This window comes from Miniopterus natalensis, chromosome 2 (assembly GCF_054644295.1).
Source record: "Miniopterus natalensis isolate mMinNat1 chromosome 2, mMinNat1.hap1, whole genome shotgun sequence".
Lineage (NCBI taxonomy): Eukaryota > Metazoa > Chordata > Mammalia > Chiroptera > Miniopteridae > Miniopterus > Miniopterus natalensis.
In genome coordinates, this window is record NC_142082.1 from 135249835 (window position 1) to 135394013 (window position 144179).

Consider the following 144179-nt stretch of genomic DNA (forward strand, 5'->3'; position numbering starts at 1 on the left):
ACGGTGTGATTCTTAGGTAACCATTGACATTCCGATAGTTGTTTTGTTTTCTAGAAACATGGGAGGTATTTTCCTTAAAACAAATGTACAATTTTCTTGAAAAGTCAAGAGAAATTTTCTATATTCAGAAAAAAATATGGCTTTGTTTTCTTACATACGTCAAATTCTTAAAACTCTCAAGATCTCTCTTTCTTTTTTTGGTCCAGGGCTTCCTCGTAGCCAACCCTAGTTGCTCCTGTGGTCACATAACAGACTCCTGCTTGTCATTCACATGTCTGAGGATATTTCATCTCACATATTGTTTATCTACCTCACTGGAATGGCAGCTCCCTAAACAGTAAAGATGCTTCTCACCTCTGTGGCCCTAGACCAGCTCCTAGAGGAGTACCTGGCATATAGCAGCTGTACCTGGCACATGGTGAGCCCAGTACTCACTTACTGAATCACTACATTCTGAATGATAGATATTCCAAAAATAGCTAGCAAGTACAAGTGAATAGAGGATCTGATTATACCCTGAACTTCATGATACTAATTAGAGTTAGCTTTCATTGCCACCATTTCTTTTCCCATATTTTATATTGAATAGATACCTTCTACTCTAATGAAATAATTTTCAGAAGTAAACTATTACCCATATAGCAAAAATAAACTATTTACCCATTTGTTCTTTTCCTACAACAATGTCCAAGTCAGGAACCACTTCAGTCTGTATTCTTCCCTTACCTGGCCAGAAGAAAAAGAAAGTGGTTAGTTTGTTTTTTGTTTTCTCACTTGTGTTCATAGTATTTTATAATGCTGTGCTTCTATTATGCCATTTGCCACAGTATAATTATTTGTTAATGTGCCACTTTGTTTTCATTAGTCTTTGAATACTCCAGAAAGCATTTCTTCTTTAATTTCTTTTTTTAAAAAAAATCCCCAGGCCCAGCCAGCATGGCTCAGTTGGTTGAGTGTCATCTCATGCATCAAGAGGTCACTGGTTCAATTCCAGGTCAGGGCATATGCTGGGTTGTGGGCTCGATCTCCAGTAGGAGGCGTGAGGGAGGCAGCCGGTTGATGTTTCTGTATCATTGATGTTTCTATCTCTCTCCCTCTCCCTCCTTCTCTTTCTAAAAAAATCAATAAAAATATATTTAAAAAGAAAAGAAAGAAAGAAAGAAAGCCCTTGGTGAACACCTGCAGGGAGAATGGCCTGTTCAGAGATCATGAAATCTCCTCCCCCTTCTCACCTTTACCTATGCATCTCTTCTCTCTACCTCTTCCTGAGTTATAGCTTTTATAATAAACTGGTATTCTAAAAGTTTTCTCCAACTGGTCATAGTAGGCAAAATCAGATATGTTCAAAGCACAAGAAAAATCGATGCAGCACTGCTGGCTTAAAGATGAAAGAACCATGTGCAAGGACTTGGCATTGGCCTCTAGCAGTTGTTTGCAATACCTGGCCGACAGCCAGCAAGAGAATGCAGACCTTGGTCTTGCAAACACAGGAGCTGGGTACTTCCAACAGCCAGAAAAGCATGGATGCTGATTCTTCTCCAGATCTCCCAGAGAAGAGGTCTATTTGATATTTCTTAGTCTTGTGTGACCTTAAACAGAAAATCCATCAGAGACTGCCCAGTCTTTTGTTTTACAAACTTTGATAAATAAATAAGCATTGTTTAAGGAAAAAACCCACAAAAACAAATATAATGACCCCCCTCCCACAAATCCCCAGCACTTGTAGTTGCTCAGGAATGTTTTCTGAGATATCATTAGAATGCAGAATAATATCCTTACATTATGCCTTTTGACAAACAGATCATAATAATTTGCTTTTTAAAAGACAAAAATATAGTAAATTTGAAATTACCAGTTACCATTCTTGGTTAAACTCCTCTTGTAGTGTTACTTTGGGGAAACAAAGTGATGTTTGTTTTAACCTGTCTGTTCTTACTTCCATATATAACTTTGTTTACACGATTCACTTTTAATTGGTTGTTTTGATCATGTGGATGGATAAGTACTTTATTTTTCCAGGAGTATTTAATAAGATGTCTAATTCACTTTTTCCTGCTTTCAAAAAAGTTCTTCAGGCAATGAATATACTTAGGTCTTTTAATTAATATAAAAGTAATTATGACATTCTTTAGAACTGGACTTTATATGTATAAGCATTATATTACTATCTTCTCAAATTTCATGCTCATAAGCTAAGCCATCTAACATAACAAAATATAGGACATAAAGCTGATATGATTTTAAGATGCCAAAAGCTTCTGCCTACCATCAAAATTTATCATCAAAATAACAGTCATTTATCAACACCTGCTCTTTGCCAGGTGTTTCACTGTTTCTGTTTATTCCAACTGAACTCCTATATCAAGTCTGTTCTCATTACCAACCATTCTTTTTGGTTCAGTTGAGCATAGGTCTTCAACCACTAACTGAAGAGTTACTATTATAGATATAAAGATGAACAAAATGATCTCTGCTTTCAAATATTTTATATGTGAAAATGACTATAATGCCATTTAATTCAAATGATAAAATATTTGTCTGCAGGGTTCCAAGAAGAAAAAATGATCTGTCACAAGCGTCTGTTGAATGTTAAATGTGTTCTCCAGATAAACGTGTTAGTTTACAAAGGGATGGGCATCATCCCTTGAAGAGCTCTGAAACAATGAAAGTTAGTTTCAGATATCAAGTGATCTTTTATGAATGCAGAGCTTTCCACATGTATCTCTGATAAAAATAAACAATGGCTTCCTTTTTCCATTAATAAAACTACGTGGCTTGCATAATAGGCCCTTACCCATCTGGCTTATGTTAGTTTACCAACTCTGTTTTTAATAGCTTCCTGCGGTGCACCACCCTTCCAAACATGAAACTGTTATACCTTGGTCATATAAAACTGTTTACACAATGACTATACTCTCATAATTGTGTCTTTTGCATAAGCTGTTTCCTGTGCCATGAATTCTGTTTCTGACACTGTCTACCTTGACTTTCCAATCATCCAACAAGTCCCTCAAGCCAGAGTTCGGGAACTTCATCGTCTGTGCTCCCACTGCATCTGAAGTCATTATATATGAATTTTATATATATATATATATATGTATATATATACATATATATATATATGAACATTTTGACACACTGATAAGAGATAAATTTGTCTATCTACTTAACAATAATTTCTTGAACCATTTTTACTTACACTGTATGATTTACCCATGTCACAATGCTGTGTCAGCTCTGTGATTAGTGTTTCATTAGCAATGTCATTGGCCCCAAAGGTACACCTTGGAACTAGGCCGTGTCATAGATTCTACAACATAGATAGCCTTAGAATTAGGCTCTATCTACTTATCTCTAACAGGCTAAAAATTAAGTGAGAGTAAAAGGAAAAAAAAACAGCGTTCTCATCTATGACCTACAGGAGACACTGGGAATCTAAATGTTAATTTTGCCTTTGTGTTAACAAGAAAACCTGTTTTCTTTGATTGCATCTTTCTTGCACAAAAAGCAGCTTTTTTCTTAATTTACACTAATTTAAAGTGTGTTTGCCTCAGGTAGCTTGTAAACTAAAGGGCTTTTATTGTATACTGGTATCGTCACTTACTCAATGTGTTTCTTGTTTGAACATTTAAATGTGAGTAAGGCTTTATATATTTTCAGCTACTTTCAGTGTAGTAGTTTTGCCGTAATATCATCAGGAAAAGTTATAAAATACCTGACCATATGGTCCCTTGATGCACAACATTTAATACAAAACTCAAAGTAAACATTTCAAAGTATTTTTGGAATCACTAACAAGTGTTGATGCTACATAATAAAGGCTATATGACAACCCTCTGAATGTTAAGCATTCTTAAACTGAGTAGCATTTTCTTAATAACAGAAAAAAGAAGGGCTACAGAAAGGGAACACACTTCGTCATTAGACCTAACTTGAATCAACTCAAATCAGGTGAGACCACTTTAAGTTGAAGATGTCATGCTCTTAAGCCTCATGGTCATAGGAAAAATTTATTTTAGGAATAATAATACAAATATCTTTAAATGACAAATCCTCATTGAAAAAATTTTGGTTTTGACAGAAAGGATTTATTCTTTAACATTATATTTGTTCCAGATTATAGGTTGTATTAATGCTTCCTAGCTACCTAAATTTCTCCTTAAATTTTAATTGGTATTTGGATTTTCTTCTTTAGTGGTTGAGTTATATTAAATAGCTAATATGATGTACATAAAAAGCATACTATCAAAAAATAATGCACCTTACATTGTTAAGGCAGGATCACATAGAATTTTCTCAACTTTGATTATATTCAGAGATCTCCAAAATGTTTGCAGTTTTGCACATTTTTGTCAGCTTTTTTGAGTTGTAATTTATATAGAATAAAATCTAGTAATTATAGGTGTACAATTACAGGAATTTTGACAAATATATACAGTCATATAAACACTCTTACAGTCATGTTATAGGACACCTCTATCACTCTAAAAAGTTTCCCAATGTGCATTTGAAACAAATTCTCTCCTGCCACTCCAGCCCCTGACAACTACTAATCTATTTTCTGTTATTATAGTTTTGCCATTTCTAGAATGTCATGCGAATAGCATTAAAATATATATAATATTGTCTTCTGAGTTTGGTTTCTTTCACTTTGCCTGTTGTTTTTGAGATTCATCCATATTGTCACATGTATCAATAGTTTGTTCTTTATTATGGTGGAGTACTAGTTCATTTATGAGTATATCACATGTCTATACATTCATTAGCTGAAAAAATTTGAACTTGTTTCCATTTTATGGTTTTTGAAAATATAGCTGATATAAACATTCAAGCAAAAGTATTGGTTTGAACAGATGCTTCCATTTCTCTTCACTAAACACTCAAGGTTGGGTTGCCAAGTAATATGGTAAGTGTAACTTTATAAAATACAGCTAAGTTGTTTCCAAAGTAATGGTATCACTTTGGATTTTCATTAGAATATGTGAGTATTGTGGTTGCTTCATACCTTCACCAATCCTTTCCAAATTTATCTATAAACCAAAAATAATCATAATCAAAATTGGAGCTTTTTTTCTTCTTCAAATCGACAAGCTGACTCTAAAATTTATATGAAAATGCAGAAGAACTAGAATAGCTAAAACAATTTTGAAAACATTACATAAGGTTGAGGGACACACACTACATGATTTTGAGAGTTATAAAACTTTAGTAAACATTTTGGTACTGGTATAAAGATAGAGTAACAGATCAATGGAACTGGATCAGAAATCAAGAAATATACCCACAAATATATGGTTACTTGATTTTTTACATATGTTATATGATAATTCATTGGAGGAAAAATAAACTTTTCAACAAAGTGAGTCTGTAACATATGCACAAACAAATGAACCTTGTAATGCCAAAGACTACGCCAAGTGTAGTGGCGATCGGTCACGCAACTGTAGAGCCAAGGACCATGGCCAGGGAGGTTCACTGTAGATTGGGGCAATCCAGAGACCAAGGAGCCAAAGGAGGATGAGACGTTTCCTTTATTTGGCTGTGGCAGGCCAAATGTACAAGATAGACAAACCCACACCCACTCTCGGTGGCAGCCAGCCAGGCATACATGGGGGACACACTGCATCCTGGGAGGAACAAACTGCCCAGCGGGGAAATCGGCAAACCCACATCTCTGAGAGTCCCGGGTTAGTCTTATAGGAGCCAGGACAATAGTGGCTCTCAGCCAAAGATGGGTCAGACATTAGTCAAATAACAAGGCATCTGTTATGACTCTGCTATATCATGTTTACATAACTGCAGCCTTCGCCTGGGGAAGGTGGCGAGAAAGCCTAAGTGTTTTCACTTTCCCTACAAATCTCAGGCCTGATTTCATATCATATACACAAACATAACTCACAATATATTATAGATCTAAATATAATAGCTAAAACTCTGAAACCTTAGACAAAACAGGAAAAAAATTCTTAATGACCTTGGATAAGGTAAAGATTTCTTAAATATGACAGTGAAAGCAAAAACTACATTAAAAAATCTATAGCTAGACATCATCAAAATTTAAAACACTGTTGAAAAGAAACCATAACAAAAATAAAAAGTCAAACCATCAACCTGGAAAAAATATTTGCAAAACATATATCTGACTAAGGACGTGTATACAGAATATACAAATAACTCTTACCACTCAATAATAAAAAGATAAATATAAAATTTTAAAGTGAGCGAAGTATTTAAATACACATGCCATCAACAAAGATACACATTTGGTAAAGAGTACATTAAAAGATGTTCGGCATTACTGATATAGGGAAATGCACATTAAGATAAAAAAGAGATACTACACAATTAATAGAACGGCTAAAATTAAAGACTGATTATACCAAGAACTGGTGAGGATTTGGAGCAACTGGAAACTCTCAAACACTGCTGACAGGGATGAAAAATGGTACAATACTTAGGAAAATAATAGTTTGGTCATTTCTAAAATAGTTAGGCATATCCCTACTCTATGACCCAACCATACTATTCAAGGGATTTACCCAAAAGAAATGCATGACATCACTCATAAAAAAACTTGTACAAAAATTTCCTAGAAGTTTATTTGTAATTGTCAAAAACTGCAAATAACACAAATGTCCAAAAACAGGTGAGTATGTATAAACTGTAGTATAATCAGACATTGAAATATCTCTCAACAATAAAATAAGAACTTATCTCATTTATCATTCCCAGAATGATTATTCTGTATTTTTAAAGTCAGGCAAAAGAGAGCCTACTCTAGGAATACATTTATATAAAATTCTAGGAAAAAATACAGAGCCAGAAAACAAGTCAGCGATTACCTGGGGGTGGTGCTGGGAAGGGGCAGGAGGGGGAAATTACCAATGAGCATAAGGAAACTTTTGGGATTAATAGATACATTCATTATCTTGATTATGTTAATGTCCATATTTATCAAATAGTACTGTTTAAATATGTGCAGTTTATTGTATGCCATTTAAGTCTCAATAAAGATGTAAAAACATCTCCTCTGAATGGTTTTAGACAATCTGTCCTAACTCCTAGTTATATGAGAAAGAATAATGCATTAATGTGCACTGTTAAAACCTTCCTGTGAAATTCTATAAAGATTTTGACATTTCCTCCTAGTTGAGTTTGTTTTGTTTTTATTTGTTCTGCCTTTTTGGCATGTTTTCTTTTAAAGAAAGAGTTATATGTGATTATATTAAATGTCTCCTTTCTGTTATTTGTTCTAAATTTTATAATTGGGATGAACTCTTTGGGCAATAGTTTTTCATGACTTTGACCTACTCTGGCTGGGTATGCAGACATGAGTTAAACTCAAACACTTAAATGAACTGGTTATTTGACTGTGCTGCTCAGTTAACTTGATTCTGTACTTGAATAGAAGTCTCTCAAAGAGCAAACCTGAGTCTTCTTGTTCATCTAAAATCGGTGAGTACAAGAAGACAAAACACATCACCTCTCTTACCAGACGGTAGACTATGCTTTTGGCATCTTGCCTGGGAAAGTTGCAGACTCAATTAAATGCACATATGGCCCATAGCAGTAAGCATTCATCTTTGCCAAGACTCATTCCTCTATGGCATTTCCAAACCATGGCTATGCTATAAACCTTTTCCTTGATTAAATGTTTTTTTGTGGGTTTTCTTTGCTTAATAATTTCAGATGGCACAATGTTTTTCTCTACCATAAAACTAATAATGTAAATATATCAAATAGAATATCAGTACAAATTCTACAAGTGTGCTTTTCCTACTGAGGTGCACTTTATTTAGGAAATCAGGTCTGGGATATCTAGCCTTAATGAGAGGTAGTGGAAGAATTAATAAATCTCTCAATACTATTCCCTGAAGCAGCTGCTCTCCTTTGAAATAATGAGCATATGGTTTCATCATATTTTATTGATTTGATGCCCTTCAGCTAAAGAAATATTTTAGTGGAATGCAAACAACTTTCACAATTTTTGCGTGTTTCTCAAGCCCCTTTTTTCTTGGCTAAACAGAAAGCCAATGAACATACAAATAAAAAGCCAAAAGCAGTATTTAGATTCTTAACCAAAGGCAAGACAAAAGGGAAGATGAGACCCATGCAACACCTTTATTTCCGAGATGCCTACCTAAATATTTAACAAGATTTAAAAAACAAAGCGGGTTGTACTAAAATAAGTTAATGGTAAAGAGGCCCTGTGTCTTGGATAGATGTAGGAGTTGTCAGGCTATCCCAATAATGTGCATGCACCAGGAGGGAGAAAGCAACCATAACTTTCTAAAAAAGAGTGACCAGGGTTGTTTCAAGTAATTATTATCAAAATTATGTAAGGACTCATGAAAGGTTGGGCTGAGGTTTAATTAGATGGATACAAGTAAGCGTTCATTAGAAAATATACACGAGCCCAAAAATGATGGAAAAAGGCTAGATATAGGATGTAAAACGAATGTTTTTATCAGCCCAAGACTGGGAAGGAAGCAGAGAGTAAGTGGGGGGAAAATTTAGGTCAGTATCAGAGACAGCAGAAAGATAATTTCTGAAGTCGGTGAACTAAGCTATGAGAGATTTCCTGAGTGAATTCTTGCTATCCTTTCAGCTAGAATTTCTTTCTACTATGATAGGGCATAGTACTTCTTCAAGAATGGACTCTGACTGGCCTACTCTAACTAAAGATTGTTGATTTAAGAACTTATATGCATATATGCATAACCCATGGACACAGACAATAGTGTGGTGAAGGCCTGGGGAGGGGGCAGGAGCACAGTGGAGGGGGTGAATGGAGGGAAAAAGAGGAGATCTGTAATACTTTCATCAATAAAGATAAAAAATATAATAAAATGTAGATTACTGAAACCCATTCTCAGAGGACAGATTCACTAGGTATGGTTTTGGGCTAAGATCTGCATTTTAATGAGCTCTCCAAAAAGCTCTGGACCGAGAATTCTTATCTTCTGGTTTCCTGCTGCATGTGACCCTTGGGGCTCTGAGTTCTGTAGGAGGCCATTTGTGAACCTGATCTTGATTAATTGCCAAAAAACAAAGCTAATTCAATGCTCATTGTGCCAGAAGAAGCAAAGGGTTTGGTGTAATTTATTTGTTGTCTTTGGGTTATGACAGTAAAGAAAAACAGTAAGAATATATTCTAAAGTAGAGTCAAAAGGGGGTACTGTTAAATTTATTGTGTTCTTCAACCATAGCCTTCTATTTGCCACAGTTAATCAGATGTGTTTGCTCCAAGACTTCTCCAGGTCTTTCTTTGGCATTCCAATGTATTCTGTGAATCTCCAAGAGGAATGATTCCAGTCTAGCACTTATAAAACAATGTAATCATAGGAGTCCCTTTAGAAAAAGGACTATTGATTAATATACTTCCAGAGCGAATGTTAGGTAACACGCAGTGTGAAAAACACTAGTTTATAAGCCACTATAGATTTTTACAAATATATAGCAATAGTGAAGAAAAAATTGCTCCTGAGTGAGTGCATGAACATTATTACTAATTTACAATAGGAGTTGGACTCAGGAAGTTGTCAAGTTCAACCAGACCAGACTATGGCTGAGTGGAACCTGAAGTAAAGTTTCCAAACCATAATACTATATGCCACCATGTTAGGGACAGAGTTGGTTGTAGTTGTGTAAATATTAATGGCTGATAATGGCCTGAGAAGCAAAGGTAATGGCCAAGGTATTTAAGCTGCCTAGGAAGAGCTGTACAAATAGGGCTGGTTTATAATTAAGAGAAGCCTTTAAGAAAAGAAAAGAAAAAGCTATTATACAAGTTTGGGCAAAATTGCTAAGGTGTATAGAGGCAGTGAATTCCAGGAATGGAAACAAGTTTGAAAAGAGTGTGTGGCCTGAATCAATTAACATCACAGAGTGAACATGATTAAAGTTTCATAGGTCAGACATTTTACTGTTAGGTAATGTTTCTGTAGTGTATCTGTCCTTTATTTAATTTCTGTGAGCTCATTTCTTCTCCATCTCTTTAAGGGAAAAACTCATGTAGATATAAAAAATTATAGACTACCATTCACTGAGTGCTCATTATATTCTTAATCAGCAGTTTTCAACTGGTGTGCCACAAGAAGCACACAGGTGTGTCGCAAGAATTTTTAAAACATGCGATACCCGACTATTTAGTCAGGGGCGCTGACCTCTTTTCCCTTAGATTGTCAAATAAAAAATGACAACAGCCAACACAACAATAGCTGTCTGATGTGAATGAATCAAAATTATATCTATTTTGGGGGGTATGATCAGCAAAATACATATATTTTTTGGTGTGCTGAAGAACTTTAGTAATTAGTTTATGTGTGCCATGAGATGAAAAAGGTTGAAAATCACTGCTCTAAATCGATGTTAATCTCCTGGCGATGAGCATTCAGTGGAGACCACAGCCCTGAAAGGGCACACCAGGAAAGTTGGTGAATATCTTATTGAGATCCTTCCCTTGGACCTCCCTGAAGTCCCTGTCCCTAAAAGCCCTTAGGACAGAGGACCCAGCAAGGCTCTCGCTCTGGAGTATGCCCAGGCCTTTCCCTACCCCTCTTCCACGTGGGTTTTCCTGGCTTCTCTCTTTCTTTCTGTTTCTTTATTTTTATTTTTTATCCTCACCTGAGGATATTTTTTCCCATTACTTTTCAGAGAGAGAGTGGAAGGGAGAGGGAGAGAGAAAAAAAATATCGATGTGAAAGAGACACATCGACTGGTTGCCTCCCGCACCAGCTCCACCGGGGCCGAGGATCGAACCTGCAACCAAGGTACGTGCCCTTGGCCGGAATTGAACTCAGGACCCTACAGTCCGTGGGCTAACTTCCTAACCACTGAACCAACCGGCCAGGGTGTTTCTCTCTTTCTTTAAGCTCCAAGGGCCCTTCTTTTGCCTCTGTAACATGTTTCCTGAGCCCATTTTTTCTACGACTCACTTCTTCTATTTCTGTGACTTTCTAAATATACTTTCTCTTATAGTTTGAAAAAACAAATCCATGTGAATCAATTTTCTATATTATCTATCATAAAATAGTACCTAAAATAATACTCATATAATGTTTACAGCATAATATATTAGGTAATTTATTAGATGATAGATCACGTAATGGAACGCTCACAAAATGCTTTACAAAGTGAAGGCAAAGCACCTTGTCCAAGGACAGATCCTCCAAGCCGGGGAAGTAGTAAAGACTTGGGATTATTTATTTATGATGACTTCATTTAGTTAATGTTTTCACTTTTAAGTTTTATTTCTGTTAGTTGTGATTTAAATAGGTGTGGCTATCCCACCTTAAAATTATATTATTTTCCCTTATTCCTTCAAAAATTAATCTTATAAATTATAATAGTGACAAAGAAAAACAGCTATCAATGGCTTTTAGCAGATGATTTCCACAATATCTTAATTTCCTTTTTTCACTGTTGTCTCTATAACAATTAACTGATTATCAATAATATAACAGAAATCAATTATAATACTTGCCTGAAAGGAAAGAGTGGGCTATGATCTGTAACAGATATAACAAAAAACCTTTCTACTTTTTCATGTCACAGTAAAAAGGGGCCATTACATCATGTGAGGGGCATGAATGAATAATTACTCTAAACGAAAGATGTGGCTGAGGCTTAGTAAAATTTTCTTATAATACAAAATGTCATCGGTGCTGCTTGTATTTGTACAGGTTGTTTAAACAGGTCATATCTTCTCCAGTTCATGGGAGAATTCTGTTTTCTAGTAGGTTAGGAAAGTCTTTGATGACACCCGTGGTGGTTTGGCATCAACACATCATCCAGATCAATCTCCAGATGTTCTGATCTTACACTCTTTCGATCAGAGCTTTTCTTGCTGCTACAATTAAGAATAGTTACTGTTTTCATTGGCTTTTCCATCTGAGAACTCCATGAAATCAACATTATTTCCCCCATTTTTTAAGTGAGGAGCCTGGAAGAAAGAAACTTACTCAAGTATCATAATCAAAGCAAGTCACTTGCAAAATTAAACTTTGAATCTAAAGCATCTGAGATACTGGCTTACCAATGACTGAATAAAGTGCATTTCTTAAGCTCTAAAAATCCTTGCTTCTTTTTAAAACAAAATATTATAAGGACCTACCCTATTTCCCCCCAAAAACGAATTTATGAGTCTACAGATGGCAGTAGAAATTACGATAAATAAATAAGTATCTAAATATAGATAATTTGAGGCCATAAAGCAATTTTTCAGAATATTATTAAATGCTAATTATTTGTATTCTATTGTATTATACACATCACTATCATTTTCTCATATAGGCTTCAATTTTTTTTAAGGATTAAAAAATATACACTCACACACATATTGCTTAGAGAGAAAACAATCAATACAGAGCGTAGCATTTGTGTTTTCTGTACTAATCTGAGATTGTGTTTCCTCATTTAACTTTAAACCAAACAGATCTCATTATGAAAGGCAGGTCTTAAACTACCTGAGGTTTTCAGGACTTGTAATAACCAAGATAATAAAACTTACTTAAATCTTTCTATATTAATATGTGCAACACAACTTTTGTCAGGTTTTAGTGAAGCAGTTCAAAATTATAAGCAGAAGGATTTCTCTCAGTGATATACAGATGACAATTAAGGAGATAGAGGCATCACTTCTGCATTGTAATGTAACTGTTTTATTAAATATATATACATACATTTGCATATACATATATACATGCGTATTTGTAACATTTAGGTACATATATTGTACTTAACCAAAATATTTAATTTTTACAAACTATCTGTCTCATAAATGTGTGGTGAATTAATAAGCAAAAAGCCGGTATAACTTAATAAAATTAATAATGGTGAAATTATTCACCTTCCTCTTTTCTTCATAAATTAATATAAACCACTTGCATCCTGAGAACATGTGGTTTTATGTGTATATGTACTTAGGCCGTTAACACACACCCAGAGACTACACAGATACAGCAGTGACAATGAAATTTTTAAAAAAAGTTAAAGCCATTTTACCATGTTCATACTTGCCAAAAGTTGAAAAATCATTCATTTTTTTAAAAAAAATCAACTATTTAAAATGTGCACATCATAAAGAAGATTAGTTGGAATGATAGGTATGCATGAAAACATAAAAGAAAGGGATGATCCATTTATCTTCAGTATATCAAAAATCAAATATAATTTATAATATTCTGATCACTTTTTATAGGCAGAAAGGAAAAATTCATCCCCATCTGTGCATGTTATTTTGATCAAAAGGGTGAGTAAAGCCTAACCGTGAACAAAATTATGAAGAAAGTGTTTTGTTTGTAAAGTATTTTTATATAAATTTCTAAATCTCACTCTAAACTCGTGGGCCCTACAACAGCCAGAACTTAGGCACAACCCAGTTTCCTTTACTTTGCTCTCCCGCCATAGCACCATCCCCTGGAAGGATGCACTTTCAAAATCATTTTTGAAAGGAGAACATAGGAGAAAAACAAGTTTAATTTCAAAGCCTATGAACATATGAGATTCAATGGAGTGACCAAAGCAGGCAGCTTTTATACCTTTTAGACAAGGAAACAATAAATTTGTGAAGAATTGACAAGACAAAGAAAGGGGCTGGAGCTTGGGTAGCAAATTAGCAAAACAGAGCAAGGCCTGTTTATGCAGCCTTCTTGGCCGTAAATTCCCTGTGACTGGTGGTGAGGATGCCTTCTACCCCCCTGGTCCAGGGAGGGTAACTTTCACATGGGAGATTTATTTCCTGCTTTCAGGGGACACAGGAGGACAGTATATTCTTCTTGCACAGGTTGTTTCTTAAGTAACTTTAATTCAAAATAATCAATATGCCAAAGTGACCTATTTTGGGGTGGCATATTCTTCTCTCCTGGAAAGATTAGAAATAATGTTGTAAAATATCTGGCATACAGGGGAATAGTAATGGATGATAGGTATTATATATACAATGAATGAAAGGTCAGTATTTGAAGAGAGCCTTTAAATAATACATGCTTTGGGGTTATTCATGGCTCTGGAAACATGCTTAATTTGACATTTAAAATAATCTCACCATATGGTTTATTGTTTCCCCTATTCAAAGTAAAAATGTCAGATGATGCCAAAAACAGAATTAGCAAGCACTGGAATCAAGAGGAGTTGGAAGGAGCAAACCTGGCAATCAGGTGCTTTAAAAATTAGAACCACACAGTGACGAAGCTAGAATAATGATGAGACTTCATCTGAAAAAAAACACACAGAATTTGATGAAATTTAGATTTTATGTAAATTATGTTATATACTCTTCTGTATTATTGTTAATAACTCTAGTGTCAGTGAGATCAATGCTTATAGCTTTAGCGAAGAAGATTGATATCTAAATTGTTTCATTTAATGTGATTCAGACATTTCCATAATGATGTACACTTGTATATTACTTCCTATTTTATAAAGTGTTTTGCATAAATCATCTTTTAAAAATTATTTTTGTTATTTTTTTCAATTACAGTTTACATTCACTATTATTTTGTATTAGTTTCAGGTGTACAGCATAGTGGTTAGACAATCATATACTTTACACAGTGTTTCTCCCTGATATTTCCAGTACCAACAGGCACCATACATAGTTGTTACATAATTATTGACTATATTTTCTATGCTGAACTTTACATCCCTATGACTATTTTGTAACTATCAATCTGTGCTTCTCAATCCCTTTACCTTTTTAACCTAGTCTCCCGACACCCCTCCCCTCTGGCAACCATCAGTCTGTTCTCTGTATCTCTGACTCTTTTTCTGTTTTGTCTGTTCATTTATATTGTTCTGTAGATTCCACATATAAGTGAAATCATATGGTACTTGTCTTTCTCTGACTAACTTATTTCACTTAGAATAATACCCTCTAGGTCCATCCATGCTATCACAAAAGGTAAGATTCGAGGGTTTTTTATGGTCTAGTAATATTCCACTGTATATATGTACTACCACTTTTTTATTCACTCATCTATTTATGGGCACTTAGGTTGCTTCCATAGTTTGGCTGTTGCAAATAATGCTGCAACAAACATAATGGAGAATATATTCTTTCAAATCAGTGTTTTGGGTTTCTTTGGATATATTCCCAGAAGTGAAATCAATGGGTCAAAAGGCAGTTTCATTTTTAATTTTTTGAGTAAACCCCATACTGTTTTCCATGGTGGCTGCACCAATCTGTATTCCTCACCAACACTTGTTTATTATTGTAATGATGATAGCCATTTTGACAGGTGTGAGGTGATATCTCATTGTGGGTTTCTTTGTTGTTGTTTTTTAAATATATCTTTATTGATGTCAGCGAAAGGAAAGGAGAGGGAGAGAGAGAGAGGTAGAAACATCATTGATGAGAGAGTCATTGATCGGCTGCCTCCTGCATGCCCCCGACTGAGGATCAAGCCTGCAACCCGGGCATGTGCCCTGACAGGGAATCAATCAAACCCCGATCGCCTGGATCCTAGGTCGACGCTCAACCACTGAGCCACACCTGGCCAGGCTTATTGTGGTTTTTTGTTTTGTTTTTTTAATTCTCACCTGAGGATACTTTTTTCCATTGCTTTTCAGAGAGAGAGAGAGAGGAAAAAAAACATCGATGTGAGAGAGACACATCCATTGGTTACCTCCTTCAACTGAGGTACGTGCCCTTGGCCTGAATCGAACTCGGGACCCTTCAGTCTGCTGGCTGACACTCTAGCCACTGAGCAAAACTTTCCAGAGCTCACTGCGGTTTTAATTTCCATTTTTTCTGATGATTCGTGATGTTGAGCATCTTTTCTATATCTGTTGGCATCAGTATGTCCTCTTTGGAGAAGTGTTTATTCAGGTCCTTTGTCCATTTTTAATTGGATTGTTTGTTTGTTTTTGGTGTTAAGTTGTATGAGTTCTTTTATAAATTTTGACTATTAACCCCTTATCTGATGTGTTATTAGCGAATATGTTCTCCCATTCAGTGGGTTGTCTTTCCATTTTGTTGATGCTTTCTTCTGACATGCAAAAACTTTTAGTTTGGTGTAGTCCCATTTGTTTATTTTTTCTTTTGTTTTCCTTTGCATAAATAATCTTATTTAATCCTCTCAATTATTTTATGAAGATTCATCAGCTGAGCTGATAAACATTTATGCAGTTGCTGTATACAAGATATTCTTCTTAAAAGTAACTGTTGAGACCAAATCCATCCTGCCCACATTCCAGCTCTTATCAGTCACAGCCTGACTTTTCCCTTGCCCATTGAACCTTTCCTACACTCTAGTACATCCATGACTTGACCCAAGCCTCTCAAATTAGATTCCTCTAACTGTGACCTATAAAAATGTCATAATTCAGGGAGAAGATTCCTATATTTCCTTAAGGTGCTCCTTCAACTTCTTTGACTTAAGTGAAACTGGTTCCACCCAACACACCCCATTTTCTCTCAACTCTTCTCAAGCTGCTGATATTCCTCTTAATTTTAGGGCTGAGGTGTGTGATCTTTGCCTCTCTTCCATTATCAATGCCTCTGCCAAAGATTACTTTTCTATCTTCTTAAGAAAAGAAAGACTCTCTGGGATTTATGGTATTCAGCCACAGTACCCTCTTTCCTTCCTTGTTCTTGTTAAACTTTCATGTCACCTCTCATATGTTTGCAATTTTATTGCTTGGCTTACAGATTCCTTGTGTATCCCTCTATATCTCATATCTACCCATTGCCCTGGTAACTTATATGTATTGAATGGTATGTTCCACCCAGTGGTCTCCCATTGACTGAAATCATTCACCTTCAATGACTTTGGCTCTTGTCAATATGTGTAACAACTATAAAACTAATAATCAAACATTTCACTCTGAAAACTACTTACACTCTTTTCAACTTGCTTATTTACTTTTGCTTTTTAACAAAAAAGAGACCACTTATTTTGTTGGTCCCTTCACTCCTATTCTGTTTAGATTTCATGGTATATCATTTCAGTAACCCTCTTGCAAAACTAAACTCCTTTGCCTTCTTTCTAATTGAACACATCTGCCCAAATCCCTACTCTGAATGAACCTAACCATCTGTTTTCTCTAAGGCTGCACTGATTACTCTAAAACCACTGGAAAATGTCTCATTAGACAATATATTAATTCCAAAGTAATCTGAGAAGCAACAATTTCAAATGGCCCCTCAGCTCTGCCACATTTCTCTAATTCTCTGATAACTCACTTTTACATTCTCCACAATTATCTTGCACCTCTCTCTCCTGCTTACTCTCAGCAAGTAACCTTGACTTCTATCTTGGAGGAAAAAAGCCATCAGATGGAAACTTCCTAATTTTCTCTATACAAAACCTACCCACACTTGTACACATATTTTCTTCACTTTATACTGTTAAATAGAGAACCTGCCCACCTCTCCCTTAAGGCTGATGATTCTGCACTGTTGTGGACGCTATCCTCTCTCAACTTTGATGACTGTAAATAATCAATTATCCTGTTTTTATTATTTGACCTTTTCTTTCACTGTATGATTCCTATTGTTTTTTAAATTGCAAAGAATAGGAAGAAATCTTTATATTTTACTGAAAAGAATAGGAAGAAATCTTTGTTGTTTAAATTGGATAATATTTACTAAAATTACCTTAATTAGTCCTTAAATCTATGCCAGCTCCTGGCCCCATGGTTGTCCTTTAGAAAAGCAAAGTTTTCAGAAGACTTGTTTATATCTCTTCACACTTTACACACCCCTCAGCCTGCTCACGTCTGGCTTCCTTTCTCTTCTTTCCACCACAGTAACTCTATCAAAGAATTCCAATGAATTTAATGTCATTAAATGCAATTGACATTCCTAAGTCCTCACCCTGATGCTGGTAAACATCTCTTTATTTTTCTTTAAAAATTTTTAATTTTAATTTTTTAATTAAAAAAATATTTTTTATTAATTACAGTTGGCATACACTATTATATTAGTTTCGGGTGTACAACACCATGATTAGACATTTATATAATTTATGAAGTGATCATCCAATGAATCTAGTACCCACCTGGCACCATACATAGTTATTACAATACTATTGACTATATTCCATATCTGTACTTTACATCCCCGTGACTATTCTGTAACTACCAACTTGTAATTCTTAATCCCTTCACCTTTTTCACCCATCCCCCTAACTCCCCTCTCACCTGACAACCATCAAAATGTTCTCTGTATTTATGAGTCTGTTTCTGGTCTGCTTGTTTATTTATTTATTTTTTTTAATATATCTTTATTGATTTCAGAGAGAGGAAGGGAGAGGGGGAGAGAGAGAGTTGAAACATCAATGATGAGAGAGTCATTGATTGGCTGCCTCCTGCACGCCCCAGGCCTGGGGATCAAGCCCGCAACCCAGGCATGAGCCCTGACTGGGAATCAAAAGGCGACCTCCTGGATCTTAGGTCGATGCTTAACCACTGAGCCACGCCTCACCCCACCAGGCTGTTTACTTTGCTTTTTAGATTCCACATATAAGTGAAATCATCTGGCATTTGTCTTTCTCCATATGATTTATTTCACTCAGCACAGTACCCCCTTGGTCCATCCATGTTGCTGCACATGGCAAGGTTTTATTCTTTTTATGCTGAGTCATATTACATTGTATACATGCACCACTTCTTTATCCATTCATCTACTGATGGGCGCTGAGGTTGCTTCCATATCTTGACTATTGTAAATAATGCTGCAATGAACATGGGGGGTGCACATGTCCTTTGGATTTAGTGTTTTGGGTTTCTGCAGATAAATGCCCAGAAGTGGAATTGGTGGGTCCTTATTTGTCTCTTGTTATAGCCAATTTATGTAGACACTATGGACTTAGAGACTAGTCAGAATTCTTTCTAGAGCTGAATGGAGGGTTGTCTATGAATAAAATTTAAAGTTCCCTCAGAAAGCAACTCTGGGTCTGTTCTAGCACATACAGTATGACAAAATAATTGTAAGCTAGAACACCGTTAAGCATCTAAGCAATTCAATGCCCTATTAAACACACTTATGAATCCCTAAATTAGTAAATATTTGATGTTTTATGTTAGATATTTAGATATAAGTCCTTTAAATGATACATGTCTGCAAATATTATTTTGATTTTTGGAGTAATGGATATGTTTTTTGAGAGTTTAGATGCTTATTTTTTAATATAAACATATACTACACATTTTTATAACAGCCTGGATATGCCAAACAAAAATAACTTGTACATTAAAATGATAAATTATAACATTACTAAATAAACATAAATCAGCATAGAGTTTCACCTATTTGCAGTATTGTAGTAACAATGCAGGTATTTTTATAATTTTACAGTGTAGTTTACCTTAAAGCACTTATTAATATAGAAATAACATTTAAGATATAATATCCCCAAATTCCAAATGCAGTAGTCCTGCTATTTAGAGACAAAAGATTAATATTATACAAAAGATATCCTGTATATTAAATAAGTATTCTTTGTCCTTATAAGGGCTCTTAGGAAAAAAGCAAAAGTGATAAAAATATAAATACATAGTTGTACAAAGAAGCAAAAATGGAGTAAAAAGAATATTCCAGACTTTGATATCTCTCCCAGCTTTGTAATAGTATACAGTACATTACTTTGTAGAATTAAAAATGCATACAATTGGATTAGATGTTCTGCTAACGATCATATTAATATTCAATATGCTAACATTTGCAGTACTGGATTATAAAGCAATAAAACAGGCTGTCTTTACATGATTTACAGGCACTAAAGTATCAAATAACAAGGATGTATTTAGAGCAGATTTTTTGTTAGTTTTAATCTTGAAAGTAGCTATGAACTGTGCCTTGGAGCATTTAACAGTATTTAACTGTAGAAACACGGCAAATGGTAAATCCTTGCATAGCTTGGAAGGAACCATATGCTCTACAAGAGATAAGTATAAATATGTGTTTTCTGAGTGGTATGCCGTTTGTAATCTCAAGTTCTTTAGGGTGAATTGCATTTTAAGCATTTCGTTCAGCTTAGTGCAGTAAATTCTCATGCTTCCACAATCATTGCTTCTTATAGGCTTTTTTTTTTTTTTTTTGGCAAGAAAAAGAATACCAATTCCTGTTATCACATTAAATTGCCCGATGAAGGACTGTCGGCTTTGGTTGCTTCAGTTCTTTCTTTCACATTAGCTTCCGCTGACGGCCCTCTCTGCAGCCTGCTGCCCACCGGCTGTTTCACACTAAGCGCTGGGCATGTTAACACCCCTGCACGCACTGGAAGGCGGTTGCGGGCCTGCGGTCCCTGGGCCCGGCTTACATGATGTCGCAGCGGGAACACGCTGCTGCTGACTCACAGGGAGAGAGTTCCGTCCCTCTGAGTGACTCCGACAGGGATCTTTCAGCTCTATTTCAAATGGAGAGCTTTACATGGTTCTCGCTATAAACATCTTGTTACACTGCATTGAGACACTTTGTATTTTTAAATGGAAATGTTTGCTTTCTCTTGAGGAGCTTCACTGGCTGCCATTCAACACTGAGGCTGGGTCATCGGTAGCAACCTTGCCAGAAAATACATTTAAACATTGACCTGAGAGTATAATGTGAATCTATTAATAATCCTATTGATAATTTCAAATGGAGGACTTTTTCCTCATGAGAGTAAACCGTTAAATAAATAAACATTTTTGTAGAAAAAAAGGACATTTCTTTGCCATTGCTGTGCGCATATAAATGTATTTTTAAAACTGAAGCAAAAATCTGTTGACCTTTTTCCATTTCACTCAAATATAAGCTTTCTTATCAATTCTTTTAAAACATTGTACACAGATTTTTTTGAGAGTGTGTTAGATTCAAGCATCTGGTCTGGAGATTAAAATAGAACAACCAGCAGCATAAAGTCACCTTGGGCTTTGAATGGAAAATACATATATATATATGATGTGGCTCCTGAGATATCTGAGGTAATGTAAAATACAGCCTAAGTTGGAGTGAATGCCTGACTCTCCCCCTCCTGTTCTAATATTAACTTTTGTAAATTTTATTTAATTTTCCCAACCTAAGTTCAATGTGTACTTGGGCACAGAAGGCAAACAATAACACAAACTCCCTTGGTGGAAAACAAAATGAAAAAAGAATTGTCCACGAGATGTGAAATTTCACATAACTTTAGTCAAAAAAATATATATGTCTGTGCATGTCTCCATTTATCTGATGACTCATCACGTAACACTGGCGGCACTAGATTCTATGGTGTGTTCGGGGTTATCTCACAGACACAGAATTTGTTTTGTGGGAGAGACAACTCAAAGAGATAAACAGCAATTCTGGAGAGATTTTGAGGAACTGAGAGGCTTACGTAACTGACTGGAAAGAGACTTGCTCCCTTAAAACTCCAGGGGCAGGGAAATACCACATGCTGAGCACTGACACTGATTTTCCCTGGCTATTCTCTGAGCTTTGAGGCTACAGCATTAGGAAAAATATCAGTGTTTAACAATTCTCAAGGGCACATTTAGATTAGTAACATAGCAGTCAAATAGACAGTTCTCTACCCAGCACTAACGGCCTGGTCATTCAGTCAGGGAACACATTCATAGCAGGAAGACATCGCACAGCTAGGTTTGGAAATTTTTAGCTTTTAGAATCTCACCCAGCACTACCATCACCCAAGTACTACATTCTCCCTTGAAAGTAAGTTGGTAGCGACCAGAGGTGCTGGTATTATTTCTTCAAAGGCGTCTGGATTGATATCAACTTGCGAGAACATTTACTCTGGTGCTGAGCACTGTCTCTTGTCACTTTCATCTCTTCCAGGTCAGGGAGGGCAGCTCCTGGCTTCCTCCATGCAAGTCCTCCATCCTGAAAACTCCTGGGGCCAGACACACACATCCACCACCCTGACCTGTATGCTAAGCCCTAACCTTACATTTCTGTCTTTTATACCCTGAGGCCTGAATGCTCAAGCAGTACTTCATACCAAAAAATTCACAGCTTTAATTAGAGTTAAAATAGCTAGCAGGTATTTAGCATGTGCTATCTGCCAAGCACCATTCTTAGCACTTTTATAAGATGAAATATTTTTATTCTTAGGGTACCAAAAACAGTTTTACTCTCCTTCAAAGATGAGATAAAAGAGGAACAGAATAAAAATAATAACTTGCATGAGGTCACAGAGCCAGTAGATAGCAGAGTAAGAAAGTCTGGCTCGGGAATCCTCAGCCACTTCATGGAATTGTGCCTTGTACCACCTTTAACAACAACAAGCTTCTCTTCCAGGTAATAATAATAATAATAGTATAGAAATAGTAGTAATAGTAATAAAAATAAAATCTGCCACTTAGGCTCAAAATCTTATGTATTTACTTATTTAATCCTCACAGCAACTCAGTGAATTATGAGAATAATACAGATGAGTAAATTAGGCTCTTAGAATAAAATAACCTGTCCGAGTTTAGGCAGGAGGTTCACTAGGAGAATAAGGGTTTGAACCCGGTCTTTCTGGTTCCAAAGTACCTGTTACTCAGTGAGTATGCTACATGCCTACCTATATACTTAGGAAAACACTGCAATGTTTCAAGCTATTGTTTCATACTATTTGTAGTTGTTCAAGAGACCATGCTTTGACCTAAGGTAAATGTGTAATTTAAGTAAATATTTTTAAGGGAAACAGAAGGAATTAGCACAGTTGACCCTTGAAAAATATGGGAGTCAGGGGCACTGACCCCTGTGCAGTCAAAAATCCATGAATAACTTCTAATTCCCTCCAAACCTGACTGCTAATAGCTTACCATTGACTATAAGCCTTACTGATAAACAGTTGATTAACCCATATTTTGTATGTTATGTGTATTATATACTGTATTCTTATAATAAAATAAGCTAAAGAAAATGTTATTAAGAAAATCTTAAGTAACAGAAAATACATTTACAGTATTATTGAAAAAAATCCACCTATAAGTAGACTCGCAGTTTAAATCCTTGTTGTTCAAGGGTAAACTGTATATTCAAATGGACTATGTATGACATCTGAGAGATTGTGAAATATGTGGAATACGACGGAAAAAGAGTTGTTTTCTGAGCAATGGTTAGTTTCATTTCTGAGCAAAGAGAGACGTGTTTGGAGATAGAGGGACTGAAAAAATAAATTCTTTTTGAATCTCTTACATATGAGGTGTCTACCAGAAATTCAGGTGTAGGCGTTGAATAGGTAGTCGAATATATGAGCTGGAGATGAGGAGACAGGCTGAGGCCAACGGATAGGATCACCCTGATGTGAATTTAAAGAGCAGAAGACAAATGCGCTGGAGCCCTGAGTCCTTCCAGTGTTCAGACGTAGAGAAGATGAAGCATATCAAGCAGAGGAGACTTGAGGGAGTCGATAAAGTCAGAAGAGGACCCAGCATGCAGCTGCCTGGAAGCCTAGTCAAGAATCTGCTTCAAGGAGCAGCTAGTAAATCCACCATGTCAGATGCACTTTAAAGGTTGTCATTAATACCTTAGATGAAGATGTGTTCCACTCATAATTGAGACCAGAAATTAGAGCTATCAAGTTAAGATGGGGGTGTTATATCTCTGGCAGAAAATTAATTAGTTATTTTCTAAGAATATATTCATTATAGAGACTCCCTGGAAGATACAGCAACAAGATAGCAGCCGCAACCTCAAGAACTGGTACATTGTCCCCCTGTAATTTGCTCTGAGTAACTTAGTGATATAAGGAACCAAGTGTTTTAACAAATCAGCCCATTTGAAAGAATTGATTTAGAGAAAGGGCCCTCTCACAGAAGATGATAACTTAAATGAACTATTCTAATACTATCCTTATTGTCTAAAAAGCAATGTTAATACTCCTTAGGTTTTTTAAGCTTTCACAATTTTTATTAAATCCTAGTCTAATTTAACAATATCTAATTTTACAGACATCATCCTATGGTGAACATGTTTAATAAGTGAAAGCAAGTCAGACATCAAAGTGATTATTTTCTGCAGATTAAACAATAAGATTACTACACAGAACACTACAGGTCATGACATACACTTACTTGCTCAGAGTTTTCATACAAGTCATGTTGTTTATCAAACTATATCTCCTAATATGTAATACAGTAGAATTAGTGATTGTAGTTCTCATTAATGTTTTAATTATAAATACTTTATTTAGATAACTAACATTTTGACAGTTTTACTGACTTTCCAGATTAGCATAATATATAAGAAAAAAAGCAAAAAGTGAAATGAAAACTTAACATGACAAGTTATTACAGGAAAATGAAATAAAGATAAAAAGTGGAAAGTTAAATACCACTGGGGTGGAAAACCAAAGCCTAGACATTTTGTTTAGAAGAAAACAAATCAACTATGGATTTTGCAAGTCAAAAGCGTATAAATTCAATGCAATTAAATATTTTTGAATGTAAAAGCCGAATTGTAATGAAAAGGCCTATAAACTGTTAACTTTGGGCCTTAAACAGTACCAATTCTTCTCATCAAAGAAGGCCACGATAGTTAAGATCACATTATTTTATTTTACACTAGGTAGTGGGCACAAAGCAATCCCCCTTAATAATAAAGTTGACAATTAGCTTCACTCAGGACATTTTTAATAATGCACATTAAAAAACCAGTATTCTTACAAATTGTTCTGCAATCCAAATATACAAGAGCTTGGAAAACAATGTCTAGGAAACAAACGCCAGTGTAAAAAGACAGATTAAAACAACAACAGTGCAAGTTTTATATGGTTCTGATTTTACAGTTTTCGCACTGCATCATCAGTGTGAGAAATCTGTTCCTTCAGCCGGCTCTGTTGCTCGGGGTTTAAAGAAATGCCTGTTCTTCCTTCCATTTCGCCTCCTGGATCCATCCATCAATATTCTCTAATATCGATGAGGACGCGTCCTCTGAAGCCCTGAAGGCCCACGGACGTCCTTTCCCGGCCTGAAGCCTGTGATCGTGGCTGCGCGGCTTGGAAGACGGCAGGGCCCCTGAAGTTGCTCGGGCTCCTGCTTCCTTACCTACCGGCTTTTCTGAAGGAGCTGCTTTTCCTCTGTAACTTCCTGCCGGCTTCACCATCAGAATCGCGGCCGCAGGAGCCTGAAGAAACAAGTTGCCCAGCTTTGGGCACCGCGCCCGCCTGCTGCCCAGGCCCTGCGAGCTCCCCACCCGCACGCTCTTCACTTTTTCATCCCAAACGTCTACATCTTTATTTTTGTTTTTTAAAATATGTCTTTATTGATTTCAGAGACAGGAAGGGAGAGGGAGAGAGGGGTAGAAACATCAATGAGGAGTCATTGATCGGCTGCCTCTGGCACACCCCCTGCTGGGGATCAAGCCCACAAGGACATGTGCCCTGACCAGGAATGGAACCATGATCTCCTGGATCCTAGGTCGATGCTCAACTGCTAAGCCACAGTAGTCGGGCTACATCTTTATTTTTAAATACTTTTCCCCCCCATATTATATACTATACCCAGCCATGCTGATATTTCTTGAATTAGCTGTAGTTCCATAAAAATAATATACATTCTTTTTAGTTCCTTTTACACATACTTTCCTTTCAAAAGTATCTTGTAATTTTGCTTTGAGAATTAGTAAGCCCCCTAAGTACAGGGGACAGGACACATTGTAGACCCAGCTTCAAAATCAGCTCCCCATTTTACTTCCTCTTACCTTCCAATGCCTTTAGGAACAAATTCAATTACTGCCATTTCTAGAAAGCCCTGTACTCTAGGGAAGTAAGTAAAACAAAGTTTTCCAGACAGCAGGTGGCAGAGGTCTGTTCAGCTCCAAATCCCATACTCTTTCCACTGTTGGAAGTGAATTTACCCCCTTAATTCACACTGGTTATGCTGTTCTCGGACATGTTTCTAGACCAACAGGACCCATTTCATTCAGAAACAAAAATCGCCCTCTCTTACTCCAGCTTCCCTTTCATGTGGATTAAAGACTAGAAGTGTGAAAGTTCTGAGGACTAGATGCTTTTGTATAAACAATAAGAGTAGTTCCTTTCATATAAACAATAAGAATACTGTATTGGGAAATAAATAACAATTTCCTGGGTAAGGTCTTCCTAGAAAGTTTAGAAACATTTTACCTTTGAGAAGTGATATAAACCTTAAAGAAACTTTTATCTGGATCAGAGAAGAAGGTAAACATTTAATTGGACAAACTACCTTATTCTAGACTACAAAAACAGCAGTAAGGAAACAGGCTCCTAGCTAGACTTAGAAATATGATAGGAATAAATGATAAAAGTAAATGATACAAAACTTAATCTGACTGGTGACAGTTTGCCATGTAGATTCCAAATTTACTGTAGACAACATCAATTTTAGGAACCATCAGTTCCTGGTCTCCTTTGGTGGGGTTATTTTATTCATATGTTATAAGTTCAGGCTTGGTCATGCCTCACAACTCCCATCTCTACATACATTGGGTAACATGGTGTATCACTTAATTTAAAAGTATTTAATTTTTAAAAAATATTTATTTTCATTAATAGTTTAAGTCAAATATAAGTTATAGCCTAGTCCTTCTACCATTCCAACTTTTATTATAATTTGAAAAAACACAGTTCTCTTGTCAGACTGATAATAGTTGTCTACAGTGACTAAACACATTAATTTGAGCACTCAGTAAAGAAAGTTGCATTCACAGCAGTCATGACAGGTTAGGCTGTTAGTTCATGGATGGTATTTGGTGTTCTTTTTTTTAAAAATATATTTTTATTTCAAAGAGAGGAAGGGAGAGGGAGAGACAGAAACATCAATGATGAGAGAGTCATTGATCACCTGCCTCCTGCATGCCCCCTACTGGGGATCGAGCCTGCAACCCGGGCATGTGCCCTCACTGGAAATCAAACTGAGATCTCCTGGATCCTAGGTAGATGCTCAACCCCTGAGCCACACTGGCCGGCTGTACTTGGTATTCGGATTCAAAGGGTAATGCAAAGGTAACACTGAGAAACTAAAGCAAACTTGCTTCTAGTATATTTTTAAGTGAAGGGCTCAGTAGCTCTAGTAACTGCTCCTTTATTCAAGTAATAGCTTATATTGCTGACTTTTATTTCCTTTAATTTCATGAAGCTATCATTAAATATGGAGCAAAAACGCCAATTGTTTATAATTAGATAAATTTGGCGACATTATTGTCAAGAAAAAAAATATGTTTGTGGAATTGCATTAAAAAACTGAATAATTTCTGACTTAATCCTGGGTTTTAGTGTATAGTAATGAAATGTATCTTTTTCTCATTAACCTGAATTTGAGAGTCATGAATGAAAGTTTTTCTTAATTTTCTATTAATAAAACCTGTACCTCGCACAAAGGAGCCATTTTTGTTGAAAGAATAAATTTATTATCTTTATGTATATATAAAATGTAATTGGTGTTGATTGTGTCCAGTGGATTTTAAGGGGGACCAGCAGCAGGAGTTGAAGGATACTATTAGGGTTCACATAAGCATTTATTCCTCAGATTTACAAAAATGAGCTTAATATCCTGGAATATATATATATCTTAATATCTATACCATCAATATGTCATTTTCGGGACATGTTATCTAAATGTTTTTATTAAACAATATAATGAAAAGTAATTATTTTAAAAGAACTTCTTATATCCTAAATCAACTGGGTCCAGTCTTTTGTAATACACTGTTGTTTTCAATATTTTTTTCACACTTGGATAAAAATACTACAACACTATTGATAAAGTTTCACAATATAAAAATGTTTAAGATTTAGTCCAAGTATTCCCTTCTATGCCATGAGTATTAGGGTTGAGCAGCTACCTGCAAATCTTCTAAGTCAGTGTATGAAGTCAATGTAAACAGACTGAGCTTGTTACAGTGCAAGATCCAGTTCCAGCTGGCCCTCAGTAGTCAGTGATAATCCTAGTTCGCTCTTTCCTGTTAGTGCCAAAAATTCACATTCTAGTGATTTAAATATTAAAGGTAGATATGCAAATCATCACATTTGGCCACATGACAAAGGCAACTGATTGCAGTCTCATGGTATACTAGTATTTAACTGACTGACCAAATATTTATTGTTATGCTATAAGACAGATATTACATTTCATGAGTCTATGAAAATGTCATTAAAAATATTACCAATAGTTTATCTGCCCTTAAGAGTAGATGTGTGAAATGAGACAATCCAAAAATTATTATAGGAACTAGTAAAATGTTATTGGTGTCAAAGTAGGTATAACATGGCATGGAGATTAAGGGAGAAAATAAATCACATTTTATTTTGGTGACTAGGGAAGATGGAAATTTAGGAAGGCATATTTTATGGAAGTAACTTGTACCTCATATATAGAGGTGCTGATTAGATGGTTGAATTTTTATTCTCTCTGGATAAGAAGGGAAGATGGTTTTACTACAGTTTACAAAACATTCCTATAAATTTGGGGAAATTATGGAATCCATTACCAATATTATTGATTTTCTGGGGTAGTTCAGTTAAGGAAACTTTAATACTCCAAACCAGATTATTATCTAGTTGCTTTCCAATCGAAGTCTAATCTTTTTCCCCCCTGCCTATATTTAGACTATTTAATTGTTCAAATCAAGGAGGTTAGGAGAGGAACAGAAGGATCATTTCAATTTAGTCAGTTTTGCTATATGTTAGCTCTGGTAAACGCTCTGGTACAGAAGGTGATCGGAAATAATAATCTTTGGTAATTGTCTATGGATAGTGTTAAGTGGCAGGATACTGCATCCGGCAGCAGAATGCTGCATCTGTCGCTGTTTCCAGGACTCCTAGAAGATATTTTTGCATCAAAAATAGCTTTATGTGAGCTCCGAAGGCTAGAGTCCATTCACACATCTGCGATTTTAGTTATCCAGGCTGCCACTGCCAGGCTTTACAGTGGATAAATGAGAGCTATTTTTAAATCTATATTTATGTTCCCTAACCTGATGCTCCTTGAAAAGAAAACATTAACAGTGCTCCTAAGCATTCTTAAGAAGTTTACTGAAGTTATTTGAGTAACTTTAAAGCTTCCCTGATGTTTCCAGTTTAATTTCTGTCTGTTTGCAATTTGATCCCAGGGTCAAAGTGTTTTCAAGGGCACCTGTTCTTCTATAGCAAGGGACCAAATATTCAGAACCCTTTACTGCCAAAGGCAAAGCTGAAATTCTTTACTGAAGGGCATTAAATATGTGGGGAGGTAGCCTACATTTATAGATAAGAAGAAACTATTTTGAAAATGCCGCTTCCCCAAATTTATCTATTAAATTGATCAAATATTAATCTGTGCTCTAGTAGGATTATTAATAGGACTTGATAAATGGACTTTAAAGTTTGCATTAAAGGCCAAAGTGCTAAAATTAGCCAAGACCTTTACAAAGCAAGATGAGAAGGAAAATGAAGGGAGAAAGGGTTTGCTCTACAAAATATAAGGATTTGTAGATAGTTCTTAAAAGCATGTGTTACCACTGGCACAGTGATACAAAAATTGACAGAATAAAGCAGAGTAAAAAACCCAGAAGCAGGTCATGCCTATTCGGAATTTTATCAGATGACAGAGAGGATGTGGCGAGGTAAGTTTTAAGAGTGGGATTATTTGACAAGTGAGCTTGAATTAATAGTTATCCATAGGAAAGAAAAACAAAATAAATCTCTGGCTCATGCCGTCATGAAAATAAAGTCTAAATGGATTAACATCTTGTATTTCAAAGTTAGAAATTTAAAACTTTTGGAAGCAAGTAAATTGCTATACTTCTCAACTTATGGTATGAAATGATTTAATAAACAAGACACAGAAGTGTCAACAATAAAATAAAAAGAATTACTACATTTTACTTCACTAAAATGAAAAACTTAACACTAAAGTCACCATAAACAAAGTGAAAAAAAGCAATGTTAAAAAGACACGCCCCCCCCTCCCCCCCCGCCCCCAATACTACCAGGAAACTGGGCAAAAGATGAACAGGCATTTCACGGAAGCATGAAACACATGATAAATATATATGACCAATAAACATAAAAAGGCATATGCCAGCCCCAGCCAGGTGGCTCAGTTGGCTGGAGCATTGCCCCATACACCAAAAGGCTGTGGGTTCGATTCTCAGTCAGGGCATGTATCTAGGTTGTGGGTTTGATCCCCTGTTGGGTGTGTATGGGAAGTAACAGATTGGTGTTTCTCTCTCACATAGATGTTTCTCTCTCGTTCTCTCCCTTCTTCTCTCGCTAAAATCAATAAAAACATATTCTCAGGTGAGGATTAAAAAAAAGCATATGCCACAGTATCAATAATAATCAGGAACACGTATATCAAGTTTGATGTGTTCATTTTATAAGCATTGATTGTAAAAGCTTAATGCTCAAGATTTAAAACAAATATACATCAGTGGCAAACCCTTCCAATGTGTGAATATGCCTGTTCACGTGAACAAAGGTAAAGAATTTGGGAATTTAGGAGTTAAAAATTTACCAGGCAAATGGTTGGAAGAGTTACCTGTGAAATCAGAGGATTATGGATGAGGTGCTTTTTGTGTCACTAAAAGGAGGGTTTTAAAAAATTACCTCTGGAAAAATATGAAAAAGAGCATATCTCAGGGTCTCTTCCTTTCATTTGCTATGTTTTTACTGAATTGCCTTTTAAATGTCAGAGTGACTTATTGCCCAAACTTCTCAATGTGGTTCCTTTGTGGAGGTAACTCATTACACTTACAACTGCTTAATATGCTTGATTTAAATTCCCAGAGTTAAAATGAAGATATTGGTTTACGAAAGAGGCGTTTGAAAGCAGCATAAACAGTGATGAGGTGTGCATTCAGTGTGAAAGTAGGCCTGCGTGTCTCTTTTCTTGAAGGTAATTAGAGTTTCCCAAAGACAGAAAATCAATGCATTCTAAATGAGAATAATTTAGCTGTTACTGCATTGAGTAAGCATAAAACCACCAAAAGAATCTCTAGAACTGTGCACAGTCCCATCATCTTACTTAAAATAATGTCTAGAGTGATGTCAAATTACTAGTGTTGAGTTATGTGAAAAACACTAACAAGACAGCTGATGATACATAATCAATATGTGCAAAGCTTCTGTTAGCACCTTAATGTTCCATGCGAAATAATTACCTTTGAGTAACAACTCTATTTAAAGTTAACATTTTTTACATGGAGATCTATTTTTCTCGTAACGTTTCTTAACAATCTAGCCTTAAGATTCATGTTAGGAGGAATGCTGCAAAATTTTCTTATGGCCTATCCCCCAGCGGAGGTTGCTAGACACAGTTGTTGAAGGACATGAGCTAACACTACGTGGAGAGTGTCTTTAAGAACCTACCCGCCTAGTACAGACCCAGTACAGCCCATTCTGACAAGGATGTCGGAGGAGAGTGAACTTCTTTGCAGCCAGAAATAAGCTCAAATTTATTTTCTAAAATGATGGACAATGTTTCACCTTTTGGCAAGGTTTCTCTTAGGTGTATAGTTTACTGAAGTCAAACTCCTTTGGACAAATATAAAGTATTTCTTAAGGACAGCACAAGGCTTAATCAACAATATACAAATATAGTGTATTTTTAAGCACAGCAAATGTATATTATTATTTGTAGCCTGTTCCCATGGTTTTCCTTTACTTCATTCTCTGTTCATTTACTTAATGATTATTTACACACACAACTAACAGTGTGAGCACCTGTGGCAGCAATGATGATCGTGGTCTCTGCCTTCATGGATCATAGCATCTAGTGAGGAAGACAGCACTAAACAAGAAAGCAAATAAATTAATAAATCATTTAAAATTATAGCAAGTGGTATAAAGAAAACAAATAAGATTTTCTAAAAAAAAGAAATACAAGATGGGAGACCTAATTTAGAAAGTCAGAAATAGATCTCTGATTGAGAGAGAATTAAACTGAGATTTAAAAAAAAAGTAAAAGTCATTGGAAATGTTGGGTGACATGAGGAAGAAGGGGTGATGGAGGTGGTAAGAAGGTCAGCACGTGCCGAGATCCAGTGAGGACAGTAGCAGAGCAAGCTGGGGAAGGACGAACGGGGAGGGAGACAGGACGCAGGTGAGGAGGTTGGCGAGGTCAAGGAGAGAATGCGGGTCAGTTTTAGCAAGCTGAGCCCCCACGCAGGATCTTTTGCACATGCGAAACTCATTTTCTGTTCCTCACATGTTACACACTAATATGATGCTCAACGAGTTCCTTCTGCTTCTGTAGGCTGGTCCTTGCCTGCAAAATCCACATCATAGAAATATGTGTGTGTGTGAGTAGAGCCGTCTCCTTAACTGTGAGTAAGCATCCCAGTGAGAACTAATGGCACTAACTGATCATCTTAATGGCAGGTCACATGAATCGTTTTGCTTTTTAGAATGTGTAGTGTGAAAGCCTTTTAAACTTTTCTGATGGAGTGGCGTGTGTATGTGTGTGGTGGGGGGGGGGCCTGGGTTTCAGAAGGAGGAAATGAGCAATTCTTAGAACAAGAGTCAATCCTGCTCAACACATTACATCCCTGTGACTGCTTCATTATTTGCTACTTAGTTTACTGGGAGATATTTCTGAATAAGTTTCACCTATAGTAAAGTTTGCAGACATTGATTAAAAAGTTTGGCCATGACTATGGAAAGCAATTGGGGAAATCTTCAGGTATTTAGATAATAGAAGAAAATCTTATTTAAAAATCAAACTGATTATTACTACTTAACCCCTCAAAAGGGAAAACATATTTCATATGAAAAGAAAAGTAAGTGTCTGTTCTGCTCCCTTTTATTCAGAGACTGATGGGGGTGAAAGGAAAGAGGGCAGGGAGGTGGCCAAGCCCCTGCCAGCTCGTCCCAGTTACCGTAAGAATGGGCGTAGATAGCCCATTGTTTCAGCAAGGCCTGGAGCCTTTGGATATGCAAAATATGCCTGGACTTTTGCCAAGCACACTTTAGATAACAAAATTGTTCTACACGATAAAGTGATAGAAGTATCTGTGAGGAAACTTAACGCTGGGGGTTAACCAAGAGGTGGGCTCTCATCAGTCTTGAAAGAAAAGGGGCCTGAGCAACTCTACCACAGGAAACCGCTCGGCCTTCCTCAGACCTTTAGGAAAATATGCTCTTCCCGCAAGTGCTTTGTGTTCACTCGTGTGTGTGTGTGTGTGTGTGTGTGTGTGTGTATGTGTGTATGTGAGAGTGTGAGAGTGTGTGTGAGTATGTGTGAGTGTGTGTGTGAGTGTGAGTGTGTGTGTGTGAGTGTGTGTATGTGAGAGTGTGAGTGTGTGTGAGTGTGAGTGTGTGGTGTAGGGAACCTTATAAAGAGAATGAATTCTATGTTTGTGCAAATGAAAACTAGAGGGAAGGTGATAGTCAAGGACTGTGAGGTACAAGTAAAATGGAGGATTCGAAAGTAACAAAAACTCAGGAGAATGAATTCTAACCGTGGAAGTCCCCTGGCAATGAACAGACACTGTGGGTAGGGCCTTAGCAACAGACTATGGGCTGGGATAATCAAATGTCTTTTGCTTTCTGAATTTCAAAGGAAAGAGTGACCACTGAGTTTCATTCATCAGTAACAATACCAACTCTGAAGCTAGAATCAAATGACCCTCCCGAGAGGCAGAGCCCTCGTCAGGATACAGCTCGCCCGCCACTCACAGTGCCACTCGCTGCCTTCACCTTTCTCTGCCCTAGGAGCGCTCCTCTCAGACAGCCGCTCAGACACACCTTTGCTGTTCAAAGCAAATGCAGTCTCTCTAGATGATCCGGCAGCTGTGCTGCTAGGTATTTATGAAATGAGTTGAGAACTTATGTTTACACAAAAACCTGTACAGGACTACTTAGAGCAGCTTTCTTTATAATAGTTCAGAATGTGCAGTTTTAAAGGGTTGGTTTTATTGGAGAGGGAGAGCACCCCCCAAACCTGGTTTACCATTCTTAAGTTCTTACAGCTGGACTAATGATAAAATTGACAGAAGACCAGATTAACAGGAGCAAAAACAATGTAATATGTGCACATGGGAGGATCATGAATGATGCTGAGAAATGATAAACTAAACAGTACTTTATACTTTTTAGACAATGAAACAATAAATTTGGGAGGAACTGACAGGACAAAAAAAAAGTTAGTACTCTTTAGAAAGGCATCTAAGCAAGATTTGAGCATTCATTAGTGAGGCATCTAAATAAAGTTTGGGCTTGGGTAGCAAATTAGAAGAGACAATAAGTTTTGTTTAGACAGGCTCTTTGGCTCTGGATTCCTTAACTCTAGGAATAAGGCTGTGTCCACGTGTGGGGAGGGCATCTTTCACTTGGGAGACTCAGCTTCTTCTTTCAGGGAGACTGGAGAGAGAAGTCAGAGTGTTCTTTATGAACTGGCGTTTCTTAAGTAACTTTAATTCAAAGTAATCAATATGCCAGTGAGGGGCAGCCTGCCCTGCGCCTGACAGCATTTTCTCTGCTCTAACTTAAATTCCTTCTTATTATAGATATAATCATGAAAAATTTAAGAATTAAATGAGGGCAAGTAGAATAGTGAGACTTAGGAATGAGATATACATTCAAAGCATAGAAGAGGAAATGGGGTCTCAGTAAAAAATAAAAGTTGAATCTGTTGGCAATTAGCTATTTATCTTTTTGCCTCACTAAGTGGGTGACAGGTTGACTATAAATTGGTGATTATTTTCAATGGAGCATTCCTCTTCCCTTCAGGTTCTGAACAATTAAGGATAATTATGAAAAGAAAAAAATGGGGATCAAAATATCAGTCCTATAAAGTATAGTGTAAAAAGTATAAAAGATAAGTTAGAAAAAACATTGGACTTGAAGCCAAAATGAAGAATCTTCTTCCTCCCTTGCGCCTAACTAAAGATGACCCTCCTCCACCGCGCCTGCACATAAAGAAGCTGGAACCCAGAAAGCAGAGACGTGACGGGAGATGCATCGGTCAGGCGTGCAAGGCCGAGCCTCTGTGTGTATTGTGGTAAGTGCAAGATACGATAAAACAAGGGAGCAAGACATGAGACAAAAATGCATGGGCCCTGATAAAAATCTCATTCCAGGGAAGCCACACCAATGTGGTTTAAGTGACTTATTCCTAATTATCCTTCTGGTCTGCATTAGTTTACTGCCCTTTGGTAATGTAATTGTCTAATTTTCCCCAGAAAAATAACTCATTCTGTATGCCTGGATAGAGAGTCGGTCCATCAGTTATGTGAAATTAGGGTCTCAAAAATTGTCACTATACTTTAAGACTGTTTCTTCTTGTTGATTTTTAAATAAAAACCAGGATTGAAGGATTTTGTCACTTAAATTAATTGAAATTTATTTACTAAGCTAGTATCTATACATGTAATATCCTCTGTGATTTGCTCTATTATTTTATTGGGCATTAATAAAAGGGCCAGAGTCCAATCAGTATATATTGAAACCTCACAAATATTTGGTGCGTGCATACTTAATTATCCTGTTCAAGTGAATTGAAATAGCTGTTTAAAAAAAGCAAACAGGACTCCCCAGTGGGTAGGTGGGTAGCAGTGTAAGTGGCTGTCTAACTTAAACTTGTCATTTTGTCACTTACTTACAAAAAATAGACACCAGCTAGTTATTTAAACAGTTCACCAAATCCAACATGTTATTTCCAATGCATCTGCTACAAGGAATATAATATCAAATAAAATTAAACGAGATCAGACTAAATTCAGGCCATGATTAAAAAACATTTTTAGATTTCATTATATTAGCAGAGAAAAATTAAAATATGGGATTTAAATATTTTCAAGATTTTGATGGTCAATATACATGATAAAAGTATCATAAAAAACAAAATGGGGAGTCTGTCAATCTGAAACCCCGGACGGCTGCTAAGTGATTGATGTGGGTGCAGGGCATACAGTGTGGGTGGACAGGCTGGACACAGGGATGGCTCATGCCCCAGGCAGGACCCTGTGAGATTTTACCATACTCAGAACTGCAGAATATGTAAAACTTACTAAATGTTTATTTCTGGACTTTTCCAATTAATATTTTCAGACCATAGTCGACTGCAGGTAACTGAAACCATGGAAGGAAAGTGAAACCATATATAAAAGGAAACAACTTTATATAGTGTCTTAGTGATCAACAGCTTCCTTACTAAATATATTACACAGGTTTATAATGTCTTTAATTCTATCTAGTTTCATTTTTTAATTTCTTAAAATGTGGAGTATATTTTAATAATCTGTCTGTAGCGACTTCTGTTTAAGATTGAAAGTTTTAAATAATAATCCTCCATATTGTATTTTGATTAAAGTTGCAGCTATTGTCCTATCTTATTGACTCTTTGAAAACCGTATTTTTCTTAAAGAGCCCTCAGTTATAAAATATGGATTTACTGCTTTTGTGAAATAGCCATAGTTACCAATTCAATAATTAAATAAAATGCGGAACTAAAGACAAAATGTTCCATTTGCATATGTCTCATTGAATTCTTTTAGGTAAGTGCACTTTCAGGAGGTAGTTTATTTTAAAAGCATTAGCCAGAAATCACCAAGTGTCCTTGTTTGATATCCACTAAACCAAAGGGGAGAAAACTAAATGGCTATTTTTGAAGCTACATCAAGAAAAATAAAAGTGTCATATGTAAAACCAAGGTTGCCAGAAATCCTTGGTATTTAAAAGCTCTTCTAACAGTTCACAGTCAATAAAATTGTGGCAGAAAGTGTGAAGTATTTTCCCATAAATATTTCCATTTGTAAACCTAAAATATTAACTGTTGATACATGAACTTTAGCATTTCCAAAAAACATGTTTATTAAAATCAATGAGTATTTACTGTATCTTCCCAACATCCTGGTTATCATCATACAAATAATCCCTAAATTTTAATACACTAAATCTAATTTTCTCACCCTACCTGTCCAGAGCATCATTATTGCTTTTTAATTTACAGAATTTTGAAATAATTTCTTCTTTTCCTTTCTGTTTCCTCCAATTACTATTGATAGTGATGATTGTTCAAATAAATAGTTTTTTTCTTTCTAAATTTCTATGTGGAGTTATCAGATTTTGACAATCATTGGTATATGATACACTAGACAAATGCCAAAATCATTTCATTATATAAAAATTTGACAAATATTGATAGACAGCTATGCAAAGGGCAAGCTCATGTGAATTTTTACTTAACTTACCAATTACCATTTTTAAAGGGCAATTCCGTGCCTGAAAAAAGAAGTTAAATTATTCTAGTTTGTAACTGTTTCCTTAACGATGCTTGTTAAGTAACATCCATACTTTCAGGAAGGAAAAATGAGGAAATGTTTTTCTTTAAGTTTTAAAGATTCTAAGGCACATATTTAACTAAATTTCATGGCCAATGAAGAATTGTAAGTTTTAAATATTATCCTATTAAATCATATAATTAACCATAATGGTAAAATTAAAGATCTAACTTTACAAACATCTCGTCAGTTTTAGTTATATAACTTTTTAGCATTATAGCTATTCATCTGCTAATTTATTTGCTAAAAAGTGCAACCGTTCTTAGTGAACATAAAGCTCTATATTTAAATCCAATTTGTATATAGAAAACAGAATCACTTGTTAGTTCTCTAAACTTCACCTTTTTTTTTTTTTTTTTAAGTTTCTTGATCATAAATTATTGTGGCTTGAGGAATTTTGCCCAACATCAGGGAATCCTTTATAATAATGACTCACACCACCTAAATTCTAGTCTCTCCGTTTCTTTGCTTTAGTTCTTCAGAAAACTCCAATTAACTGATCTCATCTTTGTTGATATAAGCCTCACAAACCATAGTCAATTAGACAGTCTATGGATGGTCACCATTGTGCCAGGGGCCCCTCCTGCTCCAGTCCATTAGGTCTTATGATATAAAGTTTACCTGACCCCCTTCAGAAGGCTCTTATAAGGGCAGTTTTCTAAGAGGGGCTTTGGTCAGGTAAACATTTAAACAAAGCTTATTGCATTTCTTTGCAAGGCTTTGTCATGTAGTGAAACAGATTGGGCTGTTGATTATAGTAGCCCTTCATTTCGTACTGAGCTTCGTGACTTTGGGCAAGTTACATACATTCTGAGCCTTAGTTTGCTTATTTATAATAAACTGACTTTCAGAAAATTACTTAACTTTTAGATACTACAGTTTCTTCATGAGTAAATAAAGACAATATCAGTATTCTACATATTTTATGAATTAATTGATTTACATATAGCGATTGACATAGGCTTTGGCATATAGGGATCCTTCGAGCAAATATAGTTACACACATTCATATTAGGAGACATTTCTTATCCGGTTCTTGAGGTTCCAAGAGCTCTCCTTGGGAAGGCCTGAAGCGCACAGCATGGCTTTTGGCTGGATAGAAAAGTCTAACACTGAGGTTCAGTTTTAGGAAATATAAAGGTGCCTCCTCCATGAACTTCACCCACCAACAACATCCCCTAAAGTGTTATGGGAATGGTATTTTGTTTTCTATTTGCTTTACTCCTATTTCCTACCAAATGAGCTCAGATGGAAAAGTGAGCTGCATTTTCTGGGTCCCCTTAAATATACACAAAAGTATTTCTTTGATTACAAGTGAATAGCTTGGTATATTTTAGTACAGTAGATGTTCTTTGAGATATGCAAATTTTCAGTCCCTAATTTTTGTATGCCTATGTGTTTATTTCAGAAAAATTCTCATTTCATTTTATCTATCTATATCTATTTAGTCTATACATATGCGTATGCATGTCTGTATATATACAGTGTGTGTGTGTTTGTGTATGGGGGGGGTGTTTCCCTAGATTCGTCTATATATCTAGACAGCTATAGAGAGATTTCTTTTTCATAAAATTCCTGCAAGGTTTGTTACTGTTATGGTTTCAGAAGTTGGACTAACCGGGTTAGATTATTCACACTTTCCAATATTCAGTAAACATATAACAAAAATGATGACCAGTCAGTATCTGTATGGCCCTTGCCGAGAAAGAACAGGTTTTTGAATGCATCTTAGTTTAGAGGAGCAGTTAACAAGCCCTGCAGGAATAATGCAGGCGGAGAGACCTCACAGAGGTGTGCAGAGAGTTGAATTGAAACTGTAAATCAAATCTTTATTCATCGATTTTATTGCTTCCCAGATGTTTTATCTTCATTTTTGACCTTCCGTAGACAGAGCCTGCTAATGCTCTCTGTAGGACAGAGAGGGAGAGCCCGTGCATTGGAGAACAGAAGTTCACTAAGATACGTTCAACTCCCAGGATAAAAGTGGAAAATGACAAAGCTGGTCGGCAGTGTGTGTTTCCAAGTGGAATTGTTTCATTTTCAGTGCGTCACCTTCTTCATTCTGTTTTTTTCTGCCCTAAGGTGGTAAACACTTAAACTACCGAAGAGAAATTTATTACATAAAAAAAGTACATACACATTTTTGTCATGTGAATTAGTCTCCCTGGTGCAAACTCCCTTGAAGAGAAGAAGAGGTAGTTATTTGGGCTTTAACAAAAATAATATGTCATTTTATTGTATATATGTCTTTGGGATATAGGACTCAAGTCACAGTTCATACACCTCAGTACACTTACCTGCCTATTTAACAGCGTCCGCAGAAACATGAATTAGTAAATTTTACTAGTTAATATTGTAAAATGGTTTAAAACTACCCCAACCGCAGCAAATCACAAAAGACCATTCTTTTACTCCTCAAATTACACATCTCTCAAGTGGGCTTTTCTACCTTCCCTTATCCTTCTAAAGCTCCCTTTTAAAATAAAAGAGCTTTATAATAACTATTTAAGAAAATGTGATCTATCTTTCCCTGGCCCACTGGGGATGGGGGAGTCACAAAACCATTATTTTCCTAGATTCTTCCTATCTTCTCTTATTAAAACCATTTTCTTCAAATTCGTCCACAGAATTGAGATTTCCCAGGGGTGCATAGCGAGTAGGCCACAAACCAACCCTCCAGGCTACCACTTTGGCTCCTCTGCTTCAGCTAATTTCAATGGTGTGATGGTTAATTTTTTAAAAACATATATATATCTTTATTGATTTCAGAGAGAGGAAGGGAGGGAGAGAGAGAGAGAGAAACATCAATGATGAGAGAGTCATTGATCAGCCGCCTCCTGCACGCCCCCACTGGGGATGGAGCCCACAACCCGGGCATGTGCCCTGACCGGGGATCGAACTGTGATCTCCTGGATCCTAGGTCAGTGCTCAACCGCTGAGCCACACCGGCCGGGCACTGTGATGGTTAATTTTGTGTGCCAACTTGACTGGCCGCAGGGTGCCCAGGTTAAACAATATTTCTGGGTGTGCCTGGGAGGGTGTTTCTGGATGAGACTAACATTTGAGTTGGTGGGCTCAGTAAAGTAGAGTCCTCACCCATGTGGGTGGGCATCGCTCAACCCACTGAAGGCCTGGTAGGCGCCTCAGCCTCCCCAGCTGTGTGGGCCGACTGCTCATAATAAAAACCGCTCTCTCAGTGTGCGTGTGTGTGTGTGCGTGTGTGCGCGCGTGTGCGTGGTTCTGTTTCTCTGCAGGACCCTGACTAATGCAGACAGTGTCTGTTACCTTCCACTAAAAGACCTTGAGCTGTGAAGCCAAAGGCACAGGATGCGCTGCTGCGGCCGCGGGGCCTGTCACCCAGCACGTGCACGAACCGAGGCTGCTTTCCCTAAGCCCTTGCCCGCTGAGCCCGCCTGCTGGTGGGCTCGCCGGGGTGACGGCCGTGGGTGCGGCCGCAGCCGCCGGGAGGTGGCAGGGCCCTGCCCTCTGCTTCATCAAGGCGCCCTCTCTCAGCCTTGCCCATGGATGGCACCATCACGCCCTGCTGTCCTAGCTGCTGAGCAAGGGCTCTGAGGCTCTCCATACTTCACGGAGGCTTTAAAGAAAGAGACATGTTTAGTTTTCACCTGCTCTTTTATTATAGGCCCTTAACTTAAGAATCAAGATACAAATTTGTAAGTGCTGGATGGAGAACTTGAGCGACAGGCGTGGAGCTGTCCTCAGATCTGCCCTGTAGCAGGGGCCAGCGCTTCACTGGTTCCTGCAGACACAAGGTGTCTTGGTTTTCACGCGAACGTGGCCCTTCAGTGGCCAGCCTAAGGGCGTGTCAGACACATCCAAGCATTCCCCAAGGCCAGGCTGCAAGCGGAAAGGGTTCCAACTGGGACTTTTGCTAAATAGCACTCAGATCATTGCGACCGTGTAACGCGTGTCACGCTGGAGAGGTTTGGGGGTAAGGCTGGCAGGGTAAGCTTTTTTAGAGCACTTGATATGGGGAATAAAAATGAATATTATACAAACTCAAAGTGTTTCTTACTTGGATTAGCAGCTAACTTTCTATTTGTGCTATTTGATATTAGAAAATAAAGGGAGGAAATAGGTTATTTTTCTGAGAAATATTGCTTTGATTTTTCTTCCCTTTAAAAACAAAATTGAAAGTCCCACTAATATCAGAGTTCCAGTAGGATGTTTTACCTCAAATATGGATCATGAATCAAAGATAGAATTGTGCAGGTCAAATTAATCTAGGTGAAAAAATCTGATTTACTAAAGATAACTAAGAGAGCACATAGAAATTAGATTTTTTTTTCTTCTGCGTGGGTCGTAGGAGAAAACAACCCAATAGGAAACAATTGTCTCACACATGAAGCAACAGCTTTGGGCAATGGGGATGAGGAAGGCTCTGATGGCATCAGATGAACAGAAAAGGGCTGGATGGAGGTTGGAGGGTCCTGTCAAGTCTGGGACCCGTGAAGAGCCAGGGACTGACTGCACTATGTTTGGTCACTTAGCCATTACGGATAAATCACCCACCAAGCTTCAGCTCCAGCGTCCTCCAGTTTCAGGGTAAGAGTTGGCAACCAAAATTGAGTGTTATTCTGGAAGAAGGTATCAGCACAATGCCAGTCAGAGGCTACACACATCCTGATAGTAAGAGTATCTACAAACTGAGAGTGTCTGTCCCCAGAACATGGGTGGGAGAATGAACAGAAAGAAGAGCACCCCTTCCTTCTCTGTCTAGAGTAAAATAAACAGACCTCATTTGCTTCTTGCTGTTGTTATTGGCTTAAAGCACCAGATAAGGTATGAGCCAGTAAAAGTTCAAAAAGCCCTTTCATAAAATTTCAATCTAGTCCAGAACACATGCTGCAAAATATCTCTTTCCAAGTCTCCCAAAGTCTAAGGATGCCTTCAAACTCTCCATAGCTAGCAATATGCTTATAAAGGTATATTCAATGGAATAATTTTTGTTCCTTTGCTATAAGAACATCTATCTACAAATATTAAAAGTATCTATTTAAGCCCAGCTGGCATGGCTCAGTGGTTGAGCTTCGACCCATGAACCAGGAGATCATAGTTCAATTCCCATCAGGGCACATGCCTGGGTTGTGGGCTTGAACCCCAGTAGGGGGAGTGCAGGAGGCAGCTGATCAATGATGACTCTCTCATCATTGATGTTTCTGTCTCTCCCTCTTCCTTCCTCTCTCTGAAATCAATAAAAACATTTTTTAAAGTATCTATTTAAACTACCTTAGATAGTTTTATAAGAATGACTCGAATCATCTGCATCATCACCAAGAGCTCCGGTGTTCTAAAGCAAGCAGAGTTTTTGTTTTTAGTTAAATGTTTAATGTTTGCTGCAATTAGCACAACAGTTAATGGTATTCGTTTATGATGCAGTACAGTTGTTGGTTGTTTCTACGCTATGAGCACATTTTATAGTATGTTGGGACCTGTTGTACAGATCAATGAGTATAATACATTCTATTTTAGAGTGTTGGTATATAAGATGTTCGTGTCATGGTGTTGCAGTGTACTGATTAGGAGATCAGAGTTCTGGTCCCAGATTTTCTCCTGGACCCATAAAATGCTCCTGACCCTCTTTGTAAAGTGAGGAGTGCATTAGAGAGTCCCTTTTGATTTGAAATGATCCCTGGCTTAGACTATCACTTCTGTTTTTAATTTTACATTGCTACCAAATATTACAGTCATTTTCTGCTCTTTGTGCCTATTAGAGAAGTAAATGGACAATCATTGCATCAGGAGGTATCCTGATGGTCTCCCTAGTAAATGTTAACTAGGCTTCACATCGTTTTATTGTTGTGATCATCTCTCATCCTAAATGAGAAAACAAGCTATCAGGAAGTAGCAGCCTTCCTCAAAGTTATATTGTGGAGCTAGGATTTGAAAACAGGGCTGCTCAGCTTCTCAATCTTTGTTGCTTCTACTAAGTATTTTTATGAATCACATCTGTGACTTCTTTGTGTTCAAACACTAAATCTAATTGCAATCCTCAATTGCATCATTATTACTGTGTAAAGATGCTAAAACTTTATGACCACACACTTCACAACACAGCTCCAGAGAAAGTATTCGAGTGAAAAGCAAGTATGTATTAGAACAAACATCTAGGAGTATATGTCAACAGTAATGTAAACAGATAGCCAATGCTGAGCATAGTAATCTAAACATACACTGCATATACTTCCATACCTAATGGGCAATCTACATTGAGCATGGTCTATAGAAATATAATAAAATTGAAAAATATCAATATTTGTTCTCTCTCTTCCTATACATCTTGAGCCTGCCTTCAAGCAGTCAGTAGCACCAGTGTGGCTTTGAGGAGAAAAGATTATTAGACAAAGAGAGAGAAACCATTGGTATTCAGTGTTTTGACATATAAAGTAAGCTGTTCAGAATCAAAAGGGAAATTCCTGTAGATAATGGAATGTGGGGACTATGGGGAGGACCCCTGTTGACGACCCTTGCCCTGCACTAAGCAAATGACAGCAGACACTTGGAGTCCCTTCCCTTTTCAAAGTACAAGGAAGGATTATAGAAAGAACAGACATAGAGAAAGGAATCCTTTAAATTTGCGTAGGAAGCTGAGGCTCTTCCCTAAGTGGCCCATTCATAAGACCCAACAAAATCAAAAAAGCAAAAGCTTTGATAACAGGATTGTGTGAAATACCACCCAGGTTTCCAATTGGACTTTCTGGCCTGGCAAGGAAGGCAGACCAGAACAGCACTGCAAGGGCCTTAGAATATAAACCGCTATTTGAACCACAGTCCACAAATGAGAGATGGATGTACATTCTGAACTTAAACGCTGCCAACTGAGATGAAAGATTGAAATAGCAACCAGAGGCACAGAGTATAATATTCAAAATACAATCCTAAATTACCAAGAACCAGGAAAATCTCAAGTCAAATGACAAAAGATAAGAGAAAACAGTGCCAAGAAAACAAAGGTAGAACTATCTGCCAAGAACTTTATAGCAGATATTATGAAGATGCTCTAGTAAGCAATCCTAAATACCCTGGAAATCAATGGAAAAAATAGTCTCAGCAAAGAAACAGGAGATAAAAAGAAGAGCCAAAGACAGATTTTGAGTCGAAAAATAACCGAAATTTTAAAATTCATTGGATGGGCTCAAAAGCCCATAAATCCAGAATATAGAAAGGAATCTCAAAACGTAAGTCAGAACACAAGCAACCTAATTAAAAAACAGGCAATCACTTAATCAAACTCTTCTCTATGTATAGATTAGATAAGTACACAAAAAGATGTCCGACATCATTAACCTTTAATTGGATGTAACGTGAAACCCCACTTGGATGTCAGTTTACAGCTGCTAGATTTGCTGAGATATGAGCTGCTGACTGTTCCTTGCTGGTGAGAATGGGGAGCAGCTGACTCTCTGGTCCGTTGCTTGTGGAATGTAAAACCATTCAAGCACTCCAGAAAACATTCTGGCAGTTTCTTATAAAGTGAAACATACGCTTATCAGATTTCCAGAAATCCCACTAGTGAGTATTTAACTTGGAGAAATAAGAACTTCAGTTCCTGCAAATACCTGCACATGCATACATGGATATAACAACCTTATTTATAGTAATAGTAAAAAATTGGAAACAACCCAAATATACATCAATGGGTAAATAGATAAACGAACTACGGTACATTATTTGAACAGAATACTACTCAACAATAAAATGAAACATACTATTGATGCCTGCTATAAGTTGGATAAATTCCAAAGGGAATTATGCTGAGTGAAAAAAGCCAATCTCAAAAGAATACATATGGAATGATTTCATCTATATAACATTCTGAAAAGAACAAAATTGTAGTGATGGAGAACAGATCAGTGGTGCTATGAGGCAGTTCCTTTGTGGGGATGAAACATTTTTTTTTATTCTAAATATGGCAGTGGTTGCATAAATATGGATGTGTGATAAAATTTCATAGAACACACACAAGAGACTGCATGTAAAAAAACTAATGAAATATGAACATGGTCTATAGTTAATAGTATTTGTACACTAATATTAATGTCCTGGTTTTGACTATTGTACTATGGTTATATGTAATGTTATTACTAGAGGGTTCTAGATGTAGGGTAAATGGGAACTCTGGAGTTTTTGTAACTTTTCTCTGAGCCTAAAACATTTCCTAATATAATTTTAAGAAACATCTAATTCTATATAAATATGTAGTGATCTTATGTCAGGGAATTATTTAACTTATTAATGTTGGGATTAGCAAGATGACAAAGCTAGTTCAAAAAGCCTTGAGAGACAGATGTTTATACAGTCAATTAAAGAAAGATGCTGAAATGAGATGACTAAATTAGATATAACACTGCTTAAAAGGCAATAAAGCTATAACATTTGGGTATATATACACTTTTACATTTGCATCTTTACTGGGCAAAAAATCAATTGTAATTTCTCATTTTCCTAAGGAACATCTAATTTTTTAGTCTTTGGGCCCTAATCAGTACACAATAACAGTAAGTCAAAGTTACAAGTTCCTAAATAGTCAGATGACTCCAGGCAGACTCATCAGATAATACTCCAATATGCCATTAAAAGGACATAATTAATTTTTTATCTTACTTCCAAGTTTTGAAAGAAATTACCTTAACATCTTCAGTCTTTTTGCCTTTTGGGAAGATATGTCAGCTCATCTCTACTACTGTTTACAGAAAGCCTCCTTTAAATTGTCACTTGCTTTTTACTCAGACAAGGTCGATGACCCTTGCCCCAAGAACACCGAGTGTCCATGCACATTGGCCCCAATGGCACAGCCATGTCATATGATACCAGGACACTCACTAACCTCCTCCCCTAAATACTAAATAGGGATGTGTTGTTTGATTCCCAAAGGAACAGTGGTAGTGTGAAAGAAAAAACTTTAACATAAATACTTGGTTGGAAGTAGACCAAAGGAAAAGCCACCTATATTAACCTATATAGAACAAGCAGTCCAATGGCCACACCTGAATATAATACAATTGTGCTTAATAAACCATTAAAACAGCATTTCTAATCTCAGGTTTTGTGATAAAAACTTACTCTATCCAGGATAAAAAGGGGGAAGGGATTAGCAATAAAAAATAAAAATCTCTTAGACACAGACAAGAGCATGGTAATTACCAGAGGAACAGAGGGGTGAGAGAGGTAGAAAAGAGTAAAAGGGGGATAAATGGTGATGGTAGGAGACTTGACTTGGGGTGGTGGACACACAGTACAATACACAGATGATGTATTATAGAATTATACACCTGAAACCTATATAATTTTATTAATCATTGTCACCCCAATAAATTCAATAAAAAATAAATTTTAAAAAATTACTCTATCCAAATGTCAAATTATGTTGGTAGAAAGAAGGTACTGGAAAGCATAATGTACATCAGATTCTAGAAAGAAATGAAAATAAATTTATCATTTTTCTATAGTAATTTTGCTTGATGGCTGAAGCTTCTAGAATAAAGAATATCAGAATGCTGATTGAAGATTGCCCACCTCCACCATTTGTTTCTGACCCAGGTGCAGGGATGCTGATGCCAGTGAGGGGATGCTGCAAAACCTACTTGTCTGAAAGATAACTCTGGGATATCAGCAGAATTAGGCCATAGAAGAAGCCAACATGGGTACTTTAGATGTGGTACATTTCGAATTAAACCCCAGACCAAACATTTTATCTTTTTACTGTTAATTGTACAGTGTTTGATTTCTCTAGAGAAATTTAGGTCTGGTAAACAGTTTTCCTGAATGCTGTGAAGGCAGGTTCTAATGTATTGACATTGAATGAATGATCCAATTAGTATGTGATTAATTGTGGGCTGTTGTTGGTCTTAGACTGATTACATTGACGATTTATGGAGCAGGATCAGTATTTGGCTCAAATGTCTTCACCTAAGCCACCTAGGGATCAGAACTACACTGAGAAAATATTGCAAGCAGAAGCTCATGTACTAATTATTCAGCTAATTCCCATTGTCACTCAGAGACATGCTGTTACTGAGCAATGGTAATTACAATTGCAGCACCACGTTTACAATTAAGGAATGTTTTATTTTCTACACACATATATAGAAATACCCTGCATTTGTTGTGCACATTTTCAGTGTTTCAGCAACAGAGACAAATAAAATTTACCCTTATGCAAATTTAATTGTAACATGATACATGAGAAAATGAGTGACACCAGAAAGAGAATTAGAAATTCAAAATGCTAATTTTTAATAAACCCAATTAACACACACTAAAATTAAATGCAATCTTTGGCTTCATCAAATGATTTTTCCATTATTCTTTCGTGTGGCATTGAAATTCAAGATGTGAAGAAAAGAAAACATTCAAGAAATACTAATTATGACAAGAAAAGAGCATGAATTCAGTTTCCCTTTAGGGGTCGCTTTTAAATAGGCGACTGATAACTAGAAAAAAATTCTCTTCATCTGCTACCTCTGAGATGCCTAGCTGTGTTTCGTCGATGCTCTTCTGTTTTGTTTGTAACATCTTAGCTAGCTGGGAATCTTCCACATCCATCCCTTGATTCCTTGTGTCATATGCTTCATTTCATCATGGTACAGATAGGGGACCAATGAAAGAACATAAAGGTGCTAATATTTAGGCCACGGAATAAGAAATGTTTCTGTTGCTATTTAATAAATTACCTTTTTGGTGGATCTTTTAAAAAATATTGCTGAAGTTTGTTCACTGCACGAAGCAGAAAATAAAGTTATCCTTTCCTAAATTCAAGGTACAGTCTTTTGCGCCCCTATATAGGGTACAGGCAGATTTCTGTTCTTGCTTTTGAAGAACAAAGATAAAATTATGAAATTTACTAAATGAGTTGAATGTATAATAGGATTTACTTTGATCCGAAAAGAGTATTATTTTACAAAAGGGGGAAACAAACTAAAACTTCCATTACATTTCATGGTTACTGTTAGAAATAACCTAAATCACATTTTTCCCCCTTCCCACCTGCCCAGCACTAGAAACAATTACTATCTAATATTTCATAGTTATCATCACTGTGAATGTTTTCGATTTTAAAGTGTACATACATATACCTTTATATATGCACACACATGTAAATTTATTATTGCTTTTACATGAATAATTGCATGCTATATATATTTTTCTGTAAATTGCCTTCTTTGACCATGTGAGATTTACCCACACATTGAAACATGTAACTCTAATTAGTTCATTTTCACCAATGATTAGTATTCCATGACATATGTATAACATTTATTTTACTATTGATGAATGTTTAGTCCTTTTCACTTATTTTTTTTATTACAAATGATGCTGCTATAACAATTCTGGCATAAGTCTTCTTTTCTTCAAATATAAAAATTTCTTTAGGGCAGTAGTCTTGAAATAGTAGTATGCTTACCCTTGGTGGCATGCAAAAATTTTCCAGTGATACCAATATGGAAAATTTTGAGGTATAAATTCCATATCACAAGCACCCATGTGAACTCATTCATAATTGTCCTAGTATTTTACCAAATAATTGACATCTTTGTAACAGCAACTCTGATACATAAATCTGATGTCTCTCTCCTGTTACTTAAGTGCCCTTTAATATATTTCAACAAAATTCTGTAAAATTCTTCAAAAAGTTCTTCCATATATTTTGGTAGTTTTATTTCTAGCCACATTAAGCCTCTTTTCTTAAATTATGTTTCAAACTATTTATGCCCATCTATGAGAATGAGACTGATTTCTGAATATCGTTAGGCTCACAAGTACTCATCACTTTTCTGCACATTCTCTGCAATTTCCTATGTAAAATTTATATAAAATTATTTTTTAATAATGATAACTTTTTTCTTACTTTTGAATCCTCAAAGACTTTATTTCTTTTTCTGGTCTTCCTTCAGGTGTTAGAATCTCCATTAAAATTTGGAACCCACGTAATGATATTGAGGTATTTTTCTACTGTGGTTTCTGTTTGCTTGTTTCACTTTTGAGGGAGCAGGTTAAATTTGTGAGGACTCATTTAGTTTCTTTAATGATCAGGCCTATTCCTTTTTCTTTTTCTTTTTTTACTTTTTCTTGAGTTTTTTTTAATAAGCTACATTGTTTTAAAAAATTTTCAGTTTTTCTAAGTTTTCAATTAATTAGCATACAGTTACTTGTAATATAACAGGTTGTTAGAATGGGTCTCCTTCTGTCCCAGCCATAGCTGAAAGCTCAAGGCAACACAATAGCTCCCAAGGACCTCACTTCTTAAAGCAAGTGACCAATTTTGAGATTGCCAGCATTTTTTATCAGCACTGTTATGGTATGGAGGGTAAGGGTTGGAGGGAGCACGCCAAGGAGATCATCACAGCCTCCACCCTCTGTGTGAAACAGAAGCACTTTCCTTTCCCCTGGCCTCAGTAAGTGGAGTGACGAAGACTTAAAGAGAACCATAAAGAGCAGCTCATATGTGCCTGCTGGAATTGAGGCTACATAGTGAATGCTGCTTAATTTTCATAGGGACAAACTAAACACAACAACCCATAGAGCCCGGCCCGTGTGGCTCAGCGGTTGAACATTGATCTATGATACAGAAGATTGTGGTTTGATTCCCGGTCAGGGCACATGCCCGGGTTTCGGGCTCCATCCCTGGCAGGCGGTGTGCAGGAGACAGCCGATCAATGGCTCTCTCATCATTGATGTTTCTATCTCTCTCTCTCCCTCTCCCTTCCTCTCTCTCTGAAGTCAGTAAAAATATATATTTAAAATAAATAAATAAATAACCCATGGACACAGACAATAGTGTGGTGAAGGCCTGGGGCTGGGGGTTGGGTGTGGGGTAGAAGGCATCAATGGGGGGGAGGGGGAAGGCACATCTGTAATTCTTTCAACAATAAAGATACATTAAAAAAATAAAATCAATAAAAATATATTTTAAAAAAAGGGAAGGTGGTTTTGAGTCAGCCAAGCATCATCTTAAATGGAACTGAATCCAAGAGGGCCATTGTGGGGGACAATCTGACCCAGCTAGAAACTCAAGAGTTGAGGGGAAGGCACAACTGGCCAGATATCAGGGGTACTCTATCAGGGGAGCCCCAGTGGGGACTGTCTGAGGAAAATACACAAGTGTTCATAAAATAAACACCAAATAAGAGTGCCTCTGCCATAGCCAGGTCAAATATGTTAGTCACATAAGCATTTCTTGTTTTCTCATAGCCCCTTTTACCCCATCTTCTCAGAAGGAGTAAAACTCCACAGCTAGTCATTTGGGGGCAAAGTAGAGCAGGGAAGAGAGAAGACAACCATCCACCCACCCACTCCCACCCCACTGAACACTGAGCTGGGCCCTCACTGGAAGAGGCAGAAAATCTTTTAAGAAGTTCAGAGCCTTTATATTAACCTGAACTGGACTTTCATTATTAAAAGTAAAGAATGTTTTTTTATTTTCTAAGAGACTAGAAAAACTATGGACTTGCTGGAGATTTCATCCAATGGGAAGACAGGATATTTTTTTACTATATCTCATGAGGGAAGTGTAAGAAACAAAAGGAGTTCATTTCTGCTTATACCTAAAAAGGTGTAGTCCGTTAAATATACTGGTATGCTCCCTGGTATCATCTTTAACATCTCTGCTGCAAATACACACACACACACACACACACACACACACACACACACACACACACACACATACACATATATAATTTTAAGAGAGAGGAAGGGAGAGGGAGAGAGAAAAAAATCGATGTAAGAGAGAAATAGTGATCATCTGCCTCTGGTGGTACACGCCCCAGCCAGGGATCGGCAGGGATCAACCAGGGGTCAACCAGGAATTGAACCTGCAACCTGGGAATGCACCCTGACAGGGAACTGAACCTAAGACCCTCTGGTGCACTGCAGGATGCTCCAACCAACTGAGCAACGCTGGCCAGGGTTCCGTGGTTATATTTTATGCAAAAAGCAGTTGAGTTAAATTTCTTAATTCTCAAATTCATATACCAAATACCAGAGTAACATTACATCTAAAGCTGACTTTCTATTTAAAAAAATCAAAAATTTAAGCACAGCTATATGTGCAGGTCTGCTTACCAGTCTCTGATACATGATAAATGTTCAAAAATATTTATTAATAAATGAAAAAGTATATGAAGAACCACAGAGGACAGACCACTATATGAACAAAATAGAGGGTTTTCAGGCATTGGGAACTAGTATTCCACTGCTGTGTGATATCAGTTTTTCCATTTGGAATGTTTTAAATCTGCATTTTATTCTTGAGGTATAGTAATCAGAAATGCGTTTAGTACTCTAGGTGCAAAGAATATTTGTAAAAAGTGTTTTATATTCTATTGTGCCTTATATTGACCATATTACTATTGGAAGTAATTACTATTAATATTAGGAAAAATGGAAATTTGCGGACTGAGAACATAGAACAGAGGGACTCTGCAGAGATAAATATGGACCAAAACAAGAAAACAAAATAAAAACAAACAGATCACCAGGACCTTAAAATACAGGAAATCAAAATCAAAAGGTAAAAAGCAACCTACAAACATCATCATATCTTGAGAAGACAATGAATTCATTTTCTAAATATAAATATTTTCCAACTCACTGAAAAAATAGATACATATATCAAAAAATTAAGATGAAGGGAGTTGGCAAGGATTTCATTAGTAAGTCATACAAATGGGTAAAAAATATTTTTGACATTCAAACATCAAATTAGTAAAAAAGCAAATTATAGCAGCAATCAAATGAAAATTTTAGCTAACAACTGGAAAAAGTTGATCTGGTAACAATATAAAAAAGTACAGATTCTCCTACACTGATGGTTGGAATATAAATCAGAACAAATAATCTACAAGTGTGAATTTAATTTAAAGATACAATTAATAAATATATAAATAATTATGTTATTTGATAACTTTTGGATAAATTGTATACAGTGACACTTTATGGAACAGTCCAGGTAGGTTACATAATGTTGTAGTAACAACTCTAAAATCTAGTGACCTGGCATCATTTAAACATTTTGCTTGCTCATGCCAAGCCCACTATAGGCCTGGGCAATTCTCCAAAATGTCTATACCGTAACTCGGGGTTCCAGGCTTGACTACCTACACCAGGTCTCTTCCACAGAATGGAAAATGAGACTGAAGAATCATGAGTTTCATTGCCTCCACCATTTCATTGGTTACAAGAAGACTGAAAAGTACAATCTTCTGTGAGGAAAGATGGCCAGATATTGTTGTTCATCGATAATGTCTGCTACACATAGTATAATTCCAAACTGAAAAATTATGTTATATATCTATCTATCACTAACTATCATCTATCTATCTATCATCTATCTGTCTATCTATCTATCTATCTATCTATCATCTATCTATCTATCTATCTATCTATCTATCTATCTATCTATCTATCTATCTCTATCTATCTATCTATCTATCTATCTATCTCTATCTATCTATCTATCTATCTATCTATCTATCTATCTATCTATCTATCTATCATATATCTGTCATCTATCTATATCTATCTATCATCTATCATCTATCATCATCTATCATCCATCTATCTATGTATCATCTATCTATCATCATCATCTATCATCTATCTATCTATCTATCTATCTATCTATCTATCTATCTATCATCTATCTATCTATCTATCATCTATCTATCTATCATCTATCTATCATCTATCATCTATCTATCTATCTATCTATCTATCTATCTATCTATCTATCTATCTATCTATCTATCATCTATCATCTATCTATCTATATCTATCTATCTATCTATCTATCTATCTATCTATCATCTATCTATCATCTATCTATCATCTATCTATCATCTATCTATCTATCTATCTATCTATCTATCTATCTATCTATCTATCATCATCTATCATCTATCTATCTATCACCTATCTATCTATCTATCTATCATCTATCTATCTATCTATCTATCTATCATCTATCTATCTATCTATCTATCTATCATCTATCTATCTATCTATCATCTATCTATCTATCATCTATCTATCATCTATCATCTATCTATCTATCTATCTATCATCTATCTATCTATCTATCTATCTATCTATCTATCTATCTATCTATCTATCTATCTATCTATCTATCTATCATCTATCTATCATCTATCTATCATCTATCTATCTATCTATCTATCTATCTATCTATCTATCTATCATCATCTATCATCTATCTATCTATCACCTATCTATCTATCACCTATCTATCTATCTATCTATCTATCTATCTATCTATCTATCTATCTATCATCTATCACCTATCTATCTATCTATCTATCTATCTATCTATCTATCTATCTATCATCTATCATCTATCTATCTATCTATCTATCTATCTATCTATCTATCTATCTATCATCTATCTATCTATCTATCTATCTATCTATCTATCTATCTATCTATCTATCATCTATCTATCTATCTATCATCTATCTATCTATCATCTATCTATCATCTATCTATCTATCTATCTATCTATCTATCTATCTATCTATCATCTATCTATCTATCATCTATCTATCTATCATCTATCTGTCATCTATCTATCTGTCATCTATCTATCTGTCATCTATCTATCTATCTATCTATCTATCTATCTATCATCTATCTATCATCTATCTATCTATATCTATCTATCTATCATCTATCTATCTATCTATCTATCTATCTATCTATCTATCTATCTATCTATCATCTATCTATCTATCTATATCTATCTATCATCTATCTATCATCTATCTATTTATCTATCTATCTATCTATCTATCTATCTATCTATCTATCTATCTATCATCTATCTATCTATCTATCTACCTATCTATCTATCTATCTATCATCTATCTATCTATCTATCATCTATCTATCTATCTATCTATCATCTATCTATATATCTATCTATCTATCTATCTATCATCTATCATCTATCTATCTATCTATCTATCTATCTATCTATCTATCTATCTATCATCTATCTATCTATCTATCTACCATCTATCTATCTATCATCTATCTATCATCTATCTATCTATCTATCTATCTATCTATCTATCTATCTATCTATCTATCTATCTATCATCTACCCATTCATCCATCTAAACACATACACATGCCTTAAAAAATATATACATACTGATTTTATTAGCATTAGGAATATAAAGTCCTTATCATCAGAACAGTGAAATGATTTTCTTTGTGAACAATTCATGGATTCTAATGTAATAAAATTTAATTATAATATGCCAACATGCCAAGAACTTGTCAAACCAATTCAACAATTTAGGAAGGGCATGAGGATGCTAATGGAACCTAACGGGTGGCCTGCTGGGTTCAGCTTCACTTTGGTAGGTGGCACTAAAGCAGTGTTACCTGTTTTGATTGGATTATGCTATTGGAGTAACCCTGTGAGTGCCTCTTTCCCCCTCAGTGAATTCAGTTAGCATGCCAATGGTGCCTTCAAGCTCTGTCCATCAAAAGCATCTAAGTTTCTCTCTGCCTCTTAGCCTGGCTACTTAAACGAAAAATGCATATAGAATTTATAGTTTTCATAGCTCTTTCAATGCATTATCTCATTTAATCCCCCTAACAACTTTGACAGGTAGGTTTTATACTCTATTACTAACTAGGACAGGAAATTTATTTCATTTTAGAAGGTACAATTGGTTCCCCAAGGCTAATTTCTCCAATGTCACAATTAGTAAGGGACAGTGTTACAATTCAAATTAGTTTCTTCTGACTCCACCATTACACACTCTTTCCACCATACATTTAACATGGTACAGGATTCTTTGAGTCAGGGAATACGGAAATATCTCTATTTTATAGGAGACAGTTTGCTATAATTAAATGATTTCCAGATGAGCCATTACAAGACTGAGTACAGAACAGACATTTCCTAATGAAACCTTGAATCTAGTGTAGGATTCTTGACTTTTTGATCTGTCATTTGCCACTATGTGATTCTCCCTCAGGGGGTAAATCACGCAGGTTTTGATGTTCCCTGAGATACCACGCAGGTTCTGATGTTCTTTGGGACAGAGGCCCACCCTTTCCAAGTAGCTTTTTAAAACATGTGCTCCAGCACAGTGTACAGACCGCAGCACTCAGGTGAAACTAACACCCTATTTACTTATTTGAAACTTTTTGTAAAAAATTCTAATGATAAATATGTATAGCAGTCAGCCTGGACTTCACACCTAGCCGGATGGGGATTTAAAAAAATTCATCTCAGCAAAAAGTGAGAAAACATTTTCCTTGTTCCCCTCATGAGAGATTATTCTAAAATGATCTCTTAAAAAGCAAAAATTGTTTGAATAGAATTCCATTTATTTTCAAGTAAATGAAAGATGTTTGTGTTTGTTTCTACATTTATTACCTTTATCCCAGAAAGAATGCAGGTAGTTTACAATAATATATATAAATAAAATAAGAGAGTGGGAATTAATTTTAGAAGCAAAATCATAGGGTTATAAAACTGGCCAGAGAATAAGGGAATGAACAGCTTTGCTATGTATAAACAATAATTTTGATCTAAATTTTTAATTGGGGAGATGGCTATCAAACTTTTTAATTTTTTTCTGGTTCAACCTACTGTAGTTTTGTGAAAAATTCCCAAAGCAAATTGCAGTTTTGGGAGATATACAATAATACTTACAGTCGAGCAATGCCTTTTATTGGATGACTAAAAATATTGTTCTGCAAGGTTATGATACCATGGTTATGATAACTTGGTTATTAATTAATAACTGGAAAAGAGCAAAGGGGAGCTGCAATTTAGACACATGCCTGGGTGATGTGTGGAGGTACTTGTCTGTTAATCATACCTGGGAACTAGTTATAGGCCAGAATGGGCATGGCCACTGCAAGCATGGGAAGATTTAATATTTAAACTCCTGAACAAAGAGAATTCTCTCTCTCGATGCTCTTGGCCCTCTACATACCTGGCTGGGGGCTCTCATGCTCTGCATCGGACCCACACAATGGCCCGATGGACTGAATCTAGCCTGATGCTGCCGTGGATGCAGCTCCACCATGAAACGGAAACTGGACGCTGGCTTGGCTTTTAGCTCTGCTAAAGCCCCAGCTGTGCCTTTTCCAGGACCGATTTAAGGGACATGGGACTCTAGAAACTAGGGGATGTAACTCTACACAAATAAAAACCACTCATTGTCTGGCGTGAATCTTAGAATATTCTTTTTCTCAAGATATTGCAAGAACCCCACTCCCACTAGTGATGGGAAAATTCCACCCAATCAATTTCCTGGCAATAGATGGATTTGTACAGTATAGATGCTGAAGTTGGAAAGGGTTTAAATGTTAAGAATAAGTGCCAACTCTGGTCTGCATACAAAAAATTTACTCAAGCACCAGCCAGAATATAAACAAATAAAAATACAGCTGTAATTAGGTTATCTAGATGTGCTGACAGCCTGGTTCCCTGAGTAAGGTGAAGTCCTGCAGCAGCTCACATGTGCCAGGAGAATAACGTGATGAGTTGTCCCATCCTAAAGGGAGGTGGGCAGACGGTGTGGTCAGTGAGTTTTTATCATCTGACTTGCATACTGCTTCTAGTGTCATTTTCTTGCCATATGTGTTTTCATAAACCACGGAGTTTATAAGTAACCTAGTGCTTGCCTGTGTTCTGTGCTTGTTGTCCACTGGTCTCTCCACTGCCTGTTTCCCCGTAGGGTTCTGCTTATATGAAATTTGGAAGGTAGAAGACAGAGAGAGACACCTCTGAGGCCACTGCAGGTAGACACCTGGGCACCAGCTCTGGGAACCAGCTAAGGCTGGAAGCTGCAGAGATGCCTGAGGTTTAGCAAGGCTTCCCGGTGAGTTTGTCTATATCCCCCACCTCTTTGTGTCCTACACCTACAGCTTTGTGCCCCAAGCCTGCCAGGAACTATGCAAAATGCTAGTTCTCTGTATTAAAATCCTTACTCTTAGGAATACCTGGCATGGTTTTTGTTTTTCTTGCCAATCCCTGACACTCCAATTAATGCTTCTCAAAATAACTTCCTAGCACCTATGACATCAATGATATTATGAGAGATTTGTATCTGTTATATAATTCTCAGTGTCTACAAAAGAAAAGAGAACCATTTACTCATGAGATATACAACTATTAATAGTGTAAGAGAGTTTCCCTCAACAACATCTTCCAAATAAACAGAAGTTTCAGAATACTCTTTCTAAACATCCTCCATAGCAGCCTAGGTACTCGGGAAGGTGACATGAGGTGGAGACGGGCAATACAACACCATCAGGGCCCTCAGCTCCCTGTTGCTACGGCTTGTTTCAAGAACTCATTTTAGAAGGTCTAACCAAATGGGTAGTTTATTCTTCAAGAGTTCCTTTGCTTAGCTCAGTCTTGATAAACCTCTGTTGGTAGAGAGTTAAACTATGTTGGAGAACATATTAATCTAGAATGTGTCTATTTTGAGTTACCAGTAAAATAAAGGTTCATAAGCTTTAAAGACAACCAATCTCAATGCAATACTACTTATTTCAGAGGAAAGCTGAGGAGCCTGACAACACCGAATTTATGATTAGAGATTCTCCCCCTTTTCTTGGAAGTTACAAAGGTAGAACCTGCATGCAAAAATCAATACTCTCCTTAGAAAATTGTTTTACATCTTCTCTAGCCCAAGGATACTTGATTAATCAGACCTATTGGCAAAATTCCTTTAATGAAAGTTCTAATGAATTTACTTACTCATATTTTCTTAAAAATGTGAATGATCTTAAGAAGCATGGTGCACATTACCATATTGTACATAAAAAATGCTTTATTTCCTAAATTCTAAAAGGAGATACTGTTTTTGGATTGCCTCTATAAATCATATTTTTTTAAAAAGACACCTATCTAGAAATTAGAACGCTATTGATCGGAATCCTTACAGACACATCCTTACTTGTGGGGATTTAAATTGTTGCTATTTAAAGCTTCTAAAGACAAAAGAGGTTGCATTTTTTATTCTAACCACATAAATTTATTTAATCATCTAAAAAACATTTATTTGATACCTACTGTGTGTCAGACATTTGTTCAGGTGCAGGGATATAGCAATTAACAAAACAAACAAATTTATCTGCCCTCATTTCTAGCTAGAAAAATGGTATGTTAGAGGACAGTAAATGGAACTGAAAACAATTTAGAAGAAAATGGAACAGGGAATGGCAGGGATAGGAGCTGCGATTTTAAGTAAGTTTTCAAGGGAAAGCCTCAATGACATGAGGTTTGAAAGAGATGAGGCTATGGGCCCTGTGGACATCAGTGGGGAGAACATAGCACACAGAGGAAACAGCCAGTGCAAAGGTCCGGCAGCGGGAATATGCACATGTGTTGACCATCAGCAAGGCCAGTGAATGGTGCACTGTGGAAAGCAGGAAAAGATGATATGTGAGAAGTAATCAGAAACCACATTATGGTGGGTCTTGCAGGAAATTATAAGGATACTGGAATTTATTCTAAATGACTTGGGTAGCTGCTAGAGAACTTAGGGTAGCCAAATAATATGATCTGAATCACATTTTAACTAGATCACTCTGACTGATGGGTTGAGAAATTTGAAGCAATTATTTCCAGGTGCATCACTTTACATTTGTCTCACTGAAATCTTGCACTTTTTCCTCTTGGCACTCACATGTTTGAAATCTACTAATGCATTATGTCTGTTTGAAGAAGAGCTCTATTAAATTGCTTTATATTTCACATTATATTCCTTGCTCCAGATTTATTATAAAGTATTAAATAAGCTTGGACTCGGCACCCAGAAGCTTCCATAATTAATTGACACTTTTACATCCAAGTGTGTAATAAATGCATGAAGCATTTATGTTATGATTTTAGGTGATAAATGAGGATGCTTAACCATATGTGCATGCCAGTATCCAATATATCCTCAAATACATAAACAATGCACAAAGGAAAAGAGATCAAACAGAGATATCCCTAGTGTCCACAAGATTATTTTCTTCTTTTTTCAGTTTTGAATATATTTTAATTCATGGGAGGAAACAAAAATTATCAGAGTGTGCAAGAAGTCACCCTTTCCACGTCCACTGTTTTCTGTCAGCAGGCACTGAGAAGTTTGGGGTGAAAGATGTTTATTAGGGATCGGGAAGAAACATCTTGAGAAAGGCAGGTGGGGGTAGAAAAGCAAGAATGGGAAGAAGGGTAAGTAGAAGTGCCACGCAGGTCCGACAGCCTCAGCCAGCCCAGCCAGACGCTCTCAAACAAGGATTGCCCGCGAGGGCTGTCCTGCTTTAGGCCCAAATAACCTGGCCTTTCTGTGCCCCGCTGTCAGTCAGCGTGGAGCGAGGCACACCCTGAGCGGCTGACAGCCACACTTGTCCACTGACTCACCTTCCCTTCGCCGAGCCAGGCCTTTCTTGAAAGGTGGCACCTTCCTGCGTTTCCCATACACACGTGCCTTGTGACAGCATGTCGCACAGATGGCCTGCGACAAAGCGTTTTTCCCTGGCCTCGCCCGATGCTTCTCATCCTGTCTGTGAGGAGAGAGAGAACCAAAACTGAGCAAACAGAATCTTGCAACAAAAGGAAACAGAAGAAGGAAAGGACCCTAATCCCCGGGCACCTCTAAGGGGGTGGAAGGAGATCGGGGTCATTTCATGCGCTGCAGTGACTCACGCAGGACGCCGAAGGGAGCACTGCGCTGGGAGCAGTTAGTAGAAGCAGAAGTGAGTAGCCTGGGACCTGCTTTCTTCATCTCTTTCCCTGCCGTTACAGGGTTTTGTCCCTATAAATCCATTGCAACATAATCTGGCCAAAGGCAACCATGGGTTTGTCAAACCTAAAGCATATCTGTAGTGCTTACCTTGGCCGGCCCCTCCTTTTACTCGACACATTTCATTACATACTTTTTTCTTAAGTACATGTTATGACACTCTTTTAGTTTGTGGCCCTCGCTCTGTGCGCCCCTTCTTGGCTTTTTTGGTCCGTTTCTCGTTCTGTCTTCTTAGAGCAGAAACTTTAATTTACTCAGAGGTTCCCTACACCCCTTCACTGCTCTCTCTGCATCCAGCCCTGGGCCACGTCATTGCTTCGCACTGAGTTTCACAGCGCCTCTGTGAGATGACGCCCAAATTTACATCTCTACCTAATCTCTTCCTTGAGTTCCCAACTTGTCTATCAAAGCTGCCTTTGAAATTTCCACATAGATGCCATTCAATCATTCATTCTTCCTCCGGCATGCAATAGCTCTTCTCCAATCTTTCCCAATGCACTTATAAACAAAACAAAAACTTTTCAACATCGAATTCTTTAAGCCAGAAAACACATATGCGTAATATGCCAAGCATGGTTCACCATGTGCTTCCTCTTCCAGGCCGCCCCCACGACCGTAGTGCTCGACATCATCAGACCTTTTCCAGGCCTCTTCTAGAACCGTTGCACTCTTCTCCTGCTCAAATCCATTCTCTAAAGAGTAGCCAGAGTAATATTTTAAAAATGTAAAGAAGATCACATTCAAAACTTTCTAATGAGTTTCCATTGCACTTGCTGTAAAAATCCCTTACTAGCCTACAAGTACCTGCATAATCAGGATCTAGTTGGACTCCCCATCTTTGCCCCTTGCTCTTCCCTGAATTCACTCTGCCCCAGACACCCTGACATTCTTTATTTTTCCCCTCTGAGGCACTGACTCCTTCCCATCCTTGAACTTTTTTTTTTTTAAATCTTCACCCAAGGATATTTTTCCATTGCTTTTCTGAGAGAGTAGAAGGGAGAGAGAGAGAAAGAAGCATCAATGTGAGGGAGACACATCGATTGGTTGCCTCCTGTTCATGTACCAACCAGGACCAGGGATTGAACTTGTAATCGAGGTACATGCCCTTGGCTGGAATCAAACCTGGGACCCTTCAGTCCCCAGGCTGATGCTCTAACCACTGAGCCAAACCCACTAGGGCTCATCCTTTAACTTTTGTATACGCTGTTCCCTTTCTGAACTGTTCCTTCCCACTTTCTATTTTATATCAAATATCATTTCTTTAAATAGGCCTTTGTGGAGAACTCATTCTTGAATAGACTCCTTATGTTACTTTTTCTGTTTTTTTCCTATAGAACTCTTGCCACAACTACAGATTTTACATCTATTAGTTTAATTCTCAAATATCCGTATCCCCCACTAGAGTGTAAGCTCCATCAGGACCAGGAAAGTATCTGTTCACTACTGTATCCTCAGCAATTAGCAAAATACCCAACAACTATTTGTTAGATGAATTAATAAATGAAAGTCTTCAAACTATATAACCATTAAGAAATGATATTTTAATCCTTTTATTTTAGGAAGATAAAACACCTTGCAAATGTGCTCACATTTTGTAAATGATGAACATGAAATACAAAAGGCTTAAGGACCTTCTCTAGTCCAGGACAAACCTCCATTGCATCTCATCCGCATGACTGCCAGAGTCCCCTCATTGGTCTCCTCACTTCCTCTCTGTCCCTGCCAAAATTCACTCTCCACAGAGTAACCACATCTAGGACTTGGGCAAAATATGAATTAAGTCTTTTGCCATGCTTTGAAGGGAAGGAGAAAAGGCAATGCAAAAATAAAGTACAGCTTAAACTCACACTTCCAAAGACCACTTAGGTTCACTTAGTTTTTTCCCCTCCAAATCTCTTGAGTTTCTTAGTTACAGAGGGAAAGATTACTATGGACGGACTTTCTAAAGAAGGCGTTGGTGGCCTCCTCGAACATCAGGAAAATTCAATATTGAAATGGCAGTGGGAAGCAGCATAGATACTGCCTCCAAAGGGAAATCATCAGTATATTTCCTTTAATATCAAAGACACACAGACAACAAGCTCAATTGACTTTAATTAAGGTCTCCCTAGGCTCACCAGCAGGGGAAATTTCCTAGCATTCTTAGCACAATAGATAAGTAATTTGCCAAACAGGGTAAGATACGGGGGCCCCAGGGTAGCTATATAATCCTTAGACATAATTAGTAAGAGATTATAACCTGCTACTCTTCATTCACAGCAAAACCCCTTGTTATCGTGGCAATGGCCTTGATACATGTGTTAATTTGACACCTATTGTACAAGTATCTTAAAATCAACACACCAAAAAACATAGACACAGGCTTGTGCTTAATGTGATCATAATGTTTCCTAGGATGATGATATTTAAATGCAGTACACCTTAATACATCTGTTTGTCATACTCCATGCTGGTAAAACCATAAGAAAGCAACACTTTCTTTGAAAAGAAACTCAGGTTGTTCTTTAAAATCCAAAATCATGTAGGCCACAGCAACACCAGGCAAAGGACCAGAAACTTCAATAACTAGTTGGGGTTTAACATTTATGTTGGATGCCATGTGTGCAGAGTCCTTTCAAGGATTTTTATCCATTGCCCCTCCCAGCAATCCTATAAGGAAGCTCAGCACTTGTTAGCATCCTAATAGTACAGATGAAGAAAATGGAGATGCAGAGAGGTTAAGTGGGCTGCAGGGTCTCTTAGGAAGTCAGTGAGGCAGGGTGGGCGGGGTGGGGGCAGAATTAGAGCCTGAGGTCCTCCTCCTTTCCTTTTTTTAAAAATTGATTTTCAAGAGAAGAAGGAAGAGAAAGAGGAGGAGGGGAAGAAAGAGAGAAATAGAGAAAGAAATATCCATCAGTTGCCTCCTGCACACACCCCAATCGGGGATCAAACCCAAAACCTGCGTATGTGCCCTAATTGGGATTCGAACCCACCACCTTTTGGTGCATGGGATGATGCTCCAACCAACTGAGACACAGCATCCAGGGCACCCTTCTCCTTTTTCAAGCTAGCAGGTGGTGCTGGCTTTGAGGGGTTTCTTTCCTGAGTAATACAATCCATATGCAAGTATCTATGGACATTTAAAATGTGAGAGAACATTCGAGAAAGCAGTTCTCATAATTCAAAACATTCTTCCAAAAGAGTGATTTTTCCAAATAAAGATAATGAAAGTCACAGCGAATTTTCATCAAAAAATGATTTTTTCCCCTTTAATTCTATAGTCCTCCACTTACTAGTTGTCTGTCCTTGGACAAAACAACTTTTCTATGACTCAGCTTCTTTACTTCTAAAATTAATACAGGAACAGAAGCGACTCTTGCAGGAGTGCGGGAAAATAAAGAAATAATTCATTGAAAGGTCAACAAATTATTCCTAGAGTGCCTATTATATGGCAAGCACTCCAAATACTACAGGAGTTGGTCTCCTTCCAGGAATGCAGCATTACTGAAAAGTTTAAGGTTGCTAATTTTATATTCGGGCAACCATGTGTCCTGTGGAAATGTGGAGATCTAAATTGCCTCATTTTGGGCATTTACTTCCTCAGGACTTCGACCTTTAGCTCTAAACTAGGGATTAAGAGGAGTGTCTCCTAAGGGACAGAGTGAAAGGCAGCTATAAAGGTAATTCAAAGTTTGTTTAGTACTTTATTTCCTGAGAGAAAGATACAATGTAAATAACAGTAAGCAAGCAGGTCCCAGTAGAATATCCCAGAAAAACATATGCAGGTGGGTATAAACACTATAAATAAAAAATCAAGCTGGATGCCTACCACCTAGATTGCTATAAATTCATATGCAGACTCTTCATCCTCATAGTTATATGGGACTGAAAAACATAAAACAGCAACTCATCCTTTTTTAAAAAGTTAAAAATGCACGTACAAACAAAAGATAAATGTATAGTATACTTCAAAAATTATTTTCTTTTATAAGTAATTTTGATGAAATACTTTAATCAAATAAGATTTATTATGCCTCTTTCTGTAAAATATATTCCTGAATTTTCAGAGCATTCTGATTTATTTTCTAAGTAAAATGTCTGAATTCAAGGATTTTAGTTTATGAACAAGTTACATGTAATTTATTTCATTATAAATTTTGTAACTAAAAAATGTTAAATGACTTAAAAATTCTTTTACATAAGTACTGTATTTGTTGTCAAGTGCATGGCAATTTATCACAAAACCTAGTGGTTAAAAGCCATAAACATTTATTAGTTCAGGGTTTCTCTAGTTCAGGGATGCAAGAGCAGATTAGCAAGGTGGTGTCTCGTTAAGCTGCAGTCAGGGTGTTGGTATGGGCTTTGGTCACCTGAAGGATTCATTGGGATGGTAGGAACCGCTCCCAAGATGATTTATTTACATAGCTGCTAGCAGAAGGTCTCAGGTGTCCTCACACATGAACCTCTCCGTAGCCTGCTTGAGAGTCCTCAAAACATTTCATCTGGCTTCTCCCAGAGAGAGAAAGATCCAAGAGAGAAGAAGGCAGAGACATACTGTCTCTTATGGCCTAGTCTCCTAAGTCTCTTTTTGTATCTTTCCATAAGAAGCAGATGACTAAAGCCAGCCCACAGGCTAGGACGTGGTTAGGCTCCACCTCTTGAAAGGAGTATTAAAGAATTTGTGGATGTTAGACAGACAAAAGCAGAACAAGGACGATGGGCCAGGTACAAAAAGCCTTGGAAGCCTCTGGGAAAAACTGGGAAAATACGAATCTTGCTCCCAGGGTAACCTTTCCTCCCCTAGCATATCCTCCCTAGAGATAACATCTAGGCCTCAGTTGTTTTTCAGCTCCAGGCCCAGAAAAGCAGCAAAACCAGACAAGTGGCCCCATGGCTGCCTCAAGACCAGCTGCATTGACTAATAACACCCCCGCCCCCAGCACTGACCAATCAGTGGAGACCACGACCCTGAAAGCACATCTGGAAAGCTGATGAATATTTTATTGAGACACTCCCCTGAGACCTACCCTAAGGTTTCCACTTGTAAGAAAGAGCTAAATATGCTCAGGACAAAGGACTCAGCTCCTGCTCCTCACCAGGGGAGCACACCAGCACCATCTCCTTCCCCCTCCTTCCCTCTGAGGGGACCCCGCGAGACTTACAGCCAGGGGAGCAATGGGCAGTGACAGCTCATCCCGGGCTTACCCCCTGAACCTGTCTCCAAGGCCCCCTTGTCTCTCTGACTCCTCGGTGAGCCAGAGCAGCCCAGCCTGGGCTCTCCTGTTGCTTCTTCTATAATCTTCCTTGTTTCACTGTCCCAAGTGTATTTTTGCTGCCATCAGGGTCCCAATGCCCTTTGACTCAGTGCTGTGTAGCCCTTCCCTTTGGATATCCCCACCCCCCAACCCCTTTCCCTTAAATAAATTCAATTTTTTTATTCACCATCTGAGATGGCTACTTAGCCTGCCCAAGCACCACAGAACTTAACCTTTCAGTGGACACATTTTAAACTATCATAGTTATTTATTTTAGAGCTACTTCTAATATTTGGCTATTATCAGGAGACTAGTGTATGTTGGTAACACCTAATTCTCTATTAATTACCTGGTCTCACTGGGACTATCCAGTGAGGTGACTCAGAGCCCAGATCCTGGGACCAGACTGCCCAGGCTCTAATATGTATGAACTGTGTGATCGTCAATAAATTACGGAACTAACATGTACCTCAGTGTTTTCTCTTCAAACAGGAGCAAATTATACTTCTTACCTTTTAAGCTTTCTGCGAGGACTAGATGAACAGATCTGAATAAAGTGCTTAGAATATTTCTTGTCACATTATACACACTCGGTAAGCTTTAATGACTACTATGCGTTGGTGGTAATTGTAATAGCTCAGCTATATACTAATGACTTTATTGCCGTAGTCAAAAAAATACTTTTCTTTCTTTGTCAAAAATAGAAGATTTTTAATCGAACCATTAGACAACAAACATATCTGACCTAACGCAGCACAATTGATTATTCAGTATTAAAAATATTTACTTTAGCCCGGCCGGGCGTGGCTCAGTGGTTGAGCGTCAGCCTAGGATCCAGGTGATCAGGGTTCGATTCCTGGTCAGGGCACATGCCCGGGTTGTGGGCTCGATCAATGACTCTCTCATCATTGATGTTTCTATCTCTGTCTCTCTCCCTCTCCTTCTTCTCTCTGAGATCAATAAAGATATATTAAAATATATATATATATATTTACTTTACCCTGGCCGGTTTCCCCAGTGGTTAGAGCGTCAGCCGGAGGACTGAAGGGTCTCAGGTTCGATTCCGGCCAAGGGCATGGGCCTCGGTTGCACGCCCGATCCGGGCTGGGGGCTCGGGGCATGTGCGGGAGGCAACCAACCAATGTGCCTCTCACATCGATGCCCCCCCCTCCACTCTCTCTGAAAAGCAATGGAAAAAATACCCTCAGGTGAGGATTAAAAATACATATATTTATTTCAGAATATTTCACCACTTATATTTCCAGTGAAAGATCTACCTTCTCGTCTCCAATCCGGGGGTGATTTTCTTTGGGGCGTTTTAATTGCCGCGAGTGGCTTTATTTCCCCTCCAGGGCGGGATACCTATTCGCCTGAAACAGCTGAATCCGGTGGCCAACGCCGCCTGCCGTGGGCGCGGCTCACTGCGTTTCCCTCTCCCAGAGCTCACGTCTCAGCTCCGCCTGAACGCATGCTTGGCTCTGGTCCCTTTGACAAGCTTATTACTCCCTCGTACGTGTTTCCCTCCAGCCCGACGGCGGCGCGTCAGGCTGCTGGGCTCTAGTCACGAGCCCCTTTCAAGGACTCGGTGGCTTCCAGGAGCGGAATCCTGACCTCCACCCGCACCGCAGCTGTGCGGTCCCCCTGCAGCCTCAGGTGGGCTCCCAGGCCCCTTTCACCGCAGCCGCTTGGTGAGCACGTGGAGCTGGGAATGCCGGGCTCTCGGTGCAGCCAGGGCCCCGAGTTCCTCCCAGGCTCTTCCCACCACCTCAGTGTTGAGAGAGAGAGAGGGGAAATGAGCTCCCGCCCTCCCCATCCCACTCTTCTTTCTCCTGGCAGATCAAAAAAATGTTCTCAGCCATTACCAATCCTGCAATCTCAATGTCTCTCTCTGCCTCCTGTTCGGGACTAAATGTAATTTTTCTGGAAGCAACTTGTGACAGCAGATCTGTCACACAGCAGGATGATCAGATTGGGGAAGCCCTTCCTGGGCTGCAAAGCAGAGAAGTGTGCTGTGCACGAATAAACCGCCTCCCCGCACACTTCTTTGTATCTTCAGGCTCCCCTTTCGCTTCTTCCAGAGAGTATGTTTATTTTTTTCCTGATAAGAAAAAAGAGGTATGAAATCATATCTCAATCCTATGACTAGCAAAGGCTCAGTAATTTTGGTTCTCTCCATTTCCACCTCCTGTGCTGTACATACTTCCACATTTTAAACACACGCACACTTTTTCCCAAAGTGGATTCGCAATATACAGAGTTGCCCTTAATTTGCTGCTTTCTTAAGTTATTATGGGTTGCTGCATCTATGCAATCAGTACCAGTGAAGTATATCATATTTGCAATTGGACTATCTGAATATACATACCATTTCCTCCACACAGCACTGTGTTACTTTGGGTAAATTATTTTACCTTTCTAACCCTTGCCTGTCTGTGAAATGGAGATTGTATCTACCTCATATAGTTATCATGAGCATTAAATATGAAATGTTAAGAACTTACCACATTGCCTAGCAGTTGGAAGGCAATTAATATACTTTAGGTACTGATAAAATTATTATTGTTATCACTATTATTGAACAAATTTACTTTATTTATTAAAGTGACCAAAAATAACATTCTGTTATAGGAATTTCTGAGTCTCATTGTTTCTAACCAATTCCCTATTAATGGGTCTTTAGGTGGTTTCTAAATTTTTGATATTACAAAATGTGATGATAGACAATCTTACATGACCATCTCTGTACATTTATGGCTATTTTCTTGTTTGCAATATTTCCCCAAATTCTCAGTAATCCTGGAGAGAATGAATGTTCAGAGGGTAAGAATTTTTTGCCCCTACTAGACTGTTTCTTTTGCACATTTTATGGCTGACCTGGGCCAGGGCCTAAAATTGCAACCCCACCATAGCCTCCAGTCCTTCCCCAGCAAGAAGCCTGCCCAGAGAACCCATCCTAGAGCCCTGCTCAGGCAGGGAGCCAAGCCAGCCGCCCTGCCCAACTACTTAGCATAATCTCTGGGCCCATATAACCAGGAAGCCTGAACAGAGACCCTGGGCAGCCTCCAGGCCCAGACAATGGTACTGCCCACTGCAAAGCTTAGCCTACAACCCTGCCCAGCAATGGAGTCCAGCCTATGGCCCTGCCTGATTGCTGAACACAGCCTTCAGCCTTATATAGGTCAAGCCCAGGCAGTGACCCCCACCCAATGGTGGAACATAGCCTGCAGCTTGACCTGAACAGATTGCTCAGATGGCAACCTCACAGGATCACGGAGCACAGTTTCCAACCTCAGCCAACTATACAGTTGGAAGCCCAGGCCAACCAGTGAGCCCAGCAACCTGGCCCAACAGCAAAAACAGCCAACAGTCTACCTAATGGTGGAGATCGTCCTGAGGCCCCCACTCAACTTTAGGGCACAGCCATAGGCCCCATCTGACTGCAAAGCCCTGCCTGTGGTTCTGTAGGAATACAGAGTGAACACAGAGTCAGCCAGTGGTACCGTCAAAGTCAGAAAGCACAGCCTGAGGCCCCAACTAACCACAGGTGATTGCAAAGCCCAGTTATTAGCCCCACCTGATGGTGAAGGACAACCAACAGCCTGCCTGATGAGTGGCCCTAACTGAGTGCTGAGCTCAGCCATTAGGCCCACCCAACTACTGACCCCAGTCAGTGACACTTCCTTCCCTACCTCAGAGTAGAAGCAATGGCTTCACTCAGCTAAAGGCCCTGATAGCAATCCCTGCCTTCCCACGGACATTACCAGCTAATCCACCCGGCACCCCAAGTTGAGCAGAGTGGTAGAAACCTTTTCCTGCTGAAGTGAACCTATAAAGCCTGGAAGAAGAGACCACCTACTGAAATGAATAGATACCAACACAACCATAAAAGGATCACAAGGAATCAGGTAAACACGACACCACCAAAGGGAACTAAAAAAGCTCCATAAGTGACCCTAAGGAAATGAAGATCTGTGAACTGTCTGAGAAAGGATTCAGAAGAATCTTTGTCAGGAAGTTCAGAAAACTACAAGAGCACACAGACAGACAACTAAACAGAGTTAGGAAAACAATGCATGAATAAAATGAATAATTTAACAGAGAAATAAAAATCACGGACAAAAATAGAAATCCTAGAACTGAAGAATACAAAGACTGAATGAAAATTTCAATAGAGCTTGAACTGCAGATTTGACAAATAGAAGAAAGAATCATAAGAATGGATCAGAAGAATTACTATTGTTAAAATGTCCATACTGCCCAAAGTCGTCTACAGATTTAATGTAATCCTCATCAAAATTCCAATGGCATATTTTACAGATATAGAAAAATCAATCCTATACTTCATATGAAACCACAAAAGACCACAAATAGACAAAGCAATCTTGAGAAAAAAGAACAAAGCTGTATATATAAAGGGTAACATTTTCCTAATCTTCCCATGTGAGGCATCAAAATCAGAAGTCATATTATTAAAAGAAATTCATACTAGGAACACAGCTGAAACAATATTATACTTAGACAATCACACATGTGTGTTGTTTTTAATGATTGTTAATGTTTTATTTAAGAAGCGATGTACTTCAAATAATATATGAGAATTATTTTGTTATATACAATTAATTCTTCAGGGTGAAATTTCTCAACAGATTATGACACCTATTTGAAAAATATTGCATTTTGGTATCTCAAATTGTAATTTACTAAAAAATTAAAATGTGACATATGTTATGTAATAAGAGCCTATTAAGCCATGTAGACCATGAATTCCTCTCTTGTTCTATATCAAATTCTCTCTTCAATGCTAACATCTGAACTTTCCCATAAACTTAGTTTTCCCAACTTATCCCTTCCCTAATAACACCTTCACCTTAATCTCTTGAGAAAACATAAATCACGTTCTCCTATATAAAATTTATTCCTGTCATGCTTTCTCTCCTGATATGGTAATGAACTAGGGACTTAAGGAGTCTCCCTTCCACTGTGCAGGTCCCAAAGACTCTCTTACTGAAAATAGGACACTATTTTCATGGGTGTCACGCACACATGCAAAACCTAAGATGTGGCATTACTTTGAGAACTGGATGGCAGGCAAAGGCTATGAAAGAGCTAAGGACACTTATCAAAAATCTATATTAAAAAGAAAAACATTGTGAGTAGAGGCCAAAAAATGAGTGAGGAAATAGCTACTGGAGTCTAGAAAAAAATGGCAAGCCATGAATGTAGTAGTAGAAAAGAACTGACAGAAAGGTCATCCATGAAATAGAAAATATGTATATGTAATTATGGATCTGCTAAGGAGATTTTTAGGCAATTGAAATGTCGGGCGTGGCTCAGCGGTTGAGCATCGACCTAGGATCCAGGCGATCGGGGTTCGATTCCCTGTCAGGGCACATGCCCTGGTTGCGGGCTCGATCAATGACTCTCTCATCATTGATGTTTCTATCTCTCTCTCTCCCTCTCCTTTCTGCTCTCTGAAATCAATAAAGATATATTAAAAAAAGAGAAATGTCGACTGTCTTCTTTTAATGGCTTATGATAAAATACAGGATGTGAGAGATGAGCTAAAAGGAGAACTGCTAGGTTTTCAAACAGAAGTAGTAGAAATATAGAGAAGCCAGGATTTCTGACTTGGAATATAAAAACCATTTCACATCTCCAGCTGCTCTAAACAGAAAAAATTCTCAGAGAAAAAAAATAGCGCCAGAGTAAATATCCCTCTAAGACCTTTGCTAAGACCTCTGAGATTGTCAAGGTAGCGCCTAAAAGACGCTCTCATGTTGACAGAAGACCTCTAGAAATCTTAAAGCAAGGCTTACAAACAGAGGACTATTGTTTTAAGCAACTAAGTTTTGGGAGCAGTTTATTTTGCCCCCAAATATAACAGATGTACCTCCTATTTCAATCCCTCAAATAGACCCTACAGAACATTCTATTCTGTCTTTTTAAAGAGAAAATTTCTCAGTCAGTTTATTATTTAACCTATATATTCCATCTATAACTCCATTGTGTCTCTCCCTAAGACTGTAAGCCACTTATGACAAAACCTCTATCTCATTTTTTTATATTCTTAGCATCCAACATAGTATCAGCACAGAATAAGAATGTTATGCATTTGAATACAAATGAATGACAACAATGTCTTCATATGCTCAATACTATATTTTAACTTAGTATCCAGTACCACTGATAACAGTTAAAATAGTTTATTTCAGAAAGAAAAACAGTTTCTTCATTACACTCTATAATTTATTTTAAATGATTTCGCTTTACACAGAATCTTACTAATTTTTACACATTTGAATGCAGGCAGTCTGTGGAAAATGCAGGGCTAGAGATATTTATTTTAAGTTCCAGATCTCATCTAGTGATACCATTGCTCTAAGCCCCCAAAATGAAGGCTGTGTCCAGGGGATGCTCTGACTAAGCACAGCACACTACAGTGTTTTAAGATTCATCTATTAGACAATTAAAAACATGTCAGAATAAGCAAAGGCTGCTCTTATTAAAGCCCTCTCTGATGAAGTGCACGAGAACCAGTAAGAAATGACCTATGGGGCGCCCAGGACTCAAGGGTCTTCCCAGACCCCATGGAAAGACTCCTCACCCCTGGTTCCAAATCCTCCTATTTTCCATCAAAACGTTCATTACTGGGAGAAAATAGTACAGCAGGTCAACCAGTGGCCTATGAAATCCAATTGCTCAGGTTTAACTCATGGCCCTGACACTTCCTGGCTGCGTGACTTAGAATACATTATTTAATCTGTTAGCATTTCAATTTCCTCCTCTGTTAAATGGGTATGGAAATTGCATTTACCTAAATATGTGAAGATTATAATCATATTTACAAATGGCGAAAAGCACTTAGCAGAGAAACCAGCACATTGCCAGCATTCCATAAATGTTAGCTCTTACGACTGCACAGGTCACGCATTTTCGCTTAGCCCTTTCCAGTAAGTGCTTTAGCTTGACTGCCCCTCATTGATTTTGGATTGAGTCCCTCGACATTATTACTCAAAGGCAATCTCACCACATCTCTACAATGGGACTCGTGTCCCTCAGTTCCATGAAGGTTCAATATTTGGAAGGGGAGTTTATATAGCATATGGTTGAAATATGTCTTGATTTATCCTTGGCGATACCAGTAAAAATAACATTTATTATTTCCAAAAGTGGACAGTATATTAGTAATGCCTGCCAGGCTACTGGTCATTTGTTCTGGTTGGGAGTCCTTCCTCTGCACATCAATAATGAGGAGTGGATCTAGAACTGAAAACTGTCTGTTCTCTGATATTATTTCATTTCATTATGTTTATGGCATAATCTATTTGGATATAGTTGTTTCTACTCCAAACAGAGATGCTTCAAGGTTGTTTAGAAAAGAGTGGCATAATCGTAGAAACTGACATGAATTCATTACCACATCATACCAACCTAGTCTCATTCATTTTGATTTTTGGTTTTTGTTTTTAATTTTTATGTCATAGTAACACTGTTAGTTGCCTACTTCATCAACATTTTCTCTTGTCTCCCTGATTTTGTTCACAGGACTATCCTTAATATAGATTGAAACCATGTGAAGCCAGTCACACGGGTGTCATTTCCCCTGCTAGTGATTGGCTTTGGCACCAACACAACACAATTCTAGCCAATAAATAGGAGGGGGATCCTATTGAGAGGTGCTTCAGTGAAAGATATTCCTCAGAAATAAAAAGTGAAACATAGGAGGAAATAACTTCTTCTTCCACTGAATGTTGTATTATTTGCCTATTATGACTGGCACCCAGTACTATTATGTATTGTGCTATTGAAAGCTCAGTGACACACTGAGGGTGGCAGGGCAGGTAAATAAAAAACTAAGAACCTTGACAACATTACAAAGGGCCTGAATTCATCAACCCTGGGGGTGCCTGTTCCCATTGACGATGCTGCTTGACATATTTTCTTTATTCTTTAAAATGGTTGTGTATATTTTCTGTTCTCTGCAGCTTACAAAATTCCTGAAAGATACAGTTCTTTAAAGATAATACTAAATATTTCAAAAAGTGTTTTATGTTATTCCCATGGAGAATATGAGGCCTTTTAGGTAATTTTATGAAATATTAAACAAATAATTCCCAGGAGAACTGGTTTATGAACCATGGTCAAATAGGAGAGAGAGCTTTAAGGGCATGCTGTAGCACTCTGTTCTATTCAATATTTGTATCTATTTTTTGTCATGCATATAAAGGAAGAAGTAGGTTTATATTACTTCAAGGCTGAAGTCTCAACTTTGTTCATTGCTCAAGGCCATTGGCGATATTTGCTTATGGTTCCAGCCACATTTCTCATTATATATATGTGTTATATTTTATACATTTGTATGTATATGTTATTTGTTATCTGCATTGTATGTATATGTAAATATTACACGCTTATAGAGGGTGGAGCAAAAGTAGGTTCATGGTTTGTATGGAAAATAATACAATAATTAAAAAATAATAATACAAGAATAAACTGTGTTTTGTGAACTCACAACATAAACTTACTTTTGCCTCATCCTGTATATATTATAAATACAGTATATGTATATATTATATATTTATGTATCACATACACATATATAATATATGATAAATGCTAACAGAACCCAAAATATGGCCTGTTGCTGTACGCATTCATGCTTTCCATATGCTGTTTTCTTTCCCTTGAGTATCCTTCCCATTTTTGTCCATATGGATGATGCTGTTGGTGTTCTACCCAGATCCTTCTTTAATGAGTAAATGGACAGAACCCCCAACTCCCGTGCCTTTGGTCCATAGCTGTCCCCTTCTCCAGAGAATTTCTCTTGGCCGAGCAGGAGCTACCTTGGCTAGGAAATTAACCCCACTTCTGGAAGTGGCAGCCTGAACAACCTGAAGTGATAACCAATTAGTGGCTGACGCGGGGATACAAAAGATATCCCTTTAGCTTCCAGGTGGGTCCAAATAGTGCAATTCATGCTCCAGAGCTCCCCATGGGACCAGACTGAAGCTAATCTCCAATGGAAACCGGTGAGCTTGCTTAGTTTTCTCCCTTACCCTACCCGGTTTCCCTGTCTCCCCTTCTCCTGAGAGCACTCTTTCAATAAATTATTTCCTAAGAATCCTGGCCTAAGTGTACACCTGGATAATATCTGAGTATCCTTCAAGATTCAGTGTCATTTACTGTATAAAACTTAAAATTGTCCTAAGCTAGCTTTGGACATTTCTTCCTCCATGTTTGCATAGTACATACATCAATATTTAAAACATTGTTGGGAACACATTAAAATCCCTTGGTAATCTTCCCCTCACACTGTAGGTTCTGAGAAGGAAAAAACTGTATCTACTAAATGTGCACATTCTCCATAACACGATGGATGGCAATAATAGGAACTTAATAAAAATTTAAATAAGAAAACACTATTTAGATTAGTAATTATAGCTGTTTCATATTGACCATGAAAATATTTTACATAAAATGTTATGATATAATAAAATTTGTGACCAAAGATAAATATTAGCCCCAAATGGTTCTATTATTAAAAAATAACTAAAATAATTCAACACATAGCTATTATCTGCTATACCCCAGTGTTAATTCAGATGCCAGGGACACAATGTAAAATAACATAGGCATGAGTCAGGTTTCAATGGAAGGGATAGTCAGTGTAAGAATTTACAAAACCATTCAAAGCAAACAAAACCCAAAATAGAAAAATAAATGGGATTATAACCACTGATTTAGAGATTTACATAAGAACATTGTGCACAACTTTACGGTGATAAAGTGGCAAATCTTAACTTTAATGTAAAGTTTCTGCTTAAGTAAAATTTATAAATAATACATCTGAGAAGGATCAGAAGACTGATATAGACCAAGCAACAGAGAAGAACCAGATAAAGTTACTAAAGATTTATATCTAGTAATGAATCTAGGGCTGGGGTGTTTTTCCAGATAATTTTTCTCAAGCTTTCAAAAGAACATATGTGTCCACTGCTATCTACTCCAGAATTTAAGAAAATCTAAAAAATATCTTAATTTATTCTGTAAAGCTAGTATAATCTACTACCACAATACAAAAAAATATTGTACTAAAAAGAAAAACAATGGGCACTCTTACCTGTGAAAATGCACATGTAAATACAGATCCTAAACATACACACACACACACACACACACACTAGGAAATCTACATGTGGATACACACATAATCTCACAATTTTATCTAAAACTATAAAGATATTTTATTAGGAAATATTTTACTCTAACAGAAATTATCAATTAAAAATTAACGACATAAATAACCTCAAGTGTTACTGAGCACCCATTCAATTACATCCAAAAGCAGTTTACATAGAAATATTTTGAAAACATAATATAGATGCATAGTTTCTCAATACTAGAAAGATTACTATAGCGTTAATAGTGACATGAATAATTGCCTTTGTCTCAGCGCATTTTACCATAACTGCTCCATACTCTGCACCGTGGTCCAGGCCGAGATCCACCCGACGGCTGCTCTATGAGACGATGGCAAGTCCGAGGCCACAGCAGCGACAGGGCCGTGGGGCTGTCACCTAGGGCTCAGCATTCTCGGACAGCACCTAAGTGTGAGGCTGAGAGATCCAAGTTATGTGACACAGGACCATGGAAGTTTAAGGAAAAAACCCCAGAGAAGATACTTTTTCAAAACGAGATAAAGAGGAGTGAAAGGAAGAAGAAAAAAAGTGAAAGAAAAAGATAAAGTATGAGGCTCGCGCAGAGATGAGAGAAACAGAGGAGACACGGGGAAGAGAAAGAGAGGCCAGGGCAAAGACAGGGGGAAAACTAATGAAAGAACTTCTGAAATAGTTATTAATATCTCTAAAGGGAAGGGAAGACCATGCTCAAGATCAAATAACCAGTAAAGAATGGAACTGCAGTTCGAACCTGTGCACCAAACTCTGGACCCCTGACCTGAAGCCTCCTCCCCGTCACCCCAAGTGCTCCCTCCCTTTCCTTGGAACTCTCGCCATCCTTAAAAGCTTAGCGTATAATTCATAAAATGCCCTGTATTACACTTTTGTACTTGACCTCAAGACTGTTGCATGTGTTTTCCCACCCTGGATTTACCGAATACCGTGTTTGGTTTCCTGGTTTCCTTTGCTTCCCGCTCATCATCAAAACTTTACATTTAGCCCTGGTCAATTTTGTCATGTTAGATTCAAAACATTGACAGACTATCACCTGTCAAAATATTTTTAAACCCACATTCTGATTTCTAACTCACAGCTTCTTTGAGCTTTGTGCAGTCAGCAATTTTTATAATTGCTCCTTTTGTATCTTCTTCCTGGTTACTGATAAAAGCACTAGATATAATACGATCAAGAAAATAGTATTAAAAAGCTCCCTGCAAGTTATCCTCAATTCTTTAGCACTATGTGAGTAGAGTATTTTAGCTAGTTACTAATCCACCAAATTATACTTCCATCCTAATAGTATTCTCCATTTTTTATACAAGTAAAATAAAAGTCTCTGTCATGTGTTTTATTAAAATAAAGTCTCATTATATGCACTATATTTGACTTGTCCTCCTGTCTAGAACCTAATTTCAAGTTACTTACCATAGCCAAACTGAGAATGCACCATAAATCTCACATGAACTTACTAGTGCACTACTAAATATCATAAGAAATACTGATATATTTTACAGTCATTAAATGCGATATTAAACATAAGCTTAGTTAAGCCACAGCATTAGCTCAGCCATCTGTTTCATATATGGTGTCTTAGCAATTATAGGGACTCTGCAGATTGTTTCATGCACTTGCATATCTGTCTGTCTGCTTAAAGAACATGGCCCTGTGGTCAAGACTGAGAGAAAGAAGAGCTGGATTCTGCTCACAATTCTGCCAGTAACTACTTTGGTAATGGTGTTATGTCATTACCAATGTAGGTTTCATTTCATTCTTTTATTAAAGTGAAAAGAATTTACCCTATTAGCATTTGCTGAAGTGTCCCTAAAGTTTTAGTTCCATGGTTTAATAGATAATGCTGGAAAATATAATGTCTGTGGTAAAATATATGTTTATGGAAAAATAGATTTGGACAATGTCGATAAATTTGTTTACTATAGCATTATCAGAGCCTTAAAGTAAAGGTAGAAATTATTTCTTCAACAAGGAGCTACGCTAGCATTTCCCAAACTTAAGACAGAACACTTCTATGTTTTTTCTTGTTGGCTAGTATTCTCTAGAGTATATATTGGAAAATGTAAAAATACAGTTGAAGAGCTAAGTATCATTTATACTCCATAAGGTCCTATGATTGCCATATGTTCTACACTCAATCAAGGTACAAGGTCCAGAGTTTTTATCAAAAAAGGCAAACAAAGGCAAACTGAATAAAAATAGTGTCAGTAGATTTAAACAAAGCTAAAACTAAAAATTTTGAGGTCCTTAATTGTGGGTGGATTCTGAGTGTATTAATGGCAAAAAGATGTCTCATCAAGTAAAAACAAACTCAATGATTATACCAAAAAGTTGCTGTGATATGTTCTTACTGATTTGGTGGTGTTGCTATGGATTAAAAATAACTTTCATGTAGAAAAGGAGCATGTAAATTTAAGGTAGATTTGATGAAAGAATAGATGTTAAAATATAAAGATGTAGAAAAAGAGCTGATAAAAATATGGTTGAAAGGAAAAAAACAAATAAAATATAGTATTTTTTTTTATATCTTTATTGATTTCATAAAGAGGAAAGGAGAGGGAGAGAGAGAGACAGAAACATCAATGATGAGAGAGGCATTGATCGAGCCCTTAATCCGGGCATGTGCCCTGACCGGGAATTGAACCCTGATCGCCTGGATCCCAGGGCAATGCTCAACTGCTGAGCCACGCCCGGCCGGGCAAAATATAGTATTTTGATTAAATGTCATGACAGATGGCACTGGCCTGGCTGAACAGAGGGTTAATGTATCAGAGTTCTTAAGTTTTTTGTTTTTCTGTAGACTTCTCACCCTCACCGTAAGTGTTGAATACAGAGAGTTAAAGGAGAAAAACAAAGAGCTAGAAGGCTCATAAGATGAAGATGATTTCTTGGAAGACAGTGTATTTGTTAAACTCTAATAGATGTTCACCCTCAAAATGCTAGTCTGAAGAAGCTGCTGTATCTGTCCTTTCTGCGCACATTTGGCCTGAGGAGCGTATGAACCCAGGTGCTCTTCATCATAGATTGTTTGTAATAAACATCAAATTCCTTAAAGGTGATGTTTACACAACTTTGTATATGTCAGTATTCCCATTTTAGCACGTGTCACAGCAAGTACTCAATAAATACTTGTCAATGAAACTGGTGCTCGGTGCTAGAGATACAAAGATAAATGATGCTCAGCTCCTTCCCTCAAGGCATCAGTGTTCTAGGAATAAAAACACACACAAAACAACCCACCAATATGACTTTACAGTATGGGAAGTGCTATGAAAGAGTTATACAAAGCCCTAGGAACGTACTCAAGCAGAGCATCTAACCCAGTTGAGTAGGTCACCTAGACTGATTTTTCAAGGATAAATAGTGTTAGAGGCACTGGAATGCATTCCCAACTGGTGCAACAGAGTATGCAATGGGCAAGAAATGAGAGAGAGCATGACTAACAAAAAAACCAAAACGACTGAAGAATTACTTGAAGAATAAAGATCTCCTTGGGGACAAATCTCCTTGCTTTGATCACTTCTGTGAATAAAACTTTCTCAATATTGTGTAATATTAGTATTGCTTGAGCAGTACTGTCCAAGTAGTTCAAAAGAGAGCTGTTCCTTAGAAAACCTAACAACCCAGAGTTTTAAAAGTAAGTTTACATTATGGGGAGCTGGACAGTATTATGCTAAGTGAAATAAGCCAGTCAAAGAAAGACAAGTATCACATGATCTCACTTATAAGTGGAATCTAATGAACATAATAAACTGATCAACAAAATAGTTCCAGAGACATAGATCCATGGGACAGACTGACAGATCTCAGAATGTGGGAGGTTGAGATGGGAAGAGATTAACAAAGAACTCATATACATATATGCATAACCAATGGACACAGACAATAGTGTGGTGAAGGCCTGGGGTGGGGCAAAGGCTGTGAGAAGGGGGGTAAAGGGAAGGAACATTGGGGGACATCTGCAATACTGCCAGCAACAAAATAAAATAAAGAAATAAAAATAAAAAAAAATAAAAAACAGGTGACTTTGTCTCCCAGTCAAGTGTGACATAGAAACTTTGTGTGACAATGTTCTGCCTCCCCTTTTTTCTCCCTATTTACTATTGATTAATATAGTCTTAGTTTAGTATACAGCATTTTGATTTCATGTCCTTGCACAGACTTCTAGTAGAAGAGAGCTTTTGTACTTACAAATTTAAGAAACTGACTCTAAAGACTGTGAGCAAGTAAAAAAAGATTCGGGGTAGTAAGAAAGAATCCATCTTTAGGGACAGTCAATAATTCACATTAAAAAAAGAGGAGAGAATTTGAAATATATGGGGAAAGCAAACGAATCTATGTCAATTTAACCAAGCAGCAGGGTGAATGACTCTAAGATCTGAAAGTGTTTTACAAGAAGGGGTGAGGCTACTAGAACTGTAAGATATGTACATCAGAATGACAGTAAGGTTACTTACTATGGGACTTATTTCACCATTATCCTCAAAGAATTGACATTTATACTAGTAATGCCATGGTGTTAAAGAGTATAGAAGGAGAAGGTGAGATGACTGCATGGGAAAACAAGATCTAAATATAGAGTCAAGTAAAACGTGTGGGCATTTATCTACAAAATTGCACATAAAATTCTAAGCAGAAAAAAGGAACATACATGAATATAAATTGAAAACTGGTAGCGTCCTCCTCTCTTTTTTAAAAAAAAATTATTTTTCAATTACACTTGACATTTGATATTATTTTATATTAGTTTCAGGTGTACATCATAGTGGTTGGACAATTATATAATTTAAGAAATGAATTATCTAATTTAAGTACCCACCCGGTACCCTACATCATTATTACAATATTATTGACTATGCTGTCCTTTACATCCCCATTACTGTTTTTTAACTACCAATTTGTACTTCTTAATCCCTTCACCTTTTCCCCCCAGCCTCCCAACCCCCTTTCATTCTGGCAACCATCAGTTGGTTCTATGAGTCTGTTTCTATTTTGTTTGTTTACTGTGTTCTTCAGATTCCACATATAAGTGAAATAATATAGTATTTGTCTTTCTTTGCTGATTTATTTCACTTAGCATAATACCCTTTAGTTTAACCCATGCTGTCACAACAGTAAGATTTCATTTATTTTTTATAGCCAGTAATATTCCATTATATATATGTGCCACCACTTATTTATTTATTTATTTATTTATTTATTTATTTATTTATTTATCCTCACCTGAGGATATTGTTTCCAATAATTTTTTTTAGAGAGAGTGGAAGGGAAGGCGGGGGGAAAGAGAGAAAGAGAGAGAGAGAGACATTGAAATGAGAGAGACACATCAATTGGTTGCCTCCTGCACTCACCCTGACCAGGGCTGGGGATGGAACCTGCAACCCAGGTACATTCCCTTGACCAGGAATTGAACCCAAACTCTTCAGTCCAAGGGTCGGTGCTCTAATCACTCAGCCAGACAGGCCAGGGCACAAAACCTTTTCTTAATCTCTTTTATTTCTATAATTTACTCTTCTATAATGTATAGGTTGCTGTTTTCTGTGTATGTCTCCCAAAACAAATGTTTAAGATCTTATGTATCTAGTTAAGCAATGTGTGATATTTCTAATGATTATTTTTATATTTTTGCTTGATATCTATGTAAATATTGATATGAAAGTAAAGTTTATCATGAAAAGTAGGACAAAAATCCACTAGATTCCAATAGTTCATAAATGAAGTATATTGGAAATATTTTCTAATTGTAAAAAACTTAATTTTATTGGCAATGGACATGATCTGCTTTCCTTCAGTAACAGAGTCCATACAGCTTCTTATAATGGAGTTTCAATTGCATATCTTATTATACTTTCTAGTTAGTGTCTTTACATAAACTTTTATTATTTTTTTTACCTAAACTTTTAAAAACAGAAAATATGTATGTTAAAAGCCTAGTTAAATAACTATTTAAATTCAAACTTGAAATGTTTTCTCCTTGGCACACAGTAAAATTTACATGGATGACTTTATGTTTCAGACCTTAGGATAGGCTATAACACTGACGAAAGGGCCTTTATTTATCCATTCATTTAGTCAAGAAACGTTTTTGAGCTCCTGTTTTATTTCAGAAGCAGATGAGATCCATGCTCTCATGGAACTCAGATCTAGAGGAATCACACACATACACACACACACACTACACACAGAAATTAAAGTGAAAAACGTAATGATAAATTGAGAAAGTGTAATGACGCAGGAAATGGGATAGCAAACAATGGCAGAGGAGCTACATAAATAAATATTCAAGGAAGATTCTTTGGAAGACTTATTTGTTTGAGATGAAAAGAAGCTAGGTCTTCCAGAGGCAGTAGGTTCCAATGTGAAAATACAACATGTGAAGCTTCAAAGAGAGGGAAATTTGGCAGAAAGGCAGCATCTGGGTGGTACGGAATAAATACGGGAGAGATCAGAGGAAATGAGAGTAGGGCAGTAAGAGGGATAAGGGAACAGAGATGAGCAGAGAGAGAAGTAGGCAACTGTGCCCACCCGCTGTGTTCTCCATCCCTCTGTGGAACACTTTATGCTCCTCTCACTCATTCTTCACAATAACTGTTGGAGATTGTTATTATCCTGAATTTATAAATTAGAAAAATAAGGTCTACTTGCTGTACAGTTAGTCTGTGGAAAAGCTAAATGAGTTTGCCTACAAACAGGTGACTCGATTTTACTGTAGCCCACAACCTACCAGGGAATATAAAAATCGACCTGAGCCACGAAAGCAACGCTAGTCCCACAAATCTCAAAGCATGATGGGGTTGCAGTTGTTTTTATGACAGCTACTTATTTCACTATATTTAGTTACTTGTATGTGTGTGCGGCTCACTATTTTCTGAGTCCACCGAATTCATAAGCCCCAGTTGATTCACTTCTATACTCTTCACAGCCGATCAGGTTTTTGAAAACTTTCGGCGATTAACAAATATTGGTTGAGTGAAGAAACTGATGAATGGAGTAGCTAATGAAGGAAAGGTATGATATTCTTTAGGCAATTAGCATAATACTAACTGACAAAAGTATCTCTTAATGTCATTTTCTTTAAGGCATTTATTGCTCTTTGGGAATCCTATTCAAAGTCACTTGATACCATGATACTATGTTTCTAGGTTTTTATATCCCTTATAAAGGCAGGTTATAGCAAGGAGTATTGGTTCTCAATGATTATTCCTCAGAAGAGCCATGCTTTATCAGAGTTCTTCAGTGATTTTTATTCGTTTGTATATTATCCTAAAATAATTTTGAAAAGTTTTTTTTTTTTCCCCCACAAACTTTAATTTGGTATATAAAACTTCCCAACATAATTTTAAATAGTTATAAAGGGTGCAGTCCCTGGAGTATGGTAAATATAAGAATTTTAACAAAATATGCTTAGTCCTTCTTTTGAATATACAAAGAAAATAAAAATACCCTGGTGATCTGATACTCAACATTTAAAAGAAAATCTGAAAAACTTTCTTGCAGTAGTTGAAAAATTAATACTATTTATTTTTTCCCTTTTAACTCTTCTGATTTCATTTTCATCAGATAATGTAATCTTAATTCAAATATTTTGTGAACAGAGTTTTAATGATCATATTACCATACTGTGTACAAAAAACATGTAAATTAAATTAATTTTAAATACAGCCTGTGACCATAAGGTTCTATAGCTTAATATTTTTCTTCTGGACTGAGTTATCATTATGATTATTAATAGTACATTTTTAACCAAAAATTGCAAATACATTTCAAATTTTTATTAATAAAAAATAACATAAAAGTAAAATTTCTTTGTAAATTCATTCTTTAATGAGATGATAGGTACTCTTTCCTGACTTAGATTATGTACCCAAGGTGAATATTGTTTTTGTCCAGAATGAGAAAGATTTTAATAACAATCTATTCTTAATTTTTTTAAAAATTGTCACTGAGAAACTTTGTTCACATGAAGAACTAGATGGGATTGGAAAGAGTTTTGTAATAGAAATGTACAGGACACTTTGAACTCTTTTTCAATTACATGTCAAAAATTTCAGTAATACATTATCAAAAGTTATGTCTAATGGTCTAGGAGCTGACAACTCAGTTGGGTTCTCTTAAATTTGTTGAAAGAAAATAATTAGAAACCACTGTTCTTGCAGAAATATTTATTTTTTAGTCATTAGTGACATTTACTTTCTCAACATCAATATTTTAAGTTATCTCTATATTTGGCACCCTATAGGGTTTTATATGCCAGAGATGTTGTGCCATTGTTAGATGTCTAGTTTTGTGAACTAGGAGAGGACTCAGCATAAGAGGTATGGTAAATAAAATTCAGGACAACCAATTACATTCTCAGGCATATTCATTTGAGAAGTAACACATGTGGGCCTTGGCTGGTGTGCCTCAGGTGGTTGGGCATCATCCCATGCACCAGGAGGTTGCAGGTTCAATTCCCGGTCAGGGTACATGCCCGGGTTGCAGGCTTGATCCCCAGTAAGGACTGTGCAGGAGGCAGCCTATCAGTGGTACCCTCCCACATCAATGTTTCTCTCTCTCTCCCTCTCCCTTCTTCTCTCTCTAAAATCAATAATAAAATAAAAAACATATTAAAAAAGAAAAAGAAATAACACTTGGGAACTGAGAATTGGGAAGCAGAATCTCTTAGAACTATTAGAGCTCCCACACTTCTTTGGAAAATCTTTATGTGCCCCCAGAGATATGTATACTTTTTTTTAAAGCTGATAACATTAGATAGTAGCTAAAAATTAAGATTTTAAAACCCAGCCTCAGAGACTGTAATTCCATAGACCTCTAGGGGACCAGAAATCTGCCTCTCTTTTTTTTTAAACAACCTCCCTACCCCCCAATGCTTTTGATGCAGGTTATCCATTCACTGCTTTCCAAAAAATATTTGTGTAGAGAAAGTAAATGTTTAAATAATAAAGCTAGGTAATAGTTATTGATTGCTTTGTCTCAAACACTGTTATATGTTACATGTTACAAATATTTATTCATTAAATCCTTCAACTCTGTGATGGAGGTATTACTATTGTTTTCATTTCACAATTGAATACATTGAATTAATGAGACGTTAAATCCCATGTGTAAAATCTGCAGCATAAAGAAATGGGAAGGAGCGTGAGACAGCAAGAGCCTAGAGAAGGGTCAAGGCCTGGGTAGCCTGGAATTCCAGGCTGAGAAGCAAGGAGGGTGCTGGGACGGCTATGGGAATCCATGGAAGAACTTTATATGGGAAAGTGCAGACTAGTCTGGATGCAATGAGGAAGTGGTTAAGTTGAATTAAGGCTTTTGAAACTTGAATGTTCCTACAAGTCATATGGAGATCTTGTAAAAATGAAGGTTATGATTTCGAGCTCTGACATGGGACCTAATATTCTGCATTTCTAGTAAGTTCTCAAGTAATACTGATTTTGCAGGTCCATGGGCTATGGTTTAGGTGGAAAGGCATCAGGACTGTGAGGTTCAATATGGCAGCCGCTAGCCATGTGTGACTTTTTTAATTTAAATTTGAAATAATTAACATTAAATAAAATCCAAACTTCAGTTTCTCTAGTAAATTAGCCACATTTCAAGAGCAAAAAACAAAAAACATGTAAAGAAATAAAATATTTACATCATTGCAGAAAGTAATGTTGGACAGTGTTAAGTTAGAAGAATATTGAAATGGTTCAAGGAGAAAACAGAAATGCTTTCATCAAAGGCAATAACAATGGGAACAAATATCAGCAGAACATAAACAGACCTCAAGCCTGATTGGATGTGGGAGACAAGGAGGAGAGAAGACAGACCTATAACAACAACTAAATTAAATAGTATACTTTGATTCAGCCATTTAACAAGTCTCAAGTGCTTATTCTTTACTGGGAACTGTGCTAAGGATTCAGGTTATAATAAGAATCATTCAGGAGTTTCCAATCAGTGATACTACTCCAGGGAAGAAAACCCCTAAGTGCTCAGCCATAAGAAAGGATGAAACATTGCCATTTGGGACAACAGGGATGGACCTTGAGAATATCATGCTAAGCAAAATAAGCCAGACAGGTTAACCTCTACAGCAGTGTGAAGAATTGGTTTTGAAGGGGAAACTGCATTGAAAAACACATGCTAAAAGGTTAATGAAATTATTTAGACTAGAGCTGATAAAAGCAAAGTCGAGCAGAGGCTACAGAAATGGACAGGACTCAGGGGGAAGAGACAAGAATGACTCCATAATCTTTAACATAACCCTGAGCAAATAAGGGGCAATGACTCTGACCAAGGTAAGAGACACCAAAGAAAAAATAAATTCCTCAAGGCCAGGGTACCAATGTCAAATCAAAACACATGTATAAAGAAAACTAATGCTAACATAAGAAATTCTATAATTTTTTTTTTTTTTTTTGCTAACACTTAGACAATTGATTATTCCACATAAAAGTTATGGCCATATGCCTGGCTTGCTGACAGCTCAAGTTTCTTTCTGTATTTTTCATTTTCAAAGAAGTTAAGCTGCAAATGAAGTGAGCTGTTCTCTAGCCCGCTTTCCACACATCATAAATCACTAATTGCACAGACTGTCAGTGGGGTTCGGGGGAATGGGGCTGTAAAGAAGCTCCTCCTCCCCTCCGTCCCCTCCCCCTCTGTGGGCCTAAGGCATGAAGATTGAGCAGACTTTTGCAACAGCTCCTGCCAAGGGCCTTATTTATTGTGGTTTGAGGGTGATTGCTGTGCTCCTCCAACAAAAGCAAAATGGCAGCATTTAAATGAACTGACACATCAGATCTCCTGAGCTGTTCTTTAAAAGTAGTACATTAATCAGGGGATAAACAAGGTATTGTCACCCTGACAAAATTTTAGAAGACTGCATCAGAGAAATCTGCCGAAATTACTTTTCCTGAATATAAATGAGGGCCTGACATTTTCCACAACGGACGATATATTTCACAAATCTTGGGTTGTTTCTTTTTTAATCTTTCTAAAGAAGAACACTTTCTTGATTAGTGACCTGATTTTGTAGAATATTTTAGTACCTGAGCCTCCCTTGAAATAGGTGTAAGTAGGATCTGAAGGCACTTTTCCCCCCAGAGCTGACTTTTATGTTGGTGAATTTTTTTAGATCTTTCTTTAAATGCATTCTCTTCATCTAATTTTACTGCTGTTTTACTGCATCTCCCCTGTTGTCACCTGCCTAAGTTATAGTTTGCTAAATGGTTTCCTTTACTCCAGTCCTTTCTTTCCCTCACTTTTTCCCGTACAACACACCCAGATTTAATTTTGTATGTGTTACTTGACCATTCAAAAACCTTAGAGAACGCTACTTTTCTCTAGCTTACACCCTCACATCTTTGCTTGACCTCAAGATTCTCTAAAATCTATTACTAAGCCGACTCCCAAGCTTTGGCATCCACTGATATCTACACATATCCTCTCCTCTAGCTAATGGAATACTTTGTGCCTTCCATGTCTATATTTTTTAATTCTTACCTCTTTAAAAATTTAGTTGACTTACTATCTCTTTGATAATTTTATTTTTGTTATCCTCCTGAAATTGCCTCTACCTTTAAGTATCACTTATTAAGTATATGTTATATCCCAAATATGTTATTTTTGCAAAAGAAAGGTACTTTTTGTTTGAGCTATTTTTAGTAAATGTAAATTGCCACATGGAAGAGTAACTACGTGAGGATTAAATTTCTTTTTTTAAGAGTAGAGTTAGGTGAAGTTTATATATTTTCCTGGAAGACAAAGGAGAATTTCAAAAAGAGTTTAAAGTATGCAATGACTTTTGGTATTAATTTTAAGTACCAACATTTCTGTGCCATCGCTCTCTCTGTTTCTCTGACCTTCAATTTTCCTGTCTTTCCCCAAGCACAGGCATCTCCTCTGACCTAGATACTTCCAGTTGAATTTTGCTGCCCTAGAGATAAATTTAAGTTTCATAAATTGTTATTATGAAGAAAAAATATGAACCAACCAATAAATCGAAACCAATCAACGTATATTTGCCAATAGTGCCAGACCCTTATGACCCAATATAAGTACTATAAGCTGGAGTTTCCTAAATATGCAAGAGTTATCCCAGGATACTGGTCACAAATGAAAATTCCCAGATCCCACCTCAGACTTTATAAATTAGGTCCTTATCAGCATAATAATCCCAAGAAGAAAAATAAAGATAGAAAAAAATAGATTTCATTATTCACAAATATTGTTATCACTTTAGGACATTCTAAAAGGAAATTTAGATCAATAATTGGCATTAAATAAGGGAGATCAGCAAGGTTTATTGATACAAAATTAAATACAGAGATCAATTTCACTTGTTTGTAACAAACAGAAAATTAATGAAACCAAGAGCTGGTTTTGGGTAAAATAAACATGATTCATAAATCTTTAACCAGACTCATGAAAAAAAAAAAAGAGAGGACCCAAATAAATAAAATTGGAAATGAAAGAGGAGAAGTAAAAACTGTCACCACAGAAATACAAAAAATTGTAAGAAAATATTACAAACAAACAGTCATATGGACAATATGGACAAACTGGATAAATGCCTAGAAATAGACAATCTTTCAAAACTGCATCAGGAAGAATCAGAAAATCTAAATAGACATAGTGCAACTAATACAATCGAAGCAGTAATAAAATAAAAAAAAATCCCAATAAAAGTCCTGGACTTGGTGGCCTCACAGGTGAATTCTACCAAACATTCAAAGAACTAACACCTATCCTTCTCAAACTATTTCAGAAAATTCAAGAAAAGGCAAAACTCCCAAGCTTATTTTATGAGGCCAGCATTATTCTACTTCCAAAACCAGAAAACTACACTATGAAGAAAGAAAATTATAGGCCAATATCTCTGATGACATAAATGCAAAATTCCTCAACAAAATATTAGCAAATTAAATCCAGCAACCCCTTAAAAAGAACATATGCCATGATCAAGTGGGATTTATTCCAGGAGTGCAAAGTTGGTACAATATCTGCAAATCAATTTAATGTGAGGCACGACATAAACAAATGGAGGGATAAAAATTACATAGTCATATCAATAGATGCAGTAAAAAGCATTTGACAAAATCCATCACCTATTTATGATAAAAACTCTCAGCAAAGTGAGATTAGAGGAAACATATCTCAACATAATAAAAGCCATATATAAAAAACCCACAGCTCACATCATACGCAATGGGCAAAAAGTAAAACCATTTCCCTTAAGATTAGAAACAAGACAGGCATGTCTATTTTCACCACTCTTATTCAACATACTACTGGAAGTTCTAGCCACAGCAATCAGACAAGAAGAAGAAATAAAAGGCATTCAAATTAAAAAGAAAGAGGTAAAACATTTTTGCAAATGACAGATACTGTATATTGAGAACCCTGGAGATTCCATCAAAAAAATGTTAGAACTGATAAATTCAGTAAATTTGCAGAATATAAAATTAATATTCAGAAGTTGGTTGTATTTTTATACACCAATAATGAACTATCAGTAAGGGAGACTAAGAAAACAATCTCATGTACGATTGAATTAAAAAATAACTAGGAATAAAGGAGGTAAAAGACCTGTACTTGGAAAATGAAAAGACACTGAAAAAAGAAACTGAAGAAGATAGAAATAAATGGAAGCATATATCATCTCATGGATAGAATAAATTAACATTGTTAAAATATCCATACTGTCCAAAGCAATCTATAAATTCAATACGATACCTATCAAAGTAAGAATGGTGTATTTCACAGAACTAGAACAAATATTTCAAAAGAATGATATGGAACCACAAAGGACCCCAAATAGCCACTGCAATCTTGAGAAATAACAAAGTTGCAGAATCACTCTACCTGATATCAACCTATACTACAAGTCCATAGCAATCAAAACAGCTTGGTACTGGCATAAAAACAGACATATGTATCAATGGAACAGAACAGATAGCCCAGAAATAAATCCACTCCTACATGGCCAATAAGTATTTGACAAAGGAGGCAAGAACATACAATGGGGCAAAGACAGTCTCTTCAATAAATGGTGTTGGAAAAGTTGGACAGATATAGGCAAAAAAGTAAATCTAGAGCACCTTCTTACACAATACACAAGAATAAACTCAAAATGGATTAAATACTTAAATGTAAAACTTGAAACCATAAAACTCCTAGAAGAAAACATAGGCAGTAAAATTTCAGACATTTCCCTTAATAATATTTTTTCTGATATATCTACTCAAACAAGAGGAACGGAAGAAAAAATAAACAAATGGAACTACATCAAACTAAAGTTTTGCACAGTAAAGGAAATCATCAATAAGATTAAAAGATAACTGACTGAACAAAAGAACATATTCACCAATGATACATCTGATAAGAGGTTAATTTACAAAATGTGTGAAGTACTAAACAAAAGATGCAATTAAAAAATCAGCAGGGGATCTGAATAGACACTTCTCCAAAGAGGACCTACAGATGGCCAACGGACACATGAAAAGATGTTCAATGTGACTAATCATCAGAGAAATGCAAATTAAAACCACACACCTGTCAGAATGGCCACCATCAATAAATCAACAAACAACAAGTGTTAGTGAGGGTGTGGAGAAAAGGGAACCCTCATACATGTCGGTGGGAATGCAGACTGGTGCAGGCACTATGGCACACAGTATGGAATTACCTCAAATAATTAAAAATGGAACTGTCTCATGACCTAGCAATTCCACTTTTGGGTATATATCTGAATAATCCCAAAACACTAATTTGAAAGAACATATGCACCCCTACGTTCTTTGCAGCACTGTTCATAAGAGTGAAGCTATAGAAGCCACCCAAGTGCCTATCAGTAGATGAACAGATAAAAAAGCAGTGGTACATTTACACAATGGAATACTGCTCAGTGGTTAAAAAAAACAACACAGAAGGAACTCTTAACATGCCCTTACTGGGCATGTGTCTAAACTGCCTTTGTCTAGTCCCTTCCCCCATCGACGAGCGGGGAACAGACTTGGAAAGTGCTAAATGCAGCTTTTTGGAAAAGCTGTATCAATGGCATGCCTATATTTAGTCTCCTCTTTCACTCCTTTCCGGTTAAATAATAACCATGTCATTACAACAGCATCATTTGCACTGAAGTTGTACTATCTATAGCAAGAATGAATCTTGACTGAGGTCCCCTGTAACAACCCAGGCTGGATCCTGCTCTCCCAGGAGGCCCTCTTCTGGACCACAGGAAAGAAACCCCTCACCAGCATTGCTCCCGGTGCAGCAAGTTTTAAATTTCTCTGGAATGGGCCAAACGCTAGTGCACGTGCCCCTGGGACCAAGTTCAAGTTCTCAATTCAAATTCAGCCCCATGGAGAGCTAGGGTACAGAGGGAAGATGTTATAGCACTCTCTCTCCAAAGCTCTTGTAGTTATGAGAAAAAAAAAAAAAAGTCATGGTCTGGTATCTTCATGCTTAATATGTTTGTGCCTATTATGGGAGTGTTTTGCTAAAACGTTGCTGTCAGCATCGTCACTGTTTGCTTTATCTTTTGAAATGCAAGAACTCTTAACACCTTCAGCCAATCCACTTCACACCTCTACATATTGGTCCTTTTCTTTCTGAAGGAATTTTCCACCCTTCTCCAGAGTTCTGCATATTAATTTTTGTTGGTTTTTCCCTTCTGGGGGCCTTTAGAGAGGAATAAAAGAAAACGAAGGTAGTTACCACTCATCCTTCTCTTGTCTTTGTGTTCCTGGGACTATACACTTTTATTATCTATTTACTGTATATTGTGGGATTTCAGAAGAATTAGCTTCATAAATAATTGAATCAGAAGACCAGGAACAAGTTCTTATCCTGCCCCATGGTACCCAATAAAGTACTTTGTTCAAGGCCATATTATAAATGAATTCAATAACAAATGAACAAAATATTTCTCTGAACAGGTAAATTAAGAAGAAAACATGCTTCCTGTATGGTATATTTTGTACTGTTGGAATAATATACTCCACAAATACTTATGTGACCACTGCAAACATGCAATGAAAGAAAAACCTCAATAATTTTTCTTACTGAGGTTTTACGATTGCCAGTGAGCATGTGTGTGTATTTGATGAGCTCCTAGTATTACCAAAAATATTCAATTATTGTGAAGCTTCTGCTAGTATAACTTATTGAAACAATTTCTCTCAGCATGCAGCTCTGTCTTAGGAGAAAACTTAAACACCTTACTGTTTTCTCTGCTTCTGTTTGATTTTATTCTTTTATCTTGACAATTGTATAAATTTCATTATAATCGTTGTGTGCATAAAAGTATAACTGCCCATTTACTTTACCAATTATATGTTAAATTACTCCCCAAATGAGCATGGTAGAAAGAAAGAAAACATACATATTTTAAAACCCTCAGTTTATTATTTCTTACCTTGAAAAGAATAAAAATTTGTCACCAAGCAGAGACAAAAAAAACATTTTTGCTTGAAAACAACCGACTGCACTTTTAGATAAGCTCATCACAACACAGGAAATGGTTGTTTTTGAGTGTGTGGGAGTTTTCATGTACTAAATAAAACATAAATCTAAACTAATTTTTGCAAAGTATAAAAAATACAAAGATACACTCTAAGGATATGTATAGATTATATACCAACAACTCAACATGTTTTCCTCAAGCAACTCCCCTTCCCTTTTTTTAACTTAACTTCTTCTTTGACTTAATAAAAAAGTGAAGTTGTCATTTATTTCCTGGATTTTTGTCAAAGTGCTATCAGAAGACTTTCCTATAAGATACAGCTCGCTGTTAACATAAAACAGTGACTCATTAATGACCTTTAATATATTAGGGGGTTAAATCCAGTAGTTTGTAATTATCTTGATAAAGAAGAACAAATAGGCTAGATCTTACATGTTCTCACCACAAGAAGGAAAAGGCAATTATGTGACCTGATGGAGGTGCCAGCTAACACCATGGTGACAATCGTTCTGTAAACATAAATGTAAATGTGTCATATTAACATGTACAGTTTAAATTCACACAATGTTATATGTTTATTATAATTCAATAAAACTGGGGGGAAACAAATAAAGCAAAAAAGCAAATGAAAACCTTGTGTAGTAGAAACATGGTTGACTGTTTCAAAGCAGATACTTTTTTAAAGACAATTGTGGTAATCTCATCACCTTCGCCAGGAATGGCTTCAAACTTGGGTATGTTGCCCAATATTTGCTAATGAGACATGAAACTTGCTGAAGGGTCTGGGGGAAAAAATGTATGTTGTTCTTAAGAGAGATGTGTAAGAAAAATCATCTCTCACCCTTTTCTTGCTTGATATGTGAAAAGAAGCCGTCTTCCTACCAGCCTGATGATGGAGACGCCCCCAAGGGCGATGGATGACAGAAAGGGAGAAACAGAAAATGCGAGTCTCTGGGATCATTCTTGAATAGCTAAATTATCCAATATTGGAGTCCATCCTGTCTTTTACTGCTATGTGAGATAATAATTTTCCATATTGCTTTACCTGAAAGCGTACTAAGAGGTATGGGGAATTATTAAACAAAGTAGAGAAGACAAATGCCAACACCAAAGCTGTTTCCAGAGGAGGGCTGTAGCAGATGATACGGTTGTCTACAGAAGTCACAAGGAGGTGAATTTCAGCTTCATGGAAAACTTACCGTCAGAGCATCTGAATAGGCACATCTGACCTGAAGGAGTAAATTCCCCCTCACCAGATATTGGCCAACCACTCCTTAGTTATGCTGCAAACTAGAGGAATTAGACTCCATAACCTCATGGGTCATTTCCAGGACTGGGATTTGTTTCCATGAGAGTTGGAAGAAAGACTTCTCAAGGTGATGCAAAGTGTAGTATTAAAGCTTAACTATAAAACAATCTTCATTTTGATGTCTATTGTAAGGGCACAGCCCTTATATTTTTAGTTGTCTGAATGAAACATTTGCTGAATCTTTGCTGAGTTTCTAAATTATGTTAGTAATTGTGAGAACAGAAATACTATATGATTACTGTACTAAAGAGTTTAATTCCTAACTGACCATGTTTTCAATCAATGAAAAATAAACGCTGGCATATAATGGAGTGTCAAAATTGATGATTAAGCTAATAAAGCTTTTGGCACAACAAGAAGTAGTAAAATCAATATGAGCTAAAATAGTTGACCATGAGCTTGACTTTAAGAGTGGGTAAGAACTTACCAAGTGCTGATCTTGACAACATATGCATAAATGTTATATAAAACTGTCTTTAAAAATAGAGTCAAATGGACACAATGTAATTTGGAGTTAGTGCTATGCAATTGTCAATAATAGATCCTACTATATGGAGATATTAAATGAAATGTTAGAAGGAGGCCAGGGTTAAGATTAAGATACTAATTTAATTTTTTCTCTGCCATTTTAGAGAAAGACACATTTCTAAGAGCCCAGTTAGGACTAATACCATTATCCATACAGTGAAACTAGGAACTGTTAAAGCTATTTCAAAAGAAATGTTTTTCCTGTTGGAACTATTTGGAAGAAATACAGTTTCCAGCAATGCTCTTCTCCCTCCCCCATTCCTACCATTTTACTTGTGCTTTATAAATAAGATCATGATTGTTTAGTGCAGCCATTTTATAATGTGACATTTCTCTATCTGACCTTACCATTTTTACACAGGACATAAAGAAGTGGAAATTGAAAAAGCTTTTTCATACAACAATGGCAAAAATAGTGAGTTTAGAATTGCTGGAGAGTGTATCAAAATTAATTATGTGAGTACAGTAGAGGTATTCAATCAATTAAAACAGTAATGAGAGAACTACATGGAAACCCCAGCAGGAGTTGTTTATCTAGCTTCAAATCTAATAAATCACACTAATTTAAAAATAAAGAGATTCATTTTTTATTGATATAATTTCTCTGATTTTCCTGGTGCTGGGTACATCAGTCCACTTTTCATGTGTGGAGTCTTTAAAAAGGAATCAATGCAGAAAGCACAGCATAAAGAGGCAGAAAGAAAAAAGGCAGGGGTTACTAACAACTCCACAAATCATCTGGTCTAGCATGACCTGTGCTGTTTTCAGCAGAAATATTACTTTTATTTGCATTTTAAAATTTTTCCTCTCTTACAAATAGTGAGAGAGAGAGATCAGTTCAGCTAAGAGTCCATTATCTCCCCCCTCTTCGCATGGGCTTTGGTGAAAGGAAGTGTTTCCAAAATACATCCTTAGTATGCTGTGCTCCTTTCGCCTTCCATACAGTAAAATTGATCTCTAATGACTCCATTTTTTAACACAAAATCACTTCCCATGAGAAGGGAACCGCTGTTATAAAATCAAAAAGCCCATATTCATCCAGTGCTTCTGTTAACTGGCTGGTTCCAAGTCCAAAGCTTCAAGCACAGGGCAAGAATTATAAAACAATCATGTGTTTTCTTTGACTCTCAGGCATGTATAGTTTATTTGTAACAAGGAAATGCGAAGGTTACCTACTCTTTTTGTGAAAGCTTCGTTGAGCAAGAAATTGTTGCTTGATAGATTTGGTTTGCCTTTTAAACTTTCAAGAAAATTATAAATTCACTAAAACTTTCCCCTGCAATTTAGATATCTTTCTGAACATTACACTATGATGTTTTCATGACATCTCCTTTATGAAAATATGTGCCTTATTGGACATATGACAATGAATTTTACATTCCTTATTTTTTAATCTCTAAAAGCAGGCAACTGTCCCTATGAGCATACACAAGTCTATACAACATCTTCAAACAGCTACACACTGCACAGCTGCATAGGGCTCTAATAGAGAATATCTTAGGCATTTCTCTATTAATAGAAGCTCTGATGGCTTTTATTGGCTTCTATTGCTGTACTCAATATCCCTGTGTACACAATTTGGGGGTAGTTGTGTTAATAAAACTCTAAGAAAAAATTCTTTTTTATTCCAGCATTATTGAACTATAATTCACAAATAAAATGATATATACTTCATGTGGACAATGTTATGATTTATATGTGTATACATTGTGAAATGATTACTACAATCAAGTTAATTAACATATCCATCACATCACATACCTAACTTTTTTTAAGAACACTTAAGATTGACTCTCCTAGCAAATTTCAAGCATGCAATACAGTATTATCAACTCTGTGACCATTTGTACATTACATCCCCAGAACTTATTCATCTTATAACCGAAAGGTTGGACCCTTTGAGCAGCATCTCCCCATTTCTGCCACTTTCGTCTCCCTGAGCAACCACATGCTACTCTCTGGTTTCATGAATTTGATTATTTTAGATTCCACCTATAAGTAAAATCATACAGCCCTAGCCAGTTTGGCTCAGTGGTTAGAAAGTTGGCCCGCGGACTGAAGGACCCTGGGTTCAATTCCAGGCAAGGGTAAGTACCTCACTTGCAGGCCGGATCCCCAGCCCTGGTCGGGGTGCATGCAGGAGGCAACCAATTGAGGTGTCTCTCTCACATCGATGTTTCTCTCTCCCTTCCACTCTCTGAAAAAGCAAGGGAAAAAATATCCTCAGGTGAGAATTAAAAAAAAAAAATAATAATAATAAGTAAAAGTCTTATAGTATTTCACTTAGCATAGCAACCTCAAGGTTTGCGCACACTTTCACAAATGAATTTTCTTCTTTTCTATGACTGAATAATATTGCATTATATATACAGGGTGGGCCAAAGTAGGTTTATAGTTGTGAGTATGCAAAACACAGAGTTTATTTTTGTATCATTACTTATTTAATCTGCATATCTTTTTGGATTCAAGCAGCTGTAAGCCTACTTTTGTCGACCCTGTATATAGATACACAGCAGTCATTTTCACACCAGATAATTTTCTTTATCCAGTCATCTTTTTTTTTTCCATTCACCTGTTGATGAGCACTTAGGTTGCTCTGCATGTCATGGCAATTGTGAGTAATGCTGGAATAAATAGAGAAGTGCAGACATCTCTTTGAAATATTATTTAAATACCTGTGGATGTAAACCCAGCATTGCAACTGTTAAACATAGGCAGTTCTGTTCTTACTTTTTTGAGATCCCTCCACACTGTTTTCCATAATGGCAGTACCAATTTGTATTCTCACCACCAATGCACAAGGATTCCTTTCTTCCACAACCTCACCAACACTTTTTTATCTATTTTTTTGATACTTGCCATCCTAAAAGGTACAAAGTGATATCTCGTCATGGTTTTGACTTGCATTTCCTTGCTGCTCAGGGATTTTGAACCCCTTTTCATATACTTGTAAGCCATTTCTTGGAAAAAATAACTATCCAGGTCCTTTTTCCAATTTTTAAAAGTATTTGAAACTCTTAGCACTGTGCCTAAGATATGATTATTACCTGAAAAGGTTTGTCAAATGAAAACAGCTACATAAACCAAAATACTACATAAAAGAGAAGCTCAGCCAGGCCAGGTGTGGCTCAGCGGTTGAGCATCAACCTGGGATCCAGGCGATGGGGGTTCGATTCCCGGTCAGGGCACATGCCCGGGTTGCGGGCTCGATCCCCAGTCGGGGGCGTGCAGGAGGCAGCTGATCAATGACTCTCATCATTGATGTTTCTCTCTCTCCCTCTCCTTTCCTCTCTCTGAAATCAATAAAGATATATTTTTTTAAAAATTTAAAAGAGAAGCTCAAAGTTCTGAATACAGACATTTAAATAAATTTTTGTGGCCTACTTCCCATTTATACATGTATTTTAATGACCCTTTTGGTCGTTCTTAATGTTTAATGTTTTCATTATGTCTGCTACTCAAATGTGGTGAGATAGCATAATGTAAGTAGATTAAAAAGGTATTGAAGTTTGTGCTACACTTTGCTTATTAAATTCAACAAACATTTAATATTTAATATCTACCTCATTTCTGTGCCTCTTACTCCTGTAAATTATTTTAATTTTACCAGTTTTATCTGCTATGCTAGTCAATTTAATTTTGAGTCCCAATTTTTAACTGTAAAAGTAAATATAATATTTCTAGAAGTTCAGAGAAAACATCTGTGTAAGAAAGTAATACTCTTTAACTAATATTTACATTTTTTTCACTTAAGGAAATTTTTCCTTTTTTATTGAGGTACATTTGGTATATAAAATTACATAAGTTTCAGGTATAAGACATTATAATTCAATATTTGTATATACAAAACTACCATCAGTCTAGTTACTATCCATCCCCATACAATTGACTCCCTTCACCCATTTTGCCTACTTTCTTAAGTCCTTTCTCTTTTGGTGACCACATTTGGTTCTCTATCTATGAGTTTGTTTTGTTTTGTTTGTTCATTTGTTCTGTTTTATAGATTCTACATATAAGTGAAATCACATGGTATTTCTCTTTCTCTATCTGACTTATTTCACTTAGCATAACATCCTCAGATTTCACCCATGTTACAAATGGCATTTCATAATTTTTGTGGCTGAGCTGTTGTCTGATGTGAGAGGGAAACATCCATCAGCTGCCTCCTGCACGCCCCCTGCCAGGGATCGAGCCCACAACTCAGGCATGTGCCCTGACGGGAAATCGAACCAGCAACCTTTCCCTGCATGGGATGATACCCAACCAACTGAGCCACACGGGCCAAGGCTATAGGCCACATCTTTACCCATTCATCCATTGATAGACACTTAGGTTATTTGTGCCTCTTGGCTATTGTAAATAACGCCGCAATGAACATGGGTGCAGATATTGATTCAAATTAGTATTTTTGCATCCTTCAGATGACTATCCAGAATGGAATGGCTGGATCATATGGTATCTCTATTCTTAATGTTTTGAGGCATCTCCATGCTCTTTTCCATAGTAACTGCACAAATTTACATTCCCACCAATAGGGTACAAGGGTTCTCTTTTTTGCACACAGCCACTTTAGCAGGTGTGAGGTGCCATCTCATGGTGGTTTTGAATTGCACTTTTCTAATAATTAGAAATATTGAACATCTTTCCATTTGCCTGTTGGTCATCTACAGATGTATGTATGTCTCCTTTGTAAAAATGTCTATTCAGATCCACTGCACATTTTTTTAAAAAAAATCATTTGTGGTTGTGGTTGTTGTTATTGAGTTGTATGAGTTTTTATGTATTTCAGATATTAGCTTCTTGTTAGATATATGATTTGCAAATACGTTTTTCCATTCAGTAAGTTGTATTTTGTTGATAGTTTCCTTTGCTGCAAAAAAATTTTAGTTTGATGCAGCCTCATTAATTTTTTTATTTTGAAGGGAAAATTAAAAAAAATACTTTGAGGCAAAATGAAAATGGAAATACAACATTCCAAAATGTATGGCATGTGACAAAAGCAGTAATAAGAGGGAAGTTCATAGCAATACAGACCCACCTCAAGAAGCAAAGAAATCTCAAACAACCTAACTTTACACCTAAATGAACTAGGAAAATAAGAACAAATGAAGCCGAAGTCAGTAGAAGGAAGTAAATAATAGTGAACACAGTAAAAATAAACAGAGACTAAAAAACAATAGAGAAGATCAGTGAAATTAAGAACTGGTTTTTTGAAAAGATAAACAAAATTGGTAAAACTTTAGCTAGATTCACCAAGAAAGAAAGAGTGATCACTCAACTAAATAAAGTCAGAAATGAAAAAGTAATTATAACTGATACCTGGTGCCATTGGGTACTGGAAACATCAGGGGGAGTACTTTGTAAAATATGTGATATGCTAATCACTATGTTGTACATCTGAAAGTAATGTAAAGTAATATTGAATGTAAACTGTAATTAAAACAACAACGGGTACCACAGAAATACAAAGGATCATAAGGGACTACTAGGAACAATTATATGCCAACAAATTGAATAACCTACAAGAAATAGATAAATTGCAACTTTCTAAGAATGAACCAAGAAGAAACAAAAAATCTAAACAGGCCAATTACTAGTAAGGAGATTAAATCAGTAATAAAAAAGGCTCTCAACAAACACAAGTCCAAGACCAGGCAGTTTCAGGGTGAATTCTACCAAACATTCAAAGAACACTTAACATCTATCCTCCTCAAACTCTTCCAAAAACTTGAAGAGGAGGGAATGCTTCCAAATTCATTATACAAAGACAGCATTACCCTGATACCAAAACCAGAAAAGAAGACCAGAAAAAAGACAACTACAGACCAATATCCCTAATGAACATAGATGCAAAAATCCAACAAAATATTAGCAAACCTAATTCAATAATACGTACATTAAAAGAATCAGACAGCATGATTAAGGGGAATTTATCCCAGAATACAAAGATGGTTCAACCACTGCAAGTTAATCAAAGTGATGCACCACATTAGCAAAGTGAAGGATAAAAGTCATATGATCATCTCAATAGATGCACAAAAAGTATTTGAGAAAATTTAACCTCGATTCATGATTTAGAAAACTATAGTTTTAATAGACAGTTAATTCCAAAAACATGGTATTAATTTACACTCCCACGAAAATTACCTGGACATTTTTGTTTCTCAAAACTCCTGCAAATATTTAGTAATTTTTTTTAACTTTTGATAATCTGATATGAAAAGAAAATGGTGCCGTACTTTAATTTGCATTTTTTTAATATTAAAGATCGAGTTAGAATGTACTTATTGTCAACTGATATTTATTATTCCAGAAACTAATTATTCATATCAGTTATTAATTTCCCTTAGTTATTTTAAGATAGTATGTACTTGTAGATTAAAATCAAATTATTAACTATATAGATAAAAGAAAGAGAAGTTTGAACACCAATTCTAAAATAACCTCAAAAATGTCAGATTTTAAAAATAATTTCAGTATTCAAAGGAATTATAATTCTGTTTGTGAAAATAAAGTTAGGAAATATATTTTTGCAATATTAAGTTGGGCAGAAAATACCAAAGTGCTTTCCAATTTTAAGATTTTCTGTGGCATATAACAAATACTCTGTACAAAATTGGGGCAAAAGTAACATTTAAGTTTTAGATTTAAAACAGCAATACACTCTCATAGCATAGTCTCTACAGTAGACTTTGGTAAAAGAGTATTAAACTGAATGAACTATGTAACAGATTAGCAAGAAATGGGAAAAATCGGCCCACTGAGGCCATGAAAACAGAAGAATTATGAGCAAGGGGTCAGAAAACAGAAGTTAGCTAATGCATAGAAATTAAACATAATGTTTCCTAAGTAATTAATTCTTTTAAAATGTATTATTCTATCAGGGTCCTTTAAAAACTAATATAAAAATCCATTCTATATTAGAAACCTCAGTATAGCAGAAAAATATATAAACACCATTTTTTGATATTTTCAATAACTTCTAATATGAAATGAATTCTTTTACATGATTTACCATAAAGACAAACTTTGAATTTTTCTTTTTAAAAAAATATATTTAATTGATTTCAGAGAGAAGAAGGGGGGAGAGAGAGAGAGGAGAGAGAGAAAACATCAATGATGAGTCGTTGATCGGCTGCCTCCTGCACGCCCCTACTGAGGATCGAGCCAGGAACCTGGGCATGTGCCCTGACTGGGAATCGAATCACAATCTCTTGGATCCTAGGTCAATGCTCAACCATTGAGCCACGTCAGCAGGGCTGAATTTCTTTTAATTTATTGGGCATAGAGTTTATGCTCTATAATTTTGTCTTGATAGTATTCTATACTTATTGAATGTTGAAGAGGAAATAATATTATTATAGAGTTTGCAGAAATTGCTATTTCATAATATTTTTAAGAAGTTTAGATCTATGCCTTTAAAGGAAGCTGCAGAAATTTGAAACAATGTTTAGATTCATATCTCTGGCCCTCAATATTTAAATGGACCTATGACGAATCAGGCCACTGAATAGTACTTCTCACTATTTTTTTCTGTTCTAACTTTTTTTTAACAATAATTAAAGGCTTTATCACTATATTTAGTTTAGGTTCTTATTGTGATATCTGTTGGCCTTTTTATTTCTCAGCAACATAAGAAAAGTAATGATGAATTATGAAAGAACTAACTTCAGGTGTGACCCTGACAGGAATGTACTTTTGTGCAGGAAAGCTGGAATTAATTAATTACAAAAAGCTTTTAATAATTTGTAAAGTTTAGACAAAATACATATTCAAGGAATCAGGTTAAAGCTAGCTAAATACTTGGCCAAAGCTGGGCCCATCTGCTATGCTAGAAATCACAAATTGTTAAATTCCAGTATCTCTCACATTTCTCAATTTAATGAATTGATGAAATAAAATTTGTTTAATTTTTCTCATCCAATATTTCAGTTCTCCTTTAGGACAGAGGAAAAAATATATATAGGCTGGGAAGAAGATTAATCAGTATATCATCAAAACAGCAAGACATGTGGGTGAAACATGAACACTTCTGTCAGCCATCTGGAAATTTCCCGGTGTCCAGATGTTTGGTATCATGTGAGCTCAATATTTGAGTGACTAATGGAAATTTTTCATTTGGCAGTTTGGGTATCCTATAGATTTTTTCAACATGTCTGGCTTACACCTGGATGTTGGTGTGGTAGAAAAAGAAGATATTATAAATTGTGGTAGAAAAATCAGTATTATAATTGGCTTGAAGGAGACATGTTAGGATTCATCAGATACCAAAATGATAGTTAATCAATGAAGGTAGTTGAAATACCAATTGTGCACATTTGGTAGGTTCAACTCGATGCATCAATCATTTCTTAATAATTTTGCTGAATCACTATCAAATCAAAACTTTATTTAGTAGGAAGAGTTTGTTTTTGTTTTTGTGGGATAATGTAAATTGTAAAGAAACAAAAAGTGCCTTCGAACTGACACAAGCTACTGTCACATAACCTGGGGGCAGTTCTTTCTGTCACATTGAGAATTTGGGTTTTTATAATATATGAGGTTCTTTCCTCTGCTGTGATAATGTGCTCAGGAACTCCAGGGCTCTAATTAGCGCATAGAGGTCTTCACTGACAAAATGAGTCACGGTGCCTCATACTCAGCTGACACATCTCACTTAAGCAGGAAAACCAGCAGTAATTGAGTATCTGCAGTGCACGCTTACAGAAAGAAATAGAAATAAAAATCAAACATAGCATATACAGAGCCCTAAGTTCTAGAATTTTGTGATGTAAGGCAAATGGACAACACACTAAGACAGCTAGTTATACCAGGATATTTCCAAGTTCTCATATTTTGCCATTACCTTCCTTTGATCATTACTCTTCATAGTCCTTCAGAAAGGCAGAGTGGAGTCAAAAGGGACTGGGTCACGTGACCTGAGATGTTACTACACAAATCTCAGTAGATAGGAAATAATGGAAAAAGCAAATATGAAATGCTGTAGGAAAATTTAAATAGTTTTTTAACTATCAGGGTTTCCTTTCAAATATAGAAAAATTATTGCAAAGCCTAAAATTCACCTTAAATAAAAGTAAATGCAAAATTTTGTCTGACAGTGTTACAACATTACATCACACTAGCTCTTATTTTCAAACCATTTTTTATAAAATTTTCTTAAAATATTTTTAAAAAGGTTTTTACATTGTGTTTAATTTTGTTGACATCCAAAATAGATGCTCTTTTCTTTGACAAAGAGCAATTTTTCAACTGTCAAATATTTATCTCTCTGGAATTTCAACAGTTAAAAGAAGGAGAAATTAAATTACATATTCATGTTGCAGTTGAAACAAAAGTTTCAAAAAATACTCCAAGGTATTCTCCCATTTATTCAACTCTTTAAAAGGGAAGAATTTAAGCAGGGGAACCATCATCAGTTTAATTAACATAGGAAATGTCTAAGGCAAAGTAAGCAATCAGGGACCTAATAAAAATGCCACATCACAGTGAAATGAAAAACATCCCTCAGCTTGCTTTGGCATAATCAGGTGTGGATTTTTCCAAGTATATAATGTGCACAATGAAGCTTTGATTAGAACTGTCTATAACACTTAGCAGAACTTTCCAATATTCTTAGGGTAGGAGAAATAAAAAAGAGCTCCAGGGAAAGTCTGGAAATAAATAACTCTAAAATAATAAGATAATATGTCTTCTGTTTGAGAAGACAGATGGAAAGGTATAGCTCATTTAAGGAGAGTGTTTAGCTAAAAGTCGCCTGTATTCAATACCATGATTAAAATTAAAAAGATTAATCTTTATCTTTGAAATCAAATTTATGTACATAGCAGGAACATATACTAACTGATGATTTCTTTCAGATGGCCTCATCACAATCTTCCTAAAATAAGACCTGGATAAGCAGTGAAATAGCCCAATAAATACTTGTTGACTGATCTGTCATAACTGTATATAAATGAAGTGGCTGTTACCTACAGAATGAGGCCTTGAAGTCTTGCCTGAGCCCTAATATCTCCCACACCAAGCCCATCTTACAGGTAAAATGGGGGTAAGTACACATGCCTGTTTCATGGGGTTGGAGTCATGAATACCTGAGTTAATGTGTAAAGTGTTTAGAACTACCCTGAAACAGTCCGCGCTCAGTGAGTGTGAGACTTCAGAAGTGTGGAAGAACGTAGGAAGAAGTCATTAAGTTAGCCCTGGGGATAACAGAAAAAAGGAAGCATTTGAAATATGAAAAAGATATCCTCAGCAGGGGAAAAAAGTGAAAAGATTCTAACCTCATCACTCCTACTACATAGCTTCCCAAAGGGTGTGTGTGTGTGTGTGTGTGTGTGTGTGTGTGTGTGTGTGTGTGTGTGACATCACACACACATATAAATGATAATATGTAAATGCCATAATTTGGCTTAAAAGACCCATCCTGGCCTGGTTGGTTAGATATTGCTAAGTTTGCATGCTCATCTGTCACTCTTCTCACCCCAACAGTCATGTGATATTATTTCCCTTCCAAGTGTATTTATTTTTCTCACCTTAAGTCCTCTGTATATCACTCAAACCTGAGTTCCTCTTCCAATGCTGTTTTTCTTGCTAAGGCTTAGTCATCATTTCAGGTCTCAGCTTCATATTATTGCCTCTAGGAAGCTGTAAGGATCTTTCTAGACTAAGTTGGATGAGCCTGCTATATACTTCCACAGGACTTTGTATTATTTCTTTTTCTATTGACATGTAACCAATTATCACAAACTTAGTAACTTAAAATAACCTCCATTTATTGTCTCACAGGCTGTGGGGCAGAAGTCTCAGCAGGCTTGACTGCATTTTCACTTTAGGGACTCTCAAGGCTGAGTCAAGTTGTTGGCCAACCTGGCTGGGCTCTAGGGTAGAATCAGCTTCTAACTTCATTCAGGTTATTGGCAGAATTCAGTTTTTGTGCTTTTGAGACCGAAATCCCCATTTCCTTGCAGGCTGTCAATCAGGGGCCACTCTTACCTGCCAAAGTCCTCCCGTCTCGTGACCTTCTCCACCTTTAAATCAGCAATGGTACATCGAGCCCTTCTCATGTTCCAATCTCTCCGACTTCCTCTGTTGCTACTACCAGGAAAAAACTCAGTTTTGAAAGAGCCTAGGTGATTAGATAGAGCCTACTAGATACTCTCCCTTTTAATTAACCTAAAAGCAGCTAAATAGAAACCTTAATTAAAGATGCAAAAATTCCTTTTACCATAACCTAATCATAAGAAAAGTGTTATGTCATTATATTCACAGGGTCCATTCATATTTAGGAGGAAGAGATTATACAAGGATTAGGATCATTGAAGGTCATTCTTAGAATTCTGTCTATTACAGACTTCATACACCTTCTATTAACCATAGTTCATTGTAATTGCTTGTTTTTCTTACTGTATTTAGCTAGCCCTAATTTAACATTTTTTATGTTCTAGTTTCTGTCCTACCATTTTAGGAGGATACTATTCTGTCCATTTTTCAAATGAGAAAAATAGAGGCGCATAAATGTTGGGTAACCTAACCAAGATTTACAACATAGCTGTAAAATAAAAGAAGTGGGTTTCAAATCTAGGTAGGCTGGCCCTGGAGTCTATGCTCTTAACATTATTCTGTGCTCTCTTGCAACCTTCATGACAGTAATCTCTCCTATTGCATTCCCTATGCTCACTTCAGTAGGTAGCACTTAACTCTTTGTGGTATAAATCAGTATCAAATAAAACTTTAAGTACTTCTTCCAAACAATCTTATTGAGGAACAGTGGCTTGATTTGTGCTACATTAAACAACTAGGGATCCATATATGTCACCCATCTGTGCTAGGCATGATTCTAGACATTGGGGAAACAACATTGAGAAATTTAAATGTATTACTTCCCCTTGGAATTTGCCTGGACATCAAGACATACAAGTAAATATCAAGATACAATATGATGTGTGCTAGGTGTTATAATAAAATTAAATTTTATTATCAGATGAATTAATAGAATATGTGCTGAAAACCTGTGTATCTACTTTCCTACATTTGAATGTTCCATATCAGATCATGTAAAATATTAACTTGGGAAATGACTAGAATAAAAGTAAAATCCTAAGAGCTGAAACATTAACTAATCAAGAAATTAAATTTCAAGTTCTCTCAGTACCCTATTTTCTCTTACACTTTGAAATTAATCATATTGCCTTAGGTAGCAAAGCTAATATAGGTAAGATCAGCAACAGGGATTTGTCTCAATTGCTATTATTAGTGAATATATTGCTTTCTCTATGTGGAGTTTGAGGGGAAGCACTTGGAATCACATCAGCATCAAAACTAGTTTTCTGGCCTGGTGAGGGGCCCAGCAGTTGAGCATCGACCTAGGATCCAGGAGATCCTGGTTCGATTCCCGGTCAGGGCACATGCCTGGGTTACAGGCTTGATCCCCAGCAGGGGGCATGCAGGAGGCAGCCAGTCAATGACTCTCTCATCATTGATGTTTCTATCTGTCTCTCCCTCTCCCTTCCTCTCTCTCAGAAATCAATAAAAATATATTTTTTAAAAAAACGAGTCTTCTGCCCAGCCAGGCATGGCTCAGCAGCTGAGCCATGGATCCAGGCAATCAGGGTTCAATTCCTGGTCAGGGCACATGCCCGGGTCGTGGGCTCCATCTCCAGTCAAGGACGTGCAGGAGGGATCCGATCAATGACTCTCATCATTGATGTTTCTGTCTCTCTCTCTCCCTCTACTTTCCTCTCCCTGAAATCAATAAAGATATATTTTAAAAAATAAAATAATAAAATAAAATAAAACTAGTCTTCTGTATTACTGTTATGTTTCATAACAAGCATTTGTAAAGCAGGCAGCCTTTGTCACTATAAAGTGGGGATACTATTAATGTGTGTTTATATGTGTCATCAATTAAACTTAATTATCTTTCTACATGTAAATTAATTATGATCTACATGTAAATGTGTGGCTTCTTTTGAGATTAGTGGAAAATTTGCATAAGGAGGAAAGGAGAACAAATGAAGTTAGCATTTATTAAACAACTACTATGTGCCAGCTACTTTTGATATATTACCCCATTTAAATCTCACACTAACTGCATGGCATTCCTAGTATAATCTCTAGTTTACAAATAAAAACGCTGAGGATTGGTGAGATTAAGAAAACTGTTGAAGATCATACAGTTCACATCCAGCTTTTATACCCAGCATTAACCACCTGTGCGCATCTAGAAAGAGTGCACATCAATAGCTTTTGGAATGAAAAGTAATTCCCAGTTTGTTACTTCCAGGGTGTGTTTTAATTCTGTTTTATTTTTTCATTTCTCATCTTAGTGTGACACAAAGCCCTGTGTGGGTGTAGTTCTCTGGCTGGTACATCCAGTCCAGAAAAGCAAAGGTTCCCACAATTTTCACTTCTGACATTAGCACTATCTCTACTACGCCTTTTTTGTTCTGATGATACACTGATAACCTCTCTGCTGCACCTTCATAGACTTTTATCTTTTCCACTCTAGTTCCTACTGGCTAATGAAAATAGACAACAATGAATAAATAGTTCAAGTCTAGAGGATTGTTTTCTGGGCTTCATCTGAAGCCCCAAATCTTAAGTTTCCCCAAATTATAAATACTGTATATTAAAGCCACGATCCAAATGGTCCAGCAATCATTAAGAAACAGTTTCACAACCAAATATAATTTGGAAAAAAAGCAAATTTATGTTTGAATTTCTCAAGTAATATGAAAATGATACTTAGACCACAGCAAAGCTGAATAACACCTCTTTTCTATCCATTTCCTATAGTAAGATAACTACCTCTTCGAATTATGTGAAAAACTTCCAGTGAAACCTTAGGACATGCGTCCCTTTATAGCCCTCTCTTTTCTTTTCTAAAACTGCATGAGAGATAAAAGAGGAAGAATTTTTCTCACAACTTAACCCTCAGAGGAGGAGGTGAAGGGAACAAAATTGAGAGCAAAGCATGGACCACTTTACTAGGTGAAAGAAGAGAAAGGTTAGAGATAGTCTAATATTAATAATTTTTAAAAATTCAGGACTCTATGAGTGTGTACTTACCCAGAAATCTGAACAAAGAAAACATCCAATCATTGGAATTCTTCACAAAATATTTAACAGTGTTATTAATTTATAACTCACACACCACACAGTTGACCCATTAGAGTGCACAATTCAATGATTTTAGTATATTCACAGATGTTCAACCATCAGTACAATCTAATTTTCAACATTTTTCTCATCCCGGACAAAAACCCAATAGGCAGAGCACAAAGGACTTTTAGGGCAGTGAAACTACTGTTATGATACTGTAATGGTGTCAGACCCACAGAATGTAGAACACTAAGAGCTAACTCTAACGTAAACTATGGACTTTGGGTGATTATAACGTGACCATGAAAATCCATCGGTTGTAACAAATGTACCCTTCTGGTGCAGGACACTGATAGTGGAGCAGGTTGTGTGTGGGGGAGAGGGAGTATATGGGAAGTTTCTATATTTTATGCTCAATTTCGCTGTAAAGCTGACAGTGCTTTAAAAAATCAAGCCTATTTAAAAAGAAAAGAAACCTTATATCCATCAATAGAAAGTCCTGATCCTTCTAGCCCCTTGGCTCTTGACAACAGCAAATCTGCTTTCTGTCTCTATAGAGTTTGCCTTTTCCAGCAATTTCATACATGATTATGATTATTATTATTTTTTAGCTTTCTTTTTTATATCTTTATTGACTTCAGAGAGAGGAAGGGAAAGGGAGAGAGAGAGAGAGAACCATCAATGATGAGACAGTTGTCATTAATCGGCTGCGTCCTGCACGTCCCCACTGGGAATCAAACCCCCATCCCGGGCATGTGCCCTGACCCCTGACTGGAATCAAACCGCGACCTCCCGGATCCTAGGCTGATGCTCAACCGCTGAGCCACGCCCGGCCGGGCTCATACGCAATTATCTTAACTAGATAACAATCACCGATGGAATAGAAATTATTTGCTATCGATGGGATGTACTTTTTGGTTGCCCAGACATAATGCCAGCTTCTTAGATTAAAATCTTCTAGTATTTCCTCCTAAAAACAAACAAGGAGAGCAAATAAAACCACACAAAACTGCCTTCTTCTGTTTAACCTGACCACGGAGAGTGCCACAATCTTCAGACTAAATATAAGGAAAGAAACTAACACCAAAGTCCAGCAGACCTAACTGCGACCTCACTCCATAGCTTATGTGGAAATACAGCGGTGTCTGAAGGGACTGGGAGGAAAGAGGTCATGGGGCTCAGACAAACCATGCCCAGAATGCCAAAGCCCGACATCACCGCAGAAACTCCAAAGCCGGCCTCAGGCCTGGTGGGTCAGAGCACTGGCTCCAGCACAGGTACTTGAAAGTGTCGGGGGAGGAGAGAAATCCTCCCTCTTCCTTCCCGAGTTCTTATGATTGGACTAACAACAAAGTTTACGCAAGGCCAGATTAACAGGAGAAAAGCCAATTTAATTCGTGTGCTCGGGAGAGCGTAGAGGATGCTCAAGGCCATGACATAAACCTCAGAGAAATGATAAGCCGGTCAGCTGTTTATCCATTTTAGATAAAGAAACAAGGGATTTGTGAAGAACTGACAGGACAAAAAACAAACAAAAAAAGCACAATTGTAAGGAATCTAAGCCAGGTTTGATTAGTAATTGAGTAGTAAATTAGTAGAGGTAAAAAGATTTGTTTATGTAAGTTTTTCGGCTCTGGGTGCCTTAACTCTAGAGATGAGGGTATCTCTCTCCCCTGGAACAAGGAGGGCTCCTTTCAGAGGTAAGATTGATTTTCTGAATTCAAGAAGGGAGGATTGACTTGCCCTTCTTGCAACAGCTTGTTTAAAGTAATCAACAGCCCTGGCCGGCCGTGGCTCAGCGGTTGAGCATCGACCTGGGATCCAGGTGATTGGGGATCGATTCCCAGTCAGGGCACATGACCCGGTTGCAGGCTCGATCAATGACTCTCTCATCATTGATGTTTCTATCTCTCTCTCTCTCTCTCCCTCTCCTTTCCTCTCTCTGAAATCAATAAAGATATATTTAAAAATAAAAAATAAAGTAATCAACAAGCCATCGTGGGATGTTTGGGAGCCGCCTACCCTAGGTCCCGACAAAATTTTGTAGGATTGAAGACGCAAATTCAGAACGCAGTCTCTTCTGGAAATGAATGAGGTGGATAGGATTGGAAGGGCATCTTCTGTAGATTTGGTGATAAGGGACAGAAGAAAGCAAGGGGAGAATTTAAGAGTTTGTTTGTTGGTTGGTTGGTTTTAAATATATTTTTATTGATTTCAGAGAGAGGAAGAAAAAGGGAGAGATAGAAAAATCAATGATAAGAGTCATTGATCAGCTGCCTCCTGCATGCCCCTGACTGGGGATCGAGCCCGCAACCCGGGCATGTGTCCTGATTGGGAATCGAACTGTGAGCCAAGCTGACCAGGTGAGAATTTAAGAGTTTTGCAGAAACAAAAGAGAATAACAAAATTCAAAGACATGGAAATCCGTTACCCCAAAATGTTTAATTCTTTGATATTTGGATAAATGTTTTTGTACTTGTGTTTTCTGAGAGTATATTTTCTGTACCTTTGGTTGTTTTGGTACTTTTCTTTCCTTGTAATATTGTTGTATAATTTTACTATCACTATAATACTAGCTTCACAAAATTTGTTGGCAAATGTCCTCTTCTATGCTAATTTTCAAAGATTCTGAGTAGGGTTGGGATTGTTTTGTTCTCAAATATTTGGTGGAATTTACCAAGAAAGCCATCTAAACCTAGATTACCTCTGCAGAGATGTTTTAATTAGGAATTAATATCTTTGATAAGTATAGAGCTATTCAGCTTTCTATTTATTCTTCTGACAGATTTGGTATTTTAAAACATTAAATTGTCAGATGTATTGGCATATAGCCCCTGGAATTGTGCCCAATAAAATATTTCCCATTTGATAATCTATAGCAACACTGCTCTTGCTCACAGGTACATATGTAGGCAGGAAAAGACAGGGCTATATCTCTGTGATCTTCCCCATGGGCCAACAGATAGATGTTAAAGTTTAGTAGGTATTAAGTATGTAGGTGTTTGTGTGTATGTGTGTGTGTGTGTGTGTGTGTGTAAAAATTTGATTATGAATATAATTTTGTATTGACAGCCTGCTGCAGTTTAGGTTTCCTCAAAAGCAGATACTGATATAGGTATTAGCACAAGGAACAGGGACTGGGCAAAGAAATAAAACCCGTGATTCAGCCCCAATCAGATTTTCAGTTGAGCCCCTTGGGAGTTATAGAGCTGGGATGGCCCTTAAAAGCTATTCTTACCTGGGGACTGGGGACCTAGTCTTTACATCTCCACATCGATCAGCCATCCGATGTGGGTTGCCTCTGGAAGGAGATGTGACCTCGGGTGAGGCAGCTTTCTCCTTTGAGGGCAATTCTCTTAAATTACTGGCAGTTAAGGGCTGAATTCCAGCATCACTCTCAGCAGCTGTGGGAATTAGTCCTTCATTCCTGAAAGGAGGTCTGGGCAGTCCATCCCAGCATCCAGCACACAGCCACTTTCCTCAATTACTACCATGGGCAGATAAATTCAATTTATTTTAAAATGTGTACTGTCATTCGACCAGGTTGAGCCCAGGACAGTCCTGCCCCCACATGGCTTGCAATGACCAGGTTCTTGACTCATGTAGGGAAGAATTCAAGGAGTGGGGTGAAATTAAAAGTAAGTTTATTGAAGCTCAGGGCAGTGAGGCAAAAGAAGGGTCCTTGGAGACAGGATCAGGGGTAAGCCTGGGAGGAGCTGCTGCTGCCCAGTGCTCCCCTGGTTGCAAGTCTTGCTGGAAACTTTAGGGTTTAGAATAGAGGAAGCAAAGGTACATGCCTGAGAAAGGGGGCTGACATTCTTTGTCCTGAGAGCTTTTATCTATTTTTCTATATGTAGGGTTTTTAGGGGAGGTCCAAGGGGAGGATCTCAATGGAATATTAATTTGATTTCAGAGAAAGGGGTGGAGACTTCTCGGAAGAGCTCCCCCAGCAATCTTGTGAGCTTTTATGGATCGTCCTCCTTCTGATCACAGCAGCGCAGGTGTGATTTAGTATGTTAATGTAATAAAATGAGTACATGGAGTTTGGGTCATTCTCTGGTCAGTTTCACCTTCATCTTGGAATACTTCAGCTCTAACTAGCTTTTGTTATCTCCCTCCCTGACTGATGATTTTTAAAACAATTTTTCCATTGGCTTTTCAGAGAGAGTGGAAGGGAGGGAGAGAGAAACATCCATGTGAGAGAGGCACATCAGCACCTTGATTGATTGCCTCCTGCATGCACCCGGGCCAGGGCCAGGGATTGAGCTTGCAACTGAGGTATGTGCCCTTTGCTGGAATTGAATCTGAGACCCTTCAGTACAGGGACCAATGCTCTAACCACTGAGCCAAACCAGGTAGGGCCCTGACTGGTGGTTTAAATCACGTGCCTTTAGGTAACTTCGGTTAGGGAAGGCAAGGTCTTGTTATTTATTAGCTGGCTGTTGGTTGCTCAGCCATTATGGCCGTTTGTTGAGCCATCTGTCTCTGTTTCCTCATTCTGCCTGTCAGGGAATTGTTCTTAGTTCCTTACTAACATGCCTCAGGGCCATCTTATATTCCACACCCCTTTCAGTAGGCCTGCTTATTGAAATGCTCATGTGTGAAAAAAGATTCAGACAAACTCAGTCAGCTGAAACTGTAAGGAAGATGCACAGCCAAAAGATACTAATATCATGCAAATCAGGTTGTCTGTTCCCCAGGTAAAAGTATAATTGTAGGGTGTTGGCCTGCCATTAATTTTGAATATGCTGTCTAATTTAGGCAGTATATCAAGAATCCTTGTTGGGTTACAAAGTAATATCTCTCACTGAAACTTGTTAGAGCTTGCCAAATATTATGCTTTGAGGCTAGGAAAGTGATTTGGTATAAATCTCTAAAGAATAGTTTTAATAAATGATGTATTATTTATTCCATTAGCATTATTTGCTCTCCAACTCCCCAGTGCTAATAATTCCAGCATGCTCCTTTTCTTTCACAATAAGGAAAGGAATTTCCTGGGGCCCAAATCAGAATCAACAAGCACAGTCAAATAAGGATTGCGTGCCCGGTTCTGATGGATTTCTTCCCCTGTTAAGAAACAGAGAAGAAGGAAAGTTAGAAATGGCTTATTCCCAGCTACAACTATAGTCATTGTGCTCCAAGTATCATCAATCATTTAAATAAATAATGTCATTTCAGCATAAAGTTCCATTCATTTGTTTTCATTCTCGAATGTATTAAGAATGAGTCTCTTCCCAAGGAGAGGAGAGAGAGGATTAATATGTGCTGCACTAATTGTGTGGCAGTGCCTTTCACACGCATGGTCTCTCATGGACTTTGTTTTCTATTCTAATTCCAGAGGCTGTGGGAAAGCAAACGTGATAATGTTTCTGGTCTCTGTGGGCTACACTAATACCTTGGCATTCTGGGGCTAAAGTAAAGGCACTTTGCCATAGAATAGTTTAATTTTGTCCAATTTCACCACCATTTTAATGGTATCAGCTAAGACTTATCACAAGGCAAGTTTTGCCAGACCCATAGCTCTATTTACATACACATAGACCAGACATAAGTAAGTAAAGATAATAGTCTGTTTAATGATAAATGCCTATATATTTCAGATAAGCATCTGAACAATAACACACACAGTTTACCGGTAGGAAAACAGGTGCTTTCTAACTGAAAGAGGGATGTCACAAGCCTTTGATCTGTTAAGTGGGTTGGAGGAGAGGCTGAAATTATTCCTTCAGGTGCATCTTCCAGCTAGAGCTTATTAACATGAACTCCCCATCTTCCTCCTCACTCCTGCCTAGGGAGGGGGAAAGCAGGGCAATGGATAAATTGGTAAAAAATAAATTGGGCATTTTCAGCTGTGCTCTGCCCACTCTTTCTCTTGGGAGCTGGGAGCAAGCCTCATCAGTCCCTACCCGTCAGTCCAGTGCTATCTGTAACTACCAGGCAAGTTCCAACTCTGAGATGCAAAAACAGGACACTTACCTGCTCATACGTACTTCAACTTGGTATTTACCAAAAAGAAGCTGACATTTTTTAACTCCCTCTGATTCCTTTGTTTTATTTCTGGATTTGAACAGTGGAGGCATTGCTCCCTCTCACCCAAAGACTCACAGCACGTCAAGCACGGGCCAGGAACTATGAGAAATGGAACAGAAGAGTGAGTGGAAAACTAAAAGCACTGTGGGGAGGCTTTGGGAGGAGCCCAGACATGTCATGTTGGGCTTGGGCTTTACTGTCTGGGCTGAGCATTTTGAACTTGTTTTTTTGCTTTTTGTTTTTGAATATATATGGGGCTAGATTTTAATTGCTGGGACATGAGAAAGAGATGTTAAATCTTGGAGAACATTGTATTTTGACTTCGGTGGATTTAAATAGGTTATGGGGGCTTTGTCCACAGGCAAATGACTGGTTCTTTGTTTGTTTGTTTTTGTTTTTGTTTTTATAGAGACTGGGACTTAAGCAAAGAGTTGGCCTTGGTAAAGATCTGGCCACAGTTAAATCCTTGGCAGCCTAAGGCCCTAGCAACAGAGACCCACTGGGAGGCCCTCAAAAGCTGCAGGTGGTCCCAGCTCACTATAAAAAACAGGCACAACTTTTCTAAAGTAGTGGCTGAGGCAAATGCTCTATTGTAAAGGTCTTACAGGTCTTATAAGAATTGTTGGACAAAATATTTGGTGCTTTAGAGTCAAAGAAAGCTGAGTTCTGGTGCTACAGGGAGCAGTCATGAGATTCTGGCCTTACGTTTTTAGTGCCAGGCCAATGAAGGCTTCCCAAATTAACCTTTCTTGGATGTTTTAAATTGTCATCAGGGTCCCAAAAGGGCAAAGTTGAAAGTAACCTTGGATTTATAAGGCTTGTCTACAAATTCATTTTGATTCTAGATTGGTTGATTATAATTAAAATGACAAATACTCTCAGGGAAACAATTTTGGGAAACCCAAATATGGCTAAAGAAAAGAGCACAGCAGCAATAGTAGTGGTCCAGGACTAATACTAATGCCTGCTTACAATGAAAGATGCTATGGCACTTGACAGAGTCCACACTGGAAGCAGCAGAAATCAAGGTTTGAATGAACTGCTAAGAGGCTAGAAAGCCACTGGACTAAATCCTGATGTTTGGGACTGTCAGCCATGCAAATTTCTCAATTTGTGTAAAGACAGCAATGGCTCTTAGGTCACTTTCTGAGAAAGCAATATTCACAGCAGAATCCTCCCTACCCCCAAATATGCAAACTATAGTGCGTAAAGTAGCCTCTCACTGGAACACTCACCTCAGTGGAGTTTAAATGTATAGATAGTGAATTGCAGACAACTGGTGTAGCATCGCTCTGCCCTTCCCAAGAGCACCGCGTCTCTGCCATGGTCTTGGTAACGGTGATTTCTGGCAACATAATTCTGTATGGAATAATACTTCTAAGGACTAGAGATCAGCTTGTTTTCTAAATTTGGTGGGTGTGGAGCCAATGTTGTAATAATCTCTCGTTTCTTATTAATCCTTTGGATTCTTTAAAGTGAGGTGTATCAGGGACTTGACATTACAAATTTTGAAAGTCTAAATGAAGGTGAGACAGGAAAGTTAGAATAAGGAACCAAGGCCTTAAGCTCCACCCCTCCCCTTTTCCATCTTGGCTGAAACATCACAGATGTGACCCTTCACTGACAACCTGTTCCCTGATTTCTCCCTCCCCAATTTCCTATAATTGGGAGGGCCAAAAAGAAAGATCTAGAGAGGAGAGACAAGGACGAGTTGCATCGGGAGTCACTCCACCAGCATCAGAAGGAGAAGACCACCCTACACGCCCCCACCGCCTGCCCACATTTAATAAAAACCTTCCATCCAGACCCCATAGGCATGTCTTGTTCTCCAAGGTCGCCCACCTCTCTTGTCAAGTGTGTGCTATTGCTTTAATAAGTTTACTATGCTTTGCTAAATCTTTCTGTCACATTCTGGAATTCCTTCTCATTTCGTGACAAGGACCTGCTTCAGGATGAGCCCTCCCTTGGCCTCCCCAGATGCCTCCCAGCATCAAAGGAACTAGATCTATTCCTAGGAGTTCATCTCAGAAGGCAGCTGCTGAAAGACCAACTCTACCCAGGCATCCCGCTGTTGAGGCAGAGCTGACTGATAAATTTGGGAATCTAGTTTGAGTCTTAATTACAACTTAGACATTTTAAACTTCAAACATTTAATTCCACAGGAGAAAATAATTTGATACCAGACTTTAATTCATTTGGACTTTAATATATTTTGACTTTAACTTGAAAGGAGATTTAATCTTTGAACTCCAGTTTTGCCCTGGGACTTTTATAATAGTGTGAATCCTTATGTTCAGATTCGGGTATTTTTATGGTATTGGCATCTCCTGGCTAGAGAAATTTTATGGTTCCTACCTTTTTGTTGTCATTAAGTCTCATTGAAGAACCTCTGACTTGCTGTGGGGAAATGTGGCTGGGCTTAATTTGGAAATGGAAATAGAATAGAGAATGAGTTTTCAACTTTGGCCTTAAAGTTGACAGGCTTAAATCCATTTTAGAGCATTCTAGAGGCAATTTTATAGAGGTCCAGGGCTTCCAGGGAACCCAAAGGGCAGGCAGCAATAATTTAGAGAACAACCTCATGAAGACCAGAGTTAAACTGTCCTGATAGCTTGTGCAACTTCTCTGAGGGCCAGGAATGGCATTCTTATTTGAATGTATTAGGTTAAGAGAAAAAATAATCTGGAGAACTTGGGGATAAATGCTCATTCCCCACTCCAGATGTTTCCTGCCATGTGGATAGAGAACTATGAGATTTATCCTATAGCCTCTCTCTGACTTTCCGTCACTCCACCCCAAGGGAATCTGAGTAATTTATCTGATTGGCAAAATGGGGAAGACTAACCTTAGTGTGCTCATCTCCTCTCTGAGATTCTAACTGTGAGAGTGGGCTACTTGCAGGCAGCAAGCTTTCTCCTTAGTTTTTCTAGAATCTAGGCTAATTAATAGGCTCTATCTTTGTTGAAGGCGTGGGAGAGGGTGGCAGGGGAGAGAGGCAGAAGGAAGGAATGGGAAGGGGAACCAAGAGGAGTTGGGGTCTGTCTCAGTCCTATGCAGCAAAACCCACCTAATTCTGGAATTTGGTATCAGCAGGCAAAGAGTTCCAACTTAACTCAATATAAATATGGTTGAGTCTTGTCCTCTGTCTGCCAGTTCTTGATTTATTTCTAAATTTTCTCATAACTGGGTTTAGAGAAAGGGATATGATTCTTTTTAATTGACGTCTTGAAGACTCCCAAAAGGATTGGGAATGACCTCTGGAATTTGCTAGTAATGTGATCTGGTCATGTCTCAGAAACCTAGTTTACTCGTCTGTAAAATTAAAATTATAAAATCTATTTTACTGCATGGGTAGCAAATATTGAACAAAATTTGGAGGATTGCTAAATGAGACATAATTTTAGATCTGTGGACAAATGGGCTTGCTAATGCATCACCACAAAAACAAAAAGGCAGATCAATCCAGTCTCAAGCAGGGTGATCATTTGCAGTCCTCTCCATAGATGAAAGCCGCTCAGAATTGACTCTGTGGTCAGGCTAGTTGACCAGAGTGATGAGGAGGGGCCCAGCCATGCATGTTCATCTTCTTGTAAACTCACCAGCCAGGGAAGAGACTCATTTCTCCCTGGAGGAGTAAGTGAGGCCATAGGAGCACAAGGAGCCAGAGGGTTACTCTGATGGAATTTTCTCACATGGAAGCAGGAGTCGAGGTTAAATATCACCCTCAATGATACATAGACATGGTCTGTGCATTCTAAATGAAGGAAAATGCTTTCTAAAGACTACCCCATACAAATGTTTGAAACGCTTGTACCTGAACGATTCAGACTTATAATCATCCTGTGAAAATTTCCTGGCTATCGTGAACAGATTAAAACTTTGCAATCACACTACATGAAAGGAAACACTGGGTAGGGCAAAAGTAGGTTTACAGTTATTTGTATGGAAAATAATACAATAATTAATAAATAACAATACAAGAATAAACTCTGTGTTTCACATACTCACAACTGCAAACCTACTTTTGCCCCACCCTGTATAATGTCAGCATGGATTTCCTCTGAATTCTTATATTTTTCCATAGAAGGACTGAAAGACTGATGTATTACTTCATGTCTAATACAATTACGAGAGAGGATATTTAAATATAATAAAGTAGCTCTTAGCTTAATTGTTGTCATAGTAAATGAGATTTTTGTTTAGAAACAGAATCTCCTCCCTACTGCTAGCAAATGCCATTTGCAGGCAAGATAGATTCATCTGTTTATTGCAATTTGGATTTTTAAACAAATAATTTGTAGAAGAAAATAGAATAGAGCAGAATGGAACTGAACTGAATTGGAGTAAGATCAGATTGGATTAGATTCCAGGGAGACCACTTCATAGGATGGCCAACCTAGACAGATGAGAAAAATGTAGCCACAAGATGACATAATCTGCCTAAGGTCACTCCCCTGATCAGGAAAAGACTTGGAGAGGGAATTGGGTTTACTGACCCTGGCAACACATTCTTCCCTCTGTTGTACCTCTGATAACTCTCTCAGTTCTAAAGCAAAGTTTTCCTTTGTTGCTAGTTTTATTTTGTTTTTATGCCTAGACTTTTCACCTTCACTTAGTTTTATGATAAAAATAGCAAAGAAAAAAGTGTGAGATTTAAGAGCCTTTTTATCCTGGGGGGGAAAAAAAAGATTTTCCTCCCTCCATGTAGGAAATGCCCTTAGGAATTTGCATAGCCAGAGTCAGCTGCTCTGACTCACCAACAGGGGGCACCACAATTGGGGGAAAGAAGACAACGCCCAGGAGCTAAGAGACCCAAGGGATTAGTTTACACTCATGTGTAATTTGGGAGTTTACATTCATATGTAATTCTTATGGATAGTATGCCAAATTCCCTTCCATCGGTGATGAAAAACTGCTTTCCCACCAGCAATAGGGGAGACTGCTTATTTCCCCCCAGCTTACCAAACATATTATGTGGTTAAACTTTTGTATTTTTGCCAGTCTGATAGGTTTTATTTAAACTGCCTTGTGCTCCCAAGAGGCACCTTTAAATATCAAACATGAAAATAAGTTCCTATCTTAACTGAAAGGAATTCAATATTGCGTATTTTAAAAAGAAAGACAAATGATTTTCTTCCCCTTCCCATGACTGTTCCCCAGCAAGTTATTCTCTTGTGTTGCATTCATTGTCCATTTTCTACTTAAATACACGCCCACGGTCTTCTGCAGTTAACAGAGCAGGGAACAAACAAACAAGCAAAACACCGTGTCTCTGGGATGCGTTTGACTAGAATTTATCTTCCTACACGTGCCTTGTCAGACAGCTCCTAGTTTGAGATATTACTTAGTAAGACTAGGTTGACCCTGGGCCGGTGGCTAAGTCGGCTGATTGTCACCGAGCCTCAGGGGGGTGACCTCCCCTTGCCGGGTCCCCTCTGAGTCCGTGTTCTGCAGCCCCACGGAGGGACCTCACAGCCTGGCCAGCCAGCCTCGCAGCCTTCGCCTGACAAGTTAATTTTCTCCCATTTTACTGCTTAACCTCCCATCACCCCAATCTGTGCTGGCTTTGATGATCAGAGCTTCGGCGACTCGGGAGTGTCACAGCTTCTCTACCTAGTTTGTCTTCTATTTTGGGTGAATGGAGAGAGAGGGGGAAGAGCAAGGAGGTGGGGGGACAAACCTTTTCGTCGCATGTATTTTTCCTCCGTGAGTCAGTCTGTGCCTTTTGCACAGTGATACCAGACAGTCCTGATCGGAGCTATAGTTTTCTGTTTGTAATTAACCTTAAAGTTGAAAAATAAAGTGCTTTCCCTTCCTTCCTATTCTTTACCTTTGCTTTTTTGTCCAGGATTGATTATTACCCTTTCTCCGCTCCTCTGTTTCCAATTAAACTTAGGCAAGAATCTTCTTTTTTTCTTTCTTTATTTTTTTAAACTATTGAACAGTATAGTGTACTAGCTGAACGAGGGCAAGCTGAGCCGTGTCTGTCTTTAACTGTGTGTTTGAAACAATAGACGGTATTTGTACAGGTATGGCCTCCTTCAGGTTCCTCTTTTAAAATAAGGATTGCCTTTAAAAATGACTTTCAGGAGATATGGATGTGCACGATAGTAAGAAGTTGGACTTGGAGATGGAAAGTACATTAGCAAGGTTTACAGCGCACTCATAAGAATCCATAATTCTTACTGAAATCTAGGCTTAGAATTGAGTGCTAGTTGCCCAGAGACTGCAGTCTCCTTATATCATGACATGCTTCCATTATACCAGTTCTAAATGAATCCAGATAGAGAAATATAAATTAAAATATCCCAAATCTTTTTTTTTGTTTGTTTTTTTACAGAATTTTGTTTGTATGAGAGTTAGCTAAAGTCTTGCAAACTTGGCTTTTTGGGAATCCTTTTTAATGATTAGTAAAAATCTACTGTTCTAAAACTCCCAAATCAAACAAACAAACAAAGAGACAGAGAATGTAACCTTCTATGGGGTTTTACTGCCAAACCTTGCTCAACTAGTCACTTTCAAAAAATATCATCTGTTATTTCATTTTGTTAAAAGGAAATTGACACTCGAACATATGTGCCTTTGAGGATATGGCATAAAATAGAGCTGGATTTTACTATGGGTGCGACAGGATTTGAAAAAATTACTTACAGCCTGACTGAGGAAAATAAACTCTCCAGATAAAAGTCTTGGAGAGCAGGATCGGTCAGGTGTCGGTTGTATGCCCTACAGTTCCTGCTCTGTCAGAGTCAGGATGAGTCTTTTATCTGTTCAGATCCCTTTCCTCATGTGTTCAGATGAAAGGCAGAGTGTGGATGAAACAGGTCATTTAGTTTGTAAGTTATTTATTTTCCCACATATCTGAAAATACTTGTGAATTATCACTCATTTCAGAATAAACTACGTATTTCTACTCCTTCCCCACCCTGGAAAATACACAGACATTCACAGACAAACTCTCATTGAGGCTAGAAGCAAAATCCTTGCAGTAAATTGCAAGCTAAGAGTTTTATGTTGTAATGAAGGTGAAGGAAGCCAAAGAAAAAAAGTCACTTTTGGTTCCTGCAGAAATAAAAAATGTTTCACAAAGGTAGAAAGCAATAAAGAATCAGAACACTGAAGCTTTTAAACTGAGGTTATAACAGCCATCATATGGAGGATTTGTCTAACAAACACTGAAGCAAATGCTAAAATGTGTCTATCTACCATATCAGTCGGTTATGACAACGTAAAGAACTGGAGCAGCACACTTGCAAAATGACCTTCCCCAAACAATGACAACCTCAGCTTGACATTGTCACCACTTGAGCAGCTGCAAATGTGAAAACAATTTCTCTCAGGAAATCTATATCTCGAAAACCTTTCCCTTTTTCCTATCTACTTTTCTGTATCTTAAAATTAACAGGCGTTTAGAATGAATTTACACTTTAAAATTTTAAACTGTGTTTTTTAAAGGGGAGAGTGAAATTCTGTTATAATAACTCAGGTAGAAATTAACTAAACACTTGTTGTATTTAGATAAAATTTATTCTGTGTGTATTTTATTGTATCCATTTGCATGTAGAGACGATGAATGACTGCTTGGTTTGGTGATGAGATGGCACCTTCCCTTTGCAATTACACTTCTCCCCCCCACGCCCCGCCGCGGGATCCTCCCCATGCCCACTCTCCCCCGCCAGGACACACACATATGTACATGCTTCCTCCCTGGCTTCTACTTAATTTTTGTTATTGGTCTTCCTTAGTGGCTTAGGGATAGAGTTTCTTCTCTGCCACACACATATGCTCTGACTTTGATATGTACACATTTGTTAAAATCAGTAAAAGCCACTCCGACTTCCATACTAATAGATTTTTTGTGTGGTTTTTGTTTGTTTGCCTTTTGTTTTAGTTTTGTTTTTTTCCCCCTTAGCTTGTGATTCAAAAAGAAAAACCCCATTATAGCAACATTCTTCTTATGAGTGGATGCATAAAATGTAACACCTCAGGAGGAGATGAGGTATTTATTTGGAGTAAGACTTTCATGGAGAGCTCTCAGTTGATGGCATAAAAAAAAAAAAAAAAGTGACTTACTGAAAGAAAGCACTTTATCTCAAACATGTACATTCAAATGTAGATTCCTCTAATAAATATTCATAAGATTTCATTTAATATTATTTCAGTGCTTTTTCAATGGCCTCTCAGAACATAGGTTAATGAAGTTCCTAAGTATGAATTCATTTCATCTCATCTGAATAATAATAACCCATATTTTTGAGGTTTCCAATGTGTTCTGCGAAGTGCTCATTTCTTTCACGTGTATTATCTCAATCAACTTTATTCACCTGCCTTTTGTCCTTTCTCCTTCCCTCTCTTCATCCTAAAATCATAATATATATTTGCTCTCCAGGGGAAATATTACAGGTCAGGGCAAGTTTGGTGGATTTTCAGATCATAAAATTCTATCATTTATACTCGAAGATGACGGAAAGCCTGGGGGGTTCCAGGGTACTGAATGGGGCAAGTTGGGGTGGGAAGTAGAAGTAGCAGTGGCTCAGGACAGCAAAAGGACCATCTTCACCCAAAAAGTCATTATTGTACCTTGTATTTGGACCAACCAATCTTGGGGTGTTTTTTTAAATTCCAAATCCTTGCTTTATAGTGTAATCTATTTTCAGATCTTTTTGTGTTGATCTCTTGCTTTATATAACCATATAATACTGTCCTTACAAATTGTGATTATTTGTTATACTGGGCGTCTAGAGATTTTTTTCACAAGAAAATTTGTGGTAACTACAATCTATACTTTTGATACATTTGATATGCCTAACTTTCCATTCACTTCTCTGCAAATATTACTTTTGCTCACATGTTGAAGATTTTTTAGTGACAAATTTCTTTAATTTGCATACTTATGCTTTTTTATTATCCAGTAGATTATAACCGGCAGTTCTCTAACCTTGGAGGCGAAATAAATTATTAATTTACATTAACAATAATTTTTGTTTTAAAATGACTAATAAAACTATCTTAAAAGAAATGTTAAAATTTGACTCACTATTATGTTTTCTATACCCACAGAGCTAGAAGTTTTTATTACAGAAATATCTGCCACAGAAATATTGGGATCATCTACTCTTCATAATCTTGACTGACATTATCATGTGTGAGGGAGAAAAATGTCTTTTTTCATCTCACAGTCTGTGCTTTTTATGAAATCCTGAGGCTAGAATTCAGCAGACTGTCTGCTATAGATGATCATTTCTGTAAAGTCATGAATCCTTCTGTTCCTCTTTTGTTATAAAAAGGTCATGTTGTTTTACAGAGGGAATTATTTTATATTCATTATATCATTAAGCATGTTTGTAAAATAAGAGACTCTTAGTGTTCCTGAATGCTTCCAGAATGGAATAACTGTCTTGCTCAGTACGTTTTTTACCAGGCGTGAGACAGGCAGTTAACCAGAGCGCCCGCTCTGCAACGGGTAGCTCACACCCGAGGACATCGGGTGCCAGGGTTGGCAAGCGTGGCCTGTGTGCCCAGAAAACAATGTGTTTGGCTTATGTTGAAATCTCATTTGTACAATTTAATCAAATATTTTTAAAAGGATTAATTTTTCTCACTAAGCCGGCCCTCCGATGCTTGGCTTACTGACTTTCCAATAATGATCCAACAAGACAGTCTTTATTTTTCTTTTTTTCAATTTAATGTATCTTCATCTCTTTCAGAGGAAGATGGTGTGCTAATAGCAAATATTTTCAAATGTTAAATTTTCGCTTTTAATGTTCTTGCTAATTGACTCTACATGTGTTTCTTTCGTTATTTTACCAATCTCTCTATATACTACTTACCCCAGTCAGAATTAATATAGTTTTTTTATTGCGGTATATTTTCTTTTGTTCTCTCAGATAAAGAATTAAACAAAACAAACAAAAAAAAAATACCTAAAAGTTTCAACAACTCTAAAAACACACTCTCCCTCTAAATACATTTTCTATTCAGGAAAGTAGTGACAAGTTTATCTTGGTTTAATTCCAAATTAAATTCTTAACCTATTTTAATGTACCCTAATGTAATGGTCTACTTATCAATCCATCACTTGGTGCATCTGCTTAGAAATGGGCAGGTGGTCTCCTTCAGCAATACCATTAGGTAATGATAATGATTGCAATTAGATGGTAATGATCTTGGTCATTTACGACATGCAGAGTCGTTTGTATAAATGACTTTTTGTAAGTATGTCATGGAGTTGGTAGAAAATCAAAAGATACTTCTTTCTTAGTTTGCAATCTTCTAAGCAGATGAGATTACATAGTCTGTGGGTCTGGAAAGTTTCCTGCATTTTCCTATTTAATAAGGCAAATTCTGTAATTCCTTTCGGTGTCGTGGGGAGTGGGGAGCTTCCGCCGAATCTAGGATATATGCCCGCCTCCCTCCCAGGGCTCTGCCTGCCCCGGGCCTTGCCTCCTGGTTGGGGAAGGGCCCCAGCGACTCCTCAAGCTGTTCCCACGGTCGTAAAGCCCTGGCGACTGCAACCACCCCTCCCAGCAACACTGCAGCCTCAGCTCCTTCCGAAGTGAGGCCTGATCATTTCCACTGTAGCCTCTGGTGTCCCCGCAGCTGACCTGAGAGTCCATGTAAAATAACCTAAACGTGCAGAGGCATTGACATCCAGTGGGGCGGACTTTGATGGGTGGGGAACAAGAGACAGGGGGCTAGGAGGAATCAGCAAGCAAATTCCACTCCTTCTCTCCTGAGGGGCCGAGTGTGAGCCAGGAACCAATCATGTTTTCTTGAGAAGCTGTGGCCAGCCTGGCACTGCCCCCGGTGTCTTTGCTGTCCCTGTCTCATTTCCCTTTCGCTGGCTTCTGCTTTCCTGGGATAGCAGCCACCAGGACGATGCAGCACGGAATAAGCTCTGTTTCTAAGGAACTCAGGCCAGGGTATTGCTCTTTAGGTAACTGTCCACATGTGTTTGCATTTGCTTATCTTAAAAATGGTGACATTTACCATTTTCCAAAAATGACCAACCCAATCTCTAGCACTCCCCATCAGAAATAAGACCTATTAACTGACATGCTCCTATAATTGGCTGTTGTCTATCTAGGCTTCACACTTTTCCAAAATGGACTTCTGAGAAAGCAGTGCCAGACCAGAGGGTCGTTTTTTGTCTATCATATATTATGATTTTTAGAAAGGCTAGGTTACCCAGGTTATAGCTGATTTTTAAAAATACAATATACATTTTAAGATGAACTACAATGTTCTCATGTAAAATATGAAAGACACAGGTCATTCTCACTAAATAACCATGTTCCTTTGTCTCATGTGTTCCTTTGTCTCAGTTCCATAGCAGGTACTTTAGAAATATGTTGGTGTTTCTTTATTAAATATAATTAAATAAAATATCTTTTGTATCTTCCAAAAGATTTTCACATATAAAAATCCACACAATTATCCAGACACACACACACATATATGTGTTATACATACATGCATATATATTATTACTATTGTAATTTACTTAAGAATAAACTGTAGCTCAGAGTGGCTAACAGAATTTCTAGAATTGGCAAGTAACAAAATTGAAATATAAAATGAGTTTTTATTCTGGACCCTTTATTCATTATGGCCTGTCATGCTGCTTTTAGCTTACTAAATAGGGAGAAAGGGCCGACATAACCCTTTCTAAAGAGCAATTTGGACATAACAAGATACCGGAATAAAAATATATTGTATATTGGCAAGGAAATTAGATTTTCTCACAAACCACATGGCAAAAGATAACATCATTTAAGACTCGCAGAAGTGTATGCAAATTTAATTTTTATGTTTTTTCCCTAATATGTAAAAAAATTTAACTGAAGAAAATTCATGGTGAACTCTCTGGTAATATCTCCTTTGGTAATACTACTTTGGCAGATAACATTGTCCGAAGGTAAAGTGGCTTGCCTCAGAAAGAAGGCATTAATTAAAGTTTCCTTAAATTTCAGCTGAATTCAACCCTTGGGCAGATCCTGAAACAAATCACTTCTAGGGTCCTAAGATCAACAGGCCCTGTTTTTGGAAAAATGTGCATTCTTGGGAAAACATTTCTTTACATCTGAAAAATGATAAGAAATGAGAACAAATGGGCCCATACTGAACACAGAAAAGTTTAATGATGGGAATCCCCAACGAAAAAATTTACTTAAATTTGTTATGGTCTACAAAGGAATTGCATAGAGAAATCTATGTTTTCAGATTCATATAAAGCCCTTCCCATGGTAAATGTGAATTGGTAGGGGAAATGCAGGAAGCCAGGAGTGCATGTGAGCGCCACTTTGGGCAAAACTAAAATACCTCTTTTGGAAAACTGACCCAAAGAATTAGAAGGAAGATTGGTTTTGTACCATCAGTTATGTTTCATAGTGAAAATTCATTGTAAATTATTCTCTGAAGCTATGAAATGCATGTGCTACTAAAGTCCAAACACTGGGTTTTATCAAGAAGGAAAAACAAAACAAAGATGCAGGAAATTCCAGCTCTTTAGAGCCAGCTCCCCTACAGACACCTGCCTGGACTACCTGAAAATTTGCTCCCCTTTCCTAGCAAAGTACACAGTCTAGTTTATGTGCTCAGAAAATCAACTTTAAGTTATCAGAGTAGTTGAATTTTCAATGCAAAGAATGTAACCCGAGTGATAAGGTGGCATTTATTAAATCACAAAGTGTTTTACTTTGAAGAAGACAGACTTGTTGACCAAGTCCCAGATCTTAGAGGTAAAAAGTATCCATTAGAGAAGCAGTTTTACTATCAATGTATGGTGGTTCTATTTTAAATAGTTATAATCCCACAAAAATGATGTAAGCTAGCACTTCAAAAAAGTGTGATAAATAAAGATTATCATCAGCTCTAGGGCTTGTCAGACTCTTTCCCACATAATTGGCAGGATAATCTAGTCTTCATAACAATGACAATATGTCAGGCACAAGGAATGTTTCCTCCAAAAAAAATGGCCATGTGGCTTTCTGATGTGGAAAAGTAGATACATGTAGAAATTATGTAGCAGAAATTTTACTCACCCACAGTGAGTACTGGGGCCTCAGAGGCAGAGTTATTTTAAAAGATGTCCTAACTTTCTTTAACAAATAGATACATACATGAAATAAAAATAAATGAAACATTAAACTTAGTTATTTCTCCTGGGAATAGTTAATATACAAACACATTGGGGAACAAACTTTAAATTTAAAATATCTCTGTAACTTCCCACATGCACCATGAACTTTTCCTAAGCACAAATGCCAATTTCTATATTGCTTCAAAAAGTAGATTAAAAAACTGATCAAACCAGGGAGAAAGCTAAAGAGATGAAAGCTACACATTTTGACAGGAGCTTGTAGAATAAGAGTCTGAGGTTTTCACTTGAACACCCGTTCACAAACAGCCCCCTGCGTGCTGTGTACGCGTAAGAAAGGGTAACCTCCGGCTGCAGACAAAGTGCTACTATCTCAATGCCGAGGCTGGTGACAGGCTCCCTTCACCCTTGTGGAATCAGGCCACTTCTGAAGAACTGTTTCCTGTCTGGGATGCTATATATATTTTTGTGCATGAGAGAGAACTCACATTTATTCTTTTTATTGAATTAAATTTAGTGGGGTGACATTGGTTAATACATCATATAAGTTTCAGGTATACAGTTTTCTAAACATCGTCTGTATTTTGCATTGTGTGCTCACCACCCAAAGTCTAGTCCTGGATGCTACATTTTAAGTTGGACTTCTATTAACTATGATATATCCCAAGAAATGTAATACCAATCGTGAGAAACCTGGGAAGGAAGGAAGCTATTTTTAAAAGCAGCGCTCCCCTCTAGCAAATAATCTTCCCTTGACAATGAGGGGCCTGGGGCTGGATCCGGGGCCCACCTCCTATGCCCACAGAAAGCTGGTGGGGGGTTACTTCACTTCTCTGTACCCATCTCTTCCACTGTAAATCAGGACATCAATGGACTGTTAAACATGAAGGCTCATCGGAAGACTACATGAAATAAACCACCCATGCCATGCAGGGCACTAATTCTCCTGAGCTCTTAGGAAATATTAACTATTACAAATGTGCAAAGAAGAGACATCTTTTTAAAGGAGAACTTAGACAAAATAGCCACCAAATACTACTTGTCAAATGTATGCAAGACATGTAGTTAATGTGAAAGAAAAGAACTGGGATCACATGGTGGCTCTCTGAGACAGGTTTAATGCAACAGAGGGAATAATAACATTCTGAAACGCAGGTCTATCCGGCTGTGAAATGACAGGACAAACTTATTGGACCAAAGTTGCATCAGGAGGTGTCCAAGCACAGGTTAAATGACTCTTGGCCAGAGAGATTTCAGAGGCCATTTCTGTTTAATACACCTGAACTACCTAAAGACTAATGTACATTAACCTCTCCAAATACATTATAAATGCTTTTGAAGAAAAGAAACGTGTTTCCTTATTTTTATATATGCTCATATAAAAAGTAGGGTTTAAAAAAATAAATACTCGTTAAAGGCAATTTAAATGAAAAGTATACCTTACAATGGTTACATTTTTTGGTTGCAACAACAGCCTGATAAAAGAGGTCATTACTGTATTTCATCTCTTCTAATGCACACATTTTTCATATGTTAACATTTCTGAAATAGAGATGCCTCTGAATGGTGTGATAATTTGCAGTCTTTTCCTTCGCCTGTGGTGCACACGATGATTTTACAATGATGGCCCCGTAAAGCTGATGAAATACAGTATTTTGCAGTATAGGAGCTAAGTGCCTTCTGCGCAATGTCTCATTTAATTATCATAATAACCTTTGCCTGGCTTAGAGAGTTGAAGGGAAATGCTCGTGCCCAGGCAGCTGGTAAAGGCGAGGTCAGGGTGCAGCAGAGATTTGCCCGATTGCAAAGCTCCTGCTGTCAGCTCACCAACGTGTCCTTCTAAGAAAGATGTGGGTAAAGACCTTTTTTTAAGAAGACAAACTTAAAGTCTCAAAGACACTTCTGTTTATTTCCTGATGCTGCTCACACCCCTCGGGTCCCCCCCCGCTGGGTCAGACACGGAGGCCTCAGGGCCACCTGCCCTGGGAGCCGCGCCCGTAGGGCTGATCCCCGCAGCGAACCCCGCACTAGGACACAGTGTAACCTGGACAGCCCAGGGAGCCAGGGCAGCGTCAAGGGGCACTGTCTTCTTTTTAAACATAACATATAATGTCTTTTCTCTCTCTTTTTTACAACATTTTAGCATAGCAGAAAATTCCTATAGCATTGTCTATGGAAAAAACATTATCCACAAGTGTAAATACTTCTGTAGCTTAAAAAAATAACACTGCCAGAGCCTTAACATTTCCAAACTAACAAGATTACTTTTACAACAAAATTTTTTTGGTAAAACTTCCTCTTTTTTAATATATCTTTATTAATTTTGGAGAGAGGAAGGGAAAGGGAGAGAGAGAAACATCAATGATGAGAGTCATGGATCGGCTGCCTCCTGCACGCCCCCTGCTGGGGATGGAGCCCGCAACCCGGGCATGTGCCCTGACCAGGAATCGAACCGCCATCTCCTGGATCCTAGGTCGACGCTCAACTGCTGAGCCACTACAGCTGAGCTACAACAGAATTTTTTAATTAACTAGAAATGGCTTTTAAAAAATGATTATAGTCACGTGACAATTTTTTGAACTGTTAAACCTCAAATATTTTGAGAAACATTTGAAATAATAACAAAGGCAATGGGATTATGGAATTCCTCTCTAAACTGCCTCAGTGCTTGCCTTTGTAATGACCATGATATAGTCCTATTTTTACAGCTATTTCAATATCAAACTGAGGCAATAACAAACTAACGAGATTTGCGCCAAAATAAAGAGCTCAAGAAAAATATATCAAGATAAGAGTGTTACAAATAAATATTTGGTGAAGACACAAAATAGCTATGCTATTTTAGCATGCACAATCATTATATTCTCGGTTGTTCCTAAATTACTAGTTTGAGATATATTGAGTGGCTGGGAATTACTGTACTTCAATGGCAATTTAATATGAAGTCAACAAAACACAACACCGTCAGTTTTAGTGGTCTCAACCTCACATTAGCTATTAAAGATGAAATGTGTACTATCGAATGTGTACTATCAAAATGCTAAACCATCCTGGAATGAGGACTCAACTTGTAGTTATCTATTCCATGATTACAATCTAAACTAATTTTTACCCTTCCAACTTAACTCCATGCCAAGTTCTAATTTAGAAGCCTTTTCTTTCTTTGATCTTCCCTAGTCTCTGGTGGCCAGAATGATGTCACTCTTTTCTCCATTCTGAATAAATTAAAAATTATTGTTATAACTAAAAAGAATTTGTACTTGTAAAAGAATTTTTAATCTTATAAAACTATACAAGTAATAGATAAATATAACATACAAATATATTTTAAACATATTACTATATTATATAAATAAAACATAAATATATCATATTTATATGTTAGAAAGAATGCACACATATACGTATATATGCACCTTGAAAATATGAAAGCATTATAAGAAATCTTAAAGTCACCTTTTAAAAATCACCCCCAATCTGAGAAGACTCTCCAGATCTCACCAAATCACACTGCAAGTGCATTTCTCTAGTACTTTTTACCATTTCTGCATTAGATATATAGTATTATTTTCTAAATGTGAGTACATGTCTTTTATTAATGGTACCACACTAAACATATCAATCTGAAACTTTCATTCTTCATCCAAAAGTATTCTTACGCATCTTTGCATAGCAGTTCATAAGTTTCACCTTTCTTTTTAACTGTCCCAAAATAGTCCCTGGTATAAATGTGTCATAATTCATACAATTTATTTAACAGTTTCCTTTTGATAGTTACTTAAGTTGTTTCTTTTTCCTTTGGTTTTGTATTTCAGGTAGTACTGGAAAAGTTCTTGGTCATGCCACTTAGTAGATAAATATCTCCGGAGTAGATAGTTAGAAGTAGAATTAGTGGAAAGTAGAAATGTTTAAAAATTTTTTCATAGAAACTATGCAGTTGCCCTGCAATATTAATGCATGCCTCTATGCAACTACTGACGGATACAGAGTACTTGTCCCCCACCCAGTTGTCAGCCCTTGATACTTAAGGACTTTACATTTGTTACCGATCTGATGTATGGAAATGGTATCTCATTCCTTTCATTTCCATGTCTCCAATTACAAGTAAGTAGGATCGATCTTCTTATGTTTTTATTGTCTAATTCTTCTCATCTGATTTTGACTGTGTATATGCTTTATTTTCGTAGATATTTGTTAAACTTCTTTATGTTGTGTGCTGTTTTCCTCGAGCTTGCCACGTATTCAGTAACGTTGTAGAAATATTACATTATTGACATGACCAATTGCAACATTTTTATTCATGTGTTTTCTTGTACACTTTTATAAAAAAGAATATCTTCTCTTCTCTAAGGTCACAGGGCATTTTCCTCTTTTATTGTAATATATCTGCATACTTTTCACTCTTGTTGTTTGGTTTCATTTTCGCATATTGGTCTTAAACCCATCTGGAGCACATTTTCTTGAATCTTTAAAGGCAGGAATTCAAGTATTATTTTTCTGAGTGGATAGAGTATTAGACTATTATCCCAGCTCCATTCTATTTACTGATCTGGAAAGAGCTTTTTGGCATATTAAATTTCTATTTGTCCATTTCTGGATACTCCTTTGTATTCCGTTAAATATCTCAATTTATTATTTACTACATTTTCCCATTATGTTTCAATATCTGATAAGACATTCATTACTGTTTTTCAAAACTGTTTTTACTCTTCTTCTGTATTTTTCCCCCCTTATGAATCTTAGAGTTGATTCTCATGTTTCATGAAAAACCCTGTTGGAAATTCTCTAATGATTGAATCAACTTTAAGTATTATTTTGAAAATTAAAATTTTAAAATATTGAGATTTTTACATCCATGAACACAATCATGATATATTTCTTCATTTATTCAGATATTCTTTTAGTTTTAGCTTCAGAGTTTTTTATTTTCAGCATAAAGGCTTTGTACATAGTGCTTACAGAATTTATTCTTATCACTTTATAATTTATATTCTTATTTAAATTGAAGTATTTTCTTTCATATTTTCTAATCAGTTGCTATTTATTAAAAATGGCTTTTGTACTTTTTTGTATAAGATCACTTTACTGATCTATTTTAATATTTCTCATAACTTGTCAGTTGATTATGTTGGAATTTCTCCATAGAGGACAATATTGTCCTCACAGAAACATACTTTTATATTTTTTGGTTTAATATTTCATTTCATTTGTTGTTGTTTATATTGCAGAGTTTAGGACTGTGAGTCAAATAGTGTAAAATGCGGCACTTTCTCGTTCCTGACTTTATGACACTCTTCTAACTGGAGATTTAGTGCTCGTGTACATTGACTCTGTAACAAATGCTAAGTTTAAATATCGGCTTCATCAATCACTAACTGTGTGACCTTCAGCAAGTCTCTATCTCCTTGCACCAAAAGAAAAATAATAATAACCTACTTCTTAGGGTTGTTGCGAGGATTAAATGAATGAATATATGAACAGTGCTTAAAGCAGTGCCTGGCATACAGTGAGTGCTATGTAAATGTCAGCTATCATTATTCCTACTTTGACGTTAAATATGATATTTGATGTAAGAGTCAATGCCCTCAGGTATAGACACACATATCTGGAATTCGGACCATCTGTTACTAAATATTAGCAAAAAGAGCTGCATAGTATTAGCATTAGGCTTTAAATAGTACCTTCAATAGAAGGTATTGAACTACATGCATTGAAGTAGGAGTGTATTGGGGTGGCATCTAAAAGGAAGAAAGACACTCAGTCTGTTTACTGAATAGCAAGTATGTTCCAGGAACTGTACTAGATTAATGCAATAATTCTTCATAACAACTCTTTAAGATAAAGAATTGCAATCCTTTATTATTATTATTATTTTAAATATATCTTTATTGATTTCAGAGAGAGGAAGGGAGAGGGAGAGAGAGAAACATCAGTGATGAGAGAGTCATTGATCGGCTGCCTCCTGCAGGCCCCTGACTGGGGAGCGAGCCCGAAACCTGGGAATCGAACCGCAATCTTCTGATCACAGGTCGATGCTCAATCACTGAGTCATGCCCGCAGAGATTTTTTTTTTAAATATATATCTTTATTGGCTTCAGGAAGAGGAAAGGAGCGGGAGAGAGAGACAGAAACATCAATGATGAGAGAGTCATTGATCGGCTGCCTCCTGCATGTCCCCAGCCGGGAATCAAGCCGCAACCTCCTGGATCACAGGTCAAATGCCCAACCGCTGAGACACACCCGGCCGGGCAGGACTGCAATCCTTTAAAGTGAAGATAAAGAAACTTGACTAAGGTGACACATGAAGTTGACACAATATGCAAATTCTGGTTGCATTTCTACAGACTGTGTAAACCCCGGCAGCTTCTAGTAACCTCACAGACGACCCCAGAGGCCCCTGGGTATTTATTCTTCTTTCCCGTGTTGACCGCAGGGAGAACAGGGCTGAGAAGACAGAGGTGTTCATCCTGTTAAAACATGAGCTCCCTGCTAGCAGAATCTGAGTCGGTTTGGAAATACAGTGCCCAGAACAGGACAAAACATAAAGTATCAAAAATATTTTTTATATTGGTTGATAAGGACACATATGGCTGTGCCACTCAAAGAGAGGACTGTCACATACCGAGTTACCAAGTTATCTGAACAGTTTCCTTTCTAAAAGAGTATCTCAGTGTAATTTTCATGTTGTATAACAGTTTTATATTTTAACTTCTCCAGCTCTGTGTAGACAAGAAAGCTGTCAGAAACACAGGCACCAGGCAAGGAACTTTTCTAAGATTAGAACTTGAGACTCAGTTATACACAGCTCTGCCTTGAATTTTAGGGAATTCAATTCCACTTTTTTTGGCAGAAAACTTGAGTTGCCTCTTTTTGCAAACTAGAGGTATATTAAAGTTGTTTTTGTTGAACAATGATTAAGTAAATATAAAATATTAGGATGATATTAAATGAAATTCTGGTGATGACATTCTATTTATTTATTTAATAGTAAAATTTCAATAATATCTGTTGAGCACAACAATCCACTGAGATTAGCATTCTTAGTTATTCCAACTTGACATAGGGAGAAATTGAAGGACAGAGTGGTAGGTAATTTCCTCAAGGTCACTCAGTAGGTAAATGGCAGATGCAATTCAAACCCAGAGGGACTGTCTCCAGAATCTTCATTCTTAATCACTACATTTGCTGCCTCATGAGATAGTTTAAATGTCTTAATTATGTTTCCTTCCTAAGTATGTATTTAATTCATAGAGTGATGTATCTCAAGTCACTACAACACCTCCTCCCCCCACAAAAAAAATCACAATAAGTGATGCTACATCTGCTTCCATAAGAATCTAGAGAGAAAAAATATTATTCCACGCATTTGCTGTACACCCCATGGCAGGCTTACAGCAGATTGTTAGTATATTAAATTGTACTTTGAGGGTGAGCCTCAACTCCCACCTCCAACTATGCTCATTTAAAAAAATAAAAGATTATTTATGCATTTTAGTATTTTCAATGCATGGTCCAGCTCCTGTGTTAGTTGCCCTGCATAACAAAGGTCCTTCAAAATGTGTGGGGCTGCTGCTTTGTTTTGCATGGAGGAGACTGAGCTCTCTCTTGGAGAGAGCAATCACTCGGCAGCATAAGTTATTTTAATGGACATCTCTTTGCACCGAGCCTTTGCCATCTGCTTCACCCTCTAATTACAAATGCGGGAAGAACACAATTCACAATTGTGTCTATAAAGACAAATATAAGGGACTTAAATGCAGGTTTATATCACTGCATCTGTTCGCTGATTTTAAATCCAGGAGGAACAAAAGGGCAGGAAACTTTTCCTTCCCTTCCCGATACAATTAGCAGAGACAAGTAAAAATTCAGCATAGACAAGTAAGAATTCATAGCGCAAAGTTACGAGGTTGGTTCATCCAGCAAAAACCAGAAAACTACCATGTTAATCTTGATTTGTGCCTTGCTTTACATTCCTTTTTTTTGGTTTTCTCTCTGATTCCAATAACGGTACAGAAATTAGCATTATTTTTAGGTAGAAAATTCACATGATTTTTAACTACATGATGACAAGTGTGACTCAGAAGCAGGACCGCTGTCACTTAATTCATTTAGTCAAGAGAAAAGGCAACAATGTTTCCTTACCTATGCGTGATGTTCTCTTTGACAAAGCTCGTAAACCTGTGAGCCTATGAGAATGTTAAATCCTTGCCATTTGGCAACTGAGTAATAATGCTTCCTCCTCTCGGTAACTAAGACTAGATTCCCACTCTAATAAGAAAGAGATATTAAATAAAATAAGATTGCATGTGGCTAACTGGGCCCCTCACTTCACATTTTGTAGGTTCAACTTATTACAGTGGTGTCTTGCATCTATGGTGGCTTAAATGTCCTTACTTCTTAGTTATGTCAGCTGCATTCTCCTGATACACCAATTAGTCCCTGAAATGCAGAATTTGCTCCGACCCCTAACCAGCCCAGCTATTATCAACGTCTAATAATTTCAAAATATACTGAGCTATGTGGAAGCAATTTAAATTTCCCAGGCCTGCAGACACTAATCACCAAGGCACTAAGATAGCTTAAACGCTTTGGGACCATGAGAGCAATAGTATGGAGCACTGCGACATATTCATTGCCATCCCACCCACCAGGAAAGAGCTTAGGCTCTCTAAGCGAAACAGAGAGGTACAGCAATTACACTATTTTCCCACTACTACACTACAATTAAAACTAATACAACCATCGAAGATTCGGGAAATAAGCAAAATTGAACAATAACTTGTATTTATAAACACCAATTTTAATTTGCCACCCAAAAATGTCTCGACTGAACAGAGAAAATAGAACATGTGAAATTGTTTTTAATCTAAATTTTCATAACCTTTTCTCTTTTTCTCGTGCACATAATTGCATCTTCCTTCTAAATCCCTCACACATAAGAGGGTCACTCTTATGAGCCAATAATGTGGGGATTATTACCCCAGCCCACGTTCCCGGGTTATTATTTAGAGGACTAATGCTGTGAAATGGAGACAGGAGCAGTACATTCATTCACCCTGTTAAAGTTAATAACCCAGTGATTTACAGGACACGACACATTTGAAGTCAACTGAATTCATTGTCTCATTAAACAAAGCAGACAGGGTTGAAAATATTAGCCTCCAGTGCTTTGAACTTGCATATGTCCCATTATAGTTGCATTAATGGGGCTTCAAAAAAGTCATATGCAGGTAGCTAATTGATATTCTTTTTTTCTAAACTTTTTTACTGAATTTATTGGGGTATCATTGATTAATAAAATTATATAGGTTTCAGGTGTACAACTCTATAATACATCATCTGTTTATTGTATTGTGTGTTCACCACCTCACATCAAGTCTCCTGCTATCACCTCTTATCCCCCCTACACCCTCTTCTACCTCCCCCCAACCCCCTTTCCATCTGGTAATCACCATGCTATTGTTGGTGTCCATGAGGCTTTTTTCTTAATCCCTTCACCTTGTTAACCCAGCCCCATTACGGAACTCACCTCTGATAGCTGTCTGTCTCTTCTCTATCTATTTTGTGTGTTAGTTTATTTTGTACATTAGATTCCACATACAAGTAAAATTATATGGTACTTGCCTTTCTCTGACTGGCTTATTTCCCTTAACATAATGCTTTCTAGGTTTATCCATGCTGTTGCAAAGGGTAAGATTTCCTTTTTTTCTACAGCAGACTAGCATTCCATGGTGTAAATGTACCACAGCTTTTTTATCCACTCAGCTACAGATGGACACTTGAGCTGCATCCAGATCTTGGCTAATGTAAATAACACTGCAATGAACATAATGGTGCATATATTCCTTTGAATTAGTGTTTTGGGTTTCTTTGGATATATTCCCAGAAGTTGAATTGCTGGATCATAAGGCAGTTGCATTTTGAATATTTTAAGGTCATTCCATACTGCTTTCCACAGGGCTGCATCAATCTGCATTCCCACCAACAGTGTGGGAGGGATCCCTTTCCTCCACATCTTTGCCAGCACTTGTTGTTTGTTGATTTATTGATGAGAGTCATTCTGACAAGTGTGAGGTGTTATCTCTTTGTGGCTAATTTATACTCTTTTTTAAATATGTTTTTACGATATCAGAGAGAGGAAGGGAGAGGGAGAGAGAGAGAGAAACATCAATGAGAGAGAAATATCAATCTGCTGCCTCCTGCACGCCCCCCACTGGGGATGGAGCCCACAACCTGGGCAAGGGCCCTCCTGGAGCATGGGACAATGCTCAACCAACTGAGCCACACTAGCCAGGCCTAATTTATATTCTTAAAAGAAGATATGGACCCTTAGTTTTCATAGTATTAGTGAGATAGGATGAGAAACAATTAGGCACATTCCATTTACTTGCACAAAATTTTACATGCAATAATTTATATTTTCTTTTTCCAGCTTTGGCTAAATTGGCTTCTTCCCAACAAATGCAAACTTCTCATCCACCTTAATTCACTACCCAAACCCCAACCCCCACCCCAGTCTACTCTCTCCATACACCAAGGTCCCTGCCCAAGTCCACTAAGTGTCCTGGGGGGAAAAAAATCTGTTACTGGAGACTATAAGGTAGAACTTCCTCTTCTCAAACCTTGGAAATGTGCAAAATAGTGAATGATGATGACGAAGCAATGCTTCCAAAAGCCAGTTAAAGAGTCACTTCTATTAAATTTGTTCTGCTGTCTCTCATTTTATGCATGATTTTTTAAAGTATATATTAAATCATGTTACTATTCTATTTAAAATCCTGCAATGACTTCTCTCTGCAACCAAAAGAAAACCAAAACCATTATGCCAACTCCTCTGTTTTCATCTCCCTCCATTTCCATTCTTTTCACTAATCTTCAGTCACATTGGCCTTTTGTTTGAACCTGATACATGTCAAGTTTCTTCTGTCTTGGGCTTTCGCAGTTATTGCTTTATCTGCTCATACACTCTTCCTTAAGATTTCTTGTGTTCTATAGCCTTGTTGCCATTCAGTTGATAACTTAGAAAGCCTTTGCTAGTAAATCTGTTACTATCACAACTAGCTAGTTTATTAATATTAATAATAGGAAGAAAGCAAAGGGGAGGCCAGATATAATCATGGTCATCTGGGCAGCTTCACCAGGAAGCTGCAACATAACACTCCCCAGGGAGCCACCAGTCCATTTCCTGCAAATCACTGGGGAAGGAGTTCAACAAAAGGGAAGATGGGCCCATGCTCAGTGACCTCTGGGTGATGTAGGGAAGGGGCTTGCCTATCAGTATAACCTGGAAACAAAGATAATTGGCTAGGGGGGACAGAGCCACGGCAAGCATGGGAAATCATGAAGGGGTCATTGTTTGAACTCCTAGTGACAGCCCTGAGAAAAAGAGTTCACACTCACTTGTTCCTCTTGCTTTGCTCCTGCTTCCTGGTGATCATTTGCTCTGTGACTCACACTTGTGGACGCCACATGCAATGGACTACAGCTGGGAACACAGCTAAGCTAGCCAGATGCTAGACTGGACTAAGCTTTAATATGGAGCAAAGACTCATCAGTGGCTTTAATCCTAGCTCTGCTGAAGACAAAATGGGACTTCTTCCATAGTGGGAGATGGAACCTTGGTGGGGAATGCCCTTAATGTTACATCAACAATAATGCTTTCCACAATACCTCACCCTTCCATGGGAGCCTCAGGAAATTTTTGTTCCTGAGGCACCCCAAGAGTTCCATTTCCACCAGTAACAGGTGGGGACACAGAGGACACCCCACCAATAACAAATCTACATGTAAAGCAGCCCTCTAGGCACTATAATATTACCTTATTTTGCCTTTGTCGTTACATACCAATATCTATAATGTTTTTTACTTGGTTATGTGTTTACTCTCTCTTTTCCCTCACTAGAGCATAGCCAATGATTACCACAGTGTCTGAAATATAGTAAATGTCCAATACAGTAAGCATTAACACATGTTGCTATTGAACACTTGAAATATGACTGGTGTAAATGAAGAACTAAATTTTTAATTAATTTAATTTAATTAATTAAAATTGTAATAGCCAATGTGGCTAGTAGCTATCATAATGAACAGCACAGCTCTTAATAATCAGTTCAAGTGCTCCACAACAAAACAGCTTCTACCTTAGATGGTGCTGCAAATTCACAAAAGATTTTTCTCTTTGGATATTTTTTATTCCCCTAAGACTACATGCAAACCATTGCCCTTTTTGTAGGAAATCATCAGCTCGTAAATGTTACAATCTAATGAGAATCTAATTAATCATTTTTATTAATGCTCATGACATTTTTAGTCGTGGACTTATGGCAAAATGGAAGAATAAATTGACATGAAACATGACCTCACCAACTACGAGTCAAAAAAACTTTTTAAACAAAATTTTAACATTTTATGAGATCAAAATAATGAAAGTAAATTCCACATGTGCTAGAAATAAAGCAAGAAAAAAAGGACAGTGATAAGTGAGAGGTGATACTCAGAACCCTTAAGATTTCAGATCCTGATATAAGGTTTTAAGGGCAGGGGGCTAGTATTTTAAATCCAGAATTTGGCAGAGGAGTTTCATAAATCTCGGAGTCTCAAAAACTTCTATTGTCTTTAAAAAAGGGACAGAATAAAATTTATGGTTCAAGAGAGTTTGCTGTTAGTCTAGAGTCTTGAGTCCAAGTTGAAGAAAAACAAAAAACAAAAAACCACCCACCAGAAATTAAATTCCAGGCTCTCAGCACAGATCGGTGAAGATTAAAAATTTATGCAACTATAGACTGTCATCACCTCAAGCTCATAAATTAACATACACAATCAGATTTAAGATCATTGAAAACATAGGAGCCTTCAATGGAACTTAGAAAGCATATTCCATTGTCAAGATCTTTGTTACAGAAATTAGAATCTCCTTGAGCTGGGTTAATAAGAAAGGGCATCATTAAAGTGTATTAAGGCAACAAAGAGTTTCTTCTAGGCCAGGAAAACAAAGTTGGTTGCTATGCAGCCAAGGAAGAAGCATACATTTTGGAGAAATGTAGAGCCACACCACAGAACAGCCCAATGAAAAGGCCACTGCAACCAATGTCCACTGCCCAGTTCCCATGTTACCGGGAGAGCTAGAACTTGCACCACAACTGCCAGAGCTATGTGTTACCTCAGGTTGCCCACGTTTGCCTTTCTAATATGACGGGTGGCTTCTTTAAATGGCATCTAGTTTATGAGGAGAGCCCCAGGTCTAAGAAAGCTGAAAAGTGTAGATTTTAGCTTTGCAGACTCTATAGTACAAAAAGAAAGTCTATAAGGAGTTATGACTGAGTAGTGAATAAGCCAATCTGAAAATATGCCTCTTATATCTGACCTCCCTAAATGTGACTTCCATTATTACGGATATATAAAATAAGATTATACAGTATGTTGTAATAATTTTTTAACAATGTCCTTAAAATTCTTCACTAAATGATAAAGTTCATTAGGATAGATCATTCTATGTGTTTGTTCTTGATTCTTAGCACTGACATAAAATAGACACAATATTTGCTAAACAAATAAATTCTAAATAATCAATTATAAAATGAGACCTCAAGAGACCACAACTACTTATTTTAACACAAATAAGAGAAAAAGGAATTTATGATAATATACATTCCATGGTAGATTAAGGCATGAATCTGACTTTTAGGGAAAGTGTGCCATATTTATATGCCTAGAGTTTATATTTTATGACAAGCTGGTGTTCCAAGTAGTTTGGATATAGAGCCCCAATAGGCATAAATATTAGAGCATCTGAAAGCAAAGGGGACTAACGAGTATTTTCTAAGGATAATTAATATTCTATGGAGTAAATAACAGACACTTGGAGCATGCAATATAGCAGGTTAGAGAACCACCATTTAAACCTTAAATGCTGACTTTGGGTTGATGAAAATCCTTGGTTATGTTTAGACCAGGAGAGCTCATTTCTCTTAAACTTTTACCACCTTTAATTACTAGAATCCAAGTTATAAGAGCTTTTAGTATTTCTGTAACCTGATTTTTTATATTATAAAGTAGGATTAGACTGTCAAGATCTTTAATCTTTTTTTACATAGAAGCATAAGAGGAAATTTAATTATTCTATATTATTAGGGAAAAGGTAAAGGAATGTTTAAAATGTGAAAGATAGGCCTCCAGTTTCCAGTTCTGCACACAAGAATCTTGTAAGACACCACTCTACCCAAACAACAAATAAAAAGCTGGATTTACTGAAGAATCAACAATCCTTTTAGAATGCTGAGAGAGGTGAAAACAGAGCAAACCGCTGTCCCCAAGGTTGGAGAGACCCATGTGCCAATATAGAAAATAACTTACCAGAGCAGAGATCCAAGAGCTAAGACGTCGAGGAAAACCAGTGCTGGCACGGGGAAACCAGAACTCTAACTGGCCAGTTGCTGGAGGGTCAGCGTGGACAAATCTGAGAGCTAAGCATCTGGGAGCACTCCGTGGCAGGGAGGCACCACAAACAGAAAACAGCAGCAAACATGGTAGATATTAATTCAATATATCAATAATCACTTTGAATGTCAATGGCCTAAATGCACCAATTTAAAGATAGAGATTGCCAGAGTGTATCAAAACGCATGTCCCAAATGAATGTTTAGAGCTACTTTCTAAATTTGCGAAGAAAATTGATGTTATTATTATTGAGTCCAGGAACAACTTACTCTTCTGATTATGTTATTGTGTTTCTCACTAAGTTTTCACTGATAAGCAGGATTCATCTGTCTGGTTTAACTATAAAAATTGCCTTTCTGTAACTTTGGTATTAAGACATTCTCATTAGAAATCTTTCATTTTTACTATCCACTCTGGTGAGTAATGTTGATAGGGAGGCTATGCATATAGGGGGAAGTTGTATGTAGAAAATATTTGTACCTTCCTCTTAATTTTGTTGTGAACCTAAAACTGCTATAGGACAATAAATTCCTTTAAAAAAAAAAGTATAAAAGACAGAAGGAATATTTCTAAATATTTAGATGGAAATTTTTAAATAATTCCCAGTCAGTGTTTATTGATAATAAAAGCATTTAAGCAAATATATGCGACCTTTATTAGTAAAAAGGAGACATTCTTTAGATTTTTTTTCTTACACAATTACAGCGGTACCTTGGTTTTCGAATGTAATCCATTTTGGAAGATTGTTCTGAAATTTTAAAACCCGACGTACCACTCTCCTTTGAATCACATTTACATTTTCACGCTAATATGCTCTTGTCACCCCACATCCAGTAGGTGGCACTCTTTCTTTTGCACTAAGAACCAAATACCAAGAAAGGAAGGAGAGAGGGATGAATGAGCAGAGCAACCCATCACTCTAAAACGCACTGTACTTTTTCAGCTAACTGCTTAGCTGAAGCACTCCTGTTGTTGCCAATAATATAGGTCACTGGGACACCCGGGAAGTGGAATAACTGGGTTGTCTGATCTGACAGGAAATTATTGCAGAGCTCTGTGGTGTCTGAGTGCCTCAGGCCATAGGACAAATTTGTAGCTGATCTGAGAGTAAGTTCAAAAGTCAAGATGATGCCAAACTATACATTTTTTATTCAAATCTCCACTGAAGCTATAAGAAAAGAAGCGATTTTTAAGCTTTTAATCTCTTTTCATCTTTCAATTTTAATGTCAGGGAGGTTTTATAATAAGCAGCAAATGATAAAAATATAAATAAAAAGATAAAAAAATAAAGTAAGGGCCACCTACTGTCTCTTAAAGAGTTGGAAACACATTTATGGATACCATCTCATACTGAGAGATGATATTTAATTTTTCAAAGTCTTTGCTAGTAAATATTATCTGAAATATATACATTTTGGTATTTTTCTTTCAAAAAAAATAAATATTCTACTCACCTATTTCTTTCTGACTATTTTCTTTGTCGATCTCCACTTCAAACTTGGTTGGGTGTAGTTTATACTTTGGAAGGAGGGGGTGGATATTTATTTCTGCCTTTGTAAGGGTTATTTTTTCTTTTTCTTTAACACCCCAGATTTCTTATTTATTTCATTGTGTCTATCTCATTCCTAAAACATTCTTTCTGGAATAAGATAAGGTAAAAATCAATGAACCAACCATTGTGGATAGATGGCTTACCAGACTTTAATGCCCAGCACATTGATCACACAAATCCTCCTCTTTGTGTACTTAGTTTTTTATTATCGTTCACTAGACCATGACTGGGAGTGCCCCCAGGCAAGAGACATGTTTTATTCATCTTTATTCTACTTGCAAGGCCCAGCACAAGACTTACCATGGTAGGTATCCACACAGCATTTACGCATTGATAAAGCAAATTAATAAATTAATTAAATCAGAATTTATTTTCCTTTACACTTATGCCACATTAGACCTTCTAACATTTATTCCTATAGTATATAGGGATTTATTTCCATACCTTAGTATTTCCAGTTTTATTAACTTCAAAATTTTCCTTATGCCTTTAACTTTTTTATAGTTCATCCCTACAACTATTTTTTAAAAATCCAATGAGTAAATATATGCTTCATGCTAATTTTAACCACACTTCATGTTACTCTTTGTACAAATACTGGCCCCAGTTGGTTGCTGGGAGAAGAGAGGAGAGCAGATGGAGTAAACAAGGGTTTATCGTACGGATGCACCAAAGGCCATGTACTGTGGGCCATGTTGCCTTGTCAGAGGGACATTTCCTGATCCCAACTCATGGCCCCAAATTATGCAGTAAGTTAGAAGTTCAGTGAAAAATTTCTATAACTAAATTTCTTCATTTTTGGCTCTTTTTGTGATTAGTGTATAATTCTAGCCCTGACTCTGCTACTGAGACTCTCTGTTAGTTTAAAAAAAGAACTTCTCTGATATTTGTTTCTTTATTTGAGCCTGGCTCCAGATTGCTAAACCTCTGTCTACTGTTTCACTATCTATATCAAAGTGAATGAAACAATAAAATTCAAAGGGAATATTTTAAACATATTATGCCAGTTATAGAGAGTATTCAGGAAGTCTTATAAGATTTAAATGCAACACATTCATTGAACTTCCACTACTGATGATCAGTGGCTTTGATCACCATTTGCATGAAGATGATTAGTACAAACCTCTTTCCTGGTTGCCAGGAGTCCTTTCCCAAAGTTTCCGACATGGTTATGCACCATGTCCATTATTTTTTCGTCTGTGGGCTAGATAGCTTTGGAACAGTTGAGTGCAGTATTTATATATATACATATATATTTTTTAATTTAAGTATAGTTGGTATTATATTAGTTATATT

At 37.1% G+C, this 144179-nt stretch overlaps 1 pseudogene; it reads right to left on the bottom strand.

Moving 5' to 3' along the window:
* Window positions 1-24695: 24695 nt before the first annotated feature.
* Window positions 24696-25653, bottom strand: LOC148093826 (activated RNA polymerase II transcriptional coactivator p15 pseudogene; annotated as a pseudogene).
* Between the last annotated feature and the right edge of the window lie 118526 nt (window positions 25654-144179).